Source organism: Pteropus medius, unplaced genomic scaffold (assembly GCF_902729225.1).
Source record: "Pteropus medius unplaced genomic scaffold, Ma_sr-lr_union100, whole genome shotgun sequence".
NCBI lineage: Eukaryota > Metazoa > Chordata > Mammalia > Chiroptera > Pteropodidae > Pteropus > Pteropus medius.
Window position 1 is genome coordinate 15,084,598 of NW_024349802.1, and position 144,179 is coordinate 15,228,776.

General features: G+C 38.9%; 2 protein-coding genes and 6 pseudogenes across 4 annotated transcripts; 3 read left to right on the forward strand and 5 right to left on the reverse strand.

The window, feature by feature from the left end:
- The first annotated feature begins 3,036 nt into the window (after positions 1-3,036).
- RBM27 (RNA binding motif protein 27) lies at positions 3,037-57,702 on the forward strand. Of its 3 annotated transcripts, XM_039836455.1 has the most exons (22): positions 3,037-3,293; positions 12,823-12,941; positions 14,315-14,439; positions 19,102-19,193; positions 19,863-20,056; positions 20,813-21,076; positions 22,552-22,713; positions 22,768-22,845; positions 24,789-24,923; positions 30,317-30,481; positions 32,081-32,230; positions 34,892-35,036; positions 35,640-35,793; positions 38,353-38,631; positions 39,553-39,693; positions 43,867-43,986; positions 45,058-45,132; positions 45,275-45,439; positions 46,588-46,692; positions 46,799-46,987; positions 51,252-51,362; positions 52,553-57,702. In XM_039836455.1, the coding sequence occupies exons 1-22, from the start codon at positions 3,235-3,237 to the stop codon at positions 52,634-52,636; spliced, it is 3,111 nt and encodes a 1,036-aa protein (XP_039692389.1). In that variant the 5' UTR covers positions 3,037-3,234; the 3' UTR covers positions 52,637-57,702. The 3 variants fall into 3 exon arrangements, with proteins under 3 accessions (XP_039692389.1, XP_039692387.1, XP_039692388.1); XM_039836453.1 differs by having other exon boundaries at positions 22,552-22,845; XM_039836454.1 differs by having other exon boundaries at positions 20,816-21,076; positions 22,552-22,845.
- On the reverse strand, positions 10,447-10,565 carry LOC120581679 (uncharacterized; annotated as a pseudogene).
- Positions 27,350-27,468, reverse strand: LOC120581687 (uncharacterized; annotated as a pseudogene).
- LOC120581817 (uncharacterized) lies at positions 37,126-37,244 on the reverse strand (annotated as a pseudogene).
- On the forward strand, positions 41,907-42,025 carry LOC120581707 (uncharacterized; annotated as a pseudogene).
- Positions 57,703-61,192: 3,490 nt separating the features above from the next.
- On the reverse strand, positions 61,193-61,311 carry LOC120581891 (uncharacterized; annotated as a pseudogene).
- Positions 61,312-81,299: 19,988 nt separating this feature from the next.
- On the reverse strand, positions 81,300-81,418 carry LOC120581882 (uncharacterized; annotated as a pseudogene).
- Positions 81,419-97,235: 15,817 nt separating this feature from the next.
- POU4F3 (POU class 4 homeobox 3) lies at positions 97,236-98,766 on the forward strand. The gene is made up of 2 exons (XM_039835911.1): positions 97,236-97,484; positions 97,800-98,766. The coding sequence occupies exons 1-2, from the start codon at positions 97,365-97,367 to the stop codon at positions 98,694-98,696; spliced, it is 1,017 nt and encodes a 338-aa protein (XP_039691845.1). The 5' UTR covers positions 97,236-97,364; the 3' UTR covers positions 98,697-98,766.
- Positions 98,767-144,179: the final 45,413 nt, after the last annotated feature.

The following is a 144,179-nucleotide window of genomic DNA, read 5'->3' on the forward strand; positions in this document are numbered from 1 at the left end:
TGTATCCACCACAACAGTAGGGATACAGAATAGTTTCAACACCACAAGGATCCCTCATGTTGCTTTTTAATAACCACACCCACTTTCTCTGCATTCCCCCATCTCCCACCTCCACTCCTAAAATTATGTCATTTTCAAAATATTATCTAAATGGATCTATATATACATATACAATATGTAACCTTTGGGGGATTGGCTTCTTTCCTCACTCACCATAATTCATCCAAATTGTTGCATGTATCCATAGTTTCTTCCTTTTTATTGCTGAGTAGCATTCTATGCTACATATGTGTCACAGTTTGTTTAACCACTCACCTGTTTAAAGTCACCTGGACTGATTCCAGTTTGGTGCTATGATAAATAAAGCTGCTATAAACATTTGTGTACAGGTTTTTATGTGTGAACATAAGTTTTCATTTCTCTGGGATAAATGCCCAGGAGTGTAATTGTTGGGTCATATGGCAGTTGCATGCTTAGTTTTTAGAGAAAATACCAAAAACAACAATATGTTGTTTTTCATAGTGACTATATTTTACATTATACCAGCAAAGTATGCATGATAGTTTCTTTGCACCTTTATCAGCATGTCAGTTTTTTAAAATATTAGCTGTTCTTATAGGCACATAGTGCGAAGCAACTGAAAAAAAAATAACTCTTATAAGATAGTTCTCTTAGGAAAACAAATCTACATTTCTATAACAAAGAGACTATTTAGATTGACTAATTTGTTGGCTAACTCACCTTGTCTTTGTATAACTAAGATTCTAGTGACTTTTATTGAAGAGACTTTTCTCTGAGCCAGCTTGGCTGTTGTTTCTTTTGACTCAAGACTCAAAATGGACTGATATTTTGATTGTTATATTATTTAATTAGATGATAATCTATAAATGTACAGGCAAGAGATGGTCCGTATATAAATATGAGCTTCCTCGTTTGAAACTCTACCTAAGCTTAGTTTAATTGCATTGTGATGAAAACACATTGTGATTGTAAATTTTGCAGAGAACACTGGACGATGACTCTCAACTTCTCTTACTGGACACCAAGGACAGCGCTTAGCCACAAGGTGAAGAATAAGGACCGCAAAATAATTTATGGGCATGAACTATTCTGATCCTGGAAAGCCTATCTACCTTTGTCAACACTTCTGTAAAATTGCATGGTCAGTTCTTTCTGGTTGAGGCCCAGTCATCCTCAAGCCAAAAAGGGGAATTTGGCTTGATGAAGGATGGTTTAGATGTCTGTTCTCCTTGTAGACACTCTCTTTTCAGTGTCCCATATTAATAATCTCTTCTCTTGAATTGGCATCTCTTTCTCTCTCCTCCTGCGAAGATAAAACTGAGAGAAGTCAATCTTTGTTGAGTATCCATTTTGACAGCCACCTTAATGAATGAAAGAACATTTATTTAAAGTCAGTCTTACTCTCTAACAGATGGTAATGGGCTCAATACACATTTATTGAATAAATTTTGAATAAACCACATAGTTCATAGTTAAATGTTTGCTAGTGGTTAAGTGATGGTTATAGATGTGGACTTTGGAGTCAAACACACATGGTCAAGGCTGTGACTTTTCACTCATCAGCTTCATAGTCTTTCTAGAATGCAATTTTCTTGCCTGCGAATATTATTTATTACCCATGGGCATGGAGGATGAGGCAATAATATACTGAAATATTTAGCATAGGACCACCACAGAGTATCATACTCAATAACTTTGGCTATGAGGTAACAATGGCTTTTATACTTTTAAATGGTTGAATTAAAAAACCAAGAGAATAGCATGTGACGTGAAAATTATCTAAAATTGAAATTCTCATATGTTTTTTTGGAATACAACCACAATCATTTGTTTACGTATTACCTGTGGCCAGTTTCATTGCAAGAGGGCAGCTTTGTGTAGTTGCCAGAGAACTCATGCCCCACAAAACCCAAAATATCTACTATCTAGCCCTTTACCAAAAATGTTTGCCTCTACCTGCTCTATGTGTATATAGTATACCTACTTACTTTGGGTTGACCCATCTCTTTTGTATGAGATGTGTGCTCATCAGGTATTTTTCAAAATGTTATTATAATGCATAATCCCATAAACTGTTCAGCTTCCTAAGAGGAGGGACTCAATTTGTTTTGGTCACAATTAGAATCCTAGTGCCCTACACAGTGCAGGGTTATAGCAGTTACTCAGTATTTGTTATTGAATAAACATTGTAACACCACTGTTAAACCAGTAATTTTAAAACTCCAAAAGGAATTTATCATCTAGAGCAAACTAAGTTGCCTATTTTTGTAATTTAGATTTTTAAAAATTATTTAAAAACTGTTTTTGCTGACCAAAATTCTCCTTGCAGAAAGATCCCCACTGAATTTTAGATATGCAATGAAAAGAGAATTTAAAAAACATTGGAATGTTTTTCTGCCTAAATAAAGCATGTATGAAAACTACCTATAAAACTGAAATGGCTTCAGTTTTTTTTACATACGTGCGCCACGTTTTTAAAGTGATGATTATTGGAACCCAAGGCATGGTTGTCAGAAACGTTCTGCGTAATTTAATCAAAGCGACAAATATTACAAGCATGTGTGCCGAACAAAATGTGTGTGAGGGAAAAAGTAAGATTTGCGTCTGTGCAATGTGTCGAATGTGAACGCACTGCACGCTGTGTTGCAGATTTACTACAGCTGAGTCATTTTGGGACACTAGTGTGTTTCCAGGAAAAACGAGAGTAAGGAATCAGGCTGAGGGGCTCGCTGGGTTCCCCCAAGCGCTCCTAGCAGCAGACACTGGTATACTGAGGCGGGTGGCGGCGTGGTCTGAAAAGGCGCCGTGGCCCCTTTAAGAGGCACAGCACCTTCTCCGAGATACCATCTTGCACCAGGAGTTCACGTAAGCTCTCCACCAACCTTGCTATATTCCTCCTTAAGTGGGTACGACTGGCTGGCGGGGCGAGCGAGCCTTTTCATTGGCTTTGCGCGCACGGCCCTCTCTCTTCTATTGGCTCCCAAGCCCGCCACTCGGCGCTATCTCCCGCCCGCCTGAGCCGTCGCGCTAGGTTGAGTGAGGGCTCTTGGGTTAGTTCCTGTTAGGCCCGGGCCGGGGGAGTAGGTTGAAGTCTCCTAAGATGCCGGGTGGCCTGGGGCACTGAGAGCTGTGAAGAGGGCGTGAGGAGGCGGCGAGGGAAGACCCGCGGCAGGCCTGAACAAGAGCGGCGGCCAAGCCCGCCTTCCCTGCACCATGCTCATAGAGGATGTGGATGCCCTCAAGTCCTGGCTGGCTAAGTTACTGGAGCCGATGTGAGTGAGCCAGGCTGGGCCGGGGCTGGCGAACGTGGGCGTTGGGGATTTGGGCGTGGGGGAGGGAGGCGGGTGAGGGAGGGCGCAGCTGAGGGTTGGTCGGGAGGTCCCGGCGACTGTCTCTCCTTGGTAGTACATCACCCTTGTGGGGGGGAGGGGAGGGAGAGCGGGGGGCATTGAAGCAGTGTGGCTGTGGGGCGGGCGCGGGGGGACGGCAAGGACAGCGAGGGCTATTTTAAAGTATACCTATTGGGGTGCTAGAATGGGTAGCAGGAATAGTGAGGGAATTTAAAATATTGCTATTTGAGAACTGAGAGGGCTAGCAGGGCTATCGAGGGATTTTTAAGTGTGGATGTTGCGATCTTGAAGGGAATAGCAGGATATCGAGGGCTTTACAAACATTATTATTCCGGGACTAAAATATCTAGGAGCAGAGTATCGAGGGCCTTTTTAAAAACATGAGGGCAGAAAGGGTTTGTAGGGACTTTTAAGGGCTTTATAGCGATTATTGATGAGCTCTGAGGGTTCGTGAATATTGTAGTATTTGAAAAAATATGGGATAGTTGAAAGAGAAATGGATGCATTGAAGTATTTTAGGAATTATTGGGGGCTGAAGAGTATGGTAGCAAGGATATTAAGGGAGTTTATTGAGGAGTTGATAGTACTAGGAGAGCTGATGATTTTAAAATACGTTGAGTGTTTGGAAAAATTTTATGTTTGGGAGTTGTAAGGGCTACCGTAGTATCTCATATTTTTATTGGAGAAGGAGTTGAAAGGGATATAACTGCAGTATCTGGGGATTTTTAGATATAAGTATTGGAGGAATAAAAGGAGTAGTAGAAAGAGTTTTGTAAATATTGTTGAAAGATTGAGAAAGCACCTGAAGATATTAGGGTGTAGGATTATTTTTGAGGGGCTGAAAAGAATGAGAGGGGCTTCATTTTGAAAAATATTTTGAGTAGTAGTACTAGGGACACATGAATAGGCGATTAGAGGGTATCAATTTTTTGTTTGTTTTATAACCATTTTAACCAGGTAGGAATGTGGAATGTATATTTGGGTTACTGTGGTATAGCTGGTCTCTGCAACACATCTAGTGGGAAGGTTGGAGAGGGGTGGTATCTTTAACCCTCTTGAGAAAGAAAGCATGGAAAAGGAAGGAAAGTGTTCATTTCCTGTCTCATCCTCATTTCTGCTTCTTACCTTCCTGAGTAAGGCTGAAAGAAAAGGGGTAGAGGAAGAGATAGATGGTCAGGCTTTGATTCATTAGATCAGATCAAATCGAATTTTTCAGAAGTGGAAGTGAGGGGTAGTTTGGGAGGTGCGAGGTTATGGTAAAGTTGAGACTGTTAAAACAGCAACTTCCCTGTTGATTTTCTGGTCTTCCTGCAAAATCTTGTTGACTGACTTCTGTTGTTTTGCTACTTTGGTTTCTTGGGGTGGGATGGTAACCTAGGGAGAGAGTCATCTGTAGTCTAATCTGTGTCTGCCTTGTGAAGGTAAGGTAAAGGAGGCAGCATTAGGGGAATTTTGATGTCTGAAGTGGTTTTTGCATTCTGAAGATGAGGAGTGTGTGAGTAGAGCATGGGTATGAATAAATGTACACTAAGGGCTTCTGAGTTTTACGTTAGTAATAGCCTAGTTAAAGTGAAAATAACTTGCGGACACACTTGAAAATTTTATAGAAGAATATGGCCCTCTTGAATGTGCATCATACTTTTTCTACGATAAAAAGCTTTGGAGCACAAAGATGGAGCTGAATTATGATGATGAGAAATGATGAAATTGATTTAGTGAAATTGACCATACATGGAAGAGACTGAAAAAAGTCTGTTTAAAAAATTCTTTACCTCTGTGTTAAACATTAAAAAAAATCTCTCTTGCTTTTGTGCAGTTAGTATTTCTGTTGCCTTTACATACGTGTGTGTGATAAGTTTTCGTGTAAGCTCTGATTTCGTTTGTTGGCAGAGATCCTTTTAAAAGTATTAAATATATGTTTTATGTCTTGGGTAGAAGGTGGTGAAGATTTAACACTATAGTTAGTTGCCTTTTAAAAGCTCCCTAAAATGTTTCACTCTGGATAATTTTTTTTTTCCTCTCAATGTTGAAATTTATTTTGGGTTGGAACTTAAACCTCCTGTTATTACTAGGCTTTTTTGGCTCTTTATACTGACAAGTGTTCATGGGTAAAAATTATCTTTCAAAATGAGTTTAGTTTCCCCTTTTTTTGTCTTTTATTTTTAAATTTATTGGAATGACATTGTCATTTGTTTTGATTTATAAGTTCAACCTAAAGCATATGTCATGTACCTTTTCTTTTTCGTCTCTTTAGTTTTTGTTACTTTTTTAGGGTTAAAAATATCTAAAATTACTACTAACTTAGGCTTTATCAATATAGTGGCTTTCCTAGAATTACAAAATAAAAATATTTATTTTTAACTCATATAAATAATGGTTTTGAATGGAAGTGTTAAGAAATAGTAAAAAAAAAGAAATAGTAAATGCAAATGCAGATATCACATATATTTTCATTCTTAGTATGTTGTCATGGGAGATTATTTTTTGTTTGTTTAGACATTCTAAAATGTAATAAATGATATGCTAAAGAGAGTTGTATTTGTAAATTTACTCTTTGCATATTCCAGATTCAAGAAAATTTTCATGGCAGATTGGCATGTTGCTACAACATAGCATTTCAGAGCAGTTGTTAGGCTTTCAGATAATGTATTTGCAGTGGATATGTTGGAATCATACTGTGGCTGTGCACATGATTTCCCACTGTACTTTCTCATTTCACTTAACTTATAGTAAACTAAATTTATGAAAATTTTTAATTTTTAGGGGTTTTTAAGCATGTTACATCTATCACTGGTGAATCAAAGGCATGTTATGGGGTATTTCTAAACCAATTCAGTTTACATGTGATCATTTCCTATAGACAAGTTAGAAATAATAATGTGCTATTGAGAGATCATCTGTTACCCTCCCCTCATTTCTGTAGTTGTGGGACATCTGTTACTTTCACTAGAGGAAAGACAGGAGGGAGACTAGAAGAAATAACTCCTGAACTGACTGGGAAACACTCAGTACCATTTTTTGTTGGCAGTGCAGTAAAGGGGAGAAAAACCGTCCTTGTCAAGAAGTTTCTATCTCTTTTCCCACTATAGCATGAGCAGACTGAACTCACAGATCTTGTTTGGGGTCTTCATCTTACCTTGCTTTCAAAATATCCTAGATAGTGTAGTCATAGAGACCTTGTAGGGATTGTGAACAATCAGGAGATGTCATGGTATCTTTCTGTCAGAAATAACTGCTCATCTTAAGTTGGTGAACCCTTCAAAGCAAGGTTCTAAGTAAATCTAGGAGATAAATGAATCACTGAAAAATTTTTTACAAGTTTAGAAAAAATTCAGGCAAGCATTTTTCCATAACAAATATGTATTTCTACCAAAAAATGTCTTTAATGGGGAATATTTTAAGTTACTTGTATCATATATTAAATCTATCTAAACATATAATTCACTGCTGCTTGTTTGGCTTATTGTAAAAATTAGCTTTCTCATGTTTTTTAAAGAGTGGTGGAGTTTGTAATACTTCTTGACAGTTGCATCCATTCATCTGTCTTTAGTAGAGGATTGTTTTGTGAATCAGGGCACTTAGTTTCTAGTTCTGTCCCTATCTCTGATTCACTGTGTGACTTTGGAGAAAGTGTCTATCTTTTCTTTTTTAAACATAGTTAATTATATTAACCTTTTATCTATCACAAATATTGTTTGAATATTAATGATACAGACTATAGTTTTGTACCTCAGACTCATTAAATATAAATGAAATTTCATGGTTTTTGAAATATGAGAATATAATAAACTCTTTCTGCAAAAATATTTTACTTATTAAGTTAAGCACCACTGCCACTTACAAAATAATAGTCTAGTGCATGACAAACTTAGAGTCTCATTGCTGGCCAAATAGGCAGGAATAGGAATTGCTAGTGAAGCCTTAAGAGTTGATGTGCAGTTTCTGTGAGTTCAGGCCATATCAAGGTCTTTTTAAGTGTACTAGGAGATTAAATATGTTATCATTTTCTGGGTATGATGGAAAAGGCAGCAATAAATTTCACAGACTAAGATTATTTTATTGGTTCATATTTACTGATCAAATAAGGGGGTATACTTTGGTTGAACTCTAGAGTTTACATGCTTTACTATAGGTCTGCAATTCTTATCAAGTTAAATTCTCATTAATAATCTCTTCAGTTGCTCAGATAGGAGGAAAAAATCATCACCTTGCAGCCGTTAGACCTTAACCTCGCTGATAAATAAACTATTAGGGTGAAATGAGTATTTTGGAGGTATGATTTTCTAACATGTACTTAGAGCTTCAAAGAATTTTTGTGCCTCTAAAAGTGCTGTGGGACTTGTTTAAGGAGACCATTCAGTATTTCATAGAAAAGGACTTATTTTGACCAGAAGACTTCTTGGCAAGTTTTAATATACTAAGTTAAGAACATATTTGTTCTTAATGTCGTTTGGTCTGCCTCCTAAATATGTCTGACTTCATTCTTTCTGGCCCAATTGCTGTAGGCTAGAAGCCAGAAGTTGCTTTTATAGCCCTATGTTTCCTACCACTGTTTTTTCTTATCCTCTCACAGTGTTGTTACTTCGTTATTAATCCCTTTTTTAACCATTTGTTATTTTGTACTCTTATTTTCACATCCATCTCTTGGCCAGTGACTGCAGGGCAAGGTCTGTCTTGCTCAAAGTAATTCCCTTACCTAGGAAGATGCTTGGCACTTAGTAAACATTCAGTAAACGTTGAAATGAATCAGTGTCCTCGCATGTATGTTTAGATTGTCTACAATTAGAAAAGTAAGATTTTTTTTTGTAATAGTCCAATTTTCTGGGTATGCTTAGCTGATGACTACTGCCCTAGGAGCCATAGTTCAGATGTCAAAATGATGTTTGCAGCTGACAGATGTATGTATATTTTTTCTCAAAATAAATTTAGGGGTATTTATTCCATATTGTATTAATTCATGAAAGCCCTTAATTAAGAGAAAGATGAAAGCTTCCATTTGAAAAGAATTAGAAGTACCAATATTTGCATATCTTTAATATGTGTTAAGAGGCTATTAGAACATAATAGTTATTCACTTAAACTCTGATAAAATAAGCTGAGATTTTACTTATTTTGTCTTATCAAAGGAATAATCAGATCTCAGAGTCAGACTTTTTTTTAATAAAGTAAAAACAAAAGCATTATCGCATTACAGAAAATATAGAAAGGTGAGAAAATAATAAAATTATTTGTGTATATTTATTTCCTGTTTCTCTTCTATGTATGAACTTCCATGTAGCTGTAATCTGACTCAAATGTAAAATTTTTTATCTCCATTTCTCCAGTTGACATTAATTATATCAGAAGCATTTTTCATTTTTGTGTATTGTTTTTATAGCCATTACTTTGGATGCCCAGGTTTTCATAAACATTCAACAATAAGAATGGTTACCTTGACTTTACCTTTTCTGTTAAAAATAATGCTGTTTTTATACAATAAACAAACATTTTTATTGTCTCTTAGGTACCAGTAGTGTTTTCTATATTTGGCTTTATTTACAACTACTATACTTGTCAAAAAATGTGAATATTTTTAATGGTTGTTGATACATGTTAGGACCAGGAGGTTTTTTCCTTTCGCCCAATAGCATAGCAATTGTCTCATATCTGAAACAAAAATCACACAAAGGTAAAACTCAAAATCGATCCCATCTTCAGAAACATGTAGATTTTTCCGAAAGTGGAAAAGGTGTAAGGAGTCCCAGATTTTTCCTAAAACAAATAGATTAATTTTTTTAGTAGTGTTTCTTGGCTTGGGGCCTAAGGTAAGGAAGGATCTTTATTTTATTCTTAGGTCTTGGGATTTGGTTTACATCTAAAATTTGTAAAGCTGTTGTACCAGCTCAGCAGATGTGTCATATATGGAGATTTCATTAAGGAAGGAGATTTCATTAAGGAGGGAAAAGACAAATTGGAGGTTTTTATAGAGAAGGCATTTTTAGGGTGATATTTCCGTTAACTTCCCTGATAAAAATTCATCCTAATTGATTTTTATTTTTTAAATAACTTAATAGATAGTTGACACTTTCTTAGAACATTATTATTCAAGATGTGAAATTTAAGGTCCTCATATTTGTAACTTCCATTAAACTTGAAGAGATTTCTTCTGTTGGTTTTTTTATTTTAACCGAAAGGTAACTATTGGTTGAGATTTAGGATACCTTAACTTGTCTTTAGAAAAGTGTATGTGCTGTGAAATCGATTTTACTCATGTGTGATTGCAGCTGAGTTTTAGTTCCACAGCTGTGCTGTCTGCCTGCTCTTGAGTGGATCACTTAATTTGTTTAATATTTATAAATTTAGGTATTTTTAAAATGAATAATCACTGATCATGCTGTAAGACCTCTTAAAGACTATAGTAGAATAGTAATTTAGATGGGTATTATATTTTTTAATCTCTATTAAAATAGAATTCCCCTTTTGTCTAGAAATGTATATATTTAACATAGGCATGAATCCAAAATTTCAAAATCTGTTTTATTCCGAAATATGCTTGTCCGAATAGTTAAGCAGAAATGAATTTTCGTAAGCTTCGGTTACAAATAAATAGCTAAAAGGTTTTATTCTTAGGTATTTTGGCGGTGGCGGGGCGGGGTGGTAAGAGAAGTAAATGGCCCTGCATTTGTCTTGTAAACTATCAAGGATCTTAGTCACACTCAGATTTTTGTGACACACTTCCGGATGTCTGTCGGGCTTCTGTTAGCATTGCTATAGTGGCAATATTGTAATTGTTAGTTTTTAAAGATTATATGGTAAGGAGTGATGAAAGAGTAAATAAGAACAGACATAAAGGTACATGAAACTTCCCAATGTATTTAAGTTTCTCCAGTTGGTATAACTTTATTTCAGAGTGGATGGAGGTTTCCCTCTTGGTGCACTTTATTTATTCATTTTATTAAGTTTATTGGGGTAACATTGTTAATACAATTATATAATTTTCAGGTGTACATTATAATTTAACATCTGTATATTCTATCGTGTGTTTATCACCTTTTTAAAATTTATTTATTTATTTATTTATTGGTTTATTTTTTAAAGCCTCCAGCACTTGGTATTCTCAGGTGGTCTCCCAGCCAAGTACTAACCAGGCCCGACCCTGCTTAGCTTCCGAGATCAGACGAGATCGGGCACGTGCAGGGTGGCATTGCCGTAGATTTGGTGCACTTTATGGGTACATGCTAGGAGCCGTTAATTTAAAGGGTCACATTTCTTTGGCTGTAAACATGCTTTTGTATTTGTTGCCGTATTCTAATGATCAGCATTAACTATCAGTTGTTCACTCACATTAAATAAATATTTAGAATCTGTGATCACTTTTTTCTTGGTATCTTTTTCTATTCTTTTACCTTCTCGTAACTATTCATCTTGAGTTTTAACACCATCACATCAAAATACGTTTCATCAGAAGCAGCCTCACTGTGCATTTGTCTGAATGTTAATCGTATGTATGAGATATCTGGATATGTTTAATCCATCTCATTTATCCAGTAATCTGAATGTTTTCCTGTTTGTAACTAGAAACCTCATATCCTTACCCAGCGTTATACCATCAGGTCATGAGTCTCCTTGAAAGTTCTCATAACACCAGAGAAAATAACATTTCTTCTTTATGCCATTCTTATTTATTTTTAAAAGTTCTTTTCTTTCTGTTTAGAACATCTTTTTTATATAGGATCTGAACTTTCTAAGTAAAGGTAGAAATATGATTCCCGCCCATTTGAATGTTGATTGGAATTATACTGGTCAGATATTTTATTGTCCTCAGAACTGAAATTAAGTCTACCTCCACATCTCTATTTTGAGGTATTTATGGATTAGCCAAGGTGGACATGGCATGTGTAACATTTTTTAAAGGTGTAAATGTTATATATCCATTTTAGAATTTAGCAATCAGATTTATTTTACTAAGGTAATCTGTTCATAATGCTCCAAAGTGTAATTTGTATTTTTTAGTTAAGAAAATCCCTGGCTTTCTTTTAAATTGCATGATTTATTAATATGTAACTCATCATCTTTGACACTTATACTCTCTTTTGGTGCACTTTGACCCTTCCCCATGATTCGTTTTTATTAGCTCTGAGTTTTGTAAAATGGACAGTCACTGAAATTTGCTCTCTTAGAATTTGTTGCATAAATGTACATAGATAAAAATTTAAAGAACCAGCCTTTCTCACAACAGTGTTAATGTTGGCAATGAAAAATTCTATTTTATTGAATTATGAACTTTAAAAAAACAGACTAGAAGGAAGTAAAGGTACAAGTGCTTGATTTTTCTTTGCTTTGCTAATCTCATAAAGTTGTTGGAAGTAACAATTCATACTCTTGAGCTGAAACTTTAACATTCTGTTGACTGTGGAGGCCCAAGGTTGGGTTATAGAACTAGACTGGTTAGATTTGGATAGTGTTTTAACAGAGATATGATCACTTTGCTTGCATATTGATTTTATTAGCTATCATTTGGAATTCTAAATTTTAACTTTACAACAATCCTGTGAAGCCACAAAGGATATGTTACTTAAATGTACATTCATGAGTAAAATAGAATATTAAAATATATATTTGCAACATAAATCTTTCATGTAATATAGATAAAATGTTAAGTCTGACAGATTGCTATATGTCAAGAGTTTGCAATTCAATGATCATGTGCTATCCTGGCCTAGGAGATGATTTTGAATGTCAAAGTCAGGTTACTACTAACTAAAAAAAAAGTGAAGTAGATAAAAGTTATCTCTGCTGCCCTTCCACCAATTTTTTTTATTATTTTTGTTCTAATTTCCAGATCTTTTTTTTTTTCTTGCTTATAGCTGCTGAAGTGTTTGCCAACAATATTTAAGGTGCCATCCTTCTTGTGTTCTTACTTTTTAAAAACGATCCTTCAGTTACTCATTGAGAAGATTAGCAGTGGAGTTGATTGCCTTTTTTGGATGCCGGTGCTTGGGCTTATAGGGAATGGGGGAAATTGTCCCATCACTTTCCCTCCTTCTTCCTCCTTGGTCATATGGAACAGATTCCTAAAGATACTGACAGTGCTTCTACAGAAGATCAAGCTGCAAGCCAGGCATCAATTGCCATGTTTTCTCCATTACCACTGAGAAGGCAAATAAATGTAGATTTAGTTCAAAATTCTGAGTATAATTAGAACATCGAAAATAGGACACAAACTTTTATAAGAATAAGCAGAAAAGGAAAATCTTGCACTATGTGTATGTTATTTGTGATAACAGTGGTTCGGGCTAACGTTAGTTCAAAGTGGCCATTTTATGTGGAATCTTCTGGGTGTAGGCCAGGTGCAGTTCCTTTTTAAAGTTTTTAAACTCTAGCTTTCCAAAATAGGGGTGATGTCAATAATGACATAGCATTTGGGGGGAAAAAAGAAGTGTTTTAAAATGTTTGTTTTCTTTCTCACTAGATGTGATGCTGACCCTTCAGCCTTAGCCAACTATGTTGTAGCACTGGTCAAGAAGGACAAACCTGAGAAAGAATTGAAAGCCTTTTGTGCCGATCAACTTGATGTCTTTTTACAAAAAGGTAATTATTATGGGCCTTCCACCAAATATTTAAGTAAATTTAAAACTTCCTGTCCAAATCTTGAAGATACAAGCTTGAAAGGAAAGAAATTGGTCAGGGTCTTTTAAACAGTTGACTGTACCCATGCATGCTTAATTATTTATCATGTCTTTTGGCAAACTTTTTCCCCCTTCCTTTCCTTCTCTTTCTTTCCTATGTTGAGGCAGTGGTAACTAATGTTTTTTTTAGGTGAATGAGTCCTTTGCTGCTTGTGGCAGAGCCTTGTTGATGGTTGTGAGGGGTAACAATTTAAGGATAATGAAGCTGCTTATTCTTAGTGTTTTTAGGGCAGTGAAGCTGTTTTTTTCCCTCTTGGCTGGGACTTCATGATATCTAAGAAGAGATAGGCATGATCCTCTTCTCTTTATTCCTTTAATTTCCCATCTTCTTACCAAAGTCTTTTCCATAGTCCAAGAGCTTCCTGGAGTCCTCTCCTGCTGCTTTTGTCACCTCATCTCTAACTGCTCCTCCTCACTGTTCATTCTAGCCACATTGGCTACCTTGCTCTTTTTTTCAACATGGCAAACATGTTCCCAACTCAGGGCTTTTGAACCCTTCTTTGAAACATGTCTTCCTTTGTACTTTCTGGTCTCTTCTCAAATGTCATTTTACAGTAGTTTCCCCTGAGTACCCTATGTATAGTATAGTATACCCCAGCTCCTAGTCAGTCTCTCTTCTTCCCAACCTTGCTTTACTTATTTATTTATTTTCATGGCCCTGGTCATTCTGTCACATGTTTATTGCCTGGGTATATGTCTGTCTCCCTTCCACCCCTTTTTTGCCTTTTTCTTTGTTGAGAGTAGAGACTTGGAACCTCTAGTGCAGGCATATAGAAGATATTCAGTAAATATTGTTGATTAGATGAATAGGAATGTAGATAATGCACACTTTTGGTTGATCTAGCTGTTGGTGGTGGGAAGATATTTAACTCAAATATCTAACTGAGAAAGAAAAGACAGTAAGTGTGGCTTCTTAATATAAAACATAGAATTACATATTTTTTTGTGCATTTTAAGGCTTTTCTGCACCAAAAAAAAAAAAAATCTAATACTTACAGAATTCTCTCTCAGTATAGAAACAAAAACAGTACACGGGGAAGAATTTTAAAGAGCATTTAAAGGAGAAGAAAATAGCCATAAACTTGCTACCAGAGAGAAAATCACCGTTGCCTATTTATATATGTCTTTCCAGATTGACACTGTCCAATAGAAGTTTGTGCAATAATGAATATGATCTCCATGCCCTTTTCAGTTCAGTAGCTTCTAGTTAATAGAGAGTGTCTTATCAAAGTTTTGTTTTTATTTCTGTAACATTTCAATATTTCTTCTCCTTAGAAACTTCAGGTTTTGTGGATAAACTATTCGAAAGTCTCTATACTAAAAACTACCTTCCACCCTTGGAACCAGTTAAGCCTGAGCCAAAACCACCAGTCCAAGAAAAAGAGGAAATTAAAGAAGAGGTAAAGCAAAGTTTTCTTTTCCTTTCGATGTTTCTTAGATCCTTTTACCAGTATCCTTCTTATTTGGAAGTTGACCTCTTTAGAAGTAATTATCTATTGATTGACGTTTCTGGGTTTTTTGAGCATGGTGTAGATTCTTTTTCAGGGCTTTTTAGTTCCTTGGACTTGAAGAATTTCAGATAAATTGTTTAGAGATCAAGAAATATTTTAGTAATGTTGATGAATTCAGAAAAATCTTTTTCAGTGACTTTTAGAAAAAGAAAACTTGGTTAAGTATGGAGACTTGACTGAAATTACAGTACTAAAGAAACATCAGGAGAACTCATTAGGTAACACATTTTCATGTAAATAGAGAAATCATTTTCTTTTTTTTAACCATGTATTTTTTTTTAAACAGTTAATGTAATTATAAACATAAGAAGGAAGGAAAAATGTTTTTACAATGTTGAAATATAAAAACATAATTATAGATGGTCATCTAATTGTTTGAACCAATGAGGAAATTTTAGAGTTCATTTGTAATTTTTTTTATGTATGGACAACACATATTACGTGGTAAGAATATGGATTCTAAAATAAGACTGCATTAGTTAAAATAGTAGCTCTAAAATAAATTACTTAACTGTTTCATTACATATCAGCAAAATGATGATCGTAATAGTACTTATCTCACCAAAGTTTAATTGAGGTTTCTACACACACACACCCACACTCACCCCTAGTTCAGTGCCTGGCTTATAAATGTTGGCTATTACACAGACATTTCTCAACCTTTATTTTAATCATTTAATAAACTTTTAAAGTTTATTAAAAGTTTATTAAATGATTAAAATAAACCTGAATAATTTTAAACTTACATAAAAATCATAAGAATAGTATCCAAAACACCATCAATTCGATTCAGCTACTGAAGGTTTGCCCCTTTTGCTCTCTCTATATGCACACCCAGAAATGCCTTTTTCTGAATCATTTGGGGCTAAATCATATACATCGTCCCCCTTGACTTCTAAATACTCAGTGTATATTTCATAAGAGTAAGGATATTCTCTTAAATAGCTATAGTACTGTTATCAGTTTCAATAAATTTAACATTGATAAAATACTGCCTGTGTTCCAGTTTCATCAGTCAAACACCGGTGTCCCTTTTTTATACCTTGTTTTTTTCCTTCAGTACAGGATTCATTCTAAGTATCACATATTGCATTTAGTTGTCATTTCTGATACTTTTTTAAATGCTAGGCTGAATGAATTGATCCAACATTAAAAGAAAACAAAATGCGGTTATACTTAAGATCAGTTGAGACTATTACTGCTTTTTTTTTTCTTTTTTTTGCTTTTGTTTTGTTTTTGGCTTGTGCCCTCTCATTGTTTCACAGCATCTTTTTAAAATAGGAGAGGCTTGCATTATATTTCTTCAAGTAATGGAAATAGAAACATTTCTTTCATACTCGATAATATATAACTTTTGGTCTGTGATGTAGATTAAATCTTTTATAATTCGTTAAAATTTTGTGGCTGTATCCTTTTCTACAGTCATTGAAGGTTACTGGATTAGAGTGTCTGAAAGACAGCTGGTTTGAATATAAGAAAAATTGCATTATCTTGAGTTTTGAAAGAACAGTTTTTAGAAATTATTGCATTATTTCATTTTGTATCTTTAGTAAATCCAAATTTTGAAAATTGTGCAAAATGGATATTAGCTTCTTTGTACTACTGCCCCAAATGACTCTGTCTGGCATTTCTCCAGTTTTATAAGATTTTTTTATATAACTTAATTTTTATTACAGACATAAATAATAGTTCATATAACAGTGTATAAATATAATACTTTGTTGTGATTCTGTTAGATAATGTGGAAGTAAAGGGGTTTGAGGTAGCACATACCTGTTGCTAATTATTTTTTTTTGGGTCTGTGCTCAGTTGATGCAATTGCTGTGAGTAGGGTACAGAGAAGGAAATCTGCCTAAGGATTACCCATTTTACCTTTCTTCCTTGGTTCCCAGCTACCTTGTACCATCAGTTAGTTGTCTTAGAATTAGACTGTTGGTCACAGGGGCAACCAGGTGGGAGAATTTAGATCTTTGGAACAACTCATTCTGGTGCTGGAAAAACACTTGGTAGATATGTACCATGATTTTTGAAGCACAATGCATTTTACATACAGTTGGAAAATTACTTGCAAATTTGCTGTAGTTATAATTGGCTGTTATTAAACCCTTTACCCTGTCTGAGTTCATTAACTACAAAAGAATAATCCATGAAGATAATAGACTCTTGGTATTAAAATTCCTTATTCATACTATACATGTCATCTGAAATATTGGAAGGCAGTTTTTCTTTGATCCAATGCATGAGTGACTAGAAATATGAGAACTTCTGGCACAATTTCCCCCCTCCTTTGGTGTGCCTGAAAATGTCTTTATTTCATTTTTATTTTTTGAAGAAATCTAATATAGAGAATTTTAAATATACATTAAAAGGAGACAGAATAGTATAGTGAATTCCCATGTATTCATCACCCACTCTTAATCATCAGCCCAAGGCCAATCCTTCCCCATTCATATAAGCTATTTAATACACTTTTATATCTAAAATGGTCCAATGGAATGGAGGCTCTCTCAGACTTGTGTAGCCATGATAGACCAACATAATAATTAAAGCTTCTTAAATATATGTGTAATGATCAGACGTGTCTAATAGATGTGAGGTGGAAAAATTTAGGTCTGATGAACAACAAAAAAGAAAAACTTAAAATTAGCATGCCTGGTCACAATCTGATTCCATAAAGAAATCTACTTTTCATATTCTTAGAATAGTAGGATCAAAGTAGGTAAGAGGTTTTGGTGTAGGAAGTCTATGTATATATTACTAATTCAAGAAATATGAGGCAGTATAATTCCATATAACACATTTCAGAATAAAAGTTTAAAATGTGGAAAAACATCCTCATCACAGGAAGTTCTAGAAATTTTATTTAAAATAGAAAAGAATACAGATTATTTAACTTATAAAATGTTTTTATTATGAATATGTTTGAAAGAAGCCAGATTAATAACGAGCCCCCATATACCATCATTGGCTTTAATAATCTTATTTTTATGGGCAGTTATACAATTTACTTGTTAAAAAGTATACAAATGTTGATGGTTTTTATTGTATTCAGAATTGTGTAATCATCACCCTCCAAGGCTTCTCCCGTCTCTCCCCACTCCCCCACCCCAGCCCTAGGCACCCACTCATCTACTTTCTGTCTCCATGGATTTGCCTATTCTGAACATTTCATATAAAAGGAATTATACAATATGTAGTCTTTTGTGACTGGCTTCTTTCACTTAGTATGCTTTCAAGGTTCATTCAGGTTGTAGCGTGTGTCAGTACTTCATTTTTATGTCTGAATAATATTCCATTGTTATGAATAGATCACATTTTCTTTATCCAGTCGTGAGTTGATGGATATTTGGGTTGATAGGCAAGTGGTTATTTTTTAGCTATTAGGAATAATGCTACTGTGAACATTCATGCACAAGTTTTTGTGTGGTCTTATGTTTTTATTTCTCTTGAATCTTTTGACTTTTCAAGAATAGTTTTGCTCATTAAGGATTAATACATGTCCATCAAAAAATACTTGGAAAATGCAGAAAAGCAAAAAGAAGGAAAAAAACATCAACTTAAAGATTGATGTCTTTTAAGTCTCTCTTAATCTTTAACCCCCCCACCGTTATACCTACTTGTATATATCTCATTCCTTCCCTCACCCACCTTTTTTGCCTTAAAGTTTTATCTTGTTGAAGAAAATGAATCATTTGTCCTGTAGCTTTTTTTACTGTCTGGATTTTGCTGATTGCATCCCAGTGGAGTAATATATCCTCTGTATTTCCTGTCAATTGGTAGCGAGAATAATTTTTAAACCTAATCTAATGATTGTATGGTGTTTTTGCCAGCACCATATGGTTGCCATATTGTGGCTGCCATTTTATGTTGCCTGGGTTTTATTAAATTGTCATGTCCTGTTCCTTTCACTCACTTCCTGATTTGGGTAAGTGAGCTTCTCCATTAGATGAGCATTTGTTTAACTCTTGCAAATGATTTTATTTCACCTATCTTTAATAAAGACTATATATTTGCTTTGTTGATTAACTTTTGTTTAAAAACAATAATAAAATCCACTAGTTCTCTGTTTTTGGTCGATCTTAACTGTTAGGCTTTAGAAAAAGCCTTAACATTTTCATTAATTCCAATACCATTTTTCCATTATTCACATGAAATACTTAGTTTTATAGCATTCATTAACTTAAACTTTTGTTCCTGAAACCTTTTCTATGAAATAAATCTTAAATCTTCCTCAAATGAATTATATATATGAGTGTATTTTATGATTAGGAAAAGATTATTTTACTAAGTGATTCTTAGAGATATGCTGGTTCTGCTCTTTGAATTTAAAGACTGAATTGCTGTTTTCTGCCTACACTGCTATTCTCTACCTTAAATTAACATGCTGTTATAGTCATTTCAGCATGTTTTATTATTACCTGTTGCCAAACTTTTTTGGATGTGATTTGACTTTAGTATTTTAGTTTATTTATTGTGCCCTTTTCGTGCCAGAAAGATTATCAGGTGGATGTGTTTTGTAATTTATAGGGTGACTGTTCTTGTTTCACATAGGTATTTCAGGAGCCAGCAGAAGAAGAACGAGATGGCAGAAAAAAGAAATATCCTAGTCCCCAGAAGACTCGTTCAGAATCTAGTGAACGAAGGTTCGTGTTTATCTTTAATTAGGAAGACATTAACTCACTTTTAGTTACCTTACAAGGGCATTAAAAGGATTTTCAAAATATGCACTGACTTCTCTCTCTCTGAACTGATTAAAGAAAGAGAATGTTACCTTTCTTCCTTTCATTCTTTCTGTTTTTGTCTTTGTCATACTTTCTCTTTTTATAAACAGTCATCATTAGGTGTTTTCCCCAAGAGCTCAGGGGTGGGAGCAGTCTCCTTAGAGAGTAATAATGAAATGTTCCATTTGGTTAGGGATGCTTAGTATTAAAATCATCCATAGCATTTTATATTCTAAGTAGTGCAATTTATATGTTGAACCATCAGCCTAACCATCAGAAAATTAGTCTTTGTTTAGGAAACTTTGTTTTGAGCCTTTTTTTTTCTAGTTTTAAAGTATCCTTTTTTTCCCCCTACCTCTCCCTGTACTTTGGATTCATCTCTTTTTTTCCATTTCTCCCCACCCAGTGTACTTGAGGGAATATTGTTTCTTTTTATATAGTGGATTAGAGAAATTAGAGGTGGTCTTACGGCTTTCTAAAACATAGATATTATGAATTTTGATGAATTAGGGAGACTATTTTGTACTGCCTTTTAGTTTGCAGACTTGGTTTCTGTAGTGTACATATGGCTTTTATATCTGTGTATTATAGGACACGTGAGAAGAAAAGAGAAGATGGCAAGTGGAGGGACTATGACCGGTACTATGAGCGGAATGAATTGTACCGTGAGAAGTATGACTGGAGAAGAGGCAGGAGTAAGAGCCGGAGTAAGAGCCGAGGACTGAGTCGAAGTCGAAGTCGAAGCCGGGGGCGCAGCAAAGACCGGGATCCAAATAGGAATGTTGGTGAGTCAGTGAGGCGTCCCCCTAAAAACTCCATAGTTGCTGATCTCCCTACATCACAGGAGTACCAGAATTTCCCTTAAAGGCAAATGTACTTTTAATGTGTCTGAGCAATGTAAAATCTGAAACTATTGCCAAAACTTAATAATGATTTTGTTACAAAGACAGGGCTCTATTCTTGGGATAGAGTCAAAGGAGTTTGAATGAAAAGAAGCTATGCATAAGTGTATTACAGTATATACATGTGTAGACTTAAGTCATTTGTTTATTTGAAACAAATGTCCTTTAATCAACAAAGCTATCACTGGAGGAAGAGGATTGCCTGCCCTTCTCCGCCAACCCCTCAAGAAAGAATTGATTTGCTTTAAAGTTGCCTAGAGTTATAAAATTAAAAACAAAAACATTTAAGTGTATGTGTATTACTGGGGTCCCAACCACTGATCTCCTGAGATATCAGTTTAGAAGTCAATTTGTGGATGGCATTTTTTTTTTAAATATCAGTGAAGCATGTCTTTCTTCATTACGTATTAATATTAATGTTATAAAAGATGATTTTACCAAGTTATTGGTCAAGGTATATCCTATTGTTGATGTTCCTGCTTTTAGGATATATTAATGATGAGAACACTGTGAAATATGGATAGCTCAGTAAGTTTACTTCAATTTTCCCATCTTTCCTGTTTTGTAAGTGAGTAAATAAACAGTTTGAGAACAAATGTCTGATCTTATTTGCTTCTTGTTTTTATTTTGTCTATAAAGCAGAGCACAGGGAAAGATCCAAGTTCAAGAGTGAAAGGAACGACTTGGAGAGTTCTTATGTGCCTGTGTCTGCACCACCTCCAAGCTCTTCTGAGCAGTATTCCTCTGGGGCCCAGTCTATTCCCAGCACGGTTACTGTGATCGCACCTGCACACCACTCAGAAAGCACAACGGAGAGTTGGTCTAATTACTATAACAATCATAGCTCTTCCAATTCTTTTGGTCGAAACCCACCACCAAAGAGGCGTTGCAGAGATTATGATGGTAAAAATTCTCTTTTGTGTTCTTGAAAGTACTTAGTAAAGCAGATGTTGCTAATATTGCATACCTTTTCATTGTAGTTCAGATTTTATTAAAAGGGAAGCATGAAGAGGTGAATGTCTTTTGGCATATGCTTATTTACTTGTTCGATTTAGTAGTTTGGCTCTTGTTAAGAGAATGTTCAAATTTGACCCTTTGTTTTTTGTTCTTGTTACTTCAAACACTGTAAATATACCACAAAAAAATACCACAAATTTGGCACACACTAGGAATTATAATCTCTTTGTGTGGTGTTTGGTGCTGAGAATTTGTTATTTGCTGACTTTACATTTGAATGAATGAACCAGTGTTTATATTATGTGTATGTATTTTACCCTTTTATTATGGAGATATTTAAATATTTATAAAGTTGACAAGATAGTATAATTAACCCTAGTGTCCCCATGACTTCACACCAACAGTGATTAACGCATAGGCAATTTAATTTTCATCTATACTCCCAACACTTCTCTTTGGCCTATGTTATTTGAAACAAATCACAGACATTATAACATTTTTTAATGTAAATATAGAATATATATATTAACACTTTATTTTTAAGTACAGAATAGAATCTAATCATAATTCAGGCATTACCTCAGCTTGACCCTGGTCTCTTAGTGACAGAGATCTCCTTTCCAAGGCCAATTTAATTTTATCAATTTCTTGTGTATCTTTCCAAACATAGTCTCTGCATATGTACATAAACAGAAACGTATTTTCTCTCCCACTTTCTTTTTTTGCATAAATGTTAGTATACACATTCTCTTGCATGTTTTTTTTTTTCACTTAGCAATATTTCCTGACAATCGTATTTATACGTAAAGAGCTTCCTCGATAATTTTTTAGGCTTCTTAGTATTGTATATGTATAAAAATGTGTTTAACCTGTTCCTGTCGAGGTACTTTTGGGGTGCTTCTAATATTCTGCTGTTATAAATAGTGCTACAGTGAATAACCTGGTACATGATGCACATTTAAATATTTTAAGCTAAAGTTTCAACTTGTAGATTAAGCAAGAATGGTTGCGTGAGAATAATACCATGAAAGTCGGTAGTGGAAATTAGGTCATCTAGTTCAAGTCCCTTATTTTCTTCCACCCCCAGCCTTTGTTAAATTGATATTTATTTAAAATATCTGGATTTTTATTAGAAAAACTTGATAGCAAATAGGTTAGTGGCTAGTAGCCTGTTCTTGACTCTGTTATTTGCTAACTCAACAAGTCATAGTCTCATAGTATAGAAAGTAGAGTAAACCTGCCCCGACCTCAGGGATATGTGGTGATTAACAGAATAAACGCCAAGAAGGGTTTAGACTCCTTGAAGAAAAAATCTCTTTGTAAATCAGATTGGTGGTATTTTCAGTGACTTGTTTTTTTTATTTTCTGAACTCTAAGTAGATCATAATAAGATTCTTCTTTTCTTTTCTTTTTTTTTACAGAAAGAGGATTTTGTGTACTTGGTGACCTTTGTCAGTTTGATCATGGAAATGATCCCCTGGTTGTTGATGAAGTTGCTCTGCCAAGCATGATTCCTTTCCCTCCACCTCCTCCTGGGCTTCCTCCTCCACCGCCTCCTGGAATGTTAATGCCTCCAATGCCAGGACCTGGCCCAGGCCCAGGCCCTGGCCCAGGCCCAGGTCCTGGTCCAGGGCCAGGTCCTGGCCACAATATGAGACTTCCTGTTCCCCAAGGACATGGCCAACCTCCACCTTCTGTTGTGCTTCCCATACCAAGTAAGTATATATTCACCAAGTAGTTACTACTTTAGCAGAGAATCATATTTAGAAGAACCTATCTCTTTCAGTTAACTTGATACTAGAGTTAAAATTTTTTAAAAGTAAATTAATAGTAGAATTTGGAATATGTTCCTGTAATTAAGGTGCTGTTTCCTTTTTTTTATTCATCGTTATATTCCATTATTTGTAGTCCCTCTAAATGTAAATTTTATCAGTGGTGGACCAACCTATATTGACTTGGAGTCAAAATCTTGCTAGTTGAGAGCATCTTAAGGAAGCCAGTGTTTTGAAGATGTCAGAAAAAAGAACAACAACAAAAAGAACATACCAGTAGTTCAGTGAAATTTCCCAGTCTTTAAAGAAAATTTCAAGAATGTTGAAATAATATTTAAAACATTCTATCATGGAAAATTTCAGATATACACAGAGGTCGAATAATAACATGTACCACACGTACCATCATCTAATTTCAATGGATTATCAATATTCAGCTGCTTTTGTCTCATTTATTCCTGCCCCCCCCATGTTTTTGGCTTTTTTACTTTTGCTGGAGTAAATGTCAGGTGTCATTTTATCAGTATATACTTCACTATGAATCTCTTCTCTGATAAGGACTTTTTTGTTTTTTCTTTTTAAAAATGGTAATTAATATGCTATTATCACATCCACCAAAATTAAAAGTAAGAGATATTCAAAATGATCATTTAAAAAACCTTAACAGTTGCTAGTTTATCAGAAACAGAAGTATGACTAAATTTTTTAAGGTTTTTTTATTTTTCAGTTACAGTCGACATGCAATACTATATTAGTTTCAGGTATACAACGTAGTGATTAGACATTCATGTAACATATGAAGTAATCACTCCAATAAAGTCCAGTACCCATCAGACACTATACATAGTTAAGACTAAAATTTTTAAATATAATTGAAAAAATCATGGGATGGACGGTTTACATATGTGCAAAAATAAAAGAAAATACCTATTCGATGACATTAAACATTGCTAAGAGATTGCAAATTGTTATTTTAAAAAATGTCATTTAATTTCGATAGTGAAGTACTTTTTTCAATTTTCTCTTTTTTAATTTTTAGTTTTGAAATTATTGTAGTAGACTCAAGAAGTTGCAAAAGTAGTTTAGCATGATTCTGTTTACCATTCACCTATCTTTCCTGTAGCAACATTTTTTGTAGAATACATTTCAGTAAAATTGATAAAGCTTTCGAAATATTTAATGCATAGATTTGGTCATTAGAAATATGGTTCTTTTAACTTAGCATTTGTGAATATTTAATTTTGTCACATAAATGGAATAATCGTAAAGCTCAAGTTGAGATTTTACTCCTAGGTGAAAAAGTATCTTCATATATAGTAATTCTCACAATAAATGTTATCCTATTTTAAAAGTTATATCCAAGAATGTCATTTTCCCCCACTATTTTGTTATAAATTTTAAGCAACAGAAAAGTTGAAAGAACTATACACTGAACACCAGTATACTCACCATCTAGGTTCTACAATTAACATTTTACTCTATTTGTATTATCATATATCTTTCATCTCTACATTCTTATTTTTGATGTATTTCACTATACGTTGCAGTCGATTAGTACATGTAAACATGTTTATTACTAACTTAAGAGTTCTACCATCACCCTAGAAAGTTTGTTCAAGTTCCTTCCCAGCTGTTTTCCACTTGGAGGTAACCAATTCTGCTTTCTTTTCACCCTAGATTAGTTTTATCTATTCTAGAACTAAAATGTCACTTAATTAATTATGTAACTCACAGTTCTTAAGCCTGCATATATCAAATTCCTTAATTCTGTTCTAAGCCAAAGTCGGTATTTTAAGTACGAATATCCAAATTAGTATTTGTATAGTGAGTATTTTTATTAGTTAGGAAATATTAATGCCGCGTCTTTCACTTTTTGTTATCTGTAGGACCACCCATAACACAGTCAAGCTTAATAAATAACCGTGACCAGCCTGGGACAAGTGCAGTGCCCAATCTTGCACCAGTGGGAGCAAGACTACCTCCTCCTCTCCCTCAGAACCTCCTTTATACAGTATCAGAACGTAAGTAAATGTTCTTTGACTTAAAATTGCTAGGGTATGGAAAAGCCAGGTGTTATACTTTTAAAAATATAATTCATTTCTATTCTTATGGACTGTGCTGTATAAAAATTATATTTATGTTTACAAGGCAATTTATTGTGTGGTTATGCTATATAGCCATATTTTAATTTTGTGTGTTAATGGGAGAGAGAAAGGCGAGGCCTTCTGTGTTGGAGAATCTACTCTGCTGTAGAGCAGCAACATTTAGTCTCTTCTACAGGAAATTTATTTTGAAGCTTCTATTAAAAAATTGTTTCCCTGACTGAATTCCCAAAACATAAGGCTCATCTCCTAAGTATACAAAGGTTGGATAAAATGTGCCTAATAATTATTTAACTTGTATGTTGAAGGTAGAGAGCATCATTTAAAATGTAATATTTAGCAGTTAGGCTGTTTGTGACATTAAGGTTTAACTGTAATATGTTTTTCTTGAATCTTAATTCTTTTTTTATTTCTCAAGTGTTTTTTTTGTTTTTTTAGTTTACTAAGGACTTTTTAAAAATTTCCTTCTCCAAAAACTTGAAAATAAGATAGTGTTTGTTAAGAATATGAAGACTGTGAGATTTTCTTTATACAGCTGGGCATCTTTATGGATAAATTCATTTTTTATGTAACTTTTTATCATAAACATTTTTTCATCTCTGTCATGATTTGGAGAGGCAATTCAGCAAAGTGATTAAGCCCAGGTTCAAATTCTGATTTCATCACTTACTGTCATTATGACTTTGGGCAAGTTATTTAACCTCTCAGATTCCTGTTCTGTGACATGGAAATAATACTATTACCTCATTATGGTTATTTAAGGAATAAATGAATTACTACATATAAATCATCTAGAATAGTACCTGACATCTAGTAAGCTATATATAAGGATTAGTTATTTTAATACCGTAGTTATCGTTACCTCTTTAAACTTCAGCCTCTCTGAAATCAAACCTATTATCTTCTCTTTAAGTTTCTACCTCCACTATCTTGGTCTTTATTTGTCAGTGGAAATAACACCTACCTAATCACCTGGAATTGAAACCTTGACATAACATGTCTCATTGCTTTGCCTTTTTTATATGTAGTCAGTCAAAAATTTTTTTCTTTGAAGTGTCTCTTTCTCTCTATTCCTGGATTCTGCCCTAATCTACTCTTGAAATCACCTCACATTTGGATTATTGCTACTATCTTCTTTACTCCATTATGTTTCACCCCCTTAAGTCACACTTGATAATGGTGCTAAGCTAATTTTCTTGAGAACACCAACAATGAGAATTCCTTATGAGAACTCTTTAGTAGCCACTTATTTCCTTCTAAACGGTAGATGAAGCTTTCTGTGTGACTTTTAACTCATTCTGTAATTTACTCCTCCCTTCTTGGTAATGTGTCTTCACTATTCCCCAGCATGCACCTTCTTTGGTTATGCCAGTTTTACCCTGTCTGTGCCCTTGTCATGACAGAACTTTCTTTTCTTGTCTTCATTCCTTGTAATATGCTCTTCTATTCTGTAAAGGCCCAAATTTTTTAAGTATACAGGGAACATAATGACTTTGTTCTAAACTCCTGCAGTACCAAAAAGCATTTGTTACATAATGACATAATTGTTCATAGGCCTACTATTTGATTTCTTTTCACGTATGTAGATCTTATACTCACCTGAGCTTCTTGAGAACAGAAACTATATCTGATACTCAAGTAATTGTTTTTCCTGTTTCACACTTAGTGTTTCACAGCCTTTGAATTACTATAGTGTCTTAATTTTTAAAAAAACTGACAATTACTATTTATTTTAATACTTTAAAATTTAGCATTGTGACTATCAAATTTCCATTTTGATTTTAATTTTTAAAAAGCTGATAGTTATTTCATTTACTCTGCTTTTAATGTTCATTAATTCAGCAAATATTTATTAAGCACCTACTATGGGCTAGACATGGCGCTAGACCCTAGGGAGCCAAGATGAACAAGATACCTGACCTCATGTTACTTGAAAACCATTTTTGTATTATTTTTGAAAGCAAGACTATCTTGTGGTATATCAGTGAAGGCTTTTAGAACAGAAATACCAAATTGTTTTTCAGAGGCTGGTAACATTTCTAAGAAAATTTTGGGGACCAACATTGTTAGCAGCCTCTTATTTTGCCACATTAACGACTGTATATAAAAAACTAATATTTCAGTTTTAAAAATGTTTTTACATCAAAAAAGACAGTGCCAGAATAAAGGACCATCCTTTTACATTTGATTTTATGAAATATTAAGCATATTTTTTCCCATTTTATCTCAGACCAGTAAAAAGTAATACCTTCTCATTGATATTTGTGGATTATTGCTTTAGAACATTTTAGTAGGGTCATCATTGACCATTCTTGCCCAGAAACATGATGGATTTTTTTTTTAATCGCCTACAACACCTGGTCTTCCTAGGTGGTCTTCCATCCAAGTACTAACCAGGCCCGATCCTGCTTAGCTTCCGAGATCAGACGGGATCAGGCTTATTCATGGTGGCATGGCCGTAGACAGGGCCATTTTTAAGTATACTGTTTCTGCCTTAAATTTGGTCTATTTCTTTTGTTTCTTTGAAGAAGAAATAGTAGAAATATTTTATAACTGCTAAGCTCATTGTACTAATTATATGGAAAAATAGTAAAAGAATATATATCATCTTGGATTCTAGAGACTAATTTTTAAGTTGAAGGCAGTTGTCAATCTTCAAATAAATTTGTATAAATTAATTTATTATTAACCATGTAAAATTATTCGAAGAGTATATTCCTGAACTTGAGATTCCTCATTTAATTCTGTGGAATGCATAACATCCAAAGAAATAATTGTCATTGGGATAAATAAACTTTTAATAAATAAGCTTTCAACTCTTCTTCATGTGACTCTTTATTGAGTTCCTACTATACGCCAGGTATGGTATAGGCCCTGGAGCTACAGAGGGTGTACCAGGGACCCCGGGTTCGAATAGAGAAGATGCATGGTAAATATGGCCAATAATTGGAAGATATAGCTTTATATTTTTTCTAATTTAGCTTTTAGTTTAAAACAAGTTTTTTTTCCTGTGAATACTCTTAAAAGACAAAAATCAGGAAAATTACAAAGAGTAGCTAAAGTTTAATTTGAATAAAGGCTATCTTCAGCTGTCTAGAGTTAACAATAAGAATGTGAAAATGTTGCTATCAGGCATGTAAAATATGTGAACAACTTAAGATAGGAATATTAACTTGGCATTTTTTGAATTTAGAATTTTCCAGTCACACTCTGCATTGATCAAAACTAAATTGAATGAATATAATTGTGAATGGCTCAGTTTTACCATTATTGTAACCTATTTTATTTTTAAAAACTGTTATGGAAAATTTCAAATATACACAAAAGAGGAGCAAATACTATAATAATCGTCACCTACTCATTTACTGGCTTCAGTGTTTATCAGCATATGGTTAATTTTGCTTCATCTATAACTTAACTCCTGACTTGATTTTTTAGAACAAGCCCCAAACATAACATTTCATCTGTAAAAACTTAATTATGTTTCTCTAAAAGATAAAGATTAAACACACACAATTAATACTTTATCACACTCCCCAAAAAGTTTATAACAGTTTACTGTTGTCAGATATCCAGTCAGTGTTCACATTTTCCAGTTGTATCATAAATGCCCTTTTACAGCTGATGCATTTGAAACTGGATCCAAACAAGGTTACACATTATATTTCATTGATATATCTTTAAATCTATAACAATTTCCCCTACCTCTTTTTTTCTCCCCTTAGTATTTGTTAAAAAAAAAATAGATTATTTGTTCTGAAGAATTTTTTTGTAATCTAGACTTGACACATTGCATCTCCTGGTGTCTTTTAACACATTCCTCTATCCCCTGTATTTCCTGTAAATTGAAGGTTAGATCTAGAGACTTAATTAGATTCACATTTGGCTTTTTCTTTCTTTTCTTCTTTTTTGCGGGGGGTGGGGAGGATGGTTATTTTATTGATGGGATTATATACTTCCTACTTCGAGATAATTTATTTTCCAATTTACTTTGAAATAGTTATTAATTAAATACACTTGGTACATTGAATGCTGTATCAAATTTAAATGTCACATGGACTGAGATTGCACTTCCCGTTTTTCTCTTTAATGCACTACATTCTGCAAGAGATTCTCTATTAGGTCATTCTCACATCTGTTTTCAGGTCAATGATGATATATTAAATTGTTTTTACAGTGTAACGATTGATCCTTTTCTAAGCACCCTTTGAAAGGATTGGTGCTGAGCATACAGAATGTAGTCTGCTTTACAGTATAATTTTCACCTCCTTTTTTTTTATATTTGGAAGAGAAGGGTAGTAAAGTTTAGCATATCTGCTTTCCCTCTACATTTACTATGAAATCGAGTGATTGCTTTGTGGCTTGTCCTGTTAAGGTGTATTAAAAATCTTTTGGAATTTTACAACTTTTAAAGACATTTCATCAGGTGTTAAAAAATTCTAAATTCACTTTTTTATGTCACATAGTGAATGTCTGACATTAGATATAAAATATTGAGTAAATCTTATAATAGGTCTTATATGGGGTAGTCAGTGAAAGAGATACTATTAAATGAGCCAGATGGAGGTTTTGCTCCTTATTCCTTCTTTTTTTAACCTTGTTCTATAAAATTTGGATTCGTTATCTCTGACATTCTTACGTAAACATATAAAAATCACACTTTCAATGTGATTTCTTTCAGAAAGTGGTTCTTAATATCTGAGATAATTTCATATGTATGGTGGCTAGTCTGTTTATCTAGGGTTTTATCCTTTTTTTCTCTCTCTGTATTTGTTATCTACCTGCTCATGGGATAACATTTTTCTTATTCTCTGTGACATTATAATTGTGTTTTTCTTTCTTTCTTTTTTTAAGTTCCTTTATTATTGTTTTTTCTGCTCCCAGATATAGGAGAAAATTTTGTGCCAACCTAAAATTATGTGAATTTGAGGAGGAGTGTTTTTGTTTTATAACCACATGTCTCATTGGATACAAGACTCTATATGAAAAATAGCTCAGGGTTCCTTTGTCTGATAACTTGATATGGTTGATTGTTCAGTTTTTTGTAAAATTAGCCATAATTATTCCACTTAAGCTTATGAAGATTATGCAGTCATACTACCTAATTCTTACTCTTGCTTTATACCTAAGTGCATTCTAACCAGTTTACATGTCTTGTTTCTTGAGTTAAAATCTCAGTAACATCTTTCTTGAATACTGTTTCTGTTGGTGTACTTTCTCTGTTTTTGACTCAAATCTCAGGAAGTACATCATTACCTAAGAGAAGCTTGTGACTCTCAATCCCAGCTGCCCTCCTATTCTTTCCTCTGTAGGACAGCCCATGTACTCTCGTGAACATGGTGCTGCTGCATCTGAGCGACTTCAGTTGGGGACACCGCCTCCTCTGTTGGCAGCTCGTTTGGTGCCACCTCGAAACCTCATGGGATCCTCCATTGGATACCATACCTCAGTCTCCAGCCCCACCCCTCTGGTCCCAGGTAAGCTTTGCTACAGATGGCCATCCAACTCTCTGATCTTTTGTACCATAAGCTGGCCAGCCTAACAGATGACCTAGCATCCTGACTTGCTGTGACAAATTCCCATTAAAGCTCTTAGTTGTTTTTTTTTTTCTGTTTCTTTACTTCTTTGGTTTGTCTCTAGTGGCTGTTAGATGATTAGGCCTCTTGTGTGTCTATCATTCTGGTGTCCTCTGTATTTACTTTCAGTGCCTTGGTAGCAAAAGTCCTGCTGGTTCATTAAACTAGTTTCCAATCTGATAGATAGGAAGAGACTATCTACTTGTATGTTTTCTAATCCGTTATATATTACAAGAAAAACTAGATTAATTTTTCTTCAAAATGAAAATATCTGGTTGCTGATCGTGGATAAACTTGTCTGTTTTTTCCGCCTCTGCCTCTTGTTGTATTGACTATATAATGTAGTGATTTCTTGAAATCTCTTTTCTCCTATTAATATGTACATTTTGAAGACCTATAGAATGCTTTTTAGTGTCATGAAATTTTTAATATTTCTCCCTTTGCCTTTAGATCTCAGTTTATCATAATTAATTAAAAACTTTTAAGTTTCTTGGGTTCTCTGTATTCCCAGGAATTAAAGAACAAGGTCATTTGATTACGTAATTTCTTAAAACTTTCTATAGCCTTAACTGTAGATTTTCTGTCAAGAGTAACAAGTGGTAACTGAAAACATTTTTTATCATAATTTTATTATCTTATACTCTGAATCATAGAACTGATTGGCCAATAATAAAGATCTTGTAGCTGAAATTTAATACGAATGACATAAAGAATTTTTCCATTAAGGAAAATAAGACGACAAGGACTCTAAATCACAATTGTGAAAATCAGTGTCTTCGCTTAATCTTAACCCTTTAATTTTACATTAGTTGAAGAGGATATATACTATTTGGAGATCAACACATTCAGAACTTTTGTTAACACTAACAAAATATTTATTTAGCATTAGAATTTTAAAAATTAAGTTTTTAGTTATGGAGAAAACACGGGATGTGATAAAAGTGGCATAGATGCGATAGTAAGATACTGATTACATTGATAAATATAAAATTTATTTAGTTTTTTGAAATAAAACATTTGAAATATGTATTATGTGCGAAACAAGCTATTATCTCTCCAATTTAAAGTGCAGGTAACCTTATTAATTAAAAGAGTATCTAGAAATTGGTGAGATATGATAACAAGAAACTCAACTAGTTCTTTTTATAAAATAAGGTATTGCATGTATGTGAAAATTTCTCAAAAATATGCATTGAAGATTAGGTGATTAATATATAGGATAAAAATAAATAGTTAAATGAATCTGGAAATATATTAGTAATTAAGAATGGATTTGTGTAAAAAAATGGATTTGTTATAACTGTCTTGTGATGGAGCATTTTTATGTCTTTCACTTCGAATAGATGTATCTATATACTGTAACTGAAAAGAAAAATATATATGGATTGATATAATTGTATTTGTTGAAGAAAATTTATTTTTTGCAGTTACTTTATAGTAATGAGAAATTACTTAAATACTCTGATTTGTTATGTGTTTTGTTGTTTTATTTTCCCTCAGATACATACGAACCAGATGGTTATAATCCAGAAGCTCCTAGTATTACCAGTTCTGGTAGATCTCAGTACAGACAGTTCTTTTCAAGAACACAGACACAGCGCCCAAACCTGATTGGCTTAACATCTGGAGATATGGATGCAAATCCAAGAGGTGAGAGCACTCAGAATTTTTCTGGTGCTGTGTTACATACAAGTTGGGTATAACATTTCTGACCTCAGTGAGGCCTTAACGTACTATACTACACATTGTCTCTGAAGGGTGCTATATAGTCATCGCAAATGTTTCTGAATATCTTTGTCTCCAGATTTTATTTTAAAGCAATAATGAGAAAGTATTTTATGTAAAAATAATACTAACATTATTTGTTTTTTGTTTTTTGTTTTTTTTTTTGTAGGACTTTAGGCTATAGTAGCTATATTCTGGGCTCTGTGTTAAATATTAGGCATAGAAAGGTGAAATGACACGGTCCTTTGCCCTCAAAGAACTGATCATTTAAGAGCCTACTTTGTATCATAAGAAGTTTGCTTTGCACTAAAAACAGTTGAGAACCACAACATTGCAATAAAATTATTTTACCATTTTTAGTGTTTATGATTACAACCATATGTTAGGACCTTTGCAAAGCATAGTCACAAACCTTAAAAAATTAAATGTAAGCATTTGCCTTAGTATGAGTCGATACCTTCCTTTTTCCTCCCGTCAAAAATGTTTGGTTAAAGACTTTGATGAGATTTCAATTTCATGTTGTTATAGTTAAATTTCCAATATTTAATTTTTAATTTCAGTGACTGGCCATGGCCACCGTGACAATATTTTTCTGATTTAATTATATAGTGAACATTTTTCTGCTCTTACCTATCTTGATTTTATTAACTTTTCTTTGCTGCCACTGATAACACTGTTACTACTGCAGGCCAATAATTTTGTGTTGACTAAACCAAATACTTTTATATGTTTCATATTCTTCACCAAGAACTTCTTAAGAGAAGTACTAGCTTTATTTTCTTTTTACAAATAAAGACACTGAGGCTAAAGAGAGGTTGAAGTACTTACTCCAGGTCACATAGCTATTAATGGCAGAACTGGAATTTGAACCCAGGTCTGTCTAATTCTAAAGAATGTGCTCTTAGCTTCTACGCTATACAGCATATATTGTTCCAAATTACCTGATATTAGTGGGAAGATCATATTCTCAGAATTTTGGGTCTTCCCTTTGTCACTAGCCTGGTCTGTCTGTACATTTATATACAATAATCCATTAATCTCTCACAGTGTAGAAATTAAGTTACATGGTTTTTATACAACAGACTTGCTTTGTCATCTCAGGCAAGTCACTTTTTTATAAAGCACTTCAGTAAAGAAAATCATTAGGCAATGTTGGGTAGTAATGATAACAACTATTTTAGGAAAGACATAATGGCACCTCAAATTCTAGGATGGTTTACATCATCACAATTGCTCTCTCATCCATTATCCTCTGAAAACACAAGCCCTGCCAGGGCAGGGATCATATTTATTTTATTCACTCATTTATGCCCAAGATGTAATACAATTGTTGAGCTATAGCAGATGCTCAAGGAATATATGTTAAATGAATGAATCGAAATCATAATTTTCTTGACCGTCACACAGATGAAATGGAACATACCACACCCCACCCCCATTCTTACCTCAACATCTAGTACTACATATGTTATTATTTGCTACTAATTTTACTTTAGTGGAGTTGCTAAAGTTAGGGAGAATACTCAGAATTTAACAGGCATAGTTTTGTGTTGTTACTTACCTTTTTGTTCATCATACCTCTTCACACCCACAGATAATCCACTGCAAGGTCTGTTTCTTATAGTATTTTAGTTTTGTGAATGAAATGTGCCAATTTATAATACTGGCTTTGGATTTTTCCTCTCAACTTTTAAGTTAAAAAAATTTAAACCTACAGAAAATCCAAGAAGTACAATAAACCTAAATACTTTCACTTAAATTCACCAGTTAATGTTTTGTCACCTTTGGGCATGAATGCTCACTTGTGTGCCTGTACACTTCTCTCTTTCCCTTACTTCTCCCACCTCTCACAGTTTTTTCCTTTTTAGTAAAATTTATTGGGGTGATATTGGTTAACACAAGTTTTAAGTGTACAATTTTATAATACATCATCTGCACATTACATGTGTGCTCACCACCCAAAGTCTAAGTCTTCTGTCACCATATATATGGCCCCCTTTACCCTCTTAATCCTCCCACATTTTTTTCTTGAACCACTTGAAATTGTAGCGGTTGTGACACTTTATTTACATCTAAGAATGTGAATAGTCATATATGAGCACAACATAATATCAATGAGACAAATAAGAAAATCCTAATTCCATAATCCTGTCCAAGTAAACTTGTTGAATTACATCAGGAGTCAAATAATTTTACTCTGTGGTGCTAATAAATTTGATTGCTTGCCTAACGTGGTAATTGTTCAGTCTCTCCATTTCAAAGTAAAAAATTTGTAGAATGATACTTTGGCACCAGAAGTTTTGTTACTCTCAACAATTTTTCACTTTGCATCCATTGATGATCCTTGCCTGAATAATTTGTTACATTAGGGTTGCCTATTACTTTTTAAACTTGGATATTGTATTTTTAAAAAAGGAGAAAAAGACAATTGATGTTTTTCTTGTTGCTTGGGTGTTTCTGAAAAGGAAATGGTAATAGTTGGGTATTATCCACAGTGCTTTTTAGCTTTTGGACTAAATATTTTAATCATTTGAAATTTACCAAATATAATGCATTATCAGTAATACTAATTTTTGTTTCCAACAGCTGCCAACATTGTCATCCAGACTGAACCACCAGTTCCTGTTTCAATTAATAGCAACATAACCAGAGTAGTTCTTGAACCAGATAGCCGAAAGAGAGCTGTGAGTGGTTTGGAAGGGCCACTCACAAAGAAACCTTGGCTGGGAAAGTAAGATAATTTGTTAATTAGTAACATCTCATTGCTGTTTTTGTTTGCATTATTAAGTTTGTAAAATTAAGAGTCGTCATTAATCAATGATTATCAAACTATGTGTCTCGAAGTTCGAGTTCCCAGAGGCATCCTTAGAATGTCTTAAAAATTGAACAGCTAACAAAATATAATAGATATTAGTAATTTGTACCTACTTATTTCTAGGGCTAATTAAGAGTTATTGAGACTTTGGAAATGAACAGAAAAGAAGAAAAAATGTTGTACTTTTGCAGAATTTGAAACATGCTCCATAAAAAGAAAATGATGTTATATTCTTGCTTTAATGTTAGATGCCTTGATAATTGTAGATCTATTTAGCATGATTTTAATTTCAGTTGGCCCTCCTCTTTTTATGATATTTTGACATTCAGTTTTTCTTTTCTTTACCTGTTCTATTCTCATGTGATAAGAATGATGTGAAAATTATTTAGTAATTTGTAAAGAATGTTAAATGCTTACAAAAGACATTTAATAAGTATAACCTTACATGCTTTGCTGACATATTTCTTGGCTAGGCATAACGTGGGAGAATTAACCACGATTTATTAATATTCCTTTCAGGCAAGGAAATAACAATCAGAGTAAACCAGGATTCTTAAGAAAGAATCAGTATACAAATACCAAATTAGAAGTCAAGAAAATCCCTCAGGAATTGAACAACATTACCAAGCTCAATGAACACTTCAGCAAATTTGGAACTATTGTTAACATTCAGGTAAATGTGGCTACACTGGCAACAGAATCTATGTATTTTATGTATCTTTGAAAATATTCATACCAGCTCATCTTGCTTAAAGAGCCAGTGATTAGTCTGATTATCTTGTCTAAGAGTTTTAAATTCATCCGTATATGTGTACATCCAATTTAATGGTGGAATTATTAAGCTGAATTTGTTTTTTAGAATTGATTTGATTCTTTTTTGCTACCTCTTCCTGAAAGACTTGGGTACGTACTGTATTTTTATAGTTCCTTCTCTGGACAAATGATTTTATTACCTGCTTTAATATTCTACTGGTAGGTGAGATTCTTGATAATTTCTAATATTGTAATTTTGTCTACTGACTGGTTTTTATGTTGTGGTGAAGCAGTTATTGGTTAAGGATAGTTTTAATTTTGAAAATTTTAGGCAGCGCAACATATTATTAACATCAAATTGTAGCTTTTGTATTTTGCTGTCTACTTGATAGATATTTGGAATTATGAATCTGTGATTGGGTGTTAGGCTGTAATTGAGGGTACTTGGAGGCCTGTTCAAGTTGTATTTTCAGTCAGTTACTTAGCATTGACATCAAACCAAAATATAATTTATATAACTGAGTTTAAGAAGGTAGTGCTGGGTGACTTGATCTTTCAAAGAATTGAGCCAAAGTAGTATTTTTGAGAGATTTTAAGGTAGTTTTTCCCGAGTGCAGAAGTTTTAATGTTTAATTTTACAGATAATTGGAAATATATTAAACAAAAGTAGGAAAACAAATTACTGAAATCTCACCACTTAGTAGTTACAATTATTAATCCTTCGATGAGAAGACATACCGTATTTATATAGAAGAATACACACACACAAGCGTGCACATACACATTTTCTCTTTTTAAAAATGCTTCACATGCTTAAAAAATAACAAAAGATGTGACCATACAAATGTCTCTAACTACCTTTTTTCTCTTAAGTTTTTCTTAGGTCATTATTCTTTATGGCATGTAGAAAAATTAGATTGCTTAGTATAGATGGATATATAAGTCTGCTTGGGTTTCCATAAAATATCCCACAGACTGGGATATTTTTATTTGATATAATATAAATTTATTTTGGGGAAATCCAAGATCAAAGTGCTGGCCAAAATGGTTCCTGGCGAAGACTCTTTTTCTGGTTTGTAAATGGCTACCTTCTAGCTGTGTCTTCACATGGTGGAAGGAGAGAGAGGGAGATGGAGAGAGATCTCTTCTTATTTTATATTTATTTATTTTTTTAGGCAAGGCAATCCTTGGTTGACCTCACAGATTGCAAGGACCTTGTCATCTTACAATCCCTTATTTTTTTTATTTTTTACGCCTATAGCACCTGGTCTTCCTAAGTGGTCTCCCTTCCAAGTACTAACCAGGCCTGATTCTGCTTAGTTTCTGAGATCAGATGGGATCAGTCTTGTTCAGGGTAGCATGGCTGTAACTGAGAGATCTCTGAGAAAGCCACCAAATCTATCAATTAGGGCCCCACCTTTATGACCTCATTTAACCTCAGTTGCTTCTTAAAGGCTTATCTCCAAGTGGTCACACTGGGGTTAGGACTTCAACATATAAACTGGGGGGAGGGGCATAATCTAGTCTATAGCAATAGGCCATAATTTATTTAATTATTCTATATTGTTGGGAATTTATGTAGTTTCTATTAATTTGCAAAAAACAATGCTGTGGTGAGCCTCCTTGTGGATCAATCTTTAGTTACTTTTTATGCTTCATTGCTGAATTAAAGAAAATTTTAAGACTTTAATTGAACTAAATTGTTTCCAAAAAGGTTGTATCAATCAGTACTCTCAAATAAAGTGTCTGAAACCTCATCAGCACTGTAATATGGATCCATTAAATTTTTTAGTGAGTTTCATAAGTGAAAAATTATGCTTGTTTTAATTTTTTTTAAAATTATTATTACTATGTAGACTCTAATTTATGTAAGCCATTTGCAGTTCTTTTGGATTTACCTATCCATTGTCTTTGCCCATTTTTTAGGAAGGCACTTAGAATAATGCTTTTCCAAGTCTTTGCTTGTCATAGTTAAAATACTTGTTACATTTGTCATTTATTTTGTTTAAGGCATGTTTGGACTGACAAGTTTTAAAATTTTACTGGTCAAATCTGTTGTCTTCCTTTATGGATCCTACCTTGATCGGTATACATACAAAGACCTTCCAAAGCCTGAGATTATATAGAAATTCACCTTTTTTCTTCTGGGTTTTTATGGGGTATTTTGTTTGTTTGTTAATGTAAAACTCTTTTCTTTCTTTGTAGCTTATTTGAATGTAAGATATCAGGGAGGGATCTAACAACTCTCCCCTAAGTGGCTAAATGACATTAATAGAATTACTTATTAAATAATCTAACATTCTTCCATATATAATTTCGAAATAGGCATATCATCTTTTAGAGGATAGAGAAATTTACAAGGGGTTCACAATGGATATTAGCTGGCTGTTTTCTTCTGAATTTTTTATTAATAACTTATATGCATTTTATTCTTCAGTAATATCTCTGTTTTTTGTTGTTGCTTTTGTTTTTCTTACAGGTTGCTTTTAAGGGAGATCCAGAAGCTGCCCTCATCCAATATCTTACTAATGAGGAGGCCAGGAAAGCCATTTCCAGCACTGAAGCAGTTCTAAACAACCGATTCATTCGAGTCTTATGGCATAGAGAAAATAATGAACAACCAGCACTACAGTCCCCAACACAGCTGCTCCTGCAACAACAGCAAACACTTAGTCACCTGTCACAGCAGCACCATCACCTGCCACAGCATCTTCATCAGCAGTCTCCTCCTTCAACGGTACACGGAGGTATCCAGAAGGTAATCTGGCTCACAGGGAATTAGAGGTCCTCTAGTCCCACTCTCTATATCAGTGTTGCCCAATTTGCAGTCCTTTGGTCTTCTACATCAGAGCCACTCAGTTGGTTCTGCAGGCTAGCAACATCTGTTCTCCTGGGAGCAATTTCTTGGGCCTCACCCCAACTTAATGAATTGGAATCTCTATGGGTGTGGCCCAGGAATCTGTTTTAATAAGTTCTCCAGGTGATTCTTAGGCACCTTGAAGTTTAAAAAGTGCTGTTCTACATGAGAATCACTTATTTGGGTGCAAATTCCTGGGCCTTATCTTTCCAAACCTACAGAATCAATCTTTTGCTATAGGGTTTATAAATCTTCATGTTTAAGAGATACCCTTAGTAATTCTGAACACTGAAGTATAATAACTGTTTACCATTGAACAGCTCTGAATCTAGAACTTCTTAGTTTTTGTGTTAGAATTAGTCACCCTTGTACCCATCTTTTTGTCTTACTTTTTCCCATATATAGAAAAATTCCATTTTTTTTAAAACTGAAATGGAAGCTCCAAGAGAATAGGATTTTGTCTGTTTTATTCATTCTGTCCCTAGTGCCTAAAACAAGGTCTGGCACATACTGCTCAAAATATATTTGAATGAATAGATGAAAGAAGGAAAGAACAAACCACGGTGCATTAGAGCTGTTTAGATATTGATGATAATGATAATCTCCTAGGTGTTCTCTTATTTGGATTAAATGCATTCAGGTTTTTAAAATGAAAAGTATTCCTTATAGTACATAGTCTTAATTCCATTCATCGTCTTACTTATTTGCACCTATCCTTGCATTTCTTTCTTATCTTCCTCCCCAGAGTAATCACTGTCCTAAATTTGTATCATTCCCGGGCATTTTAATAACTTTTACCACTTATGTGTTTATTTTGTACAGATGATAAACAAACCACAGACACCAGGTGCATATGTTCTTAACAAAGTCCCTGTGAAACATCGTCTTGGACATGCCAGTGGTAACCAGGGTGATGCAGCACACTTGTTGAATCAGTCAAGTGGTGCTGGAGAAGATTGCCAGGTACATATTTCTGTGAACCTCAGATGTATTTAGAGTTGTTCGATGATAAAAAGAAATTAACAAATTGATGATCATTGAGATTTGTAATGTTTCTTCCTCAGACAAGATAAGTGTGACAGCTAACGTACGTGTGGTAGATACACTTTCCTAACTTCAATGATTCAACCAGAAATTTGCTAAATTTTTTTCTATTCAAAGCTAAGTAGGGATTTGAGGATTTTAGCTATCAATAGGTAGCTGTCTTTATTAGTTCATTTCCTTTATAATTTTTCCTCTTTAATGTGATTAAGAACATAGTGAAGGGGATTCTGTCATAATCAAAAGCCAAACTGTGAATTAATGCTTTACGTAGCTTCTTTTGCTTTTAGGAATACATCTAAACAGTGACTCTTGAACATGGTGATTATTTCAAAGAGAACTAGGAAAACTCTGAAAAAGGACAACAAGACAGCTAGCCCTATTAGACATTAAAAAAAACCTATGAAGTCTGTATAGCTAAAACAATTTGATACTGGTACATGAGGAGACAAACCATTGGAACAGAATAGAAGACCGAGAAATAGACTCACTTGCAAATGAGAATTTATTATTTGCCAACAAAGTATCTCAGATCAGTGGGGGAAATATGGACTTTATGATAAATGGTATTGGGATAACTGGCTAGTCATGTAGAAAAAGTAGAATTAGATCCATTTTAAAAATTATATAATAAACAGGGTAATAATTTCCAAAAGGATCTGAGATTTAGATGCTGATGGAAATGCTAAATGGTACAGCCCCCATGAAAGGAAATTTGGCAGTACCTGGCAAAATTATATGTGCATTTACTCTAAACCAGTAATACTCTTAAAGAGTCTATGCCAAAGGTACACTAGTCAAACTATGTAAAGACACATTCAGAGTTAGTAATTATAGACTCTAATAGCAAAATACTGGAAAGAACTCAAATTCGTAGGAGACTGGTTACTCAGAAGTGTAGTACAGCTACATGATAGCGTATGTGTGCAGTTTTACGAAGGCATGAAGAATATATATATACTGTGGAGCGATCATCAGGATATATTAAAAAAGGCAAAATGAAACAAAAAATGTATGGTCAGCCACTGTTGGTAGAAGAAAGAGCAGTGAACATACCATGTAAGCAGTTGCTTATAATTGAAAAAAACAAAATTTTATATAATTTAAATCTTGGTGGTTATGGCCAGGATAGAAGAAACTAGACAACTTTGACTATGTCTTGTTTTGTAGATTTATCTTGGAATCATCCATGTAAATGCTGCATGTAACTATAAAATTAAATGAAATAAAAGTAGTAATCCTTAAAAATTATAAAGAAAAAAATAAACTAGCATGTCTTCAAAGTGTCTTAAAACATCGTTATTTGACTCTGTTCCTAACAAGATATACCCTGAGGACAAAAAGCAGTTTTTAAAATCTCAACAGTCATATTACCGGCTATGTTGATACTCTGAAACTGGTTTTTGAGCATTGTAGGACAAATCAGATGAGGAATTAATATTGGTATTACTGACAACCGAACTTTCCAATGTGGTTGAAAAGAGATGTGAGGTAGATAAGATTAAGTAAAAAACCAGTGTCCTCTGTTTGAATTGAAAGTATCAATATAAATTCATATTGTATTTTAACTAAGAAACAAAGTAGTATAAACATTCCAAAACATTTCCTAATTCTCTTCACTGAAGAGATCTAGAAACAGTGACCAGCCCAATGATAATGAGCCCCGCCTCCCCCCTCAAAACAAACAAAAAACAAACAAACGAAACACCAGCACCCAAAAGAACCAGGGGAATGACTGTCTCCAGATCTGGGGCTGACAGTGTTCCAGATGAGTCTAAAATATTTTGTCAAAACAGAAAAAGAGGAAGTTGTCGAAGATTAGTAGGATCCTGTCAAAGAATGCAAAAATGTCATAAAGACTCTAGATCTACTCACCAATTTAAAAAAACTTTAGAGATCAGAGGGAAAAGTTAAAGGGTACCATCCTGTAGTGAATGCTACAGGATGAGTGACCTGGTCTCTTCCAACAAATAATTTTCAAGAAAGAAGGAGAGAGGAAACAATTAAAAGTGACTTTAAAAAAATATAACCAGTTACACTGTATGGACTTTAACAGATCCCAATTCAAATGGGGAAAAATATTTAGTAGTACATCTGGAGAAGTAAGTATTTAATGATATTAAACAATTATTTTAGTCTATGGCCATGCTATCCTTAACAAGCCCGATCCAATCTGATCTTGGAAGCTAAGCAGGGTTGGGCCTGGTTAGTACTTGGATGGGAGACCACCTATGAAGACCAGGTGCTGTAGGCGTAAAAAATAAAAAAAATAAGGGATTGTAAACTGACAAAGTCCTTGCAATCTGTGAGGTCAACCAAGGGTTGCCTTGCCTAAAAAAAAAAGTTATTATTTTAAGTGTGATGATGGTATTGTGGTTATGTTTAAAAAGGAAAGAAGTTCTTTTAGAGATACAACTGCAATATTTACAGATAAAACGATATGTTTAGTATAAAGATGTAGTTAGGGATTTAAATAAAACAGGATTATTTCATGTATTGATAATTGTTCCTGTTTGGTGATTGATATATCAAGTTTTTTATGTAATGACTTTTGTCCGTTTTCAAAAATTTAGTTATAAAAAGATAGAACAATAAAAACAGTTATAGTCTTTGCAGCTAGTCATCCTTGACTTCACCTGCCCTTTACTAGCTGTGTTAGATAACTAGTGAGCATTTATTTCCTTTTCAATAAACTGAGTTGCAATGGTGATTTAAAAATTCCATATTGATAAAGCATGAATGGAAACTGCTTAGCATATAATAATTCCTCAGTAAGTTGTAGGTTTATCATTTTCGTTTGAATAAATGATAACATGAACATCAGTTATGTATGGTTTCTGTAGTATTTGAGAATTTTCCTATGTAAAGTAGCTTAATTTTAAGGACTGTTAAGTATTATATGATTGAAACTAGTTTTGTATTTGGATATATTATTTGCATGATTGAATTTTCCAAGAATTTCTTAGTATTATATCCTGTATCTCTTACATCATGTATTCAAATTTTAATATAAAAATAAAGAATGGAGTATGTTAGAAAACACTCGAAACAGAGATTATAGTGTAATGTGTAGCTCTGCTTTGCTTTAAAGAAGAGAAGATTAACTGGAGAGTCATCTGTTCAGAAAAGGAAACTAAATACCAAAACTAGTGTAGTAAACATGGCCACCACTTTGTTTGTAAGGTCAGATCTGTGAGCTAACTACTTGTCTTAGTTTTATTAAAAACTCATATAGCATTTGATTAAATATAACATTAAGATTATGATTACAAAGTACCTTAATTCCTAGAAGAGTTTGCAGTTATCAGAAATGTGGGCTCTTTTTGGCACTTCACATATGGAAAATAACTTATGACAGTACCCTCCAGCCAAAGACCACCAGGAACACACCTAGAGAGCTTATTCAGTGAGGGAATGTACACAGTAAAACCATGGGCACTTCAGAGGGTATGAGAAAGGACTTACTTTAGGATTAGGCTGTGTTAGGTGATTTTGGAGAATGTTTAAGGAAGGAAACAATTCTATGATCAGATATCTTAAGTGTTACCTTGAAGGAGGGAAGACTAGAATAAGGCTAAAGCAGTAATTGGTAAAGAAACTAGTCATTTCTGTTAGCCAAGGTAGAGAGATGTTTAGTCATTTTTACAGTTAGGATATTACTCATGTTTTTTTCTGTGTTCAGTCATGATTATGGAGTGATCTTGTTATTGTCTTGATCCATCATGGTCACAAGAGTGGCCTTGTCTGAGGATGATATTCTATGAAATTATTTAGGTTTAACCAGAAGACACTAAGGCCTACCTGTGAATAGCAAGTCAGCTCCTAGATATCATGACTTGTTCTTTTTCTCACAGTAAAAAATATAAAGAGAAGAAAAATACGGGATTGCACTCAGAAACAACATTATTGCTAAAAATTAACTTTTGCTTTTGTATTAGAGTAACATTTGAATTTATGTATAAATAACTAGTTTTATAAATATGATTTTTAAATGACGAAAAAATTAACTCCTAAAAAAAAGAAATATATGCAGTCTTTCTAAAAAATGATCTTAAAGCATTTCTAAGATTTAATTTAATCATTTGTGTTTCATAGATATTTTCAACTCCAGGCCATCCAAAAATGATTTACAGCTCCTCAAACTTAAAGACTCCTTCAAAACTTTGTTCAGGGTCTAAATCTCATGATGTTCAAGAAGTTCTTAAAAAGAAGCAGGTAACAGCTTTGATTCTTCTTTCCTTAAAGAGGAAAGGACCCCTTGAATTCTTAAGTGATTATGCTAACATTTGTGAACAGTTCATGTTGTTATGGGACTGCATCATGTTTATTTAGCTGCTGCTTGATGCCGTCTACACTTGAACAAAAGATGATCAACCAAAAATATGTTTCACAGTTGTCTGTTTTAGTGGCTACATCAAGCACAAGGAAAGACTATTTTCTGTATAAAAGTAAACAATACTGAGCTGTCATGTTTTTTTCATTCTTGAAAGGATAGAAGCATTGTATTTCATTATTTTCTCTTTTACTTTCTTTATGGCTTTGAAAGTTAGATAATATTTCACATGAAGTATAGCATTTATGTAATTATTCATCCGACTCAATTCTGAGTTTCCTACCATTTTAGATTTACACTCACATAGAGTTTTTCAGGCAAATAGATATTTATATGTAATAACTTGGTATAATTGGAGATTTAATTAAAAGAGAGGTGAGAGGCAACATTTTCCTGGCAAAAACCCGTAGATTTTACTGTTGTTTCTAACCTGTTGCTGCATCTCACATTTTTAAACTTTAAACTTCAAAAATAAGATTTGACTTATTACATTGGCAAGTGAGAACAGCTCTTGTTTTTCTTCATAAATACATTCAGGTCATTCAAATGAATAAACCTCATAGATACAGTATTTTATTTTTATTTATTTATTTTTTTAATCCACCCCTCCTCTTCTTCTACCTGTGACCTATGGATGTTGCCGTCCCCCTTAACTGGATCTCTGAAGGCGGGGTGTCCCCTCCCACATGCTCGCAGCGTGCACCCAAGGCCTGGCACACCCACAGTATTTTATGTATTTTTTAAAGTAGTTATAAATGTAAACTCTTTTATTTTGAATGTGATGGGAAAATACATTTAAAGATTTTATTTCTGGTATCAGCTATTTTTTGATTAGGAGGAAAATCTTTTTTATAGGGATGCCCCAGAAGAAATGAGTTGAGAATAAGGCAGCCTTAAGTATCGTTGGAAAATTTCATTATCTGTTACTAACTTTTATTTACCTGTTCGTATAGGAAGCAATGAAGCTACAACAAGATATGAGGAAAAAGAGGCAAGAAGTGTTAGAAAAACAAATAGAATGCCAGAAGGTAAGATAAGAGCTCATTATTTGCCTCTTGGAAATGATGTATAGAATGGATTTTACAAAGATATCCCTAATGGTAAAGTTTTAAGAGTTACTTATATTGAACTTTACTGAGCATAGTTTACTTTTTTCTGTTTATTTTGTAGATGCTAATATCCAAGCTAGAAAAAAACAAAAACATGAAACCAGAAGAGAGAGCAAATATAATGAAGACTTTGAAAGAGCTTGGAGAAAAGATCTCACAACTAAAAGATGAATTAAAAACATCTTCTGCAGTGTCTATACCATCTAAAGTTAAGACCAAAACAGAGGTATCTGTTTGCATTTTTCATTTAAGATAGGGTTATTGAATATCTGTTATGTGCTTGGCACTTTGAAAGTGCAGTGGTGCCCTTAGGTAGCCATGTTCTAATGGGGAGACAATTACAGTAACAGGTTTTTAAACTATATCTATAGATGCTATCAACTATGGTTCTCTGTGCTGAAAATGAAACTGTTAAGAGTGATGGTGAGCAAAGAGATATTTCCTATTTTAGCAGGGTTTTTTTTTTATAATTCTATTATAATGCAGTAAAACTATTCCTTTTAATAATCAAAAGGTATCATTGGCTTTAATATGGGTAAAAATGTGACATTCTGTTGGGAAAAATAATCAGAAGTCCTAGATCCATTTAAGTCTAATTTCGTTAATTTCTATTTGTTTCCTTATTACAGGAGAATGCTAACTTTACATAGTGGTTCCATTATACCACAACTCTGTAGTGGGATTTTAATTTCCAGCCCTTTGGGAACTGGGAATATATATAGAACACAAATTTTTATGAACAATATTAGATTACATTTGAAATTGTGGTTTTCTATTAGTATAGGAATGTAAAGTGTTTTATTAAGATCGCTTTATAAGGATAAAAATGTTTTTATTGAAATTTCATCCAATTACAGAAGGAACATGTACACCATTAGAAAATTAAAGAGAATATGGGTGGAAAAAATCAGTCACATACCTAAAGGCTGATAATTTGTCTCTTACCAAAAAAAAAAAAAGTAGCAGTAATTATAGGGTTTATATCCGAAAGCAATTATTAACTGTTACATTTGTACTATTAATGAACTTTTGTATAATTTATTTTGTCCCATCGTGTTTCATTTATGATGTTTTATTATGTGAAAATTATTCTCAGCTCCTTTATCTCAGATGATTGTTTTCAAGTTTAAATTTTTAGGCCATTTTAAGCAGTAATACTGCTTATTATTTTTATTGATATTATTATACTCTCTACATGTTGTCAGTATATCTATAAGGTTACTTTCTCTAAAAGAGAAAGTATGTAATGTGTTTATTATATCACTTCCATTTTTCCAAAAGAGATATGTGTTATTCTGTAAGTATAATATTCTGAATAAATAAGATCTTTGGAAGTTATCTAAAAAATAAATTTTACTTTTAATTTTTCCAAAGGCCCAGAAAGAACTATTAGATACAGAACTGGACCTTCACAAGAGGCTATCCTCAGGAGAAGACACAACTGAGTTACGGAAGAAGCTCAGTCAGTTACAGGTTGAGGTGAGGCTTAAGAGAAGTTACTAACTCAAAAAATAGTTTTCTTCTATTTTCCAAGGTTTAGTCTAACAAAGTATATTGTATTCTACCTTTGATTGTTGTTATTCAGGCTGCTCGATTAGGTATTTTACCTGTGGGCCGAGGAAAGACCATGTCCTCTCAAGGTCGAGGAAGAGGCCGGGGTCGTGGAGGAAGAGGAAGGGGCTCACTAAACCACATGGTGGTGGACCACCGCCCCAAAGCACTAACTGTCGGATTCACTGAAGAGGAAAAAGATGATTTACTTCAGCATTTCTCAGTAAGTTTTTAAAGTGACAAATGCTAACTCTAAAAACACTATACAGCATTTGCTGGCTGTATTGTCTATAAATGTCAAATGTTTTATAGATTATTTTTATCGATAAGATGTAAAAATGTGGATATTAGAAAATTCTTATTGATATATTTGAAGGTCAAGAAGCAACTCATACTCTGTGATTCCATAATACTCCTCATAAATGCATTTGTAGTGAGAAGTTGTTCTGAAGTTATATTCGATTTTTATTTTAGGGATATTACATAGTTTACTGGGGGTTTATAGTAAGTGAAAATAATCTGGAATGGAGGCGAAATTCAAAGGAAGACTCTATTAGTATAAGACATGTTTAGTTATAGTCTATCTCCAGTGGCAACCATTTACTTTTAGACAAACATAAAAATAGAGATTTGCTATAGGTAAGTCTTTATTATTTTACACATAAACGGTATATCTTATTTCCAGCCACTCACATCATTCATTAAATATTCGTTGAGTGTTATTTGTGTGTAGCATTTGCATTAAGATCTCATTTAATCTTGAATAAGTGTATAAAGTACATGTAAAATCCAGTGTGTACAGATGGGGAAATAAAAGCCTAAATGTAAGTGAACCAAGATCAAACAGTTAATAAATGGTAGGAACAAGATAGAAATACACTGTTGTATTGTGTTGTATTGGCTGTTAACACCCAGGATCCCTGTTCCTCAAACAACTTTTTTAAAGGAAAACATTTTCAGCCTTGTTAGGTGTTAAAGATGGTGAGGGAAATCTTAAAGAGCAAGACTTTATTCCAAAATTTCTTACTAGTTTGATGCCCATTAATCCTGTTTCACCCAACTATTGAAGAATAGTGGGTTGTTTTAAAATGTCCAGATTTTAGAACCTTTGGGCTATAGCCTTGGGCCATACTCTTGGGCCAGTTCTTTCACTAGTCTGACTCTTATTTTCTTTTTTTTTTTTGTAAAGTGGGAGACTAGCTGTAGTGACTTCTTTGAAGAGTAATGTTAATATCTGGAGGAGCACTACACATGTGGAGGCTGTTCTTGGTGATTGTTGATTTTTGTCTTTAATGTTGAGTATATAAAATTAAAATCTCCTTCACAAGTAAGGTGGGCATTTAGACCCAGGGCCAGCTCCGGTGAGGTGATAATGAGTTATATAAAGCAGAAGGTTTCAAAATTGGGTTCTGCAGAAGTTCCAGTTACAAAAATAGGTACTCTTGTTAGGTGGGATGCTGCATGCTGTGTCCTGAGGGTCACTGGAGACTGTATGTAGATGTGTCATACTCAAATGACTCTCCTTCCTTCACACAAGCAGAATCATTCTAGAGCATCTATTGATAACCAGTTTTTACATACATACGTTTGAGAAAACTGACATTCGGTTTGTGCATTGGGGCATGTCCAGGCATTTGGGGAAGGAGCAAGCAAAGCCAAGGCAGATGAGATAACTTCAAGGAGGAGACAGTGTCATTGGTTTAGACAGTGTTATTTGTTTTGATGTTATTTGACAGCCTTTGAGTACTAGAAGTACACTTACAGATTCTTGGGCAGTTATAATATGCTTTCTTTGAAATAAATAGAGAAATACATATGCCTAGATATTATGGTAAATATATTTAGCAGACTTAAAGGGTAAGTAACTCTTCTTTGAGGTCTTTTATGTCCCACAAAGGCTAAGGTAGAATGTGTATGTTCAGTATTCTTTTACTGTCCTTAATAATTGTGAAGAGATCATGGAAAAACTATATTTGTATGAAAGATAATGTGCATGGGTTTTAGCGAAGTTATTCTGAAGAGTGAGGACCTGGTTCTGGAGTCCTTCAGTTTGTTTTTATATTCAGTAATCTGCTAACAATTTATCATAAGAGAATTGTATGGTTGCGTGTAAATGACACCTATAAGGAAGCTCGGTGTAGCACCCTTTGTATTAGTGAAAATGGGAACAATCTGAATGCTAAACAGTATTTTGCTACTATTAAAAACATGTTTTTAAAGAATAGAAAGACAAAATTCTTAGGATTGACTTTTAAGTTAAAAAACGTGAGATACAAGATTAAACATAAACTAGGAATGAAAGTGCATTAAATTGTTAGGTCTGGGTGGCAGAATTCAGGTTAATTTTTTATATTCTTCCTTCTAAGCATTTCTGTGTTTTCTCAGCATTCCAAATGAACATGTATTACTTTTTAAATCAGACTTTTTAACCTCACATTCACTTTTAGGTTGAAGCGTCAGCATTTTTATAGTATATTTTAAAACCAAATTTGAAGATATGTATTAATCTTGGACTTTTAGGTCCCAGATATTTATATAAGAATATGTGTAAATTAAAGTCTACATAAATTTAAAATATAAAATACTTAATATACAATGTAAGCTATTTCTGACAACATAAAACATATGTAATAACATAAATATTTTAATAGTATATATCAGAAGTCAGCAGACATTTCTGTAAAGAGTCAGATAGTAAACATGTTAGATTTTGAGGACACATATATAGTCTCTGTCACGTTTTCTTCTCCTGCTCGGCCTTCATTTGCCTCTCCCTTTCCCTCTTCCTTCTTTTTCTCCTTATTTTCTTTTTTTTCCTTTTAAAAATGTGAAAAACCATTCTTAGCTGACCGGCCATTGAAAACAAGATGCCAGGCTACATTTTGCCTGAAGACTGTAGTTTTCAGACTCCTGGTATATATTATTGTTACTTTATATATTAAATATTTAAGTTTAAAAATATGGAATAATGTTATATCATATATAAATAGAATTAAATATATTTTAAAGGTAAAATCAGTGAGTCCAGAAAGAACTTTTAAAAAAAGAATCCTTTTTTCTTTATCTTTCATTTGACACAGAGGTCTGAAGATATTAAAGACTTTCCTGAGGAATTCTCTTTAAATATTTTAGTATTAAAGTTTAGGTCAGGAGCAGAACATTTTAGGGCACAGTCAGGACAAGAGCTAATAAGCTGCATTCCTTTACCCCTGGTTAAAGAGGGGTTTGGCTAGTTTCAAAAGTTATTTATACTAAGTGTTTGGAATACTCGAACTATACTTTTATATTTTTCAGATAATATGCATCAATTTACACAATTTTTGAACTGTGGTAGTATGATTTAGTTGTCATACTCAGTGATATAGGGTGCATCTTTTTTTTTCCTCTTCCTCATTATGAAAGTAATACATGCTTCTCAGGATTCATTTGGCTGCACGTAAAAGATAACTTGAAAAATATGGACATTTTCTTTTCAAGAAGTCTGGAGATTGGGAGGTTTTGGGTTTAATTAATTCAGAAAGTTAGCCCACAGATTCTTTTCATACTTTTCCTCTGCTCTCCTATTATGTTGGCTTTTGTTCTTAGGCCTTTTTCTTCATGGTGTCAGGATAGCTGTAGCAACAACAAACATCATGGCTTCTAACGAGGATGTTCAAAGGCAGAAAAGGAAGTGTACCTTTCTTATGACATTTTTAAAGATAGTGAGTAAACCTTCCCAGAAAGTATTTCTCTCCTCTGCATCCCCCCAAAACCCCTCTCTTGTGAACTACTGATATTTACTGCTTTATGATGGTCAGTTAGGATGTTTCCCATTCTTTCACTATTATGAACAATGTTAAATAGCTCTTACTGGATTTGGCATGTTTGAATAATTTGTTATGTGGGACAGTTTTACCTTGAGTTTTAAGATGAGTAGGTGTTTGACATTTGTTGAATGCATGGATGATCTGGGAATACTTGTCATAGTGGTATAGCATTTCAGAACAGGAAGTGAGAATAGCATTGTCAAACATGGGTGGGGCTATAAGAGATGCCATGAGATAAATAGACAGTTTTTAAAAAATTACTTATATTTTTAAGGTTTCAGTCTAAACATGTAGATTATCAAAGCCAAAGGCCAATAATTGTGTTGAGACAGTATTTGTTGTCCTTATCATGGCTTTTATAAGTAGAGTGATTTTTTATATATATATATACACACACACACACACACACACACACATATATATATATATATTTTTTTTTTCAAACAAAGACAGATCCTTTTTAATGACATAGATATAAATCAGGGACTGTCCTGGGCAAACCAAAACATGTGGTCCACTAATTAAAAGGTACCCCACTTTTTCAATCTCTTGTTGGAAATTGTAGATCCACTTTAACAGACTTTTCTCTCCATTATTATACTTTTTAAATAGCATAGAATTTGAAAAAACTGTAAGTATGTGTGAATATAAACTTTTGTGTTTTTTAAAAATCTGTTTTAGGCTGCAAACCAAGGGTCAAAATTCAAAGACCGTCGACTACAAATATCATGGCACAAGACCAAGGTGCCTTCTGTATCCACTGAGACTGAGGAAGAAGAAGTCAAGGAGGAGGTAAATTTAATGGTTGAAAATTAGAGTTGAATTAGATCGTTTCTCAATTATATATTTTTCTTAACATCGAATAGTATTAAAAATAAATATTGAATTCCTTCATGCATACAGTTGAGACTAGTCTAGAAGTTTATTAAAGAATCAGCAGGTGCAGAAATATGAAAAACTCTTTGGGGGGTTATTTTCTGGTATAGGAGAGATTGTTCTTTATTTGCATTTATTTTGGTTTTATTTGGACTAGTTATTTTTGTTCTGGCAAGCAAGAACATGGATTACATGAATAAATTAAAATTTAGCTGGTTTTTATAGCTTTTCTTTGATTCAAGTTCTGTAAGTAATAGATTTGAGTTTCTTATTTTCCTTCTCTATACAGTTGGTTAAAATGAAAGTGTAAGGAAGTCGACACAAAAGAGAAGAATAGGAAAATCAAGGACTTAAATAATACATGTCTAAATAATCAGCTTCTTAAAATATATGAGAATTAATTTTGCTTTTTTACTCTTATATTTCTAATTGTTTTTTTTAAATGGACACTTAGCCAACATTGAAAGCTATTCCTGGTTCATCACAATTTGGGTTTTAAAAGATGTCTAGCATTTATGGTTAATCAAGAGTCTTCTAACCGTAAGGGGTAATTTTGTATATCAAAAGCAGAAACATTTCCTGTGTTAAAAAAGAAAGAAAGGAAAGAAAAATCTTGGCATTTGGGGAATATTTGTAAATAATTCTCCTTTAACATTTCAGATTTTTATGTAAGATTTGGAATATCAGTGTCTTGGAGAAGTTAGTATGTTCTCCCCTCATAAAAAGTCAGACGTTAAAAGGAAAGGTTTAGGAGTTTGAATGATCATTTACTTTTCTAATTTTTAAGTTAATAGAATAAAATTAATGTCATCAAAAACACTTCTAGGAAATTTTTCTTTTATTTTCTCTAGTAAATGTTCATGTATTATTTTCTTGATGATACTAGAATAGAAATCATCTATTAAAACTAAGCCAAATTAGCAGAGAAGAAGAATATATTACACTTAAGAAAATGTTTTGGGTTTTTTGCCCTGAAAGATAATCTGAGTGTATCACTTGTAAATCCAGCCCAGGTTTTATATATTAGTTTGTTTGTGCTTTGGTCTAAAAAGTATTTTACTTAACTTTTTGTACCATTAAATAGATTTTACTCTCTCTTTCTTTAGGAAACAGAAACCTCAGGTTTGTTTTTGCATGATGACGACGACGAAGATGAAGATGAATATGAGTCTCGTTCATGGCGAAGATGAAATCTGATGCAAGCTGTGTAATTTTTAGGAATATTGTTTAGAAGAACAACTTTTTAAAATTATTTAACGAAGTCAATGAGCCAAAAATTTTTTTTTATTTTTCTTTTCAACAAAGTAGATTTAAGGACAGCAAGTTTGCTATTTAAACACATCTCATAACTGTTCATGATATTAAAGCACCAAAGGCCTAGTGACTTTTACACAGTTGTGAAGATCCACAGGAATGACATGGATAATCTCTAGAGCCTTATTCTCCACACCACCTGTTTTTGTTGCTATTGGTGTTGGATTATGATGTAAATGACAGGGTGTTCAGAAATTTTATTTTGGATTATAATCTGCTGATAAAATTTCATTAAATGTCAAAATCGCCTGGAATCTCTTAACTCTTAGCTATTATGGATGGGTCGTCAGACAGTAGGAGATATTTGTGATTAAAATACCCTTTTGCTTTCAAGAGTTGTCTTGGAAGAAAAGTAAATTTATTTTAATTTTTTTTTACTGAAGAGGAGTCCATTTTGTATTCTAAATTTGGCGGCGGGGGGGCGTGTTATGTGCAGTAGTAAGTACTATTTTAGTGTAAATCATAACAAACTCTATTCTTAAATGCTATAAAGTAGTGATAGCTAGCTCCATGGTATTTTCATTCTGTCATCAGATTAACTCCTGGACTTCTGCTGCTGATCCTTAATTTGCTTTGAAATTAGTGAGCACTGGTTCAGTTAGTCCTCTTTTTTTTTTTTTTTTTAAACATTCTCAGAATGTAAAAGGCTTTCACCTATTTCCCCTTTCTCATCCTTATTTTCTTTCTCCTGCCTTTTTATTAATAGACCTGCCTTACCCATTATTGAGATAAGTGATTCTTTTGGGCCACCAAAAGTCAGCCCTCAATAAAAAGTTTAAACCAGCACCTTGATAAATAAGCGTTTTGATGAGAATAATGGAAGGATTTGTGGGAGTCAGTCACCAGCTTTTTTTTTTTTCTTTTTTAAAGCTTCAGTTTAGTTAATAGTTACACAAAAGGGTTAAAAAGTGTCTGAAATTCTTTTTCTTTTTTTAAAATTCTTTTCCTAAATTTAAACCATGATGGTGAGGTGATGGGGTAGGGTGGGGGTAGGGTAGGGTAGGGGGATGGGGATGCTAGTAATAAATGGGAGTCATAACTTGACTTTGATCAGATGACCTTATTTTTTGATAATTTTGTAGCTTGTTGCTATCCATGAACATATGCATCCTTCAGTAGACAGTTTCCTTCACTGTGTGCATTTTTACTGTACACTGTATAGAGTAGAGTATCTGTTAAGTAAAGTATATATGTAAATTTATGTCCTTGTGTTCTGAATGTTAGATGGAAAAGCAGAGGAGCAACACTACACTGTATTAACCCCTGGGGAAATAAAATGATTAATGTACATAGGATGTCACTTTTTCAAGGGTATACACATCTACGTTTTTATATGTGTGTGGTGTGAAAATTTGAAACTTCCTGTTGGCTTCAGAAGGTTCTTAGTGATCACTATATAAAGGATTTTTGTTTCCTGAGGTAAAGACTGTTTCTTAAAATAGAATCTATTCACTAAGAAACTTAAAACCATCAGGACTCTAGATTTACCTAGCTACAAGAAGTTTAATCCCATGTTCTGATTATCTTTTCTACATATTTTCCTGGAATGATGTGTCAAACCAGGATCATTTTTAAGTTTATGTAATTTCTCCATAATAATAAGGACTTCCTCTTTCTGGATTATTACTATATTTCTGATAACACTGAAACTAAAATAAGCTTATAAAAGAGTGGAAAAACATTACAATGGGGTGTACCTAGAGTAAGCAATCTTGCTCCTCCCTCCTCCATCATCTCTAATGAAATTTTCTTGATGTCTGTGGCTCAGTCGGTATATATTTTGAAAGATTCATTGTGGTGAATATTTTGAGTCCTGACAGTTTAAAACGTGATAGAGGGAACAAAGGATTTATATATTTTTTGTACAAAGTTTTTTCTTAAACTGTATAATTTTGTAAATAATTTGTTTGGTTTTTTTTTGTGTACTAAAACTACCAGCGTATAGATTTCAATAAGAATTGTTGTATTTTTGTATTTGGAAACTGAAAATTACAGTAAATTAATGGAGCTGTAAGAAAATTTTCAGTAGACTGACAGTTCAGCAGAATGAAATTCCTTTTCATATGATTTTTTAATCTCAAAATTGATATGTTATTACACTCAGTACAGAGAAAGTTGAGGATTTGTTTGACTTTTTAGTTATTGGGAGAGGGGGTGAAAAAGAAGGGTGTTAAAGTAAAGAATAGATAGATACTTTTTCCAGTAAGATTTGAGGCCTTTTGTGTAAATCTTTGTTTTTAATACACCTTAAGTAGGACTAAAATACTTTTAAAAGGTTCTAAGAATTCTAAAACATGTTTGACTCTCAAAAATGAATTCAAAATATGGATTAAATATTGTACAATTTAATGTTAGCATAAAATAGTTGAATATATATATATATATATATTTTTTTTCTTTAGTATTTTCTTTTATTCTTACCCTCAAATCCCCAAAGTATTAGAATTTCTCTTAAAAGTGAGTAACTACCATGACTTGTTTTCTTGGCATCTTCATTAACAGAAGTAACATATACCATCTGAGGCAAATTCTGTTCTTTTTAATGTGTATGACATCTTTCTAAGTAGCTCTAAGCAATAACAACCTCCAACACAGCTAGCTCAGCCTGGTTTACTAGTGGATTGCTGCCCAAGCTTTAAAAAGTAACCCCAGGGAATGCACACTTTCCCTCAATTTCTTCATGTTACAGTGGGAAAACATTATCACTAGCTAAGATGATAAATTGGAAAACAGTCTTGTTAGGGTGAAAAAGGTCCATGGTAATGGATCATTATTTCTAAAAGAAGAAAAAAATCATGTGAAAAGGAATAGTGGTTCCTCTTGATGTATAGTATGCCTGTATTATAGTTTTTACAAAATTGTGAACTTGTGTAATAGTATAATAGGAGATATTGTTGAATTTCTAACTGTTTATACATTTAAATTCATATATGTAATGTTTGTTTTATCAATTACAATCTGAATTTCTAAGACGCATGTTGACTTTTGCAATAAAGATGCAATATGGAATGGTTCACAATTGGACAAAAAAAAAAGAGAAAAGATAAAAGCGTTACGAATTTAAAAGAATTTGGAAAATTTATGAACCATTCCAAAAATTATAACAATCACCAAAAGAGCTGTAATTCTGGCTTGTTCTGGAAAGAAAGAAAATGTGTGTGTATGCCTGCTTGTATGAGAGAGTGAGTGAGTAGTGGATATGTATGTGTGTTTTATGTTGGGTTCATGTACATGAGAGAATGCCATTCTTAGGAATTTGGGTACTGAAGTCACTGGCTATTAAATATTCAGGAGAATAACCCCTCCACAGGGTGGTCTTGAAAATAAAGAAGTGGATTCAAGTATTACAAATAATCTTTGATAGCCATATTTCTTTGTTGATGGATGAGTCTTGGTATCCCAGATATAAAGCACAAACAATTTTATGAAAGCAATTATTTTAATGTTATCTTAAGGATATTCAGTATGCCTGCCAACAGTAGGTAGATTGTTTTTCTTAAGCGTAAGAGAGAGAAGGGAAAGATCTTTACCTTAAAGAGATGACCCTTAATTGTGATGGATACTTGTAAGGAATAACAAGGAAGTGATTTTACACTCTAAGATACAGGTAGTGATAAGAAAGAGAAGTATATCACTGGGGCTCATATTTTCTAGTTTTAAAAATTGCATTTCTTGAAATTATAAAATTCCCCTGCACGTGATTATGCATTGTCTAAGAAGTCATTCTTTAAATCTCAGCGTATACAGGAAAATGCTAAAGAATGGGAGTATATTTCATTTTCATTATTTTCAAATAAATTTTAGCCATATTTTATGAATTAGAAGATGGCAAATAAAGTAACCATTTGTTTTGAATAGATGCTGATTTAGTCTATGTATGTTCATACTAAACATTAGTTCTGGGACTTTTAGGGGGGACAAACTGCTGCACATAGTTATATCTTTAATATTAAGTCAAATATTTCACTAAAATGGACTTCTCATTAACAGATTATTGATTTTAGGTGATGTTTGTACTGATTTTGATGTAAATTATTCTAAAGCCATGGATAAATTTTTAATCATGAGCCCTAGTATACTATCTAGTCTGGGTCTAATGCTATAATAAAACATGAGTGTGTGTCTACATGTGGGATCGCTTTTGGTGACAGGATTTCTTTAAACAAGTGGACCAGTATTCTGCAGGACAAACCTACCCATTCAGTAACTTTTTTAGTCTCAAAGCTCTATTCAAGGGGCCAACCAACACTGACTCAAAAAATAAGGCTATCTTCTGCTATTGCATGTATTACGACTCACCTTTATTTACGCTAAATTGATTTTATTACCAAGTGATCTCCTTTCTACAGGATCATCTACCATTTGGCCTCTTACCTGGTTCTACAATCAACCTTAGGTTAACTAAACCATCCCAGCATTCTGAGATAGGTGACTTGATACAGGTGAAATTAAAGTCAGAATAGTGTTTGATGATCGTAAGGCATTTATAGTTTGAGTCTACTGTTAGGCTTCTGCAGATTTATTTTTTCTTTTTTTGGTGGTAGCGGTCACTAAGCATGAACATTGCTGATATTTTATCTTTGTATTTGCTATATTATCTTTTCGTAAGGAGCAAGGGAAGAAAGCCCTAATCTAATAGCCCATGAGCTTGTTTTCGATGAAAATAAGTCTGTATTTCCTACATTACTTCAGTTTTCTAACTACTTCATAGAGTTCTACTTTAATATAATGATTTATTAGTTATTAAAATAGTAGAATTGGGGTACTGGTTTAATACTCAATTGTTCGAAATTGTTCTTTACTCAGTTCTTTGTCAAGGACTAGGGATGTGGAAACAAGCCTTTTTAGTCACCTAGCCACGTTTCTGTTCTCAGTATTGCTTTGTAAACACCTCATAGAAGTGAATGTCTTGTTCACAGTTATTAAAGTCTTTGTGATTCCATCTCTTATTAGTTCGTCCCAAACAGCTATTACTGTGAGATACTGATATATTTCTTGTGATTTTAAATTAATTTAGATAATAAGGGCTATATACAGACCTTGCCAAATTAAATTGATTTCTTGAAGATGATTTGGCTTCAAGACTGAGGTTATGCGTATGTTCAGTTTGAGTTCTTAGACCAAACTCTCCCTGTTTATGTAAACATTTTCCTGTATAAACTATTGGCTTCTAGTTCCTGAACCACCCTCCAACAAAAGGTTTATTTCCTGTAGGATTCAAGTTTTTTAACATTTAGAGCCTGTAGGGGGCTCTAGAAGGCAAAATTTAGTCGGCCCTAGAGTAGTGACTGAATCTCTTTTTTCACAGCAACTCAGTGAAAAACACATTTTGCATCGCTATCCAGTATATACACACACCCCCAAACAAAAGTTTACCAAACAATACCCTTATTACTCAATATGCTCCTGATATTTTTTATTATATTCTTGTCAGGACCCACTATTTGGCTTTCAAAATCGCAATTTGGAGAACACTAGCCATATTTAGTTGCAGGGTGAATTGGATTTTTAAATCACTTTTTCTTACTGTGACATTGTTGATACTATTTTGAATATAAAATAATTTAATATTCTGTATTTTGCTTGGAAAAGTAGTCGAGTCTGAAGTTGCCTTAACCTAAAATTAAAGGTGAAAATATACACATCAGTGTCTTTATTGATTGCTTGATGCTCTTAAACATGAAGGTATTATATAGTGTTTTTATTTTAAAAATAGATAACTAAGAGTGGCTGCTTAAACTTGCCTGCAGTTTTATATTTTTGTCATTATTTGGTTTAGGAAGAAATTCCAGTCACTTTGTACGAATTATTTGTTAAAAAAAAAAAAAGACCTCCTTATGAATTTCACCCTTTTCAAACATGTTCCCCTGTAGGTTTATAAGAAATAGAGATATTGATAAACCCCTATATAAAAATAATTACCTAATCCTTGCCACTTCTCTTAATCTTGGGTAAATGTGTTATCTGTAGATTTACATGCCTGAGCTTTTCCAGTTTCTGAAATGTAAAAACAAAGATTGAGAACATGTTGATGAGAATGTTACCATTCCATCAGAAACCCACAGATGAAAATGATTTAAGAAGAAAACCATGGGTCATTGCGTGTTCTCTACAAAGTAATGAAATCAGCACTAATGGAAATGTAAGTTATTTGTACATTTCAATATTTCTATTCTTTGTCAAGTACATTCCTTTTGGAACACCTGACTTTCCTGTAATAACATGGTACCAACTAAAAGTTTTCAGTTAAACTGGCTGATAATTTTAAGCTATTAACTTTTTAAAAGTAATAACTGGTGTGTACTGAATGTAGACCGTACTAGGCAATGGCTCGGTAGTTTGCTTGCATTCTGTGCCTGCAGCAGCCCTTCGAAGAAGGTGCTCTTACCTCCTCCTGAACTGAGTTTTAGAGATACAAACTGCTTCCTGGAGGTCGCACAGTCTAGAGGTGGGACTAGGATTTGAACACAGGTCTGACTCCAGAGCTCATGCTCCTAACCTCTGTGCTCTGCTGCTTCTGATAAAACGGAGATTGCAAGTCTATAGAATGTCACTGGTCTTTTTTATTAGTGTCTGTCAAATGCTGCCATTCTGGCTCCATCTATTTTATCTGCCTTGGATTGGAACCAGGCTCCCTTGGGGAGCAACACTGTGTTTTTAGGTAGCATATTGGAAACCATCGCAAACTGTTTATATATGCTAATTTGTGGGGAAACATTTTAAAGCAATAATTTTCTGTGACCTTCATAATGTACAGCCAGCAAATTTGATACATTTTGTAATAATTTGGCTATATCATAACCTATGTTTATTTTATTTTCAATTTTATCTTAAATATTTTCCCTGTGGCAAACTGAATTATGATAATCTTGCAGTATTTTTACCTTGCTTCTTTGTGTTTTTCAATATTTCTGGTGGCTTCTTCCTTTTAACCTTGGCATTAAAAAAATCATGTTGTACATAAATAAGTTACATGCTTTAATTTAATGATGTTTTCATATAGTATACTGAATTTTCTAGGCAGAAAGTGCTGAGAATAGCAGTGTTTGTTTTTAGTTATATTTATGCCATAGATTTTTTTTGAAAGAATATATTTTCATTGAATAAAACTGATGTTCATGTTTTATTGTTTATAGAATAATTTGATTTTTTACATGTTCAGATTTCTTATTTTAGTAATGTCATTCTAAATCCTTGTGGATTTCTAATTTTAGCTATTTTGGCAACTATAAAATGTTTGTTGACTACTAATGGTATGGTAATAATTGTCATCTACAAAAAAAAAAAAAAGATGTAAGCACCCTTGAGACAAAGGTTTTTTTCATTCTTTGACAGCCAATGAGAAAAACAGGCATGTTCCAATTGATTCAATAGAAAAGTTTTTTGTTCTTGACAAATTTAGTAGCCATTAGGAATATTTCCAGTATGGTAACTGTATCGGGGAAATTGCTGAAAGAACAATTATAACATTCTGCTAGTAAAAGTACATGCTTTTAGAAAGGTGTTTACTGCTAAAATTTGGATTGTGTCATTGAAAAATATTTCACTTATGCATGTTATTAAAGCATTATCAACATGTTTTTCTTTGAAATATTAAAGATGGGAAATAATTTTATACATACAACTTAATTTTACAGAATTATAACTTCTTATATTTTGAAAATTTTCTACCAATAACTTTAAAGCACTTCTCTCCCTGTGATTTATTTAAATCCTAATAAATTATACATTTCTGCACTTTAGCCATTCATGTGAAAATTATTTGGAGTCATCTCAATAGAATGGTGCTGTGTGGTCTCCTGAGGCCCCAAGTATGTCAAAGAAGTTTCGTCCATTTTTAGTTTTAAATTTTCAAGTGACTATTATTGACAAATCAGATAAAGCTGAAAAAAAAATCTTTAAAGATTGAGATAAATGATTAAAATCTACTTAGAAATGAGGACTTATTTATGTAAGGACTCTTTTTATGGCAAACTTCTGTGCTGAGTTCCTCATATTTTTGGAAAGCTATTCATGAGTTGTAGGTACCTATCAATATCTCAGAAACGGCCACATCTAGAAAAAAAATAGAACCTAACTGGTAGGTTCAGGTATGTTCAGAAAACTTAGAGCTTTGTCTGTAAAAACTACACAGCATATTTGCCTCTCCTTTTTTACAACCCTGGAGGACTGCCTTTTCATTCATTTTGAGGTTTCGATTATCATCATTGGCAGTAGTTTTATGCTTCATAGACATGGAGTGGGAGAACTGATTATGGTAAATAGTTTCACTTGTTTTTCTTCCTTTGTGGCCTATGTAAGTCAGAATCCAAAGAAAATTTGCACACTTAAAATAGGAGAAAAGTACAGTAAGTTTTAATTCTGTTCAACATTTTAGTAGGGTCGTCATTGACCATTCTTGCCCAGAAACATGATGGATTTTTTTTTTTAATCGCCTACAGCACCTGGTCTTCCTAGGTGGTCTCCCATCCAAGTACTAACCAGGCCCTACCCTGCTTAGCTTCTGAGATCAGACGAGACTGGGCACGTTCAGGGTGGCATGGCCGTAGACATGATGGATTTTTTTGTGTGTACCATAAATAAGAAATTAAAACACGAAAAACAAAAAAATGAAAAACGGTAAAATATTTTGCACACAGAAGCCCTTTAATAAACCTGTCTCTGCCTTTTATTTGGTTAATTTTCATTTCTTTTACCACAGTCGATTTTAATGGTGCTAGGAAATGATGGTAAACTTGGAATTGTGAATACTCTTATTATTTCCCAGTATATTCCCCATGAATTTTTTCTTAATTTAAATCTTGCTTTCTTTAAACAGGGTACCATTTTTGTGTAGTACTTAAAATGTCATTATTCCCAGTCTATAAGAGATCCCTCTTCCAGAGGCAAACAGAACTCAGGACTCAACAGGTCTGATGCAGGTAGCTCAGCTCCTACAACTGAGGCATTCTTCAGCCTTGGAGTGGTCAAGAATAACATTGGCTATCATTTCAGTGTTCATTCTGTGACTCACTGTGCTGTGTTTTCAAACATTCTTTCTTAGTCCTTTCAACAACTCTATGAGGTACACTATGATTTTTTTCCCTTTTTGTACAAGGGGAAACCGAGGCATAGGCAGGTTGTCACCCATAATTTCAAAGCAAAGAGTTTCACAGCCCCCTATTTCTGACTTCAAACTAAGGCTTTTAACTATTGTTTGATAACGTGTTCACATCCCAATTCTTGTTACCCGTATTTAATCCCATTAAATACTTAGTCATTGGAACACTCAATTTACTTATATAGAATGAGTTATTTAGTACCCACTTAATGGTCACAGGATTGCAATGAACATTAAATGAGTTAATATCTCTGAAAGAACTTTGTGAAATGTAAACCACTATTAGCAGACCTAATCTTCATCAAACTGTCTGAATGGAGCTATTCTCAACTACAAATGAATTTTCCACATCAGATATTAAGTTTTGTTTAGTAATGTTGGAGAAAAAGGGAAGAGAATACTTGATACCTGACTTTTCCCTTTTTATATTTCTTTAATATGCCACATTAGTCAACCATGTAAAGATAACTAGACTCTAGGTAATGACATTTTCTCATCCTTACCAATTGTAAGTATGTTAATCTAGTCATGAGGTGAGTCACTTACTGCAGATGGTCGAAGGGGTCGCTTTCCCGACTAGAATCCCCTTACCAGTCTTCCACAGAAGAACATAACTATTTTAAAACTATATTTAAGTAATACACTACAGAAAAGCATAAATACTTCCCCAGTCTCAAGCCCTTTGACCTGGGAATTTATTTAACAGTCATATTTCAGAATCACCTTCATCGGCTGTTCTGTTTGCCATGTGATCTGCTCCAGCCTGATAAGTCCTTTAGTGTGAATCTTAGTTATGTAAAATGAGTGTATACACCTGTGTATGAAGTGGTGGTCAGTGAATTATGCTTTAGGGCATGACCATCGGAGGAAACAAAACAAACATTCATAAAACTATTTTGCATATAGAATATATTTGTAGGACACTGGAATTAAATATTAAATAGATATATCATTAGTACTATGTATGTGAAGTAACTGCACAAATTGTTCATGAATTTTGTGTTTCTGGATAAAAGGTAGAAAAATATATAAAAGCAAGCTGTCATTTTCTCCATCTCTTTATAAAATTGTTCAAATGATACACACTGAAAAGAATCATGTTCTTAAAACTTAAGCATTTTTTTAGTTGGTTCTATTGTAACCATTTAAGCAAACGTGTTGATTTATTGAACATTCTGGAAGGTTAAAAATGTTTTAAACACTTGAAAATATACACACATTTTGTCCGGAAAGGATGGAATCTTTCCTGTGCTTGCTCCCCTCTCCTCATTTCTAACTTTCCCTAGTATCAGTGACCAGAGGGAGACTTTCTTCTTTGAGACTTTCTTACTTAAAAAAAAAAAAAAAGGCAAAAAAAAAACAAAAAAAAAACCAACAACAAAAAAAACCCATTCCCTGTAGCAGAGGATCTCCTTTAGGAAGAAAGGAGGCTCTGGCAACATGGCTCCCTCAGGCATCGCCGGCGCACTGTGCTCATCCGCTGGGAGTCTCTTGTTTGTTTTCTGCCTTGTTCTTTCTTATTGTTGGAGTGATTAGCTTAATGTGACTACCCAGAAGCTAGAGGCGAAATTGCACTTCAAATTTAAAATCAAAACGGGATAACAGGTGTGAAATTTTTAATAATTTGGACTAGATCTTGAACATTCGGTGAAAGGGCCTTTTCTACTGTAAGAAATATTACCTGTGGATTCCATTCTCACACGACACTATAACCCAAAGGGGAAGCACCTGCAGGGAAAAAAAAATGAGCCTATCTTATAACCAACCGAGCCCTTTCTTCAAGTGAAAAACCTAAGGATTATGCAGTCATTCAAACCTTTACAATGTTATGATACTTTCCACTTGAGGTCACAGATGACATGAGAGTTTGGGGCTTTCATGTAGAAACAGATCATTCACTATTGTCACTCTGGGCATTGGTAGTAATACTGAATAGTAACTTACAGAATTTTTGAAGAACTGCATTGTGTCAGAAACCAATGAGTGTTATCCTCCCATTTATTTCAGGAGAATAATTATATGATAAACACAGAGGAAATATCCTCGCCATTTTCCCCCATACGAGTTGATTATGCATAATCTAATAAGGCTAATAAGCTTAGGTTTTTATAAGAATTATTTTCTTCTTCTGAGCAATAAGAGGCTGGTGACGCTGGGAAGAAGAGAAGTTCTGAAATAGCTATTTTTCTTTCTTCCACTAGCTGGTTTGTTATTGCAATATCTCTGCAGATATATGGGTACAAGTACGGATGTTGCTTTTTGAAGGCGATAATAGTATCTGTCCTAACATAAAAAATACCTGAGCAGAAGTTTGTGCAGATCAGTTAAATAAGAATGGTCTGGAAACTGTAATTTTGAATACTTTGACAGGCATATTAGAAAGTTTTGCTGCAATGTGGCACAAAACAAGTATTACCAGTTTTGATAATTAGCAAAATATTTATCTCTGTACTTCCCCCACCTTTTTTCAATATTATGGTTTATACAGTCTTTGTGATTATACTTCAGATTAATTATATTCTTCTCTGATAAAGTTTATGTGTTTATACAAGTCACATAGCAAATAAACATGTCCTTCAGGGTTAGAAATGTTTGGAGAGAGAAATAGAAATGTGACCAGTGTGGGTAGGAAGACATAAATAGAATGTGGCCATACACCTGAGTGGCTCTTTGAATTCGGTTGGTCTCGGTACAGAAAGCAGTGCCAGTTACGTGGCCTGACAAGTTGTGTTGTTTAATAAAACATAGAAGTGACACAGAAAGCTTTGGCTGCACATTGGGGTTTATTTTGTTAGCACAGCTAATGGCATGGACACTTTGCCCAGCCCCTGCATATTCTCCCCACGTTTGGACAAATGAGCTAATGTGCTACTTCCAGAGAGCTTGGTTTTAGGTAATAGGCTCTCCTCTCTTTGTGGTATTTCTATTTTAATTTCACAACTTAATGACTGGTCCAGGGATCATTGATGCTAAAGGAGTATGTGCAGGGGGGTGGCGGAAAGCAGAGGAGGATGGATGCTAAAGGAATCTATTGTGTTGTTTCCTCTTTGCTCTCCTGTGGGTCCTTGACTGAAGCCATCCCAGCTGAGCAGGCACAGAGAGGGAAACGTACAGAGGCATTAAAGAGAGGTTGATGGTGGAGTGAGAGTGGACTCATGCCAGTGAGAAGCACTTGCTTGAAAGGTAAGATGGTATTTCTAGCCCATATGAGAGCATGCTTTTGGTCTGCTGTAACTAGGGCAGTGTCTGTCCTGCCCCACTTGGTGGGTGATGTGTAATCTCATGAGTGTATTGTATTAGCTACTGAAAATACGCCCCCCTCCCAATTTTTTTCTGGTAAGTAAAGCAATATTTCAACCACATGTACTAACAGCCCATCAGTTGGCACTCACTCGCTACAGACTCCTGCAGAGATTAGACAGGATGCCAGTTTATGCACGAGCAATATAACTCCCTCTTCTCTCCATGCAAGGAAGCATTAAAGAATGTGAGTGAGGGAGAGTGACTTCATTATGGGGGATATAACCTCAAATCTACCCTAATTTATGACAACGGATCTTTCATAAGCATTGACACCCTTTAAATCATAGCAAATGATATAAGACATACAAATGTAAAGTGACACAGGACGTTGAGAATCCCCGCCTTTGAATAGTAGCTCTCAAATCTGACTTCACCAGAAGGTTCCTAGGGAACTTTAAAAAATACAGATTACTAGACGCCAGCTATGAAGATTCTAATTCAGTAGTCTTAGACAAGAACTTGAGGATACACACACACTCTCAATGTAAATTCACACATGCACGTATTTTAAACTTCCCCAAGTGATTCTGGCATGTAGCATGAGAGGTGCTTCCTAGGACCACTCCGTATATTGATGACATGTAATTCAGCAGAAAGGACATACATAGGTGACCTTTCCAAAGATGGGTCATTCCCAATGACTCTTTGGATATAGGGTCTGAGTAGATACAGGTGACTTTGAAAAGATCTAATTCTCAGTCTCCAGAGCGGTTCGGGAGAGAGCACCGGAAAAAAGACAGGGTTAAAACCGGTCTCCTACGGCTCCCATTTTGGTGACTATGTTGGTACCAACCATACTGTAAACTTTCCTTGGAACATGAATCGTGTTCTGCTCAAAGGATTGGGAGGAACATCATCACGACTGAGAACATGACGTAGGGGGCAACGTGGAGCCTGTCACTGTCATTTTGTCATGAAAGCTGTGCCTGTGTAGAATGTGAGTTCAATGTAAAACAACCAGTACTGTCATACTCATAAGTTGACCACGATAAAGCTGTCTTGAAAATAATAATACTAACTCATAAAAACTGAATGCATATTTTGGATTGCCCTGAGAGCTCATTTGATAACCTTTTGAGGTGAGTCTTCTTATCCTGTTTTGCCAGTGAGGAAATCGAGGTACTGAGAGGTTAACTTGCTCATGTTACAAAGCTAGTAAGTGAAAGAGCCAGGATTTCAACCCAGATGGTCCAGCTCTGGAAAATGACCCGACCAAAACCACTATTCCACACTGCTGACCACAGAACTGCAGGGTGCTGTTTTAGCAACTCGAAAAAAGAACCAACAGATTCTATTATGACCAAATTTGTATGAAGGCAAAAATGAAGATTTGAATCATTTTGAGTTTGTATATGATGATTTCACAATTTCCAACCTTAACACTCATTTAACATTCAGACTGCTTATGGAAATCCGGCAGCTTTCTAAATGCCGTTTTAAAGAATGGCTCTTTCATTCTTTTTATTCTCTAGCATTAGTTTTAGCCCTCATACATTCAACTTGTATTATTATTTAACATAATACTTCAATACTGGAAAATGTGAACAGGACTTGCTCTGACAATTTTACTGTACCTTGCAGTTTAAACAAATATTGTCTTGGGGGCAAGGGTGCTTCCACTATTGTTTTCTGTGCTCACTGTACATATACATTTTTTTTTCTATTTGCACCTCTTTTATACTCATTCTATTCTTCAAGACTGTCTTTATGAAGATACATCTGTTTAGCTTTGGTGATTAGCAGAAACATTAGCAGACCTACTGTTTCAGAGCATAAATAATTAATGGATGTTCCTCATTAATTTCTTCTGAAACTGACTCTTGTTAGACTACAGTTAGATATATTTCTTAAATTAAGAGCAGATATAAGGAGCAGGGACTCTGTCTATTTCGAAAAGAGATCATTTACTTTTGAGGAGAAATGATGACCTCTGAGTCTATTAAGGGCAATGAAAGGAAACCTCTTTTAATAAGATGCAACACATGTCTTTTGTTTGCTAAGGGCCTTTCATCACAAAGTGTCTGTTCTGTGATCTGTTTCTCTAATCTTCCACACAAACCTTTCTTTTTAAAAAAATATAATGCAAGTAGTAACTATTTGTCGTATTGACATATTTACAAAATATTACAACGAATCTCCCTTTTATTCAGACATATCCAAAACACAAGATTCTCTACCTCTGCCCTTGACCCCCACTTCCTTTCTTTGCTTTGTAAAACAGCCCCATTTCATTACCTGCTGGGGTTTCCTCTTAGTTGATATAAATACAGTGAAACCCTTGCCCCAGTTTAGTTTTTAGTTCCCTCCCTTGCTATTTATTAATACACATCCCCTTTAAATAATCATTCAAATTAATGGGTGGACAATAAAAAATATAGGTTCTGAGGCAAATAGCCTAGTGAAATGCTCCCTAGGAGCTTTAGCCTAATTAATAGATTTCCTTCTATGAAAAAAAAAATCAAATGCACATCACTGTTTGCCTGTTTCCGACACAGGGCAGGCAAAGCTTACTCCCAAGTGTCAACAAAATACCCTCTTGGACTTACTAAGGATCTCAAGAGATTGTTCAGCTAGCTCTAGGCTGAGCCACATTTCACCTAACCAAAGGCAAATTGTGGTTGATTTAAAAATAAAACAACAAAACTAGTAGAATAAGTTTATAATACAGAAGTGCCTCAAATGTAGTGCTACAGTATTATATCTCTTATATGGTTGTGCTAAAATTCTAAGTAATGGCAACCATTGCATTTCTTGGATTTTTTTCTTAGCCATGCTGGTTCCTGAAGATTTATTCCAAGCTAATAATGTCAGGTATTAATGAGAAATGTTGGTGTCAACCTGAAAACCAGCATTTATAGAATGATTCAGTAAATTATAGTTTGGCAATACAGCCAAATGGACCCTATCAATTATAAATAATATAGTCATAATAAAAATAGCTAACTTTTTTTTTTAACACATCAGGCATAATGCTGACTGCTGAATAATAGTTTTAAAGGACGTTTTTTAGAAATGTCTCATTTAGTTTCACAATAACCCTTAAAGTGCATATTATTATTCTCATTTTACAGATGAAAAACTAAAGCACAGAGAGATTAAGTAACTTGCCCAGGGTAACACAGTGAAGAAAAGGCAGAACTTGGCTACGAGTCCAGATGAGATGAAATTAAACAGTTGTCCAAATGGATTGTGAAAGGAGAAAAGGACATTATGAAACTGATTATCCATTTTAATTTTTAAAAGACAGTTTTTTCTTTTTACCAGTTATCATGTATCGCTTTTACATTTTTATAATTGGAAAAAATTACTTTTACATTTCAGATAAAATATGTGGGGTTATAGTTGACATAACCATGTTGGCTAAATAGGACTACACTGCAGTATCTATTGAGTGCCTACTTAATGAATGTTAAGATGACATTCCTTTCCTTGAGCTTATTGTCTAACCAGAAAAGAGCACGCCACTTATAAAAAACAAAACAAATAAACAAAAAGCAACTCTGGAAAAAAGGATAAAGCCCTAGTTTGCTGTTAAATTTATTTCCACTATAGTTTAGAATTGAGGCGTAAAGAAAAAACTAGGCAATGACTCACATGAACCCACAGGGTATGCCTGAAACAAGAGTTAGGTGAAGGTACACAATAGGAAAAGTGCACACCAGTGCACTCACAACTCAATCCTTAATATTGGTTTCTTTAATAAATGGCACCATAAAGTTGTATTCAAGTGAATATACATTATCGGTATCGCTTACCATGTTTATGATCCACTCCATATCAAAGTGACATATAAAGCAGCGTTAGTACCAATTAATATCCAATTGCTCATCAAACATTAATTTGTATTTGCTTTCCCCTGATTGATACATCTTTTATAACTGAAAGGCTCCATCTCTTCATAACATATGCTATCATCCAAGGCCACTTATTTCATTCACTCCGCAAACCAGCATGAAATTGTCTAATAATTCACCTACGTTTTGTCACAAGTGCTTGAAGTTACAGCAGTCTTTTACAAAGAGTTAGGATCCTCCTCAGAACGTTTGGAATTATTAAGACAGCAGATCAGATCTCCAGCTAGGAAGCAATCTTGTTCAATTGATTGATAAATAAAATGCTGATCTTTTGCAGAGGCATAAAGTTTTTTTTCTACCCACCGATTTGGATTTTGGTAGCACAGTCGCAGAATAGAATTAATAGCTGTGGGGCTTTTGGAGTGGGTTTAAGGGAAGGGGAAGGTTGAAGGTGAGAAGGACCATACCTAGCACCTTGGTCCTGCAATAACAATTTTCAATAACCGTGCTAATTTGAATTGGTCATATGGTATAAACAAACAGACAAACAAAACCTGATGTCTTTCATGTTACTTTCGATTAGGCCTTCTATAGATAGTAATACAGAACAATGCAAGAGGCTTCATTTTGTCTGGCTGTTGTAACAGCTTGAGAGCTCTCTGGTGCAGAGGGAATTCCCAGCATACAGGGGAATGACATACAAGACCCTGGCCCTTCCTCTCCTCCCAGTGCCCAGGGAAGGCTTCTGGGGGTCCCAGCCACTGCTATCTTTTAAAGGTTCCTAATATGTATTAAAAAAAAAAAAAGAAAGAAAGAAAGAAAAGAAAATGAGAGTATGAAACTGGCATATTTAAAATCCTCACATTAATAGAAATACTTTTAGCATTTAAAGAAGGAGAAAGAGGAAAGAAGAAGAGGGAAAAGAAAAATGGCAATGATTTTTTTGTATAACCTCATTTGAAGGTCTAAAGGCCCCACCAAAAGAGCCTCTTGACCTGTGGTAGGTCCCAAGCCTTAGTGTGGGGGACAGACACTGGGCAAATGCCTGTGTTTAGTGGGATGGAAACAGGTATAAGGTAGTATCTGGTCTCTTGAACCATTTTAATATGTAAATCAAACCATCCTAATGTGTGTTTTCATCACTGTTAGTGAAGAAAGGGCTGGACGGAGGTTACAATCCCAGTGCTCTTTTTTCGTTTTTCCAGTCCCACCATTGGTGTCTGGGTGAGAGGATCTTGAGGAGAGAACAGGCAAACTGACAGTGTCCAGACCAAGCCAAAGGCATTCCTCCCTCAACAACTATGGAAAAACATGGTATAGTAGTGAGAACATGAATCCTGGAGTCAGATCGGTCTGTTTTCAAATACCGGCTCTACACCTTCCTAGCTGTCAGATGTTGGCCATCTAACCGAACTTCTGGGGTTCAGCTCTCTCAGCTATAAATGCAGGGTAATAACGACACCCTCCTGCCTTTCTGTAGTATGGTTATGAGGATCTAAATGAGATCATTCTCACAGAGCACTTGACACAGTGCCTGGCACAGCATAAATGTTCAGTAAACACAACTAGGTATTGTTATAAAACTACTAGTTGCTGGGCTCCAGCCTACAGAGCCAGGAATGTGGATGAGCGGGGAGCTGCCCTCTGCTACCTACCAGGATGGCCAAACGTTGCTGCAAAGAGCATTTCATACCCAGGAAAACCCGAAAGACGGCACTCACTTTATTTTTTAAATCATGAAATAATTCAGACTTCTCGTAAAGTTTAGAAAAGAATATAACAAACACCAAACGTACCCACCACTGAGCTTAAGAAATAAAACATCATGGACAATAAAATGCTATACAGCTTTTAAAATGAACAAACTCGAGTGATGTGGATAAATCTCAAAACTATAATGCCGATCAACAAGAGCAAGTGACAATAGGATGCATGCAGTATGATGCCATTTATATCATATTTATAAATATGTTTATAAGCTTGCACAACAGTGCTGTGTATGAATTGTTGAGTGATGCACACATGGGTAGTAAACGTGTCAGGATATACAGGGGATGATAATTCTTGGGAACGCTTTGAAGGATGGGAGCCTTTTTAATTCTCAGGTGTCCTGGCTTTGTTCTCAGCAGGGCCTAGGCCAGGAGCTCCTCTCCCTGCTGTCTTACATGGATGTTCGCCCCCGTGGAGAGAGAACTCTGGGCAAACAGTAGGTGTTAAATACACTGAGAGCAAAATTCCTCCTTTGAATCTACTCGACCCCATTAAAGTCCAGGGGCACTCTCTCGGCAGGCCTCCTGCACACCATGGCATGACATATTCAACCTGAATTCTGAAGGTTGGATGTAACATAAAAGCAGCCAACCAACAGCATAAATGTATATGAAATGAAATCAATAAAAAGTGTATTTTTTCCCTCTATTGAAGATAGTCCTGGGAGGGTACATCACAGGAGCCAGGACAATGCTAGGGAGATGCTAACAGGAAGGGTAAAGGGAGGGAAGTGGAGGGAGAGAGGGAGGGGAAGCTGGGAGAGGGAGTAGGTCAGTGTTAATAGTCACTGTGTGAACCAGGGTCTAGTGAGAAACGTCCTTCCTTTTTTCTCATCATTTAAAAAAAAGTCATTTATCAATGCTTATATGACGAAATTAGTGATTTCTGTTTTGTTCATTCCACTTAATCCTAAGAGGTCATCATCATAAGGAGTTATTTCTGAGATCAGATTGATATCGCAATAGGTCGATATCAGATTATGAGTTTATGATGGATTAAAAACCGAAATCAGGCACAGAGAGATAAATGCTTTTGTTTAGACTTTTTTTTTTTCTGCTATAACAACAGTGGAATTTTTATATCTCATGAAAATAAAATGCCAGGCATTGCAACGAGTCCTCTGCATTGGTTATTTCATGTATCCCTCACAATAAACATACGAGGTGGCCCTGGAGAGTTTATATGAAACTGGAGGTACCCTGGAGAGTCAGGATTGAATTTAGGGAGTCCGACTCCAAATATACCTACCTACCCCCATTGAAACACGAGCTGCGGATAAACATTTTCTGTTTACTAAAGAAATCATCTTCCAACTCTGCCTAAACTTCACCGCAGTGCTCTATCGCTGGCGGGACTTTGGAAATTAGCTAATGTGACCCTCTGTATCATTAAGCTTGTATTCTAAGTGGCGATGTAGTCTGGCAGTGGAAGCCTTAGTCTGGAAACTTCAGACCTGTTTTCTAATCCCCTCTCGAAATTACTCTGCTGCAGGAGACACCCTTCCCCAGCTTTCTTCCCCAGCCCCTATCTTTCATAGGGGACGAGCCACTCTCTCCTCCCCCAGAGCTGGGCTTCTGCATCCTTTTTCAGATGACATGACCTTGTCCTTCTGTGGCCTCAGGTGATCGAACTGTAGGTGGACACCTGACTTAGGGGAGAGCAGTCACTGGTGGGCAGAATTAGCCTGACTGTCTTCTGAGAATTTGGACAAAGAAAGAGGAATAATGCTGTCTCCTTTCTAGATCTGAGCAATGTCATTTAGAAATGCTTAGACTCAGCTTTGTAATTGCTTCCTAAAGACCGGCTCTTTTGATTCTCAGCCTAGAGCAGTTTATATGTTATATTGTTCCATCTTCATTCCCTTTATTCCCCTCTCTTTTTTCATAACTCTTCAGTGACCCTAGGGGGTCACTAAAATGTTTGCTGCTACATCATCATTGCTGTATTGTTTCCCAGGATTTCAGTTTATTTTGCATTACTTCAGAATATTTTTCTTCTTACAGAAGATGGTGGTGGGAACTCATTTTAATCTTTAAAATGTGCTATTTTTAGAGCACCGTATGATAATAAATCTATGTATTGGTTTGTATTCTTTTCATTTCCAGGGAATAATAGATATTCTCTGTCCTCTTGTCAGCAGACTCCAGACACCTGTGTAATTATCCATCTGTGACTTTGCAGAGACCCAGAGGGCTGGATGTGAACGTGGCCTATGGGAAGGGGGCTTTATATCTCTTTGGGCTCTTTGGTTATGCGCAATAGAAACTAAATCTGGCTAATTTAAACAAAAAATTGACTGGAAATACAGGGTAGCATACAGAATTGAAGGAAAGATGGAATATCTCAAGGAATGGCAGGAACCAGGCAGTTCTGAGGCAACAGGAATGAAGAAGGCACAGTACTGTTGGGTGTTGCAGTTGTCACGAATGAGCTCTTACAGTCCTTGTCAGTCCACTCAGGGTGCAGTGTTCATGTAAAGAACATGTGCCTGGCTGACCTGGGGTTCTATACCAACCATCAGCCAGCAAGAGGGTAGGACTGTTGATTGACAGTCCCACCAAGATTGAATCTACTCAGGAAGGGCTAGTTCTCTAAAGCAACATCGGAGTGTATTTAGTAGAAGGAGGAATGGGTAATGGTCAGATTAAAAATAGTTGTTCATTTTATTCTTCCAACATCTCATTTGATCTCTCTCCAAGAGTGAGATGAGCAGGCAGTCTATAAGAAGAGCCACCACATACAGGTTTGTTATTAGAATCATGAGTCAACCCCACCTAGCTCTGTTACTTGTTATAGTAGGCTTGTACTTGGTAGACATGGACATGTATGATGTGCCATGAGAGCCCTCCAGACTTACATGGGACTGTTGGCTTGGTGACCGCTAGTAGTGTGAAGTGATGATTGGCTTTGGGATGGCAACTAAAATCAGCATTATCTGCAGAGAACAAGGAGAATCCCATCTGTAATAGCATTTAGAGACAGAGTTTTCTAACTCGTGATAACGAAAGTCTGTAACTATTCTTAATCAGGTCCCTGATTATATCTGCTTCAAGTCAGGAAATGCCTCTTCCCCTCGATTTATTTCCTTCTTTCCAGTGAAAACAAATATTTCATATTACTCAGTTTTGGCTTGTGTCCATATGAATACTATGAGAGCTTCCCGGTTTATTCTCTATTTAGGTTCACGAAGATCATTGTCCTCTAAAATATTCATCACTTACTTTAAAGTAATTTTTAGCACTCAAGTAATCTATGTTCATTGTAGAAAAATCAGAAAATAGAGATTGGCCAAGAGGAAGAAAATGAAAATCCACAGACAACCACTTGATAATTTTTTGTGTTTATACATCTAGATTGTTTTCTCTGTGTTTAATGGAGTTACACATACAGTATACGCGCTCACAATTTTCGAAAAGGGGAATCGTGTTGCTTTTATTATCTTTTTCATTTAACAATTAATTGTTATCTTTCCATGATTATAAAACAATTTATTCTACATTGTTTTTGTACTTCCGACAAGCTTCATATTTTAATATCATTTTTGCTTACTGGTTGCTTGTGGAGACAAAAAAAAAAAGACAATTTGTCACATTTCTTATTTCTCATTGGCGTCTTAATTTTGATGTGCCCCCTTTACGTGACCATGAAACCTAGATTTTTCTGAAGTGATACAGCAAAATCTCTGACACAGTGATGGTTTTTAAAAAACTTTAATTGCCCGAGGCGACAAAGTTTTCTTTATGGATGCCCAGACTCGTTAAAAGTCTTTAAGCCCTTGGATATATTCTTTGTGTGGAAGAAGCTAGCGGTACTGTCTCTATTTTTTTCCACTAAGAAAAAGGAGACAGACAGTATCGAGGCTACGGGAGAAGTCATTGGCAGAGCCCAAAAGAGAACTTGAAGTTCTAATGGCCCAGTCCTCTAATCAAACCACAAAGCCACACTGCTTCCCCTTCCGCTGCTTCAGGGCTGGGCTTGGAAAGGAAAGTGCTGCAGCCACTGAGGGCTGAATGGTGATTTGCCATTCACAGCCCAGGTTGCTCTGTCAAGAGAGGCACAGACTCCCCAGCTCTCAATTGCGGGTGAAAGCTTGTTATCGTGCGCAGGACCCATTGATCTGTTTCGACAATGACTCCTGAATTATATGGCCCCTAAATGTTTGCTGCCAGAGAGATCTATACTGTGGATGTGATGATGGGTACTTACTGGAAACTCTCGCCTGATATATGAGTTTTGTTGTTTCGTATCAATGAAATATCCCTGTGCACTTGGAGATCTCTTTCCCTCCCAACTCTTCGCCTGGACTCTGTTATAATGTATTGTGCTGGAAATTAGGGAAATAAAATAACTTTCGAATGTCTTCACATTTAAAGTAAAGCCATATTGGTTGTACGAGTACAGAGTGGCAGAAAAAAAAAAAAGAACTTTAAAATGTGGATTCCTTTTACCCAGCAGTTGTGCTCTGAGTAAGTGACCCAAAGTGAATAATGGAGGAAGAGTGCAGAGAATGAATGGCAAGGGTCTTCTCTGTAGTGTCAGAGAAGGTAAAAAAAAAAAATGAAGCCATTTCAAAGCTGAGCAATAGGAGGTTGGTTAAATGAATTATGGTTTGGTTATATAATGGTATTCTATGCTGTCATTAGAAATAATTTGTATTAGCGTTTATAATGACAAGGAAAGTTGCTCATGATATAACGTTAAGTTTTAAAAAAAAAAAACAGGCTGTGAAACAATTTGAGTTTGATACTGGCTTTGTAAAAATGGTACACGCATACACACCCTCGCCCTCACACAAGTGCACACAGGGCCTTGGCCCTGTCTGGCCCGCCTTGCTCCGTCTCCAGCCGTTCTCCTCCTTGACTCTTTGGGTGACTCCCCCTACCACCCGCCCATTGCCCAAGATGCGCCCTCTCCCTGAAGCATCTTCCCTCTCCCTTTAGCTACACATCCTTCAGATCTCAGCTCAAACATCACTTCCCACAAATAGGAGTCAGATCCACGTTCTGCATCCATAGATGAGAAAGGCATTTCCACACAATGCTGTGACAGTCATTAGTGTTGTCCACCAACCACAGGAAAAAATCTATATTTTGTTACATTATAATACCAACAAACTATTCATTACGTATTCTCCTACATTTTCAGATTTTGTGGACACCTGTACTTTCGATTCCCCTCTGTTGAGGCACATAATTAGATCATTTGTCCCTGCCTCCATGGAGATAAGTGTAACCATGTGTCTTGCTTTGGCCCATGAAATGGGAACAGAAACAACATGTACCAATTCCCTGTAGAAGCCTTTAAGAAACAGTCCAATAAGCTCTAATGTTGCCATGGATTGCAACTGTCCCATGGTAGAGATTCAGTCAGCCTCCATCGCTGAATGAGGGTGACCTGGGCAGAGGCCACCTCCCATCCTCACTGGCATATGATGAGCATGTATTATGAGAAAGAAACCATTCTTGTTGCTTGAGATGACTGAGATGTAGGGATTGTTTGTTACTGCGGCATAACCCAGCCTATCTTGACTAGTACACACACTTATCACAGTGGTAGTTTTATATTTGTTAGTGTAATTTTGAGTATTACATATGGTACATCTCTCTTAGGTGACAGACATTGTACTAGAATGTGGGACTTCAGCAGTGAACAGGATAAACAAAGTCCCCTGCTCTCGTGGAAATTCATCTTGGTGAGGAAAAATAAAGCAGAGATCTGTGTGAAAGCAAGCCAAATACAGCTTGGGAGCAGAGGGTTTCACACAGAGGGATGAGTAAGTTCAGAGTCGGGTCCTGCTATTGTAGAGACTGGGGTGCAGGAAGCAGGATTGGAAATGGGAAGCGATGGGGATGATAAGATTATAGAGGCAGTGGGGGAGGGGAGTAGATCACATGGGACTGTGGGCCCTGGGAGAGTCTTGAGATTTTATTCTGAGTGTGATGGGAAGCTATAGGAAGGTTTTGAGCAGGGGTATGATATAATGAAACTCTTTTAAAAAGGATCACTCTGGCTGTTGTTTTGAGAATTGAGTAGAGAGATAAGGAGGTAAGGGTAGCAGTCAGGAGGTCAGTTAGAGAGCGAGAGGTGGTTGTGGTCTGGACATTGGTGTAGATATATTTGGAAGGTGGGAGAGGTGAGATTTGTCAGTGGACTGGATATGGGATGTGCAAGGGAGGAAACGACATCATTCCTGGATATTGTCCTGAACAACTAGACAAATCGTTGTATTATTTTGGGGACAGACAACATTTTTTGGAGGAGAAAGCCTAGGGGGAAGATGGTGGAAATGAACAGTTGCATGAATGAATATGAGTGTCCAGAAAAAGAAAAAAGTAGAATAATATAAACTAAAATGTTCGAGTATTAGTGAATTGTGAATTGCTTTTACTGCCTTCTTTGTGATTCTCTAACTTTTCTAATGTTTCTATAATGAGCGTACAATAACAAAAAATATTTTTTACAGAGATAAGTTGTATTTTTCCAGATATAACTTGGGGGGTGTGGGAGTCCAGCAAAGTTCTCCGGTAACCCTCATCAGTCCTTACAAACCTTGTAAAGTGTGTACTTGTCTTCCTCTGGTGGCAGCAGACACTCTCTGTGAAATGCCACTGTGACATGAGAAGGTAGAAACTGGAGGGAGAAAGTATTAGTTAGAGAAATAATATTTTCAAGGTAAGAATTTTTAACTACAAAATTGCTTGAGCATAGCACATCCTTGAGGCCACCAGTTACACACACATCTGTTCTCGCCTGTTCTGACGGCTGTATGCACTCCGGAAGGCAGTACCTCTGCAAGGGCAGCCTCTGAAGTCACTCGGACCTGCGGTCGAGTCCAGGTTCAGACACTTCTTGTCTCCTTTCCCATAGTTATTTAACAGTCTTTGCCTCTGTTTTCACACTGGTAAATGAGGACACAAATAATAACTGCTGCCTCAGCTTGCTGTGGGGAGCAAATGTGACGGTGCCGACCAACACTCAGCACAATGCCCGTCTGCAGTGCATACTTGGTAAATGCTGGCTACTCTTGTTGCTGCTGTTGTTTTTATGATGTGTGATTTGGGGGAGCATGATTAATGATAGGACAGCCTCCACGTATAGGAACTCGCTTATTTGTCTGCACAGATTGTAATGAGCACTCGCACTTAACCCTGGGAGGTAGGTACTAATGGTATTCTTATTTTACAAATGAGGAAACTGGAGCTCAGAGTAGTTAATTAATTTTCCCCAAGTCACACAGCTGGGAAGAGGCAAAGCAGGGATCCAGCTCCTGTCCCTCAGGCACCAGAATTGGCTCTCTTAAGCTATATCTCACCCGGTCTCCCAGGGGAGCCAGTGCCTCCTCTGCATGCTGCCTCTTTCGGGCACTCACTGGGCTTCCATTTATGAGAGGCACATTCCTTGTTACCTGTCTGTCACTTAATTGCCGTGAATACATCTTGATGTAGCATTTCCCAACATGTGGCATTTATTTCCCAACGGCAGAATTGTTGGCTGAAGCCTGACGGAAGGCTCACTGTCTTATCTGCACTTATGCTTTTCAGCACCAGCCACTGCTGTGGGCTAAGCAGGGGGAAGGGGCCCCTGGGGACCCACTCTAACTGCCGAGAGCATTATATCCAAACATCGTTTTCCAAGTCTTGGATTTAAACACTTTTTGGAGGTTATTACCATACCACACGTTCTTTTTGTTCTACACTCGTCAGTTCTCTCTCATCCCGCCCTGTTTTAAGGAACAGACTGGAGGCACTAGTTCTGTTGCTGCCACACAGGATTACCCCTTCATGGCACACACAGAGCTAAGTCACGCTCACAGGTTCACAGACACAAGTCTAAAAGATCACGGGCAAAGTGTATTTACGCATTAAAAGCGATCCCTGGGGAAAGGGCTGTGACGTGTGCTTTGTGGACTGCACAAACCCTTCCCCTGGCCTCACGGCCCCCTCGGTGGACTGAAATGGCCCTCTGCAAAGTGTTGGTTAGCTTACCTGATAAACCTTCTCCCTCCCATACCCCTGCCTTCCAGAAGCCTTGGGGTAACCATGTAATTAGAACAAGGCAAACATCACACCATAAGTAATGGGAAGATACAGTAAAGTGTATAGCAAAGCTGTAACTTAGTCACACAATTGGAAGAGAAACAGTTATCCTTATTCCAGTTATAGTGATTTTAGAGAAAGCCTTCAAACCTCCAATGAAAAATAAAGACTTTTGCTTCGTTTTGGAACCAGCAGTATAATACGTTTTATTTGCCTTAAAAAAAAATATATATATAATATATATTTATATATATAATATATATTATATAGATTTGAAATTATATGCTTTTAAAAACTTTTATGCAATATTTTAAATGTGTGTTTTTTACATTTAAACATACATTTAGACTATATGAGGAGCTTCCCTTCAGTGTCCTTATAACTCCTGAAATGAAAGTGGCACATAGTTGTACTCATCTGCATGTATATGTGTGGATTTCTGAATAGCCCACTTACCTAATCCAGTATAATAGAAGGAGACACTGTTGAAGACACCATGCTTATAGAAAGATTGGAGCTAAAACTTATACTCAGGCTCTTAATGGAATTAGTTATCCTAACATAACATTGATGTATACAGTCTGAATACTGCTAAAGATTGCAAAGAATAAACAGATTTAACTTTCTCATTTTAGAGGGGTATCACCATGCTCTAGGTTTCTCTGGGATGCCTAATTAATAATAAAACGGGAAATAGTTTTGTGTGTTTTCTATTTAAAGATCAGCTAAGTGAGGCTTTCAACAATCCTAAAATAGTATTTCACTTGTATCTGCAAATGTGTGTGTTTAATGAGGACTTTTAATATCTGATTATCTATTAAATAGCAAGAACAAGCAATTGCAAGTGCCAGTCTTTAAAAATGTTTTTTTCTTATTACTTATGTGACACATTATAATCACTCTAAGAAATTCAGAAAATAGAAATGAATAAATAAATCATGAAATATTCTTGCAGTGGAATACTATGCAGCCACGAAAAGGCTAAGACAGAGATTTATGTACTGATGTGGAAAAGTGGACATGATAACCTCTGCCACCACCACCATAACGCCAATAGCTACAGTAATGAGGGCCTAAATGTTTCAGACACCAAGCACTTGTGTTAACTTAATTTATTAACAAATTTATTTTTACCCCTTAAAACAACCCTGTGATTAGATACCAAATATTATACTCTGAATGCAGATAAATTACTCTCTGTAACTTTCCTACCAAAGAGTAAGACTTTCTGGCCCCTAAGCTTGAGCTGAATTTGGGACTAAACAGCTGAACTCCCTCTGGCCATACTGTCCATCTATAAGTCTCTGTAATCACTTTGTGGACAAAATGGACACAATTTAAGATGTGAAATTTCAACAAGATATTTTGAAACCAGTGAATATAAGGGAGCTGTCAATTCAACAAACTTTGCCCAATGTTCTATGGCAGGAGAGTTCCTCTTGGTGGTCTAGACAGGCCTAAGCATTTGCACTATATATAGACTTTAGCTAGTTCTTAAGAAGCATATGATGGGAACTTCTTAAAATTAATGTTATTTACCTGCTAGGATGTAAATGGTAAAAGGATGTGGTCTACATTATGGACAAAGGCTCTGTAAAATGTGATGTTAGAAAATGGAAATTTTACGAGTTCTGGGAACAGAAACAGGTGATGTGAGTGAAATGGGAGAAAATTCTAATTTTTGCTGCATTGCTAGAAGTTAATCCAAAGTACTTTTTTTAAAAAAAAAAATCATGAATAATAGAACAACATTCTTTGGTTAATTGTGCCCACTTTGGCTCCATCGAGTTACCTGTTCCTGAAAAATAACCCTTCTACTTAAAACAATGGTCCTTTCCACCAGTGTTCGTGGGCCTAAAATCACAGAACTTCCAACTGCTGAGGCACTCAGAGTTGTCTGTACAACTCCTAGCCTGGAGCATGAACTACTCTTTGTTGGGTGGTTACATCACTTTGCTTGGGGACTTTTAGAATGGGTGGCAACAGTGGAGTGTAGTCGATAAGACCTCACCAGATTTTGCTTTCAGATGGTCCTCACTAGCTCTGTGACCTTGGGTTTTGTTTAGCCTCTTAAGACTGTTCAACTCATCTCTAGAATAAGAATGCCTCATGGGACTGCAGGAAGGATTAAATGAAGGAATCTCAGTAAAGCCTTTGATAAAGTACCTGACACAGATCAGTAACTACCTCCATGACCATCCTCATTATTGACACCAGTGTCGCAGAGAGGAGGAACTAACCACAAGAAAGTCGTCATGATGTGGGGGATCAGACTCCTGCTGCCGAGAGAGTAATCAGGTTCCAGGCCTACATCTGATCATAAATCACCCCTCATCTTGAACTGGGGACCAGTCTCCATGAGCTTCCACTATTCCTGAGTTCTTGTGAGAATTCTGTTCCCTCTCATTTTTAAAAGAATTCTTATGATACTTTTTACTTCTTTTTTTTTTTTTTTTTTTAGGCAAGGCAACTCTTGGTTGACCTCACAGATTGCAAGGACCTTGTCAGCTTACAATCCCTTATTTTTTATTTTTTATGCCTACAGCACCTGGTCTTCCTAGGTCGTCTCCCATCCAAGTACTAACCAAGCCCGACCCTGCTTAGCTTCTGAGATCAGATGGGATCGGGCTTGTTCAGGGTGGCATGGCCGTAGACTCTTTTCCTATTTTGAATGTTCCTTCAAAAAGACCCAATTCACACAAGTGCTTTCTGTAGCATGGACAGAACAACAACAACAAAACAAACAAACCCAAAATTAAATCCATAAAAAAGAGAAACAAGCTGATTGGTTCTCGCCCCCTCCTTCAATTAAAGCCTGCCTAATTCTTTGAGTACAATATTTACCTACAATATAGTTATAAGGAAATGGTGATAAGTACTTTCTCATGTGTTATTTTATTCAATTCTTAATAACAAACTTGGGAGGACGATAGAGCAGAATATAAGTTGTCATCCTTGTCCTATAAATAAGGAAACAGAAAGAAAGCAACTAACTCGCCAAGATATGCACAGTTATTGAGAGAAGTAAAATCAGAGTCTCTATCATAGGCTCCTAATTGGTTGTCTTTTCATATCCCCAGAGAGAGCACATAGGTGCTGCCACTCTCTCATTCTTTACTTGTAGCAGACATCATGAATCACCCACAGTACTCTTTCTCACCGCTTGAATTTATGCTCAAAGTAGTTCTTATCACAGTTCCAGATAGGATCACCAGTTAAGTATAAGTGACACAGGAATATAACAAACTTATTGGCCATTCTGGACAAGGCTCTCTAGCCATCATCATTGATCTCATCATCTAATTCATTTGGCATATCAAAGCTGGAGGAAAGATCTTTTCCTTAGAAATCTTCTGCCAAGTGCTATTTCCAGTGGGTATGTGGTCAACATTGATTGTGTGCTCCTCCAGGCCAGAATCCTTGTCATTTTCATATCCCATAACCTGGAATGGAACCTGACACAGAAAGACATTCAGCCATGTTTTGATGGGTGGGTGCATGGATTTAGCAGTTGTATAGCCCCATAGAAACAGGCCCATTTGTGGAAAAGAGCCTCAACTGCTGATGGTTTTATAGACTTTCACTCAGATGATGGCTTGACACCTTTGCATCTCCTAGGATTGGGCTGTCAATCTAGAAAGCACTGTGTACCTTCCACACACTATCTATCTCTATTTATCAGAGGATATTATTAGACATCATGCTGCTGAAGTAGCAAATTGGTTAGGGCTTTTAGTTCTGGATCTGTGATAAGGATTTGGGGAAATGTGTTCTGCCAGGGGAGGGCAAGTACATGGTCTTTCTATTACTCTGATGACAGCGGCTAGCACTCTGCTGAATGATCAATAACTGGCTGCCAGTCCGGTTACTCCTCGCTGGCTATTTTAAGGACTGCCCCAGAGACCCACGAGGGACCCATGAGAAAATATTCTGAAACAGGAAACCCATTGTTCCTCCCCTACACCAACTTTGACCTTGGTCACAGAGACTAGAGATGCACACACCTTCAAGAATCCCTTCAGAGAGGGAACACTGAAAGCCAGTTATGATGGGGCAGAGGACCAGCCATCTTGTGCACTTACTTAGCCATGGATCAGGGTGCTCTCCCCCTGGTGCCTAGACTTTGGCATTGTGGGTGAGAAAGTGAGTTTCCAGCCATTTCTGCCTTCCCTGGACTGCTTTTCATTTTACTCTCCTTTCCAAATAAAGATAAAGGGAATTCGCAAGAGGTCCAGCCAGTCACCAAAGAGTCCCAGTTTATAAGAAGAGTTGCTTTGGCAAGGCAGATTTTTTAAAAAGATCATTTCTTTCCTTTACTTCCTTCTTATTTTATATACGGTATTTCTGGGAAGAACTTAAAGGACTGGGGAAAGTCGGACCTAATAAAATTTTTTATGGGCTTAGAGTTTATCCACCCTGCTATATGTGAACAAATTGGTACCACAGATATATTTCCATTTCCTGTACTCTCTTGGAGAGCAGCTGTGTTACAGTCTCTTTTGTGGTAATAATGACTGATGAAAAATACTTAGTCCAGACTTCAGTTAACTTTATTTTTTAAAAAGTTAAATACTTCAAAAATATGAAGAGATACAGAGAATAAATTAACCCTTGTTTCTATCCCCAGCTTAGAAATAAAACAAGAATACAGTTCATCGTCTCCAGTGATATTCTTTGCTCCAACTTTCACGCCTACCCCCAAGAGAACCATTATACTTATTCTGGTATCTTTCATTCCCATGCATGTCCGTATGCTATATGTTTGCCTCAATACATAATAATAATATTTTGCATGCTTTAAAATATTATATAAGTGGCATTGAACCAAATGTATCTTTCTGGGAATGGACTTACTGAACTCATGATTATATTTGTGAGATTTTCCTGTTGGTACATGCAGTTTAAGTTAATTTTTGACATTAAGCAATGGATTTTTCCAGGACCAATTTGAGAGTTAAAGAGGGGAGGCTTCTCCAGTCCCCGCCGACCGGGTTAGAGTTCCCTGTTATGGGCGCTCATCATACCCTGTTCTTTTCTGTAATCACAATGCTTTTAATTATTTTTGTAATGATTAAACAATCATTGTGTATTTATGTCTTGTTTGTCTTCCCTGCTGGAAAGTAAGCTCCCCGAGGGCAGGGATCATGTGCGACTTGCTCGCTGCTGTATCTGTTACACTTAGTTGAGTGCCTGGCACAGAGCCGGCAGATGAATAGAGTGGGCTTTACTGCCTCCCGTGTAAAACTCAGCCTCCTTAGAATTACATACAACCTCTTTAGTGGCCTGGTTTTCACTTCGATTTCTGGGCTCATTCCTGCCCTCCTGTGACCTGCACTCTGCCCTGCCTTATTGTCCCACTAAAGTGTTTGTAGTTCCTGAACTCTCTTGAGCCTCTTCCTGTTGCACACGTTGGTCCCTCCCCTCAGACTGGCACGTTTCCCGCCTTTGTTTGCCTGTCAAACTCCATCTCAAGAGTCGTCTGAAATGGCACCTCCTCTGGGAAGCCATCAGCAGCAATTTCAGGCAGAATGCAGTGCTTCTCCTCTATGCTCCCACAGCACCATCAAGTATCTCTAGTACGTTACTCACTAAAATTTATTAATAAATATTTACTGTGCTTCTACTATGAGCCAGGCCTTTCTCTGTGTTCTAGAGATATGGAGGTGAACAAGATATGGGCCTTGTTGTTTAGACATAAGTCAACATCAGGATCTATGCGGGCAATAAATGGGGTGGCGGGGCAGTTATTGGCAGTCTTCTTTAAAGGGGACAGTAGAGGAAGGCCTGTCTGAGGAGCTGACATCCGAGCTGAGACCTAAGAAGATGTGAACCAATCAGTCACGTGAAGGGCTGCGGCAGTATTTTCCAGAACGCATGTCCCCATGCCCACTCCCCCACCCTTAGGCTAGGAATTGCTTATAATTTACCTGCCTACTGTCAACAAATGACCATCCAAGTATTTCTTGAAATTATGTTGGCTCAGAACGACCCTCAGTTATCAAACTGGGAACGGCCTCACCTCACATGAAATATTCACATCGACCCGAATCAGGCTCGACTCAGGTGCTAATAGCTGTGGGAAGAAAGGCATCCCGCTGAATCCTGTGACCGGGTGATGGCCAAGTACAGAGAAAAAGTGGTTCGCCTTATTTTTGGAGTTCGCATGCTTGACATTTAGCGCCATACGGACATTTGGCGCCAGGCCTGGAGCAGCGTTGCTCCATTGTCACTGTCATTAACGTTTCCACGACATTAAAGATAATTATCCCTGATGGAGTGGTTAGCATGTGCCAGGCGTGGTCTCGCTTAATCCTCATTTTGCTCCTATTAGCTCCAAGAAAATGGAGACTCATTGAAGTTTTACAGGTAGTAAAGATCAAGCCAGGGCTCACATCAGTGTCTGTCTCCCTTGAAGTCCAAAGCTCTGTGTTCTTAACCCTGCGACCAGGGCGGGGTGGGGAGGGGGGGTAGGGGTGAGGTGCAGCTTCCCGGGCGTGTCATCTGTGCAGCTGCACAAGGGCCTGTGCTTAGAAGGGCCCCACGCTTGGTTTAATGCTCTGCTGTTGCCATCTCGAAATTCTTAATAATTTTTGAACAAGGGGGTCCACCTTTTCATTTTTTCACTGGGCCCTGAACTTTATGTAACTGGACCTGCCTACTACACACTCTGTCCCATAATCAGGATGTGGTAAGCATCCTGATTTTTTGAGAATCCTGTGTCAACTGCTGTGTCCACTGAAGCTCAAAACACAAACCCCTTTCCTCAGGTTCTGTATGTTCAAATCTGAGACTACATAAATCTTTTTCTCTGATTATAAAAGTAATACAGACAAGTACTGGAAGTAGTAGTCAAGGGGACTATAGTTTTATCTATAGTGGAATAAAATTTTAGAACGAGAAAGTTAATTATGTTGGACATATATGGAGCTCTGTGTCCTCTATGTCATCTTTTGTATCGTGTTTGTAAATTCTTCCATCCTTAGAATGATTTTTAGACTCATTCTTAGATGGATGCCTGAAGACAAAATCCAAGAATTTGTAGCACCCAGGAGAATTTTCATTATACTTGTAGTCTACATTTACTCAATTATGTGCTAGATAAGCATTTTTGACTTTTAGTTAAAATATTCATTAGTACATGTGAAATAGTTTTATTCCTTCTGGTAAATGTCCCCTTCATGTGGCAAAGGTGACTTAGCTTATATCTTGTACGTTTCTCCTGCCATCTCTAAATCTACACCCTCTGCCCTCAGCCCCCTTCCCTTTGCCAAAGCTGAAATGAGTCCCAGTGGGGTTTACCACTTGATCTCTTATGCTGGTGATCCCTGGGCCCTCTCTTGCCATGAAAGGACTCATATTGTGGAGGTTGCAGTGTTGCGCGCTGGTCAGGTAACTTCTGTTACTTAGCAACTTTCTCCTGCTTTGTTAAGTTGGGCTGTTCAATCTTCTTAATGAATAAGAACATCAAGCCAGGTAATTGATGCCTGGACGTTTAGCTCATGAATAATTGACTGTCTGGGTAATCCTAGATACATTTCCTCGATCAGATTGTACAATGGAACAGTCATGTCATAGCCAGTGTTGAGTTTTGTGTGTGTGTGTGTGTGTGTGTTGTTTTTTGTTTTTGTTTTTGTCTTAAATCGGTTTTATGATGTCAGAAACCTGCTTTCTTGACCCAAAGGCTCAGGTGAACAATAGAAGCGGTGATCCTCCCAAAGCTGGGACATGCTTCCTCTTTCTTCCACAAAAGCTCAGCTTTTCCCCTTTAGTTTGAGCTTAGAAAAGTTTCAGCTCTTCTTGTTTATCTTTCTGGGTATCTTTTCCCACATACATCGGGAAGGCAATGTGGTCTAAAGGGGAGGAGGGAACTGAGAATTAGATTTCCTGGGCAATGCCAATCACTTACTCTGCAGCTTCAGGCCAGCCTAAGCTTGTCTGGCTTATTTATTCATTTATGTATTCATTCAGCACACGTTTTGAGCACCTTCTGTGTGTGAGGCATTGGAGATTTCATGAAAAGCAAGGTTGACCTTGTCCACTTTCATGGAGCTTATATTCTAGTGAAAGCACATGGGTGATAAACACGTAAGCAAGTAAAGGAACACATAATTTTCAAATAGGGAGTAAATGCTCGGTAAAAAATGGAGTAATGGAATAGAAAGTGACTGATGAAGGGGTGGGGCAGATGGAAATAATTTTGATTGGGTGGTCAGGGAAGGTCAGGGAAGTCCTCTTTGGTAAGGTGACATTAGACTTAAGAACTGAATGACAAGGAAGAGCCAGAAGGTGAAGAAATGGGTGAGGAAAATTCTAGATAGAGGAAAAGGTTCTGAGATGAGAACGAGATTAGCACGTTTGAGGGCCATGAGGCTAAAGCAGAATGTTGGGGAGCACATTACGAGGTGAGGTCGATGCCCACAATGGACACTCACCTTTGATACCTTCTAAGACCGTACAAAAAGTGTGGCCTCCTCTTAGTCATGGGGGCCTGAATGAAGGGGTACAGATGAGCTAAACTTTTCAAAACATGAGCCCCGTTAGTAGTACGGGCAATGTCACTCTCTGTATTTGAAAATCAGATGTCGTTAAAATCCAGCTCAGGTTAATTCACTTATTCCACGCATATTTATTGAGCTCCAGGTAGTGTTTGTGGTACTAGGTGTATAGAAGTGACTAAAACCAAGTCCCTGCTCTCATCAAACTCGCGTTCTACTAGCAAAATAGACAATAAACAAATAGATAAGTAAAATACAACTATGAGGTATATAAGATAATGAGTGTTATAGAGACAAATAAAGCAGAAGAAGGGGCCTAGGAATTGGAGGGGGGAGATAGTTGAATATTATATGGTCCGGGAAGGCTTCACTGACACCTGAGCTGACACCAGAAGGAAGTGCCAAAGTGAGCCATGTGATTCTGTGGGGGAAGAGCATTCCAGCCAGAGGGAACAGCAAGAGTACCACTTTTTTTTTTTTTTTCTGGAAAACCTCCCTGACAACATCCTGCCTTTAGCCTGGGTTGTGTCTCCTTTTAGGAGACTTTTATCAAAATACTTATCATGTTCCTGCTTAAAACTTTCCGCTGCACTTGGAATAACATACATTTCTTACCATGGCTATAAGGTCCTATTTAATCCCTTCACCTCCCCAAATTCATCTCCTTTTCCTCTCCCTCTTGTGTCGTTGGCTCCAGACAAAATAGCCTTCTTCCTGGTCTTTGACCATGCAAACTGACTCCTAGCTTGAAGAGCCCTTACTATTTTCTCTCTGCCCAGAAACTCTTCCCAGAGATTGTCAAATGACAATCTTAACAACTCAAAGAAGGCTTCTCTGATTCCCCCAAGCCCTTTGGCCATTCCCTATCACAGAGCCCCTCCCCACTCACAGCAGTTATCAAAGTCTCCCCTATCAGGAAGACTTGCCACTTATTCACAAAGAATGCAGGCCTTTCCTTCTGCACAGGAAACTGTCCCATTATGTGTAATATGCTCTTTGGAGAAAAAGGTTATAAATGTGAAATGAAATGTGACAAAATACACACCTTTTAGCCTTTTAGAATATGACATTTCCAGGTCCTTCTATTTACCACCAGGTAAATTTAAAAATTTGAAAGACTCAGTTGCAAATGTATGCAAAACTCTCTGCACTGCTCAGGAAATAGCATGCAAGAGCAGAAGAAATGAATGAACTGCCGTTCACACAAAAAGGAAAACAAAATCTGAAAAAGCAGTAGAGAAATTATATTTCTAATCTCCCAGAACTTGAATGCTGAACCCTATGATAGGGTCGTACCTTCATTGTCCTATTTGTTATATTTAAAAAATTGATAAATATAATAATTATAGATAAATATACATGGGAAGAAATGCAATGGGATAGTATTTGTTTATAGTATTTGCTTATAAAGAGATGAATTTTAGTAAAGAGAAGACAACTGTCTGTACAATCCTTCTGGACTGATATATTAAAATATGTCAATGGCAAGGTCAAATTATTTCAACAGTTGAAATCATCTTTTACCTCAATTCACCCAAATGTGTTAGACCAGACAGAAGGCACAGGTCTTGGAAGATAAGGTCACCGCCATACCACTGCCACACCTACCAACAGCACCAGCATCACTCCCCTCCCAGGTCCCATAAATGAATCCACTAGGTCAAACCATCTCCATGCCCCAGGCTGGCAACACTTTCAGTAGTGCTGTGTTTAGGGCTATAAGACAAAATAATAATAATAATGTACACACACGCAGATACATTTATCCACCACTTCAGCTTTAATGGTGGAGTCAATAGGTAACTGCGTAAGTTTCTTTCTTTTAAACCCACTTTTTTAGTGGTACGTTATTAGGGCGTGGGAAATTAAAGAGCTTTAAAAAGGGAGCTGGCTAGTTTCTCCTCAATAAGGAATGCCTGCCTTTGGTCCCCCAAGGAAGAGAAAGGAGTGTGTTTAGTTGGGAATGGTTCTCTCTGCACTGTATCCTGACAGAAAGCTGCTCATCATGGCCCAGCTGGAAGGAATCCAATGAGGGAAGAGGGCTGAGGTGTCCCCCAGCCTGCCCACCCTCAGCCCATGTGGTAGGCATACCCTCTCGTCATTTCCAAAGGTTCAACCCCAACGAGTCATCACCGTCATTTCCAGTTTGGAGGATTTTTCCCTTTTTGAATTCAAGAGACCCATCAATTATTTAGGGCTCAGAGACACTCTCAGGCAGCGACACCTCTATAGGTCTGTATGGCGTTTCTGAAGGGAAACCATCTGGCCTTCCTTAACTTGTTCATCCCTGGGTTTCTCTCCCTGCTTGGAAGGTGTGGCAGCTGCAGAGAGAGCCAAAACCATCAATATTTCACAGCCTTAATTAAAGTAAGCCGAGAGCTGTAGGCCTCTCAACTGGTTCCTTTTCCAAAACAAGTGCCTGGCATCAGAAGCAGGGGGCACAGAGAGAAAAAGGGGAGTTTGGCCAAAGTTGGGGTGGGGGAGTGAGGGAGCCCAGGATTTCATTTACTAGGGCCTTCTGAAGTTGTATGCTGGCCGGAGTGTAGTGCTAAATTCCCCAGAGCTGGCCTTGGGGCAGGAAAGACAGAAGGGGCGCCTCTTGAGCTCCTTTTGACTATTCTTGGAAGGGAGTAGAGAAGTTGGGCAGCCTGGAACCGCAGCCTGACTTCGGGCTGCATCCACTGGTTTAATAAGAATTAGCTGGGGTCCCAGCAAAGGCTTTACAAACCACAGGCTGGGGCCAGGGGAGGCGGGTTATGGTACCTGTCTGTTCGCTGCTGCCACCTCTTCCAGAGGGCTCCCCAAGTGCCAAAGCTGCACCACCATCCAGCCCTGCAGGCAGGAGAGCTGGGAGCCTTGCGATTTATACATCTATTAATTACCTCCAGCATGGAAGAACTGCCTATAAATACAGTGGCACTTTAGATAAAACTTTCATGCAGCTATTTAGATCCTTTAAAATATAAATGATTTCCTCTAAATTTTTTATCATAAATCAGGGCATGGAGCTAGGCGACAAGACGCCGATTTCCCCCCTGTTGGGAGCAAAGCCTATGCTTGTTTTTCCTTTCTTTTTCATTTCTACCTCTTTGTCTTCTTGTTCTTGTTCTTCTTTTTAATTTGCAGAGGCTGGTTAACGGCTGTTTCTCTTTGCTTCTCCAGGGCTTAAGTGGGAAGTGAACAGGTGGCAGGTAGTTTCACCCCCTTTTCCTGGCAGCTGCTTAATGTGTGGAGAAGAGCTTGTGGTTTCAGGCAGTAGACCTGAGTTCAAGTCCTCGCCCTGCCACTTATTCCTGTGTGGCTCAAGGAACATAACTTCTCTGAGCCTCAGCACTCCCATCTGTGAAACAGAGGTAATAATAGTACCTACTTCATAGATTGGTGGCTGCGAGGATTAACTGACATAATGCACAGAGCCAGGCAGAGTAAGAGCTCAAGAAACAGTGAGCTGTGAACTGGTAGACAAATTACTTCACCTCTCTGAACCTCAGTGTCCTTATTTGTCTGTAAAGAAAAATTGGAGAGATTAGCTATTAGTTCCTGTGAAGACTGAACGAGACAACACAGACTGTAAGCTTATTAAAGCAGGGACCACGAAGCCCTTGTTCATCCTCGGTATCTCCAGAGAACACATGCCTGACACGGAGGAGGTGCTCGGCAAGAAGTTGGTGACTACGTGAAGTGGCAGAGCCCCCTGCTCTGCTTGCAGAGCACCCTGCAGAACCATCCCAACTTGGTTTCCATTTATGGTGATGGATTGGACCTCTACCTTTTTTCTAGGATCTACACTTAGAACCTTGATATATACACTGAAAGGGTCTATATGGAGTCTGTCTTCCTAACCCTCTTGCAGTAATGAGGAAACTGAGGCCCAGAGCCCCTCAGTGACTTGTCCAGGGTCACATATCCAGGTTAGCTACATATCCGTCTTTGGATCCAGACCTCCTGAGCTCCGTCCACCAACCCTTGCTGCTCTTGCCAACCAAACTGGCTGGGTAAGAGAAATGGCCTAATCCTTTGACCATGGAAGAAATGGCAACCAACTAAGCCACGTGGGGGTTGACTTTATGACTGAACTCTAAGATGCCTATGAACTGGAAAAGAGGAAGGCAGAATCAGCCCTCACGTGCCAGAAATAGTCTGTGTTCCTGAGGACAGAAACGGAGCTGGCCATACTACTGATGACACAGATAACATAAAGTCTAGAGCTCAAAGGCGAAGACATGGGGGGACCTACATTGGGGGCAGAGGGGGGAGTATGAAAAAGCCAAGCACTGACTGTAGGAGGTTATTGGAAAGAGTCCCCTAGGCAATGGCACCTCGAATCCAAACCATCGACCCTGTTTTTCCATGAAGCAGTGGACTAAACCCAGAGCACTTGGGGGGTCCACCAGAAGCAGATCTCCAGTCCTATCACTGTCCTGCTTAAACACTCAGGTGGCTCCCCACCCTCCACGGAGCAAAAAACCCAGCCCCCCAGCAAAATCCAGCACCCGCCTTTTGATTGTGTCATTTCCCACGTTTGTGGTTTCTTCCCACACTCCCTTCATTCTAGCCTTCCTGCTTTTCTCTGAGCACCCCAAGCTTGCTCCTGAGCACCCCAAGCTTGCTCCCACCTCGGGGCTTTCACACTTATTGCTCCTCTTGTTTTCCGTTTTACCCTTGGCTCAAAGGCGGCTCTTTCCTTATCTGCCAGAGCATTCTCTATTCCTTCACTCTGGTTTATTTTCTCTGTAGTAGTTATCTCTTCAGGAAGCTGCTTTATTTTTATTTTTATTTTTATTGCTCACCTGCTGAAGCGTCAGCTCCATGGGGGGTGGGGAGTGGGGGTGGTAGAAGAATAAGTGGGAATTGTCTTATTTGCAGCTTAATTCCTGTCTCCTAACATAGCAGTTGCCACGTAGTAGTAATTCAATGTATTCAGTGAAAGAATGCATGATGGAGGACTCTTGGAGATGCCTTCCTTGGTTTGGTCTCCTCTTTTTTCATTTGAGGAAACTGAGACCGTGAGGAGCCAGGGGCCTGCCTGGAGACCTACTGCCTGAGTGCCAGCAGTCAGTCCAGGGCTGGGGACCCCAGGAGAAGAGGGAGGCTCCTGGTGTGTGCTGATCCCTCGTGGATGCTCAGCCTTGGGCTGCTGAGTCCCTCTGGGCATCTCAGATCCTCCGGGCCTGTAGAGACAATGTGAGGCCAGCGGCCGACAGGCGAGTCCGGCAGCAGCTGCGCAGGCGGCGGGTACATGTGAGAAGTTTGTGAAAGGAGACGGGAGAAAGGGAGAGGAAGATGAGGCGGTGGCTGCAAACACCTGACCGGCAGCCCCACCAGCTGCCTCCCTCGATGGCATCTTGAGTTCGGTTGTCCTATCGGGCCCATCTCCCATTGCATCCCTGTTTCTCCTCCCCAACTCTCCAAGGTAGAGCTTGGCCAGGGATGGAGTGGGAGGGGGTAGATGCTGGCTTCTCCTAGTGGCCTCTGCCGGAAGCTTGCCTGGAGCAAGGCCAGCCTCTGAGCCTCTGAAAGTGAGGCCTTTATGTCTTCTGGGAGAGAAGTAAAACCTGGCTCACCTCACTCCCTTAGCTCCTGAGTTTGGGTGGGGATTGGGGTGGGGAGAACTGATGCCAGCCCGGGATGTTAGTTAAGCTAAACCTGGTTCCCGTCCTCACCCTACTATGCTTAACTGTGTGGCCTTGGGAAACTCAGTCCCTTTGTGCCTCAGTTTTCTCATCTGTAAAATGGAGAAAATAACATCAACTTCACAGGCTAATGTGGGGTTTCAGTGTACAGTACTTCTAAGGCACATATCCCAGTGTCTGGCACTCAGGCACCACTTCATAAATGACTCTTCTGGTTGTCCTCATCATTACAGGCCAGAATACCGCGGAGGGTATTATTCATGCATGAATTCATTCAACATAGATTATTATATTTAACTCCGACATGAAGCTTAGCCTGTAGACATGGCACCGGAGACTCAGGAACAGATAAGACTCATCTTCAGAGAAGTCCCAGGGTTCTTCAAGGAGCAGAGACCATAAAACAGCAAGTTCTTACTAAGAGAGAACAGAAGAAGATACAAAAAATACTTGAAGAAGGGAAACTCTCTTTTTGAATCTTGTTGAAACATATAATTAGGGAAGGGCTTTAAAAAATAATATTGTCAGGTAACAAGTTTCCAGGGCAAGTTTTTCAAGTTGAGGGTCCCAGATCACCTACATGCAAATCATGGATGTCTATTAAAAAGCACCTCAGTCCTTGTGGTCAAAATTTCTGCATGTAGTCGTGTGATGCTATATTTTAAGGGGCTGCAGATGATTCCTACTGGTGCTAAAGTTGAAAACCACTGGCCCACAGGAAAATGCTTCTGCCCCCCGCCCCAGCATCTCTACAGAGCTAGTCCTTCTGGGGGACATAGTGTTTTGTGTCCTGATTTAGAGTTACGTGTAGCAACTTTATGTCCCCACTAGACTCTAAGCTCCTGAAACAGTGTGCCCTATACCTGCCAAACTGGTTACAAGACCTAGATGTCATCAGTAGGTACTCTGAAATGATTGCAGAATGAAGAAAATGCCCCCTTTAGTGTCACTTGTGTAAGTACCCATTTGGTTCTTACTTGGACCTTCAGACAGATTTTGTTTGGCCCGTATGTGGTGTGTGTGTATTGAAATTTAATTACAATTAATTAATTCATTTAAAGTGAGGGTGGAGGCATATGCTCTCCAGTGTACCACAGTCCCAATCTTCCCTTTTATACACTCAGATAATTTGTTTTACGCACTTGCCCCTGACGGAATTTAAGTTTGTAAATCCTGTCAAGTATAGAGGACGTTATCAACTGTATTCTAAGACACTCCTGCCAATTGCTTTCCGTATGGTCTTTTCCTCCTTTCTTTTCCAGTCTGTTATCTCCAGGGCCTTTCTCAGAAAGACTGGCCACTAAGGATGGGTGTCATCTTACTGTTGGCTGCCTAGAGTGGCTAGTAGACCTTCTTGAAGGAAAAGATGGGGAAAACCCAGGGAACACAGGTTGCCAGATGCAAGCATGGGTTTTGATTTGTGATCCTAATGGCTCAGGATGCTGGCGTGGGGGCTGCGAACTGAAGGTTGGCATTGGAGGCCCGAGAGGGCCAGTTGGTTTTGCTCTGTCTCTGACCCCTGCCTGCCCTCAACCCTGGCTAGTATCTACGAGGCCCCTGAAGGGACAAAACAGGAAGGGATGGACGTGGATAGGCCTTTCCCTCCATTTCTGGTGGTTCAGCTTCACAGACAACTAGGGTATTATGGAGTGAGTGTGGGTCTCAGGGTACCAGGGGCCAACCTAGGTACAGAATCTTCTCCCTGGCAGGTGCAGTAACCCTAGCTTTCCTTTCCCTTTTCTCTCTTTTAGCTTCTAGCATTGGGCAGATGACAGGAATGTGTGGTCCTAAATGCTGGTGAGTGATAGAATAACACTAGTTTCAGCTTCTGGGGAGTTGAGGGTCCCTGGAGACAAGCTTCTGACTCGCTCAAAATGTGTTTCATTTAAATTAACCAGAATGATAGTCTTTTTGCTAGAGCTGGAAGCACTTAGCAATCATCTATCTCAGCCCTCTTTCTCCTTATGGGATAGACAGTGTTAGAATGCTGTCCAAAACCGAGCCCTCCTGAGGCCCGTGGTGCATATTCTTTATTTCAAGAATCCCAGTAGCCTGGCTTTGTGTCTTGTGCATGAATCTACATCCCTCCACTGCAGTGAAAGTTTACAGTCAATATCCTACAATGGATTTTAGACTGCTGATTTCCTGATGGCCAGGATGGAGTTTGATCCACAGCTGTGGATCTACATGGGGTCTGGCACAAAGGCAGGTGTTGAATGAATGAAGACAAGCAAGGAACCAGTTGGCACCTGAAGACCAACCATTCTCCAGGGAGATGACCCAGGCCACTCACACTCCCAAATGCTATCTCCTAAAGGAGGAAGCAGAGAGGAATAAACACTTATTCTATGATTTCAATGTGCCAGGCACTGTGCCAAATGCTTATCTCAGTGGTTTCCTCACAACCTTCAGTGGAGGAGAAACTATTATCTCCATTTAACAGACGAGGAAACTGCAGTACAGAGACATTGAGATGGCTCATGGCCTCTCAGCCAGCAAGAGGCAGGGGTGAGCTTTGAATCGGAGGGCAGGGCCTGCACCCCAAAGCACCAGGTTGTGAGGAGGTTTACTCAGCACTAAGATTTGGTGCTCAGTGCTTTCCTTTCCACTTTAGCTCTAAACGATCTTCACCAGAACCCAAGAAGGCAAACAACAGTGCAATTCCCATTGTAGAGCCCAGGCAACTGAGGCTCAGAGGTTTAGTGAAAGGGCCGTGCTTGACCTCTCGCACCTGAGCTCAGTCCTCTTACTGGGTTGCAGGACAGATCGCAGGCAAGGGCTCTGATGCGAAGAAGAGGGACTGGCGGGACCCCGGGGTGGACAGCCTGAATCTCGGCAGGGCTTCCTATTAGGCTAAGGGTTGACCCTCTCCAACACCCCCACCCCATGTTAATATTCTGGGAGATCGACCCACACCCCGTGGCGCAAGGCCCAGCGTGCAGGCTACTCAGATCTCTGAAACCCGAAGGTGTAACCGCACCCCCACAGCCCGCACTCCATCCCCGCCGAGGGGACTGCCGCGCTCAGGGCTTCTCTCAGAACCTGGAGGGCTGTGGGACCGCGGTCCCAGGATTCCCCATACATTATTCACGATGTTTACTAGCGCAGGGAGAGGAGAAGAGAGGAAGGAAGGAGAGGGGATGAGAGCGGAGGGGAGGCGGGGGCAGCGGGGAGGGGGGCACAGGGAGGGGCACTACTAACCCCGATGCACTCAAGTCCCAAAACTTCGGGAAGGAAGACGACATAGCTGTGTTTAAGAGCCTGGAAAGTCCGACGTGGCTCCTGGCACACAGTAGGCCACTAGTAAATATTTGTTGAATGGATAACAGAAGAGTGAGTGAACGGCTGGGCTCCCAACCAGCTATCACTTGACTCCTCTGACCCTCATTTTCTTCATCTGTAAAACGGAACAAAAGCACCTACTCCATAAGGTGTAAGACTACTCTAAATTTTCTAGTACATTTTAGGAGCTCAGAACGGTAGCTATTGCTATGAGGGAAAGGGGCTTGTACGCGCTGGTGGCCCAGCAGAAGTGCACAGACTGACTCCCAAGGTCGGCGAGCACTCCTGGACTAACTATTGTGAAAAGGTCTTAGTAAGCTTCCTTACACGGTTGGGTTGGGGGGAAAGGGAAGGAGGCCAAGTTGTCTTAAGCGAAGGCAATAAAGGCAAGCATGGGGAGGAAGCCACAGGCCTCCTGGAACAGGCAGGCAGTTACTTCCCCCACCTCACTATGACGGGCGGTTGGGTGGGGGTCACCTGGGGCTCATTCTGGCAATCCCTCATCCTTCCGGAGCCCGTCTAGGTGCTTGGAGGCGCCTCGCTGCGGGGCGGGACTATGGTGGACGACTCGGGCGTGGGGCCAGGAGCGCCCTGGAAATGGGCAGTTTGGCGGCAGCCGGTCCGACAAGGAGTGTGTGTGTGTGTGTGTGTGTGTGTGTGTGTGTGTGTGTGTGTGTGGTGTGGGAGTAGGGTAGGGTCAGCTTCCGGGCCCCACTCAGTCCCGGGCTGCCCTTGGATCTGGGCAGTGCGAGTTGGGACGGGACGGAGAGGTTTGGGACTTTGGAGGCTAGGGGGAAGTCTACGAAGAGAAAGAAAGAATCCGGAAGGTCGGCCGGGCTGGAGCCAGGCGGGGCGGGGCGGACCGGGAGAGGCCCGGCCTGGCCTGGGTATAAATGCTGTGGCGGGGGCGGCTGTGGCGGGCGCAGGGAGGCGCGTGGAGAGCTGCTGCCTGGCCTCGCCTCCCGGGCGGCCCCTGCGAGTCCCGGGCGCGTGAGCACGCCTGCGCGCGCCCGGGCCCTTCCTGGCAGGCTGCTTGTAAGATGAGTGAAGAAGCAGGTGGGGGAGAGGGGAGGTAGCCAGCGAGAGGGCGAGGGGAGCGCGGGCGCTGAGCGGCGCTCACTTGGAGCGCAGCGAGCGAGTGAGACGAGCCTGATCCATGTCCCTCGCTGCCTCCCTGCCAGGCGCGCGAAGATGATGGCCATGAACACCAAGCAGCCTTTCGGCATGCACCCGGTGCTTCAAGAACCCAAATTCTCCAGCCTGCACTCCAGCTCCGAGGCCATGCGCCGAGTCTGTCTCCCAGCCCCGCAGGTACGTAGTGGAGCATAATTACCGCTCTAAGGCACATTTTTTGACAGGCACTTGCTTCATGTTTTTTTCATGTCGCCCAGAACAATCGCCGCTGTCTGAACCCCTCTCCTTGTCTCCCCCGCGCTCTCTCCCGGCGCACTCTCTCTCTCATTCATGTCTCTGATCCACACGTCTGTTCCAGCAGAGCCTCTGTCTCCGTATTAATTTTTATGACCTGGGCTTTGAGGAGAGGCATCTCAGTTGCTTGAAAATGTGTTTTAATCCTGAGTTGACAGTATTCCCCACTGACCGTGCTGTGTGCCTTCTCGCTTGCAGCTGCAGGGTAATATATTTGGAAGCTTTGATGAGAGCCTGCTGGCACGCGCCGAAGCTCTGGCGGCGGTGGATATCGTCTCCCACGGCAAGAACCATCCGTTCAAACCCGACGCCACCTACCATACCATGAGTAGCGTGCCCTGCACGTCCACTTCATCCACCGTGCCCATCTCCCACCCGGCCGCCCTCACCTCGCATCCGCACCACGCGGTGCACCAGGGCCTCGAGGGCGACCTGCTAGAGCACATCTCGCCCACGCTGAGTGTGAGCGGTTTGGGCGCCCCCGAGCACTCAGTGATGCCCGCGCAGATCCACCCGCACCACCTGGGTGCAATGGGCCACCTGCACCAGGCCATGGGGATGAGTCACCCGCACGCCGTGGCACCTCACAGCGCCATGCCCGCCTGCCTCAGCGACGTGGAGTCGGACCCACGGGAGCTCGAGGCCTTCGCGGAGCGCTTCAAGCAGCGGCGCATCAAGCTGGGGGTGACCCAGGCGGACGTGGGCGCGGCTCTAGCTAACCTCAAGATCCCGGGCGTAGGCTCGCTCAGCCAGAGCACCATTTGCAGGTTCGAGTCTCTCACTCTCTCGCACAACAACATGATCGCGCTCAAGCCAGTGCTCCAGGCCTGGCTGGAGGAAGCCGAGGCCGCCTATCGAGAGAAAAACAGCAAACCTGAGCTCTTCAACGGCAGTGAGCGGAAGCGCAAACGCACGTCCATCGCGGCACCGGAGAAGCGCTCACTTGAGGCCTACTTTGCCATTCAGCCTCGGCCCTCTTCCGAGAAGATCGCGGCCATCGCGGAGAAACTGGACCTTAAAAAGAACGTGGTGAGGGTCTGGTTCTGCAACCAGAGACAGAAACAGAAACGAATGAAGTACTCGGCTGTCCACTGACTGCGGCGGGGCGCAACGTCCGGGGCCGGGAAAGCTGAGTGTACGTCCTGGCGGGGGGGAAGGTTATGGGAGACTCCAAGATGTTTCCTCGCAGGTCAGGCTCTCTCCTCCAAAGCCACAGACTTCCCCCTTTATCTCACCTGGGTGCCTCTCGGCATTCTCTTTCTCTTTCTTCCATTCTATTCCCACCAGAAAAGTTTTGGCGCTAAGAAAAAATTCACTGAGGGCAGGCCTGGAGGGACCTGTGCTGTCCGTGGTGCTGAAAACCGCCCTTGCGCGTTGGACTGCGAGACCTCACGGCAGGAGCCCAAATGCAGGGGATAGTGAACTGGCCCAACTGCACGACTCTGGGGGTGAAGGCGCCACTTTGCTAAGCGCGACTAGGCAAAGGGTGCAGGGCTGGGAAGTAAGTGCTAAATAATAATGCAAACTTTAAACGTTTGGGGCACAAACATGTGCTGGAGATTTATTTAGAGTATATAAAATCATGTATGTTTCCAAAGGATAGCCTTATGTTCCCTTCCGCACCTAAGTTTTATCCATCTCATTCTTGGGTTTGCTGTAAGTTCTCTAAGGTAGCATGAATTAGGTTCAGGGAAAGTGTACGGGGAGTTGCAGGCTCTCAGCGTTTCTCCGCATTTGTCGGGATCCAGAAAAGGGCTCCCAGTCTGGGATCACTTAGGTGTTTGCAAGCAGCAGCGGACACCAGCTCGGGCCCATCCTCCACGATCAGTTCGAATTTGAGGGGTAATTGCCGCCTGCTGGAGAGCGAGGGATGGGTCGTGTTCCGGACGAACTGAGGACTCTCTGACCCCAGCTCAGCGTAGAGGCGACTGCTCGAAAGTAATTCTAACTTCTCCAAATCACATGCAAGTCTTTCCAACACGTCTAACCTCGTTGCGCTTTTATTATTACTATTATTGGCATCATTGTTTCCCATTATTTATTTCACTTCGCTTCTTTCCATCCCCCTGGTATGGTTGTCTCTTGGTGGAAGTTCACTTATGTTTTTGGGTGGAAAGAGGGGCCAGACGCCAGCCTGGAACTTTCTCATCCCACTCGCTCTAGACCCATCACATTTTATCTTTCGTTGCTTCGTGTCATTTGCGTGTTGCTGTGTGACCCTTGGTTTCATTCTCTGAGTAGATACAAATAAAATGTTAAGTTTTCTTCTCTCTTTACCCCTTGAATTAACTTCTAAAATAAATACTTTATTTTTCAACCTGATTCGCAGTGCTTTTCTTTCTGAGTCTTAGGAGTACTAGTCTTGGGAAGGATTTAAAAGTGAGAACCCAGAAGGACTGGACTGTCACTTCCTACAGTCCAGTCTCTGGCCATCTCCTCTCCTTTCTCCCCCCACCCTCCAGCAGCCTCATCCTCCCACCCCATCTCCTCCAGGGACATCTAGCTGCTAATCTTCAGACCTCAGGGTTTCAAGTCAGATCTTTCCATGCTTCTCTGCGAGGCAATCTATCAGCCTCTGTTCTCTCAGTTTGACTCACATTGCAAACTTTGAGGCCTAACTGCTGTAGGAGCCCCCAATGCCTCCACTTACTGGTGGAACGACCTTAAAACCAGTTCCTTAACCTCTCTGAGCCTCCATTGTTTGCTGGATAAAGATGCTAATACCTACTTCACAAAGTTATTGTCGGGACTAAGATGGGACTAAGACGATTGTTTATTTAAAGGTCTGGTAGGGATTGGTGCTTAATAGGAAACATTATTTTTTAATAGATTCAACGGCAATATAGGAAATGAGACGATGGATGCGAAGAGGGAGGAAAGTGTTTTTCTCTGGGACAAAGTCCGTTGGGGCCCCTTGGAATCTCTTTAGAAATTCATTTGGAATTGTCACCCAGGAGATTACTCACGCTGTGGTCTATCTCGGCTTCTCCGTGGGGCGCTAAACAAGAGGTCTGCTGCAAAGATCCTAGCGTAGCGGCCTGTACGTAGTAGGTGCTCCACAGATGCTAGTTTCCATCGCTCTCTTGCACTCCTTCTAAAAGGGGGAGGAAACCTTTTTATTTGTGAGCCACAGAAACACCTTCATGATTTAAAAATTAATGCTCCAAGTCCAGGAGTCGTCTGCACATTTCCCCACTGTGTCTTCAAAGAGCTCTTGGTTATTAGACCTCCAGCCCGAAATTCGGAACAGAGCAGGGCTCCCCTCCACGACGTGAAGCCCCCCTCCTCCCCTCCCCACAGACTGCAAAAGCAAACCTGGGGATCGCCCTGAGCCCCTCGTCCCCGCCTTTCGAAACAGCCCCAGCGATTCCTCCACCTCCCTCTCCTTCGGGTGTCCTTTAATAATAAATGCCCTTATGCCATTACATTATATTGTGGGTTTTGAAAATTTAAAATACGGCTGATGCAATATTAATTGCCTATAGTGGTATAAAATACGGGGCCAGAGCCCAGCCCGGCTGCAGAAGAGGCGGCCGTGAGTGTCCCGCGACGAAGCGAAGCGCTCCAGACACGCCTTTGCGGGCTGCGAGATTTCCTGCAGGTAAGAACCTTCGGCTTTTCTGGTCCTGGAAAGAACCCGATATCCGCCTCCACTTCCTTTTCTAAAAGTTTCTTGCTGTTATTTATTATTTATTTATTTATTTATTTATTTATTTATTTATTTAATAACCTCAAAAGTTTAGGAGACTTTTTGGAGAGGGCGAGATGAGTTGCCTGAGTGCAATATCTACGTCAGAACCGGCTGGGCTGGGTTGGGAGTGAGACTCACCACTCTGCGCCTCGTCCTGTCCAGGCGCCGGGGCTGCCACTGCGCACGAGTATTTTGACCAATTTCTACCGGCCGGCGGGAGCTGCGGCCGGGTCCACTGAGCTTTCCACCTTCTCCCACCCCCTTAGTGCGCCGGACCGGCGCCGCTGCCTCTCTACTTGGACGAGCTCAGGAAGCAACGGGAGCTGTGGTTTCTCCGGAATTGTGTAGTCGCCTTTGCGACTTGTCTGTTGGAGGCACAGACCTTCGAGGGTAGTGGTGGAGGTGGGGGGTACTAGCCAGTTTGGGTTTTACACAGGCTTGGTATGCATCTCGGTGGGCCATTTCCTCACCGTGTGACCTTGGGCAAGTCATGTCACCACTCTAAGCCTCTGCCTATGGCTGTAAAACCTAGCAAAAGTTATTTTAAAGAGTCACTGAAATCGCCCTAGAGCAGACTTTCCTTTCCCAAATCTTGCCAGCTTGCAACATTCACTGTCCAAGGCCCAGGTGGGAGTTTCTTTAAAATGTACCAAGAGAAAGTGAGGCTAATGGTCAGGGCTGTTTATATGGAAAGCTGCATCTTGCCTTTCAAGGTGGGAATCACCTGTGGACCAGGGAGAAGGCTTCTAGGCACTTACCTGGCTGGAACCAGGGCCCGACCCCCAATAAGACAGGCATACACAAGCCAGCAGATGCCCTGGCAGGCAGAATTTAGAGGCAGGAATCCCTCCCTTCCCCAGTCTGAGCTGTGTGATCTCTGCCCTGGAGCTTACTCTCTCTGTATCTAAGGTAATATTGTTTTGGTCATTGTTTCAAGACCAGCTCCTCACTTAAGGTCTGGCCCAGAGTGGCAGATAATAGATATCTATTAAATGAGCAAATGAAAACTGAAAGAACTCCTTCTAACCCAATCCTCTGGATTCTAGGGAATGTAGGGGAGAACAGAAACCATCAAGAATAGACAAGTTTCCCTGGAGGTGGGATCAGGGTTTGGTGGTAGTCTCCATCTCAAGCTTCCATTCAAAGGCAGCCAGTTTCCTTCCTGTTTAAATCAGAAGAGGCCTTGCCTCACTCAGTGGTGATCATTGGTACAGAAGGAGTGCTCTGGAACATGGCTCCTTAGTACCTAGATTAGTACCTAGAGAGAAAGATGGGAGTGACCTTTGCCTTGCCGAGTGTGCCTGACCTTTTAACCCTATGTTGGAGCTTGAGTTCTTTTGCTTTCCTGCTGAGATGGAAACAGCTCCAGGTCTGGAGCGAAAAGACCTGGGATGGAATACCAACTGCATCTCCTACTTGAGTAAGTGACTTAACTGCTCTCTGAGCCTCAGTGCCCTGATGTGTAAAATTGGAACAAAGACTATCTTTCAGGATTGCTCTGATGATTAAATGATATCACATAAACCCAGGACCTGACACATAGTAGGCATTAATGGATACCTCATTTCTTTAAAACATTATTTATACTCAAAAGTATGAGGTAGTGTTGCAGGGTCAAATTCAAGGCTTGGAGTCATGTGGGACCAACATTTTCCTTCTGTGAGCCACAGTCTGTTCATTTATAAAATAAGGGTGGTAGCAGTGCCTACTAGCTCAGGACATGGTTGTCAGGGGCAAACCAGAAAGCATAAAAGAAATCTCTTTGCTACCTGTGCTTCCCAGCTGTAGAATGGATGATAAATTCACCACCAGGAGTCCATGGTGCGAATACATAGTGCTTTCTGAGAAGCTTGACCCCAATTGTTGGCTTTCCTCCCCAGCAGAATCCTGGCAAGCAACAAGTATCTGTCAGGGGTCGAGACTCAGCGCAGGGCTCCCTCGCGGGGGACGCGGCTCCAGGGGGAAGAAGAGATGCGAGGAGTGGGGGTCTCCGGCTCATCCTTCTCCTCCCAGCTCTCACCTTTAGACTCCCAAGCCAGAATGCAACAGTCAGAGGGCAGAGCGCCTTAAAGACCCTCTTTTTACCGAAGGAGAAACTGAGACCCAGAGAGGGGCGAAGGGACTTAGCCGGCTCCTTCTATGGAAACCTGCTCTTTTGCCGAGTCACGATACCACACTACCTCGTTTTCTTTCTTTCTTTTTTTAACTTAGTCCTTACTTCCTGATAGCACCTGGTTTATTTATTTAGTAGCAAATGCGTTCGGGGTGAAAAAGTATCACGTCTGATTGGGCCTCCCTGAACCCAGCGCAGGGCCTCGCAGAGTGAGCGCTTCACGAATGTTTGTCGGATAAATGAATAATAATGATTTCTAGCATGCATCGAGGGCTTCCTGTATGTCAGGTACCGTTCCGAGCACTTCACGTGCGTTACTTTATTCATCCTTAAACAACACATGAGTGGGTACCATTTTAAACCCTCATTTTACAGATGAGAACTTGGAGGCACAGAGTGTTGCTGAAACTTGCCCGGGGCAAGTAGTGAACTCAGCATTTTGGTAGAGTGATCTGGCAAAAACTCAGTTTCTTCTCCTCCTCCGTGAGGAGAAGTGCGTCCCAAACCTGGCAGGGGCAGGGGTAGGGCAAGGGCAGGGGCAGGGCAAGGGCAGGGGCAGGGCAGGGGCAAGGCTGGGGCAGGGAAGCTGGGCAGAGGTAGGGCTGGGGCAGGGGCAGGAGCAGGGCAGGGCAGGGCTGGGGCAGGGCTGGGGCAGGCAGGGCAGGCTGGGCAGCAGGGCTGGGGCAGGGCCAGGGCAGGGGTAGGGCAGGGCAGGGCTGGGGGGCAGAGGTAGGGCTGGGTAAGGCTTAGGTGGTGGGACAGCCCATGCGGGGGCGGAGCAGGCGTCGGACTGGGCTGGAGAAGCCACACTAGCAGATGAAGGGATGGAAGCCAAGGAGACCGCGGTCCTCGCGGGTTTTGGCGCCGTCTCTGCGGGTCTCTCTCTCGGCCTTCCGCTCCGCCTCTCAAGTCTCGGTCCCCATCTGCGTGGGTCTATTTGCTTGTCTCCCACGCGACCCGCTCTTAGCTTCCCTCCCTCCTCGCAGGCGCGACGCTCTGACCCCAAAGCGCCGGAGCGAGGTGGGTCGCGTCCCCGGGGTGCGTAGAAAGCCCTTTCCCTTCTCTCCCTTCCGCCCAGCTGCGGGAGCCCCCGCGGTAACCCCGCCCCGGCGGGCAGACGGAGCCGGCGACTACCCCGGCGGACAAATTAGTCTCCCCTTCGATCGCTCTCTTCCGATCAGGTCAGGTTTCCCTCCGCCGCTCCCGACGGCGCTTCCGCGCTCGCTGGGCTCCCGGGCTCCCCGCGCGAGGTCAGGGTTCGCAAGCCCCTCCCGGCTCCTGCCGAGGGGCCTTCCTCTCCGCTGCGTCCCGGCCGGGAGCCCCCTAGACTTCGGGAGGAGCTCTGCGGAGAAGGGGAAGGGCGGCCGGGCCCAGGCTTTTCCCAGGGAGTCCTCCCAACTCCTGCCTCCTGTCGCCAGCGCGCAGTTCTTGTGTCGATCAGACGTCAGTTCTCCACTCCTCGCTGTGCTCAGCCCTGCCCGCCGGCGCTGGGGCAAACTGGTACGGAACTGCTCTGTCTGTCTCTGTCTCTGTCTCTGTCTCTGTCTCTGTCTCTGTCTCTGTCTCTGTCTCTGTCTCGCTCTCTCTCTTTCTCGTTTTAGTTTTAGGATTTCACACACACACACACGCAAAAATCCTCGTGTCCGTCCTGAGAAAATCAGACTTCTATGGGACACCTTCATACATATTTAGGTTTTAAATTGTTTTTACTTTGAATTCCGTGAGAACCACCATAATTTCAAGAGATCTCTGGCAGAATCCCACTCCCAATCCTATTTCTTCTCTTTCCTCTACTTACCCCCACACTCCCTCTCTGCTCACACACATCAGCCCAGCTCCAAAATCCAACATCCCTGCCGGTGACAGAGTCCCCCCAATGCCTGGGGCTTGCTAGGCGTCTCACCTCTTGGCAGATATAGTTAATGTCCAGCCCTCATAAATCAAGACCATAAAAAGCTTACTTTCATATGCACTCAATTTCTACCAAACCTAAACTAATTGCATAAATTCCTTTAGGCCACTCAGAGCTGCTCTCTGGGTTGGGATCTGATCAATTAGTCATTAGGCACTCCATTAGCTGGGGTTTAAGCTGCCTCATAAATGTCTCCTGTCAATTTGCTTGTAATTGAATGAATAAAAAAGGGTACAATTATTAGCACAGAGAATCAGAATGAGGAGAGGTCAATTTTATTCAAATATTCTAAAAATGTCTTAATCTAATAATAATAATAACAATAATTAGAAGGCATTTAGACACCAGTCACACAAAGAGTCTTTGTCCATGTTAAGGAAAGCTCTGGCCGATACACAGCAATCTTGAGAGTGTGTCTATGCTCTGCCACTAGTCTCTCCCACCCTCTGGGCCTCAGTTTCCTACCTGTAAAACAAGTTGGTTGGAGGTGATTTTCTTTTTAAAACATTAGTTTTATATTTTGTCTAAGTAATTTATGCATATAGTTAAAAATCGAATACAGAAAAGCAACTTGACAAACTCCCACCCTCAGCCACTTCTAGATGTTTCTTTAAGAACTTAATTACATGTCAGAATAATGTATTTTTGACACTATTTTTCTCTTTTTAAAGTTCAAGTTTTATTTCTTACTATGTAGATTGAATGATACATGATTCAAATTCAAAAGAACCAGATTTGCAGTGAAAAGTCTTTCTCTCACACTTGACCCAAGTTCCCTTTATTGAAAGCAAATAAAGTCAATTTCTTGTGTGTATTTCAGAGATATTTGATTGGTTGCCATTTCTTGATTTATCATTTTTAGTCATTGTGCATTAACTTCTTGCTATGATATCAGAGAACTAAAGATGTAATCATCTTAGTCTCCTCATTCCAAGAATCCTAGGGAGTTTTGTATAAAATCAATAATATACAAACATAAATTGAATGGGAAGTTGGAAATTCTGATTCATTTTTTAAACCAAGTATTAATTTGGAGGTGCAGACACCATAATGTATAAAAACTGCCTCCTTGCAAACATATAGAGTGTTTGTTTATAGGTTGATTTGAGCTTTATCCCACCTCCTTCCAAATAGAATTTAAGACAGCCTGTCTGATATTACTATTAAATTAGACACTATACTTATAATGGTGATACCTTTGTGTATTGGATACTTCAGTTCCTATAGTACTTAGTTTTATTAGAGTCTGTCAAAATTTTTTCTTTACTCTCTTACCTCCTCTAAGTGATCCCATCTCTCCAGTAAGATGAATTTTTCTTGGAATATACAGCTATGATGGGACTGCAGAAGACACCGACAACATCATATAATAATCCTCCCTGGGTATTGAACAGCAGACTGCAGAAAACTCCACCTGAGCTCTTACATGTGAGGCAACTGAGAGCCTGAGAACGTAAATTCCATCTCTGACAGTCCAAGGTGCTGATCCTGTTGACTGCTATGAGATGTACAGGGAGACATTGTTCCGGGAGCAGGATTGACTGGTCCTGAGTCCTGCATACTCTCTCAATGTAGTGAAAGCATGGATTGGAAGAGTTACTCGGGAAAACTGGAATCATCTCTGGTCAGCACACAGAGCACAGGCCACATGGTACAGTGGAAGGAACCTGGAATGTGCACAGAGTTCTAAGGCCTTACTCCGTTCTGTGTGACCTTGGCGACTCTATTCACCTTCAGTGCCTCAGTTCCCCGACCCTCTGAACTTGAGGAATTTGAACTAGATAGTAATTTAGTTTTGGTGAGGATTCATGGACTTCATTAAGAATCCAAGGAAAACTGTTTCCATCAGCCAAAAAAAAATGTGTATCTATGCACTCAGAATTTTTGCTGACTTCTTGAACTTCAACTATGGATCTGTTGGGTTCAGCCCATGAGTTTATAGGTTCCAGGTTAAGACTCCCTGGACTAGGTCATGTAAAGGCATCACATTCTTTATGTGACTATCTGACTTGATGATCAAATACCCTTAAGTACTGAAACCAGTACTTGGGAAGGACTTTACTGAAGGCAAAAATAAAGACTTGAGCCAGTTGTCTATAAAGACTTCAGATAGCTTTGGCAAAATTATTTTTCAGATCAATAGTCTCCCAAGATAGTGTGGAGAAGTGAACAAAGCACTACGTTAGGAGTCAAAATCTAGGATTTTTTTTTTTTATTTTAACCAGCCTGTCAACAACTAGAAGTGAGATTTTTGAGCCTGACACTTCCTTGCACTGGCTCCATCTTTTCTTATTGTAAAATGAGAGAGTTGGACCAAATGACTTCTGAAACTGCCAGCTGTGACATTATGTGAACTTATGTATATAGGCATTAGCATATCTCACATTTGATATTTTGAGAGCTTATTTTATTTTCCTATTTTGTTTTCAAAGAGATAGTTGTGCAATCAAAGTAGAACGGGGAGAAAGGGTTACCAAGTGTGGTGTCTCCTGGTTTCCCAGCACTGAAGCTTCTACAACCATGTAGCAGAAACACAACCCCCACCTTCTAATGAAAAAATAAAAACAGTTTGGGTGAGTGCAGGAGACAGGATGACATCAGAACCTTTTGTTAGACTGAAAAGTCCTGGCTCAGCCAAGGCAGTTAGTTCATCTGTAGGTCTGGAGAGCCCCAACTCAGTGGGGAGTAGAGGGACTGGAGGTCGTTGTGGGCAGGGTTGCACCAAGCACCTAAGCTGATCCCAGCACTGGCTGGAATCCACAGATAATAAGAGAATGCTGAACAGAGCTCCTGTTCTCTGCTTTCAGGTCTTCATTTTTCTACTGGCTGACTTGGGTTAATGTTTGTTGCTGTGAACTCACTCAGCCTTTGAGGCTCTGTATTACTGGTCACATTGCTCAGCTAAAATGATTAGAACATGGACCACTTTCAACTTTTCTGTCTCCAGCTTCCCAGAATTTCTCCTGTGTGTTCTATAGTTTTTTTTTTCTGCCAGTTTTATTAAGACATAATTGACATATAACATTGTACTAGTTTAAGGTGTACAATATAATGATTTGATGTATGTATATGTGGCAAAATGATTGCCACAGTAAGATTAGTTAACATCTATCACCTCACATAGTTGCAATTTTTTTTTCCTGTGGTGAGAACTTTTAAGATCTACTCTCTTGGCTATGTTCAAATATATAATAGAGTATTGTTAACAATAGTCACCATGCTGTAGGTTATATACCCACAACTTATTTATCTTATAACTGGAAATTTGCACCTTTTGACCGCTTTCACCCAGTTCCCCCGTTCTATATTTTTTAACTTGATATTTTCAGTGATAATATTTTACTATTGTGTATGGTTTCATGTAGGGTGGCCTATCCATTCTAAAAATTTTATTAGGTCATTGAGAGGAAGCCCCGTATTTCTTGACTGTCACAGTAGGGTTTTTGCATCACAAAGAAGACTTAATAATATTTACTGAAATGCATTGCATTATTACTGTTAAATACATGGAATGTTAGAGTATGAGCAGAGAAGACTTCTTAGAAATCCTCTAGCTGGAGAATATGATGTTGTATATCTAGGGGCCCAGGTATCTATATTTTTCACAGTCTCTCCTTAGGACTCTGATTACTTACCCAGATTTAGGAAGATGTTTCTTATACTTTTTTTCCCCATCCATGTGCCCCAAACCGGAGTTTATAGCCTGAAACACAAAATTTCTTTCAATTCTTATTTTATTAAAAGTGATATAAATTTTGCAGTTCATTTCACAGCACATCTGTGCCTGCTTTGCCCTCTCCACAGTGCTATGTTAGTTTACTTATCATGGAATCGGTGGTTGCAGCACCCATGAGCTTTGCCTGCAACCAAACCCTGCACACTGACATGTGGCCCATGGGGACAAGTAGCTTCGTTTGAAAGTAAATTCTAGTGCAACCTCTTTATCATAGGGCAAAAATTAGACCTAAAAGCAATTTGGTAAATAATGGTAATAACAGTAAGACAAGCAACATCTCTACTGATCACTTTAGAATAATGGGTATTTAACAAATAATTGAAATTGAGTCTCTGAATGAGCAAGTCGATTATTATTTCCTGACCACATCACCTCCCCCGAAAGGTGAAGGAAATTTTAAGGTGCAGGGTGTTCCTATATTAAAAGTATGGCCCCTTCTAAGATGTTTTACAAACCTAGGTGAAACATCTATATTATAATCCATATTTTATAAGTGAGATATCAGGAAGATTAAATAACTTATCCAAGGTCACACAACTAATAAATGATAGAACCTAGGCGTTAAACCCAGGATTGTCTGTCTCTAGAGTTGTACTCTTTGCACAGGGCTATGCTTGCTCCTACAGAAGAAAATAGACTTATGTTTTTAGAGGTGAAATCTTTTATGTGAAAGAAGCTCACTTTTGTTCTGTGGGGCCAAGAGGTATAACTAGATGGGAAATGAAAGTCAGAGAGATAAAAAAAAAAATTCAGTTTCATTCAAAACAGAAAGCTCTGGCAGTCAACACGGTCCAAGGAGTGGGCTGTGTTGCAAGATTTAAGCAGAGGTTTTAGTGAGTGATTCTGAGAGGGATTTCAGCATTGGACACATAGTTGTAAAAGATGACATTCCAACCTGAGAGCTGGTGCTGCTTGAGACGATTTGCTCATTTCTTGATCCCTCCTTTGAAACATACAAAGAAACTATCTCGTCCTCAAATTTACAACTTCCTTAAAGGAGCATAGAAAATAAATATTATTTCAATATTTTTATCTTTGCATTTGCCCTTTAGAATACCAAAATATACACTTGAAACTAATAATAATGAAAATGTTAGGCTTTGCTCTTTTGTCAGCTTGGTGTATTAGAAGAACTGAACAACATTCTATCTATAGTGTTAGTCTAGGGGATCACTAGAGACTTCAGGGGGAAAAGGGGACATCAGTGGGGAGTTGTTATTTAAAATGGTTTTACAAAATAGGGGGTTAGACGGAGGGCCTAGGTTGCCTTTGCTTACTGACAAGGTTTTATCTTTCCTCCCATCTTTTTCTTCTCCTCTCCCCCGCTCCCCACCAAAAAGCTTTTTTTCTTTGTTCCTTCAGTTCTTTCTCTCTCTGCCTCCACTTCCCTGATTACAATATCAGAAAGTTTGAGAGGACTGGTTACTGTTTTTAAGTTTTTCATTTGAACCCTTGAGTGTTCCAGAAGCAACAGGCTGTGTCGAAAGCCAAGGATCAATTACCAAAAGGCTCAATTATACACTATGAATACTTTCAAAGTAAAGATACCCCGAAGTAACAAAATATGTTTTGGAAGAATTTAATATTTGGTATTTAAAAAAGCATGCTAGTAGTCAAGTTCAGAATTGTGCTGGACTTCTTCCCATGTGTTTTATGAGATGGTGTTTTTACTTTCATACAGGGAAAGGAGTAACACAAAGTTTTCAGTGTTTAAAGTCTCTAAAGATCTTCATTTGACCCAAAACAAAATAAATACAATTATAAAAATGATTATGAATACCCCGAACTGAAGTTGACCAAAGAACTGAAGAAAAATGGGGTTTCTTTTGATTTTTCTGTACCTGCCTGGCTTCATCAGAAATAGCGAGGTCTGGAAATATAGTGAGTTGATTTAACAAACATTTGCTATGTTACTATTCTGTGACAGGATGTACCCAAGGTGTAGATGACTCAACAGAGATTTTGGGACTCAACACACACCCCATTGAGCTCACACTCAAATGGGGGACTAGTGATATCTCATTCCTGGGACTCAGGACCAATTTGTTAGGCACTGACCAAGTTGACTTTTACCTGTCTTTAGTGTTTAGGAGCTGGTCCCAACCTTTCTGAATGTCTTTGTTAGCATACTATATAACTAAGGAATACTGTTCTCCCCATCTCTTCTCTCCTGGGAGAAAAGTCATGGAAGCCAAAAAGAAGAGACAGACAATAATTTCTGAAGCCTTGGGATTTAACTTAACATCCATTGGTACCAAGTTATGGATCTTGACTTTTTTTTTTTTTTTAAATGACAGGAGGAAGTAAGAATCAACTGGAGAGAAAGGTGTGTGTTCCTGGCAACCATATTAATTCATTGCAGTGATGGAGCCACTCCTTCTGTCTCCCCATTGGCCACCAGTTGCATGGATCCAGTTTGCACATGGCCGTCCTCTCTGTGCGTGATCTGTTGAAAGGGTTACATCTTCTTCAGAACAAACCAACTGCTGGCCTGTATGTAGCTGGACTGTTCAGAGTTTAAACCTAGTGTAAATGGCTTCGCAGGGTCGGGGAGGGGAATATAAGAAGATCTGCTTCTTTCTTGAAGGATGAGAGGTTTGATGCCAACAAGGGAACACAGGTTGTATACTAGGAGAAGGTTAGGTAGTTAAGAAGTGCGCAATGCTCATGATATTTGCAAGAGTCAGAACAGGATTCCTTTTTATTTTCAATTTATTTTAAAAATCAAAGTTCTACATGTCCGAAGTTTAAAGATCCAAATAGTTTAGCAAGGCTTGGTATGATAAAAAACTATCTTCCGGTCCTACTCCCCACCTCCCCAGATTCCCCAGGATAATCACTTTCGACCCTTCTAATTGGTTCTTTGGCTGTTTACCTCACTATCTCTAAATACCATGTTTATAGTGCCACCTCTTAATCATTCAGTTATAGGCATTATCTGTTCATTTCCCTCTAATGAGATGAGGATGTGGCTCTCTCTCTCATTCCCAGCACCAATTCCTATCCCCTCACCATTCCAATATAGTTAAATCTTAATTTGGGTTAGATCAATATTTGGTGTTCATCTGTTTTACTCTCCAACAACGTTTACTGCAGAGCCATGTAAGGTACTATGCTACTTTTCCTTTCTGCATATTCTATTTTTCTTTGCATTAATAATTATTGCTTTTTTCCTTTGTTTCGTTTACTGTTTATGAGTCCCAGACTCTCCCCATTTATGTAAATCTCCTCTTACAATTTTTAAACACACAAAGTGTTCTCTTAGTTTAATCTTGAAGAAACTCTTTTTGGAGCCTTCTGACTTGCCTTGGGCCGAACTTGTTTCTTCTGGGCCTGCTGACAGCTGTCATCCTAGGATCTTCTTTCACCATTCTTGGGGGGGGTCCCTTTTAGGTTGAATCTTATGTTTCCTGGAATCCATATCTTCTGTTTAGGTTTATATTCCTTTTAGGGTATAACTACTTATCATGGTTTGAGTTGAGTTTGAAACTTTTTCTTTTGACTTTTGAAGTAGCTTTTTAAATGTCTGATTCACTGTACTTATTAAATAGTTGGCTTTACTTGTGAGATTTTTTTCCTCTCTCATATTTCCTTATTTCTGGTTATGGTCTTTCCTTTTCTGCCTAAAGAAGACCCTTTAACATTTCTTATAAAGCTGGTTTAATGGTGATGAACTCCTTTAGTTTTTGCTTGTCTGGGAAACTATCTCTCCTTCAATTCTGAATGATAACCTTGCTGAGTAAATTATTCTAGGTTGTAGGTTCCTTTCTTGACAGGCCGATCTCTTCTGGCCTGTGAAGTTGCTGCTCAGACATCAGCTGATAACCTTATGGGGGTTCCTTTGTGTATAATTCGTTGTTTTCCCCTTGCTTTCTTCAAGATGGTCTCTTTAACTTTTGCCATTTTAATTACAAGATGTCTTGGTGTGGGTCTCTTTGGGTTCATCCTTTTTGGAACTCTCTGTGCTTCCTGGACCTGTATGTTTCAATTACCAGGTTAGGGAAGTTTTCAGTATTAGCTAATCTGCGGTTGATTTCCTTTAATGTATTTTTCATTTCAGTTATTGTATTCTTCAGGTCTGCTTGGTTCTTTTGATTTCTAACTCTGTTGAAGTTCTCCCTAAGTTCCTATATTCCACTCCCAAATTTGGCAAGCATCCTTATGACTGTTTCTTTGAATTCTTTATCAGACAAATTACTTATCTTTGTTTCTTTAGTGGCTTCTTTTCTGGAGATTTTTCTTTCTTTTTTTTTTCTTTTCTTTTTTTTTTCATTTGAGAGATATGCTTCTGTCTTTTCATTTTGTTTAACTTTCTATGTTTGTTTAAATGAATTAGACAGAATGGCTTCCTCTCCAAGTCTTAGAGAAGTGGCTGTATGTAGAAGCGGCCTCTGCCTAGACTGTGTGTGCTGGGTGGTTTGGGCTGATCAGCAGTAAGAACCCAGTGGGTTCCTAGGGCAAGGGTCCTCAACCCCGGGCCACACAGACCGGTTGGCCTGTTAGGAGGCAGGCCGCACAGGAGGAAGTAAGCAGCAGGTGAGAGCCAGCAGAAGCTTCATCTGTATTTGGAACCGCTCTCCAGCGCTAGCATAACCGCCTCAGCTTAGATCATCAGGCATTAGATTCTCATAGGAGTACTGGACCCTGGTACCAAAAAGGTTGGGGACCGCTGGCCTAAGGCATCCGGGGCACTGGCTCACAGAGCGGCTCCAGGTGTGAAGGTCTGAAGGTCAGGTGCATATTGAAATGCCCAGTTGATCTTGCTTTGCTGTCTTTGTGCAGGGCTAAAATGGGTTCAGGAGGCGTATCCCAGAACACACCTCAGCGACTTTGCTGGTCGGCCAGCGCACCTGGGTAGAGCCCTCCCCTACCGTATGGAGGTGGAGGGGACGTAAACAATGGTGCTCACCATCACCTTTGACCCCCGAGAATTCCCAGAATTCCCGTGGTCCGGAAAGAGCAGCATGGCTCCCCAGTCTTCTCTGTACAGTCACTCTTGTCTGTTGTAGAGAAATGGTCTTGTGTGGAAGCAACCTCAATGTAGGGTTTCTGTGCAGATAGTTTTGAGAAGCCTCTTGGAGCTGGTAGGCGCTTAGAAAGCCTGGGGCACTGGCCTGCCAGGCTGGAGCGGCTGCTGGCAGGGCAGCTAGCAGCCTGTGATGACGCCCCGTTGATCCTGCTTGCTCCCTTTGTTGGGACGCAAAAGACGACAGGCACTGTATCTGGGAAAGCACTGCCTTGAACTTGCAGGTAGGCCAAAGCACCCAAATAGAGCTCCCACCCACCCCGTGGAGGTGGAGGGGGATGTAAGGTGCTCCCGGCTCCTCCCGCCGGGGACTGCCCAAGCTCAGGTGCTTCTTCAACCTTCCAGATTGGGTCTCTTTCTCCTGTTCGCTGTCAGAAGCTGTTTATGCGGCCCTCAGTTGTCAGGCAGCGCTATAGGGGTATATAGGGGTATGCTTTCTCTATAGGGGTATATTTGAGTTTGCTCATGGGGACGGGCGAGTTCAGCATCCTCCTACACCACGGACATCTCCTTAAAGTTTATATTTCAACCCTCTATTGAGTTTTTCATTTCTCCTCTCATAAAAAATTTCTAACAGTTCTTTTTGTTCTTTAAAGAAAACAATCTTTTGTTGTTGTTTCACAGATGCATCTTTTTAGTTACATCTGAGCTATGTCTCTAATATTACTAACAGTTTCTTTTACATTTCTTATCCCTTCAGAGTTTGTTTCCCCCACGGGGCTTTTATTTTCACTATGACTCCTTTGGTCTCTGTGACTCGAATTAGATACTGGTTAGTTAATTGGGTAAAAAGTTTAATGGAAATTCCGTGCACGTGAATTGGCCTTGTTTATCTTGGTTTTCTATTGGAATGACCTGGATGGGTTGTTTCCTTGGAATTCTCTAAGGGCGATTCTTTTTTGGACTGGTTAGATTTACAGAGAAGAATCTCTGAGTTTTCTGTTTGGAGAGTATATACATGGCTGCTCATGTTCAAGGTGCTGAGTAGGGGCAAAGGACAGAGGCTTTTGACATTTAGAATGTAACCTCTTATTTAATTATTCTGTTTTCTATATTGTTGGTATCCCGAATACAACGACTTAAATTTTTTTTTTCCAGTGAATAAATTACCAGTATTCTGCCAGGTGTGGGTATGGCAGTTGCCTACCTGTGCCAAATGGGTGAAGTGATGTGAGAGTCTAACCACTTCTTTTAACTAATCATTAATGTTCAGGTACAGCCGACATACAATATTTTGTTAGTTTTAGGTAGGCAGCATAGCGGACATTTATATAACTTAGGTTTATATACCTAAACCTAGAGATAGGTTTAGTACCCATCTAACACCTCATACAGTTTTTATAATACTAACTGCTTCTTAAACTCTCAACCAAAGCACCCATTTGCATCCTCGTCTTAACTCTCACTTCCAGAGACGGGTGCTGCCAATCACTTCTCAAGTCTTTTAGGAAATCTGCTGTGCATTTCTGGTTGCTTATCAGCTTTTCCCACCGCTGACTGAGTATTCAGCTTTTTTAAGTTCTAGTAAATCGGTTACCACTTACCTATTTGCTTTCCAGTGTTCAAAAATAACTTTTTTCTGCAATTGTCTCCTTTCTTATTTGTCCCTGTAGGCTCATGCTTTAAATGTTTTTTAATGGTTATTTTAAGATTAGGTTTTAGGGGAGAGTGGAGCTGATGCATGTGTCCAGTCTTCTGCTTTAACTGGAAGTCTTCAGATCAGGGATTCGAAGCTAAGATGGGAGGACCCCTGAAAGAGCCAGGGGTGTGCTATAGTGGAGGGAGACCCCCCTGAAACTGTATGCAAAACTATGTCTCTTTATTTGAATATTCCCACCCTTACTAAGTCTACAGCTTTTCTCAAATTCTCAAAGTGATCTCTGACCTCCTCAGAATCTGAGTATAGATTGTCTCTGGAGATCAAGATGCCATATGAATATCCTCAAATTTAGGAAAATATTAGGCCAGCCCCAAACTCTTCAACCCTGCTAATAGAGGAAGGTTCCAATCACAGGGACTGAACGGTCCTTGAAAACCAATTCATTCCTACTCATTACTCCACAGAGTACCTAGTTCTCACCACACTATTCCTTAGAAGAGAGTGCTTACATATTTAAAATTATAGGTGGAAAGTAACTGATCAAACTTTTATTCAAAATTTATCCAGTTCAGAGTAACAGACTCAAATTCCGGAAAGTCAAGTTAGTGAGAACAACAGCTACAAACAGGGCTGCGGAGTGGTGCCCATTGTGGTGAACCAGAGGGCATGTGCCTGGCCTAAAGGGGGCGCAAGTTACTTACTCAGCATCAGCCAATGAGTCCAATGTGAGCAAATCTTCTGATTCTTCAAGATAAGCTGGGAATCTAGATTTTAAAATGTGACATCAGGAGGGCCAAACTAAACACCCATGCAGGCCAGATTTAGCTCACAGAACACCAATTGGTGATATCTGATCGAATCCTATTCTCTTTGGCATATTGGGAGCCTGTGGCCCAGAATGAGGAAGCTCCCCTGTCAATGTGGCCCAGAAGGTTCTAGACGGGCCCTTGGATCCCTGAGGGCAGCTCTGGATCCTTGTGTATAAACAAAAGATGGAAATTGGTGGCGTGGGATGTGTGTGAAAGAGGTAGAGTGTGGGGGGCAGGATGGGTGAATTTATGGGGGAGATAAGATAAAGAGTGTTGGCTTTGGCCCCGATGGCCGTTCTTCTCAAAGTTTGCTGGAAGAGGCATACAAAATTGGGTGTGGGTGGAGACAGTAAGTGAGGCAACAGTACTGAGTAGTTTTAAAAGATTCTAGAAAGGTCCAGTTTTGTGCAATAAGACTTTCTGCAATTATGGAAATATTGTGTATCTGCGCTGTCTGGTATGGTAGCCCCCAGCTCCATGTGGTGACTGAGCACTTGGAATATGGCTAATGAGACTGAGGCACTGAAATTTTAATTTAACTTACTTTAATTTAAGAAGTCACCTGTAGATAGTGGCCACCGAACTGGGCAGTGCAGGTGCGATATTGTGATTTATAGTAAGAAATATATATTTGATCTTCATCCTGATTCTGGCACAGAGCGCCTAAAACCCTTGGAATTTCTTAAGTGATAAGAGCAGAAAGATGTCTTTCGTGATGTGAATGAGGTGGCTTTTGGATCACACAGTCCTCCTGTTCCATAGAGGAAGTGAAAGTGGAATCGACTTCGGTGGCCAGTGACGTAATCAGTGATCGCTATGTAATGATGCTTCCAGGTTGATGAACACGTGGAGATCTAGGGAGAGCAGCTCACTCGGAGAGGGCATGGAAGTGCCTGGCCCTTTCCCCACACCGTGCCCTTTGCTTCTTTTCCATCTGGCTGTTTCTGAGTTATATCTTTTTTATAGTAAACCAGTAATCTAGTAAGTAAAATGTTTCTCTGAGTTCTGTGAGCTGTACTAGCGAGTTAATTGAATTCAAGGAGGGGTTGTGAGAAGCCCATATCTATAGTTTGGTGGGTCAGAAGCACAGGTGACAAATTGGACATGCGACTGGTGCTGAAGTGGAGTGGAGCAGTCTTGTGGTACTAAGCCCTTAACCTGTGGGATCTGATGCTCTCTCCAGGTAGATAGTGTCAGAACTGAGTTGAATTGCAGGACACCCAGCCGATGTCAGATGGGTAGCATGTGGACAAATTAGTGAGTACACAGAAAAATATGTTTATTTTTGTACTACACCCTTCCCTCCTACACATACACACAGGCACATCAAGCCCATGATTTCATGAATTTCTTGCCTGATTGAGACCAAATTTTAAAAAGGAGTCGATTTAGGAAAGATGTTTAGTAAACCTTTTTATTGAACATAATTCATAAATAGTATATGGGTGGCATATATATGTGACAAATATAAAGGTCATACAAATGACTGAAATAGAAAACAATGAGCTATATAGATATTTCTCAAATTGTGGGCCACACGCTATTGGCAACTCATGAAATATTGTTTCACCATAAAAAGTATCTCATTGACAAGTAAAATAAGTTTGGAAAATTTTCAAAGAGGGTTTGTTGCTGTTTGTTTTAACTGCAGAACTTCTCAGAGTTGTTTACAACTTGGAATGAATGTGACTTTCCAGGAGAGGAGGCTAGAATGCAATATTTCTCAAACATATTTGACCAAAGAGTGACCCCTCTCCTGTTTTTTTTTCGCAATGGCCTCCACTGTCTTGAGGGATGCTAGTGTTTCTTAGAACCCAATTTGAAAATAGGGGTTTTATTTTTGTACGGGTCAGAGAATAAATATGTTAGGCTTTGCGGCCATGTGGTCGTTGTTGCAACTGCTTAGCTCTGCCATTGTAGTGCAGAGGTGGCCATGGATAACACACAAACAAATAGGCACGACTGCGCTTTTCCACTTTGTGAAAACAGGCAGTGTGCTGGATTTGGTCTGTAGGCTGTCATTCGCCAGCCCTCGGTTTAAGATGCGCTCCAGGTTCTCCTGGATCTTTCCTAGGTCTTTGCTGTCCCAGACCTTTCCCAATCTCATGTGTTTCTGAAATCTTTTAGAGGCTTCTAAAACTTTCCTGAATGCTTTGCCTGTTGCTCTTTGAGTCTATGTACATCCTTGGGTGATCTTTGGGAGACACCTTGGTCCTGGAAAATGGTAAGGTAGGATCACGTGGTTTTTCACTTTAAGAAAAACTCTGTGACCCACAGAAGCTCTCCTCAGCAAGACGTGTGACTTCTGGTTTAAAAAAGCCCCTTCAAACATACAACAGTTCGTTGTCATACAGGAGACGTGGGACAGGATCTTATTAGACAAGCTGTAGGATGAATGAGAAATACCGTGTAGGTGAGGCAACCTGTTATTTGGAGAACTGAAGAATCATGCCAAGGTTTTCAAAAATCCATTTCAGACTCTTGACAGATCCAGCCTGGAGCAGAGCCATGGGGATTTCTGTGCCTCCTTATCTTGTACGCAGCTGTCCCTTTGACAACATTGTGCCCTACAGAAACCTGTCCAGAACCCAGCATGGAGCTCGGATGGGTTGGCCCTGGGGCAGCTGTGGAACCCTGGAACTGTGGGACATTCTTTTGAGGACTGATTATTCATCAGAGAAAAGAAAGGTAGCCCCAGGTCCTGGCTACCTCCAAACTGTAAAAATAGGTAGAAAAGAGAAGAGGATGCAGCAGAGGGCACAGCGCTGCGCCTTGCCAGCATCCAGTTTAGTCAGCCATTAACCTGAATTTGACCTTATGGCAACTTGAAGGTGAGAAGAATGGAAAGAGCATGGGTTTTGGAGTCATAAAGACTTGGGTGTGATTGTTATCTATGCCACTTACTAGTTCTGGGAGTTTGGGCAGGTCTCGTGGCTTAGCTTTTCTTCTCCTACCTGGAAAATGAGAACGATGATAATAGTAACTAACATTTATCGAGTATCCACTCTGTGTCATGCAGGCACTTGACTAGGCTCTGGACATAGACATGTAAGATGCCTGCCCTCATGGAGCCTACATTTTAACAGGGGCATGAGGAGAGACAGGCAGTACACAGTAATGTAGACAGGTGCAATTTATGATACACACATGAGGGAAAATAACTGCCAGGGTTGGAAATACCCACTTCGGCTGGGGTTAGAAGGGATGGCTCTCTGTGTAAGTGACATTTAAGCTGAGAACCCCATATTTATTGAATCCTTACCATGAGCCAGTCACCTACGCTTAAATGCAGGACCTCGTTTGAAGTAAGCACTAATGCTATCCCCATTTATAAGTGAAAAAACGGTGGCACAGAGACATTAAATATCTTACCCAAGGGCACACAGCTAGCAAAGGGCCAAGTAGGGACTTTAACTAGGACTTTCTGACACCAAATCCCCTGCTCCTTCCTTTACACCCTCCTACCTCACAAGGTGTGCTAAACTCAAATGAGAATATATGAGAAATCCTGTGGATTTCTGACTTGAAATAATCTATATGAAACGTTAGATGTTCTGCTGCCCAGCAAAATGGGTGAGGGAAGCAGGGGTCAGATCAGGGCAGGAAGACAGTAATTCCTACTTTGACTTCCAGGTGAGCTCAACAAAGTGTGAATGTTCCAGGGACCAAAAGCGATGGACAGGCTAGGTCTCTCAAGGTGGGTTTCTGAATCCTGCACTGTCTTCCACCTCCCTTTCCCATTCTGGCGTGCTCCCTAATATCCTCTTCTGCCTCTCCCGAGAATTGGTGCCTCAGAGATGAAAGCCAAGAAAACGCAACAAGCCATCGGCGGCGCTCACTCAATTGATTTTTACACAAAATTTGCCTTCATGCACGAAGGATGGAAAATGATCCATAAATAATGGATAACAAAAACAAATGCAGGGAGGAAATCAATAGTCACACACTTGATACCACAGGGAGATGGGAGAGGAAAATATGGAGCCTGGTGCAGCTAAACGGCACCCCGGGGAACCCCTTTCTAGCACTTCCTACTGGAGAGGGAGAGGCACATCTCACCCTAGCAGGCCCCAGGAGCCAGTGAGCTGAACCCCTAGGGAGGGGAGGCGTGGAGCTGTGTCTTATGGATCCTCTGGCTTCAGTGGGTCTTACTGAGATCTGGGCTTCTCCCGGTGTTTCAGTCTCAGGACGCTGGAACCATCTGCCTCTCAAGGGTCACCCTGGTTTCCAGCCCACAGACCAGGGTACATGTGCTGGCTCTTTTCCTAAGACACCCAGGGCCTCAGGAGCTCCAGAGGTCTTTCAGAGATGCCAAGAGTCTTCCACACTCTCTGAGGCTCCTCTCTTTTCTATTCACAGCAAATTGTCCCCAGATCTGGTCAGTTGTTCTGGTGCTACAAAAGCCCCCCACCCCACCCAGACCCGCATGGGGGTAGGGGTTTGAATCCTGGTTCTACCATTCATTCCACCATGTGACTCTTGATGAATCACTTGTCTGAGCTTTAGTTTCTTCATTTGTAAAGGGGCAGGGGCTGGCAAATAAAATCTGTTATGCTGGTAGGAGACATTAAACGACTTGATATATACAAAGTGCCTGGCACACAGTAAACATTCCAAATAAGGTAGGTAACATCACTTCCAAACAATACCTGAAATCTGTGTCCTTCCCTCACGCTCACATCACTGAAGTTAGGGCTTCGCCGCCTCATGGCTGCGCGGATGTAGTAGCCTCATTAGCCTCCCTGCCTCTTGTCTTTTTTCCTCTTGGGTTGTTGCTCCTCGCAGTCCTCGGCTTCCTGGAAAAACGTGTCTGATTATGTGGTACCCCTTTATTAGTTTTAATTGTGTTCAATTTTTTTTGACTAGTGGGTACGTTCACATGGTTCAAAATCAAAGGGGTAAAAATTCCCCTCTTCGACTCCTTTTCTCATCCATCCAGCATTATTGTCAGGTTCTTGTGCCTCTTTCCAGAGAAGTTTCATGAACTATGAGCATATATATTTGTTTGTATATAGGTGTATATGCGTATAAATATACATTTATGTATATGTATTTTTGTGTTCTTTTTTTCTCAAGATGGTAGCAAACTGTGCATACTGTACTGTTTTACACTTTTCTTATTCCAGTTAATATAACTTTGAGCTTGTTCCCTGTCAGTATATAAATAGTATGCCTTTTTTTTTTTAATGGCTGCCCATTGTAGTCCATTCTAGGCATATACCATAATTTATTTAACCAATTCCTATTGATAGAATTATGATTCCCGCCCACACCCGATATGAGCAATGCTGTAATGAGTAACCTTGTACCTATGGAATTACACAATATCTGTAGGATAAATTACTAGGTGCATCATTACTGGGTCAAGGGGATGTGCATTTTTACTTTTGACAGGCGTTTCCAATTTGCTGTCCATACAGGTTGTGCCTTGAACACGCCAACGATAACGAGAAACTGTCTCTTCTCCTCACTCTGGCCAACACCCCAGTGTATCTTCTGCGTGCCACACGAGTTCCTTTACTTACCTTCTCTACTCTACATACTCAGACTCTGCATGGATTCGCTGCTCCAAACGTTCAGCAGTATCACTCTTTCCCCATTGTGTCATACTCTGCCGCTGCCATAATGGTCACAGGCTGCTCCCTCTGCTTGGCAAAATTCCATTCATCCTCCAAGAACTCTCTCAGATGCCACCTCTTTCGTGATGCTTTCTTGTCTTCTCTGAGTCAGTCAGTAGCTTCTTTCTTTGATCTCCCCCAGCACTGCGTACATGCCATTTTTATAGCACTTATCACACGTCATACGTGTTTAGTACTTATACTCCAGGTCTTACTCATCTGTGTATCCTCAGAATTGGAAGCATTGAGTTAATATTTACTGGATGGATGTGCCAGGTACTATACTAAACTCTGTTGGGGAAACAATGAGAAAAAAAGGCAGGACCCCTGCTCTTGAGGAACTGACAGAGTTTATTAGAACTCTTTGGTTCTGGATAAGAGATACCTGTCCATTTTATGAGACTGATGCGCTACCTACTGCGCTAATGAGGCACCTAATACCTGTTTATTTTAACAATTTCTGTAGCTGTCACAGAATTCACATGAACGTTACAATGAACCATACACAGAGGTAAGAGAATGCATGTGCAGTCTGGGAAGAAAAGAATGTGCACACAAACTCATGCCCATCTTAAATAAGTTTCCTCCTTCCTTCCTCCCTCCCTCACTCCTCCTCCCCTTCCTTCCTTCCTTCCTTCCTTCCTTCCTTCTTCCTTCCTTCCTTCCTTCCTTCCTTCCTTCCTTCCTTCCAGAACAGGTGAGGGAAAAAATGACTTTGCCAAAGTAAACAGGAAACTTTGAAATGTCAGGTGCATGATGGAAAACACACTGTCCTCCTTTCTGCTTCTAAGAGGACATATTTCACAAGACTGAATGAGATAGATTCTAAGAAGTGATAGCAAAAACAGTTTGTCATTCAAGAAACCACAATAAGGTAAAGGAAAAATTACAGGAAGGAGAAAACGGTGTCTTGAGAAAGAAGCAAATACTGAAAAGTTAAGCTTGACCGTGCCAGGTCCAGTCACTTAACTGAGCTAGAAAAGAATTTTGAGCTCATTTTTTTCACTACCCAATTTGAAACCCCAAACCTATCAGAGCAGCTTGATCCTTAATGTGGATTATTATTTTATAAATTATTAAGAAGAGCAATATCTCTCCATTTACTGAATGTCATAACAAAAGAGATAGGAGGGAAACCAAGACGTTGTCTACCCAAAGAGCCCAGCATTTGGACAGTGTAAAGTCACTAAATAATTCAGCAGCTATTTGAAAGTATAGTGTTTTGTAATTTCACAGAACCATCTTAGTCTGGCTCTCGGTAGCGCAGAATTTTAAAAAGATGCTCGCCTTCATGAAGATCTATTTCTAGGAGAAATGGGAGTCGGTGGAAATGCTGGGCAGGAGAAGGAGGGCTGTCTAATTAGAGAGCCTTGTGTTTACTCTGATTTTAAACTTTTATGAGGCCGCCGAGGGTGAGATCTAACCATTTTCTAGTAATATCTTTGATTTCTTTCTCTGCGCCCGCAGATTTGTGCACTAACTAACTATATACATATGTATATATATATGTGTATATATGTATACATATATATGTGTGTGTATATATATATATGTATACACACACACACACACACACACACACACACACACACACACACACATCTGCCCCGTATGCTCCTGGAAGGGGAAGCCATTGCACATGAGGTGATTGTAACGTGTTGACAAAAAGATTGGAGCAAACAAATGTAGCCCCACAAATTGTTGTAGTGAGGTTCATCATGTCCTGGCCTGGCTCGTTCAGAGCAGTCAGAAACACAAGCTCAAAACAAGGCCCGGAAGAGGTAGTCCCTTGACAGGGCTGGGGTGGGGTGAGGCAAGGTGCAGGAGGGCTGATCCTAAAGGGAGTGTCACTCATCATTTTTTGGTTGGATTATTTAATATCTGACCTTACTACAGGGAGGATTTCATGCAGTTTATCATGGTACATAAAATTACAGCATTCTCAGTATGGCTGGGAGGCAGAATAGCATTATAATGAGAGCTCACTTGGGTGGGTATCCAGACTCTGCCACTCACTGGCTGTATGACCTTGGGCAGGTGACTTCATCTCTGTGTGCCTCAGTTTCCTGATGGAGATAATAATAATAACGGTTACCTCCCAGGGTTGTTGTGAGGATTACACCGGAAAATAAAGTAAAGTAGCAGAGCAATGCCTGGAACATGGCAAGTGCTCAGTATGTGTCAGCTGCTATTACTCCTTTGTCCTTGGTTCCTCTGACCTTCAAGAATTAGGGTAGGCAAGTAGCTAGTTACAGAGAACAGAGCCCTGTATTTAATGTGGCTGTGGAGTGAGGGCCTCTGCAAGTACTTATTGGCAAGACAGACTCCTGTGGATGAGTTATGTAAGTGGCATCCCAGAGGTCCCGGCATGGATGCAAACCAATTAAGTTAAGCACTTACCGCAATCACAAGTGCAACTCATAGGTTTAAAAGTGGGAAGAGAGTGTATGTAAACTTGGCTTTGCAGTACTTTGCTTTGTCACATCTATTAGAAATATGGCCTGTGAATTCTTCATTCTCATTCTTCTAAATTCTGGAGCACTTTTTGTCTAATGGAATATAGGACTCTGGATCTATTTTTTACTAGCTGTACAACCTTGGACATTTATTTATACTCTCTAAGACTCAATTTCCTTATCTGTTAAAAAAAAATGGTTCAGTGTAGGATATAGAAGTCACCCTAGAAATTTCGAAGCACAGACTGAATTCACATACTGGGAATTAAGTAATTATAACATTGTTGGAAGGACTGAAGGCATGGGCTGTCATTTGCACTGGCAATGGGGACCTAAGTTGTTCCAGAATATTATGGGAGGTGTGACCTTTGTCACTATTGGGATGATGAGTAATCACCTCACCACTGGAATAACTTAGGTCCTGATTGCCAGTGCAATGGTCTGGACATTGGACTACTGAAACCAGCTGCCACTACCACTACAACTGCCTCTGGAAGCTAGAGATGAGACATTAGTATCTCCATACCTTTTCTTGCTAGGTGAAAACATCACACAGCAAGAAATTGTGCTTCCTGCCATTTCTGCCATCTCAATCTTGCTTGAGTGCATCTACTTCATGAAATCATCTTACAACTAGAATCCTAGTAGCAAAGGAGTCTGAAAGTGACTTATTAGCTTTCCAGACTCTCGAAAACAGAAAGGTACATAAAAGAAGATGGGAATTGCTGCCAAGTACCAACTGAACATAACCAGCCTAGAAATTAGTTGTAACCATGTTAAAGAGTTACTTTGGGGATTAAATTAGATACTTAAATAGCTTGAACCCTATCTAGCAAAAAGTAGGCAATCCATCAATTCTTTCTAACACTACAACTGCCCTGGAATTTAATGCTTCATCTTCCAAAATTAGACAAAGGGAATTATTCTTTCTTCAGGTGCCATGCTGGTTTTCCTGCGAGGATGGGAGAAATCTCCACCTGGCTCAGTGTCCTCTCTGGCCACAGTGGCTTCCTCCCTACCTGAAGTCATAGCACAGGTGCCTATAAAAGCCCTTCTTGTCTATGTGCCAGGATTTCAGGGACCTATCCAGGCCATTCCTCCATTCAAATCCCCTTCTCTCTATTTTGGACTTCAGTTCCCACTCTGTCATTTCAGGCCAAATTTCTGAAGTTTTGCTTGCACCTCCCATAGTGAGACCTGAGTAGAATGAATTGCTTGGCTTGATCTGGATTTTATTTCAGACTAGTACTGTTTCCTTTTATACCCAACCAGGCCTTAGAACCCTGTACTATGTAAGCATGGAGCCTAAGACCTCCCCCACCCCCCTGATTTGTCATCCACAAAACTATAAATAATTAAGTAGAAGATGAAGAAAGTGCTGAGAATTCCAACATAAAGTCTGACAAAACAGGTCGGTCTAAGGCAAACACAGAAAATTCATCTTCCAGGTCTTCCCACCCCCATTTTGTTGTTGTTAACTGTTTCCCACTTATATTTTGAACTTGGAAGTTGCCTTTTTCCTTGGGATCATAATAGGCATTTGTGACAAAACTTACTTATCCTACACCTTTTTTTTTTTTTTTCTCCCAGGGTCTTACAAAGTGGCTAGTTAGCTCAGGGCTAAGTAACCTGATAATCTCACTTGGGTTGACATGTCAATGGGTGCAAATGTCTTAATATACTATCCCAACTAGGGCAGTTCTATTTCTCTTTCCTGAGGACTATTTGCAGGCAATGGCCATAACTCATAAAGTGAGTTCATGGTGGCGTCTCTAGGCCCCATGGTGGAATAAAGCAATTGATAAAATTTTGGGCTTAAGACAATATTTTAATATCCCACAAGTCATACCATTCAAGCAGGTAGCTTTTCCGCCTGTGCATAGAGCCAGTTCTGGAAGTTAATATTTAATTCTTGGTAAAAATATAATTTTATTCCGTAAATATATTTTATTCTCTATTTTTCTGTGTAATCCTGGGCAAGTTATTTAACCTCTCTGAGTCCCCATTTCTACATTTATTCAATAGTGATAATAGTAAGAACTACCTCAGAAAGTTGTACTGTGACAGTATATGTGGTCAATAACTAATATAAAGTATCTGACATATTAGAGGTGAAAAAGAAATTTGATCTATTATTATTGAATTGTCATTTATTCATATCGGCATAGTATTTAGAAACTGTTTGAAAAGTAGGTGATGTCGGCAGTAAATAAATTGGATGTGCTCAGGTCTGTGATCAGTGGACGAAATTAAAATGTGCTCTCTCCAGGAACCCATGGAGTACCACTTAGCATGGAATAACCTTAGTGGAAATTTCCAATGAGGATGGCAAGTTTAAGGTTACCTGCCTGGTTTGTTCATCCAAGTTAAACTGCTCCTGCTGGTAAGCAGAGCCAATGAAACAGCTTACATGTTCCGAGTTTTTGCTCTACCACTTTTCATGTGAACTGTATCACCAAAGTTTGTTGTACGAATAACACCAACACAGGTGCAGGGAGAGAAGGGGCGATGGACACTCTAAGATGTTCTAAATGCCATATGTTCACAATAGCATGAGTGACGATCTTGAAAATTTGGAAACAATTCACATGGAGCCCCGCAAAAATGCCAAAGGAAACTATGGCCTATTCACCTATTAATTTAATGAGCCTTAATGAACACTTAATGTGTGCCAGGTACTGAGCTAGTGGTGTGAAGAAAAAGGTGCATTGACCAGCCCTCAAAAGGTCAGCAACCCCTGGGAGCATGGATAAATAAAGAGGTGATTATTAAACTGTGCTATCTTGGTTTTAGGATTATTTGATAACATTGAAAGAATAAGGATACATAAAGTTAAAAATTAAAATATAAGTGGTGTATAGAGTATAAATCTCTTAATATTAAAATATGCCTAGAAAAAGACTGAAAAGAAATACAGTATATAAAAATGGAAGCTAGTAGTTTTATTAAGGTGGGGATACTATGGCTAAATTTTTCCCTTCAGTTCTCCAGTTTCCAAATTTTCTCTATTTTTTATATATTACTTTCTTAATGAAAAATTTAAACATAAAATGTTTTTTAAAGATGTCCTGAAATCAAACAGAAAGTACCCACCTTCTATCTCTTTGCTACCTCCAACTTCACATCTGTCTCAATTTAAGTTTCCTGAAAGCAAAAATTGACACACAAGCTTGGGCACAGGTATTTTCTTTAGAAGCTGATCCCAGGAAGGCTGACTGAAAGAATGAGGAAAACGAGACGCAATGAAGGAAAGCTGATACATACATGGTACATTCATGAGCGTCTTAGAGCAACTGGAGCTCAGCCTCCCTGGGCGCCCACTGAGGAACCGTGAAATCTGGGCCGCAGAAGATGGGAAGCTGGGCATTTATCCACGGACTCCTATGCCCCATTGGTTGAGGGTTGCTCCTAGAAGCTTTAATGCTCCCCAGCTTCCAGGCTGTGCTGTGCCTGGGTGAAGTGGTCATCCTTGGTCTTGGAAAAAGCCTAAAAGCAGAATAGCAGGAAGACCAAAGGGAGAGCCAGGTGCTGTGAACACCCAGCTGTCCACTACTGCACTGAAATCAGGTGAACAAAAGATATGAACAGGGCACTCAAAAAAAAAAAAAAAACAAAAAACCCTTGCAATATCTAAATATGTCTCATTTCAGGGCTCTCTCCTCACTTCTGTTCAATGTTTATCAACAACTCCAAAACCTGGAAGGCAGGCTATCACGTTTGAGAACATCACAGAGCTGAGAGCTGAGAACAAATTCAATCAGTACCAAGTTCTGAAATATCTCAAAAGGTTGGAATGATGGACCATATTTAAGGATGGGATTTAAATAGTGAGAAACGAAAATTAAAAATGGATACATAGTGCCAAACAAACAATTGCAAAGGCAAAAGATTGGAAACCATGGCTTAACAAAAGAAAATATCATGCAACAAAATACGTGTGGATTTGAGTTAAGCCTAAACATAAGATATGAACCTTAATTCTAACTCACTGAATGAGGGGATAAGAGGTACTCTGAGCCGGCCAGTAGGAATGCTGGGAGAGGTCATAGACACCCCCTTGAAGTGGGGCATAGACCAAGCGGAACGCGGGTACAGGAGAATCACTAGGGTTGGCCTTCGGTGATGGGAAGGCAGAAACCATGTACTCTGGACTGGAGGGACTGAGGATATTTAGCCTAGAAAGAGAAGTCCCAGGGAGGCAGGAGGGGAGGGGAGACACGAGTATTTCCATCAAATATCTCAAGGGCTCTTGAGGGAAAGCAGTGAGAGGCTGTGTGGCACTATGAGAGGCAGAGAGGCAGACACGCCTGGGTTTGTTGGAATCCCATTCTGCTGTTTCCTCACTGTGTAGCCTTCGTTGGGTCATCGTAAAATGAGAACACTAGCGGTACCTATATTATGCGGTCGTGTACGCATTAAATAAAGTGTGTATGTAAATTGCTTAGCGCAGTACCTACCATGTATAGTGCTCAAATAAGGATAGCTAGAAACTTACACAGTAGAAGAATTAGACTTGATCTCCATGGCTACAAGTTGTTGAACCAAGACCACAAGAAGCTAGTGATTCATTCTTAATCTGCAGAAAGCCTCTGGTACCATCAAAATGGTCCCCAAACTGGATAGGCTGCCTTTGGAGTAGTGAGGTCTCTGACACTGGATGTGTATAGTCAGCCACCTGGCCTCCAACTGGACCCTTGGAAGAGATTCAAGAGCTTTTTAAGTCTTCTACATCTGGGGTCTTCATGGGCTTTTGCTGCCCCCTGTACCCAGTCTGGAGTCACCAGTGGGGAGGGTTTCCATGGGAACTATGAAGGGCTCAGAATTCTGAGTCTGAACACTGCATCCCAGAGGAAAGAGACAGGCACCGAAGCAGTCTCCCCGGCAATAGTATGCATTTTTATAAACTGTCTAATTAAATATTAACCCCAGAGATAAGCATTAACGGGTCTCTTATGTAAACTCTGTGCATCTCATAACCATTTGGGAAAGGGGCTTAGGCAGAACACGCCGAGCAAATTAAATCTGTATACCCATCTCCTTCCTCCATGCCATCACTGACAAATGGCACAGAGGGCTGCCCTGGGGTCACTGCTGTCTCTGTATCTCATTTATTGGCTAAAATGGACCTTCCACGGGTGCTTAGGGGAGGATGGGGTGGGAGTGTCAGGAGGCAGGGCCCAGGGCAAACTTGACCTCATCTTTGATCCTTTCCTGCCTTTCCTTTTTACCTTCTACTTTTTCTTCCATCTCTGGGGGAGGGGATGCAGGCAAGAGGCAGAAGTTGTGTGGTGGTTAAAGAGAATAGAGGCAGGTTGGAGACAGGAATATTTAGTGGAGTAGTTGAGAATCAGGAGACATGGGTTTTTACCTTAGCTTTGTGATCTTGAACAAATCCATTGATCTCTCTGGGGCCTTTTGGAAAAGAAAATGAGGATTTGAACTACCGTTCATCAATTTCTTGAGCAAATATTTTTGAGTATCTCCTGTGTGTCAGGGATTCAGTGAGGGAAAAAGCCCAGTTCCTGCCTTTGAGGAGCTCACAGCATAGCTCAGAGGGCCTCAGTCCAGGTCTGTGTAACCTTTGGAGAGGTCAAGAAATGGCCTTCAGGGAACCCACAAAACTCTTGCTTTTGCAGCCTAAATTTGTGAGGCATGGTAAGTCATCAGCTTTCATCAAGACTTCATAGGGAATCCATGACCCTTCAAACTATTAAGAATCCCTGGTCCTCACACTTCTTCCCAAGCCTCTGTCATTTGTATATCCTTTATTGTATCATCATGTCCGTATATCATTTGTGCATAATTTAATTTTTCTCTAAAATAAAATTGAGTGCAAGAGTATATCTACTTTAACAACGATATTCATAAAATTGTGAGTGTGGATTTGATGAGCAAGATTATATCTCTATATCTTGTGCTCACTTTAGCAGCACATAAGTATATCTCAATTTCTCTCTCAACTTTAAAATAAATATCAATCCATTAAAATAAAAAGTGCTCATTAGTACACCACCCAAGATAACCTCCATTACTACACTTCTCACGAGCAGCATACTTGGGGAAACACCAGCCAGGGGGTTCCCCCAAAATCGGTCCAGCGCTAGGCTCTTTAGAAGTTTTCCACTCTCTTCCATTTACCCCTTCCTCAACCTCCTCCAGCCGAGGGGCAGATACCAATGTCCTTCCTCTTTACATTGTCTGTCTTTGTGACCAGGCATTGTCGGAGGCTGCTGCCAAATCACAGAGTTATCCCCAGACCTAGGCTGGCAGCAGGGAACCCGGAGTTTTCACCTTGAACGTCCCCTTTCCGCTGCGGGGGCCTGCACTGCTGGCCTTGCCGCCGCCTGGCCGACTGTCGCGTGAATGACAGGGACTGACGGAGGGCTGGCAGTGAGTGGAAACAGTCCTGACACCCGAGCTGTGTGCGGCGCACTAATTACACTGATGTGGGGTCTGGGCCGCGTGGTCCATTGCTCAGAGGAAGGATGCGATGCAGGCACAGGGAGCGAGCGGCACTACAGAGGAAACGGGGGAGCAGCAGCACCTAGACGCATCCATAATTTATAAAACGCCAGCAGCAACAAAGGCAAAGAGGGACCAGAACTAGGAGAACAGAATAGCATAAAGCTTTTTAATGGTCTTTTTCTATTAATGTCAGATGGGTGACCGTTTTTCAAGCGGGTGGAAGAGTTCCAAGGCCCCCGCAATTCAGTCACAAAGGCTAAATGCTACCATTTACCCCTCCTCTCCAAGCTTTATGGAAGAGCTTTGCTGTCCTATAAGCCAAGTGTAATATTTGAGGTTCATGTGGGCATCTGATCTTTACAGAGAAGCTTCCTGCTCATTTAAAGGAGTTTCTAGCAGAATAATTGAAACAGGCTCTGTGCTCTTGTAATATCTCTTGTAATCAGATCACCAGCAATTTAGTATTTCTAACACTTGTGGTAGACCTTACAGTGTGGATTTTAAGATCACAGGCTCTGGAATTGAAACTCACCAGTGGCGAGACCTGTAACCTACTTACCCTGTTTGTGCCTCAGCTTTTTCACTTGTCAAATGGAGATGATAAAATGATCTACCTCTTGAGATGGTTGTGATGATTTGGAGATAATGTACATAAACTTAGTCGTTAGTAAGCACAAAGCTCTTAACGCTTTCCAAGTGCCTCCAAATTCAGTCTTATTTTTTCCTGCTATTCACATTCCCCCAGAAGTAACCGCTATGCTAAATTTATGTCTATTTTACTCATGCACATTAAAAAATTATCTTTGCTATTTAAGTATCCTTAAACAACTCCACCCTTTTCAGATTTGTCTATGTTGCTACATGTAGCTCTGGTTCATTTATGAACTCTGTTGTACAGCATCCCAGAATTGATTTTTCCATCCTTTGATTGCTATTCAAAAATGTATAATAATTAGGCCATTCTAATTCTTTTTCTTTACACATAGCCCTCCTTCTGTCTGAATTTCCCTCCATTCTTTCTTTTATGGATTTTTCCACTTGGCTTTCTTGTAAGGAGCCCACACTATGACCTCAGAAGTATCTTTCCCATTGGATCAACATGTCTTAGGCATAAGAAGCAGAAAAAAAATGTCCTTGACCAATATTTTCTTTCCATACACTTTCTATAAGCAAGTTTTTTCCTGCATTGAATCCAGGAACAGCTTAGAATCAAGCATATCTCGTAAGTCTAATGTATCTTCCTTACAAGCAGCCTGAGTCACTGAGTACCAAAACTGGAAAAATAATCTTACATATTACACAGTGAAAATGTAAATGCTCTCAGTTTTATTGAATATTAGCCAATCGCAAAAGGGCTGAACAAAAGTTTTAAGATCAAAGAAAATTGAAGGGCTCAATGGATGGATTAGGCCTAAAGAACAAAAAGCACAATAGTAAACAGCTAAAAAGATAAAACAAACTAAAAAAGAAGAAAGAGGAGGAGAAGAAGAAAAAGATTTTGTCATCCAGAGTGGCAAAAGGGACAGAAATTGATGCTAAAGCAAATATCCACTAACCTCAGATTATTGAGCTTTAATTTGGATGCCAAGATGAGTCATTCCAGGGCATATTAGTTTCCTGGGGCTGCTGTAACAAAGTGTACCACACACTGGGTGTTTTAAACAACAGAAATTTGTTGCCTCACAGCTCTGGAGGCTGGAAGTCCTAGATCAAGGTGTCAGCATGGTTGACACAGCATCTTTCGAAAGGCTGTGAAGGAGACCTTTCCAGGCCTCTCTCTTAGATTCTGGGAGTTTTCTGGCAGTCTTTGGTGTTTCTCGGTTTGGAGATGCATCACCCCAATGTCTGCCTTCATTTTGGCGTTCTCTCTGTATGCATGTCTCTGTGCCCAGGTTTCTCTTTTTTAATAAGGACACAGTTATATTAACTCGATCATCTGCAAAAATTCTATTTCCAAATAAGGTCACATCCACAGGTCCTGGGGTCAGGACTTCAGTGTCTTTTTGGAGGACACAATTCAAGCTACAATGCAGTGTAAACTAAACGGCGTTCGTTTTATGCGTTCCCATGATATCCCAAACTAAATTTTACCATTCGATCCATGTTAGAGACTGCATGGATGCTACAGTCAAGGAATTTACAATCTATACGAATGATATTGACATAGCAAGGCCATGCAAAAGTTTGTTTCAAATTAGAATATCTGACTTTTGAGAGCAATTTGGCAAAATCAATTAAGGCTGAAGATGTAAACATCTTACAACCCAGCCACTTCACATCTAGAGTCACAGAAGACTCGTGCAGGAGTGTTCATTGTCTCACTGTTTATATTAACAAAACCCAGGAAACAGCCTAAAGCTCCAGCAGTAGGAGCATGGATAAACTTGTTATGGGGTTCTGTACAACAGAGTAAATAAATGCCCAGAGCAGCATGCAGCAACACAGATAAATCCCCCAAATATGTTATTGGTTAAGGTTACTTAAGAGCAGAACTAACTTTTTAATTTGCATGATGATAGTGGTTACTTTAGGTTGGTGGTAGAGAAAATTGAATGGCAGGTGGCCTCGATGGTCACATTCAGTGTAATATTTGGGTCTGGGACAAGTATGTTAAAATGTTAAGATTTATTAATTTGTGTGATAGGTCCTTGGTTTTATTATATTATTCTCTGTGCTTTTCTCAATGATTAAAATATTTAATAATAAACTGCTCGATGGAAAACATTTTAGAGACCTACTAGTTTTTTTAAGTTTTAACTTTTCTAAAGGATTCACTACATATGTCCACACAAAACCTCATACATGGTTGTTCACAACAGCATTATTCATAATAACCAAAAAGTGAAATGAACCCTAATGTCCATCAACTAATAAATGGATAAATAAATTATATTATACCCATAAAAATGGAATATTATTCAGCCATAAAAAGGAATGAAGTACAGATACATGCTTCATCATGAATAAACCTGAAAACATTACGTAAAGTGAGAGAAGCCAGACACAAAAGGCCAAATATGTTGTATGATTCCATTTATATGAAATGTCTAGAATAGACAAGTCCTTACAGATAGAAAGCAGATCGGTTGCCAAGGGCTGGGTGAGAGGGAGGACTAAGGATTGACTGCTAATGGGTATGGGGTTATTTTGGGGATGATGAAAATATTCTGAAATTAGGTAGTGGCGATTGTCACATAACTTTGCAAACATACTAAAAACCACCGAATAGTATACTTGAAAAGGATGAATTTTATGGTATATGAATTATATTTCAATTAAAAATTTTTTTAAAGGATTCACTTATATGAGCAAGGTTTATTTAATAGTTTTTCTTTTTTTTAGTACTTTGAAGAACTGAGTGCAAAAAAAAGGCATCTAAATGCATAGATAATATCGAAAAGTTAAGGATGGCTATCTCTCAGAGGTGGAATTAAGGATCATTTTTTTGTATTTTTCTTTATTTTTCTATATTTTCTGAATTTTCTACAATAAGCATTTTCTAATTTTACAAGAAAAATGTTTTGTTTTTGTTTTTTAAAAGAATTGTTTACAAGTGGTGTTTAACACAGCTGGAGAGCACAGAGATTTAAAGAAGAGCTGAAAGTAATCATAACTGCTAAAATTCATTGGCTATTTACTTTGTGCTAAGCCCCGTGCATTCCTGTGCCTTGATCACTAGGACAAATTCTGCTTTACAAACATAGAAAATGGGATTCAAAAACATTAAGTAATGTGCTTCAGAAGTTAGGGACATAACTAGTAAAAAGTGCAGTCGAATTCAAACTTTGGCTGGCTGTTTGAAGTTTAGGCAGAAGTAAAGCCATTCTGAACTCATTAGCCAATGGGAAAATGGGTATTAGTTAATCTGACAACAACAAAACAAAACAACTCCCCAAATCGCTGACATGTATCTTTCCAGAAACACATCTATTTTGCAAACCGAGCCTCTTGTTGAAGAAGACTCGTACATGCCTCTAACCTTTTTGCTTGGCAACTATTTCTCCATGACTGAGTTGAAATGTCTTGACATTTCTTTCTTCATCACAGTGGAGTGATGACTGGGATGCATAGAGGGCAATTGTAGGCTGAGATAAAAACGAAGCATGTGAGGTTATTTACTACAGAGGCATCAGGATTCTCAGCTTGCTGCATGTGCCCACCACAAAGGAAAGTGGGTATTTGATAGCTCTCCAGTTCCTCTGTCTGGGGATTCAGCCAAATGGAATCATCCAGACTCAAAACATACTTTGGGGTCTGAATTTTCAATTTCAACTGTCTCTACTAATCAAATGAGCCAGGTAAGGGAGGTGTGGAATTCAGCTGCTCCATCAGTGTCCCAGGCTGAATTTTGGGATTCGATACTTGAATTTGGAGGAAAAAGGGACATTGGCCAGAAAGATGGCAACAGCACGTTCCGCTGTTGTGTATGAAGATTTGTCTGTGTGTTTAAGCCTAGTGAGGAGCTAGAGAAAGAAGAGGCAGGTAGAAATCATAGCCAAAGAAGGGATGGTGCTGGGTGAAAGGGTGAAGGAAGCCACATGGCAGGGAATCTTGGTCTGAATGATTATTATTCAAGGCTCCACCATGTGCCAGGTGCTCCTGGTCTTGAATTTCGTAGGGACTGTGGTGAGTGTCTAGCCTCCAGTTCTCTGTCTGGCACCTCAGTTTTCCTTGAGGGACAGTCATTCCTCTTGATGAGTCTGTCAATCAAAGTATCCTTGCCTCTCCTGGCTAAAGGTAGGTTTGTGACCCGAGCAGGCCATGCTGTACCCCAAGAGTTCTACCCTCGAGATAGTTCTTATCAGTTCCTGCCACATAGATGCCCCAAGATGCTTTGATTACTGTACTTTCTGGTTCTTTAGCTTTGTGTGTTTGTGTGAGTTCCTTCATAGCCTTCTGATAAATGCCTCCTGCCTTTCTGGCTTAAAGTTAACCAGTTAGTTTCTATCACCTAGCTGATGAGTCCTTACTATGTATACTTTCCATTTCATGATGTTTCAGTGGTTGAAGAGCAACTTGAAAAATGTGGACAAGCGTTCTGAGAATAGTCACAAAAAGGATTAGCGGGCAATAGATATGTGGGGCCTACTTAAAGAAATATAATTTTGCCCCAAGAAAGGAAATTTAAGCTGAGTTAGAATAACTGTCTGAGTTTATGCTCTCACACAAGATAGAGAGTTGAGGAAATTGTCTTGGAAATTCATACGAAAATGTTTCTCCTGAGGTATTGTGACACCTAAGACCAATGTGTCTTTTAGAGATAAATTCTGTGAATATTTGCACCCCGTTCTCTCTCTTTCTCTCTTTTTTTTCTATGTAGACTTAACAAACTTCTTCAAAGAATCATTTGCATTTGTTATCTATAATTTCTCATCTCCTAGTCATTCAACTCACTGCAATCTGGTTTAGGCCCTCATGGCTGCCATAGTCAAATTAAATGGGCCTTTTCCAGACCTCCTTTTCTTCGGCCTCTTTGCTGTATTTGACACCGTTGATCACTCCTTCCTTTTTAAAGCACTCTCTTACTTTGGCTTCCACGATTTCACATTCTTCTGATTTTTTTTCTCCTACATCTCTGGCTGATTATTCTCAGCTTCTTTTGGAAGCTCCTTCCCCTGCCTGTCGTTTAAATGTTGCTGTTCTTCAGGGGTTTGACTTAGGTCTTCCTTTCTTCATATTCTACAGAGATACTGGATTCTTTTATCCACTTCCATGGATTCAATTACTATCTATCTGCAGGTAATTCTTAAATGTGTATTTTTCTCTCTCTCTCTCTCTCTCTCTCCCCCTCTCTCTCTCTCTGACTTCCCTGAGTGCCAGATCCTGTATATAACAGCCCTAAAGAATACTCTTTTGGATATGTCATGGGCACTTCAAACCCAACATTTCCAAAACTGATTTATTCCCTTAAGTGTCATGTTTCAGCAGATGACATCACCAGCCACCCAGTTTTCCAATTCAGAAACTGGAGCATCCTTTTTTAATATTCCTTTTCCTTGACTCTCCAAGGCCAATAAATCACTAAGACCTATCACTTTAGCCAACTAAAGCAGCTCCAAATCCATTATTTCTCTCTAGCTCCACTGCCATGTCCCTCAGCCAGGCCACTGTCATCTCTCACTCCATAACTGCAATAGCCTTCTATCTGGTTCTGTTGTCCGCCATCTCTTCATCCACACCAAGTGGCCAGAGTGAACCTTTCAAAGTACACAGTGGTGCTCTCACCCTCTGTTTAATCTCATCAATGCTTCCATTGCCTCTAAGATAAAACCCAAATTCTTGGTGTAAATGGCCTGCCCTTCCTAACGTTCTCTCTCCAGCCTCTCCAGCCTTATCTTTGCTGTCTCCTGCCTCCCTGTGCTTCTGATGCATTGAACTTCTCACGTCCTGCTTCCTCTGTCCAGCAGCTTTTCACACATGTTCACGCTGCCCAGACTGCTTCTTGTCCCTCCTGCTTTTTGCCTAACTCCTGAACAACTTCCATGTCTCTTCTTCCTGGAAGCCTTCCATGAGCTTCCCCTTTCCTCCTCAGCTGAGTGAGGAGGGACGGAGGAAGGGAAGGAAGAAAGAGGAGCAGAAGGGAAGAAGGAAAGAAGAGAATAGGGTGCTCAAAACAATTTCCCCAGGGTGACTATCAAAGTCTTTACAGTGGCCCACAAAACCCTGCACGACTGGGATTCCTGATCCCTCTCCGACCTTATCCCTTTCTGCTCAACCCTGGCTCTCTCTCTTCCACACTCCGGGCTCCTTGCTATTACAGGCACATTCCAGGCCACTCTGCCTTAGGTTCTCTCTGCTTGGGATGCTCTTTCCTCAGATATCTATTTGCCTGTCTTCCTCCCCTGCCTTAAATATTCACTCAGACCTTACCCACTCACCTTCCGACCGTCTATATATTTCACCCCATGCCCAGTACTGACTTTGTTTAAATTTGTCTTTTTTCAGTAGTACCTATCAATCACTTCCTAATTGACTTATTACTTTTTATAGTCTATTTTCAGACTCCTCGTAGAACATAAATTTATACATATGTGGATTCTATAGGAGTAGGGATCTTTGTCTTTCTCACTCTCAGCACTATCAACCTGGGGGCTGTATAATTCTTTGCAACGGGGCAATGTTCTGTGCATGGTAGGATGGTTAGCAGCACTCATGGCCTCTAACCACTAGCTGCCAGTAGCTCTCTCTGGTGTCTCTAATCATTGCCAAAAGTCCCCTGGGGTGGGGTGGGCAAAATAGTTCCCAGTTTAGAATGAGTTCTAGGAGATTTGCCTGCCACTAGCAGGCATTCAATAATTATCTGTTGAAAGAAGAAAGAAAAAGGATGAGTAATTTTAGGTTCGTCTGTTCCTCATGGATTCTCCCAGTATCCATAATTGACTGTAATCATCACCAGAGCAACTTTCACCTAAGAGCAGTAAAAGCCAAATCTCATAAGACACAATGACTCTCTCTGTTATTGTTTTTGTGTAAGACAACTTGTGGGGGAGAAAGGTGTGACGTTAAGGGTAGTAAAGTAAAATTAAGCATCAGAATAGAGACACGTTGAGAAGCACGCTGCCTAGGAAGGTATTGCTTACTTGAGTTGTGTGGATTTGCTCAGTAGGGTGGGAAGACCTTGGGATACAGAATTTTTCCGTACAGCTTGCATTCCTTTGTACAGCCGTCTTTCCTCCTCCATGTACCTATGAGTCAGTTTGCGGTTTCAACATCTTGTTCGCTTCAAGGATAGTGGTAAGAAAAATAATATTAATAACAAGAATAGTGTTTGTTGAGCACTTATGTGCCAAGTCCTGTGCACTAAATATTTAATATTATTTAATTCTTAATAACCTTATGAGGCAGGTCCTAGTATTAGCCAATATTCTACATATGAAGAAACTGAGGCTCAGAGAGGTTAAGTAATTTATCCAAGATAGCACACAGCTGGTAAATGTCCAAGATAGCACAACTGTGATTGAGAATGAGCTGGCATTCTCAATCTTACTATACATACTATAGTAAGTATAGTAATTTAAGCAAAAGTTATTATACATAACATTACCCATAAGTAATAGGGATAGTAAGTAATATATTGCAATCGCAAGACCCATGCAAAAGTCAGTTATTAATTGACAGCTATATATGCCATGTAAGGTTATCATTCTTTACCACAATCAGAAAATATACAACACATCAATCATAAAGACAATAGCAATTGTAGACTTTTGCTTCTTCTTTGAGGAAATTTAAATGTTTTTTTTTTTTTTTTATCTTCAAAGGAAAATATTCTATAGGAAAAAATGAGGCCCTCAGTTCTGTTCAGTGAAAAGACTCAGTGGGTTTTAGAATGATCTGAAGGGTCATTATTACCAAAGAGTATTTTTTCTAGAGCTTGTGTCCCAGGAGTCAAGATTCCTTTGAGTTTGTTTGTTTGTTTATTATGTTGGAAAGTAAATCAAGCATAGGTTGCAAAATTGAAAAAATGACAACAAAAAGATCTGGGGTAAAGAGTAAGTCTGCCTTCCCCTCCTCTCCCCCAGTCACCTAGTTCCTTTTTCTAGAGTCAGCTCCCATCTCCAGTTCTACGTGAGTCTTTCCAGTTCTCTCCTTAAACACACAGATGGGTGAATTCAGGGCTTCATCCAGAGAGGACTTTCCTGTTTCCAGGGCACATCCACATGCATCTTTTCTTCTGATCCTCTCAGCAAACAGCCCAGTTGCATTAAAGGAATTTATCGATCGGCTCCATGCTTGTCCCCTTCCCAGCATTCATCCAGGGTCCTGAGGCATTTAATGAGGTCTGGTGTTTCTCCCACAAGTTGCTGCTCCTCCCCTCCCTCTTTGAAAAATCTGAACACAAAATGTCCCACAGGCATTTAGTCATAAACCCCAAATAAAATGGATAAATACTTGCCAAGGTTGACTTTTTAAAAAGTAGTAATTCTTGAATTTCCTTTCACATGCACGTTTCTCTCTTCCTCTGCTGGGCTCAGATGCCAGCTGAATGTCGCCGTGGTCCGAAGAAGGACCTGTGGGTCTCCCCTGGCAGATGCTGCCACTGTTTCAGCCTGAGGGCCCTGCAGGCAGCCTCTGGCAACATTTTTAATTCAACATCAAACTTCAACTTGAAATTTGAAAAAGAGGGAGGAAATGACAAGATGTCAATGTCTCAGAACCTAGCTAGCTGGGCATGTAAATGTACCCAATCTGGATTGCTTTGAGCTAGGGGAAGTTTCTCATTCTTTGTGGCCACTGAAAGTTACTGTACAGCACCAAAGTGCCCCTAAGGGATGCTGGAAGACAAAGGGGATGCTATGTCTCAAGAAGAGATTTCCAGATCGGGTCAGATAGCCTTTTAAATGAAGGCAGGTGGAAATCTGTCCAGGGTTTATTTTTAAGTCAAAAGAGGAGGTTGCAAAAACAATGTATATAAAAGGCCCCATCTTTGGGAGAAAAATGTTTGTGAATTCACAGCAAAAATTTTGAAAGGCTAAACCCCTGAAATTCATAAATTTGAGATTGTATAATGTTTTAAATTTTTTCTTCATATCTTTCTCTACTGCCTGGTTTTTTTTTGTTTGTAAAGACTCTATATATTGCTTTTATAACCACGAAAATGCAATCTGTATAAAATTTGGAACTAAAAATAGATAACCAAGCTGGGTTCCGGTTCCCTCCATGCCCGCAGACTCCAAAACAGAAAAGAGAAAGTAGAGAAAGTCCTTTAGTGTCCAGACAGGTGGGCTTAGTTCTCAGATCTCTAGCTACAGAGTTCAGGGGGCTTGTTCTCCAGTACCATGCTTGGCACATTTGACAGCTTCCATCTGAATAGAACTTTAAAGAATATCGTTGCTTTCGCTGTGTTATTTGACATCACAGCACTTCTTGGAAGTATATGGAGCAGCCATTTTTATTCTCAACTTGCATATGAAGTGAGGCTCAGAGAAATTTAGGAGGCAAGCAGTAGATTTGGACTGAGACTTTGTCTTTATACTCGAAATCCATAGCATATACCATCCCATATTTGATGTATGTGCATTTGAGAACAATCTCGTGAATTCCTGACCATCACTGCTCACTCAGAGCAGTGATGAAAAAACTTTCTTCTAGAACCAGAAGTGTCACCTTGGGAATCATTTGGGGTGAAGGCTTCTAAAGGTGATAACTTATCAACCCCTATAAGTTTCATTGCTGGGTAAAGATCTGATGTTCCCTGACCTCTGTGGTTCTACTGGCCTCCAGTGAAGGTTTTATAGGATTTTAAGGGACTGAAATTGTGGCAGAGGCTGCCTCTTGTTCTAGGTTTTGCTCTGGCACTTAGCACGCGTCTCACACAATGCGATTCTCTCTCTTTTTTTTTTTTTTTGATGAAAAAAGAATGAATGAATTTGGATCAGAGCGTTAGGGAAGGGCCTACCTCCTTTCCCTTGCCGAAGCTCTGAGTCTGGTTCTCCGTGTGTCTCCCCTCTCTGCTCCCCATCTCCTGCCAGACTGTAGCCCAGCCTGCTGTCAGAACTTCGACTCAGAAGTGAGTGGAATGGAGGCTCGAGGTGAGGGAAATGGAGAAATAAAGGTATGCTAAGCAGAGCAGAGTGGGTAGTAAAATCCAAGATGTAAAAATAATAATAATAATAATTAATCCCTTCGCTCTCTCATCTCCCAGAAAAGAGATGCAATTTCCCCTTAATTCTAGCTGCTCTGAGCACTAACGATAAAAATAAAAAATGAGAAGTGGAGTTGGTTGTTGTCATTTCAGATACAAATGGGCACGTACATTCAGCCTTTATGGCTAGATAACTTCCACTTCCAGTGCTCTGTATTTATTGGCTTTGACTTATTGATAGAACATTCTGGGGTCTGAAGTCCTCCTTCCCACAGAGCAAAGACACCATCAGCAACCGCTTTCTCCTCTCAACCCATGAATAATAATGTGGATGATGATGACGACGGTGTTATTATTATCATTTGGTATTTAGCCAGCGTCTTTCCCCGAAGTACTTAAAGCACTTTATAGGCATTGCCTTATTATTCCTCACAATCCCTCCCTGGAGAGAGGGCCAGAGCTGAGATTTGATTTCCATTTCACTGAAAGGAGAAGCTGAGACCTGGAGCAATGAAAGGGCTGCTCCAAGGTGACCTGGAGAAACTGGACTGAGGTTAGGAGAAGAACCGAGGGCTCATAATGGCTGTTTAAGGGCGCTTTTCCACCCACCCCAAGGGAGAATGAGTCATTAGCTCATTCACTGAGTTGTAAGTGGAATAGGACATTAAAAGGGAGAGTTTGGCCCAGGCACATTCTAAAGTGAGGTGCTGGAACAAGACACAAGCATTTTTAAAGTAGGTGGCTGAGAAACCCCTTACTCACCTCAAGGGTATAAAAGGGCCATTAGCAGGAGATTAGAGGATTTTGAAGAGGATCTTTTCACCTCAAGGGAAACGTGGGGGCTGTACTTTACCCCAAGCCCAAGGAGAAAGATTGCAAGAAGACCACTCAGAGAGCTTCAAATGAGTCCTTTGCTGTTTCTGATATATAGTGGACAGGTGTGAGCTGTGTCTGAGAAATCTAAGGAGTGTGAGATGGACTGGAGTGGCCTGTGATGCTGAATGGAAGGCTGAAACTTGGGAAATGATTGCCCTCCTAGAGTATGTTGTAGCAAGGAATACATGAGTGTCTCCCATGATCAGATGTGGACCATACGTAAGAGCACATCAGTGTGGAGCCATCTTAGATTCTGCTTGAGTGGACCACCAGAAGAGGCAAGGGTGGTCTGGTAGAAAGAAATTACAAGTGGGATCTAAGAAGCTCAGGTGCCATGAGCAATCGGAATGCATTCATTCACATGGAAGAAACTAAAGGAGCAATCTACATTGATGAGGTCTCCAAAAAACCCAAGAAAGCCCCTCAAGAAAAAGAGTCAGCCTTACACTTCTGCCAAGTCTAACATCAGCATCATCAAGTGAGAACTTTACTGGTCCTGTTACCTATTCTTCCTCAGACTGCCCAGCTCAGCGGGAGTTAGCGAGGGGAGTGGAGAATGACAAATACTTACAAAAGCCTATCACACCCCTTATTTCAACTTCAAGTCTAAGTGTGGGGGGCGGGTAGTGAACACTTAACTTTAAGTCACATTAGATATATCATTACATGGTGACTGGGTATCTTAATAACCAAATTGAGACAATGTTTTATGAATTAAGGTGAAGAAAAGGGACTTAAAAGTGAACAGAGAAATCACGGGATCTGCCTAAATTTTCATCCAGTGGCAAAACTATCCCCATAGGGAAGATTTAAGTGCGAGGGTGGGGAATTAAATTGCTTTATGATTACATTCCAGAGATGTGCTTGTTTAACAAACAGTTATATAATTTTTCACAAGGTCAGGGATTGTGCCAAGAAACGCCGAAATGCTGCAAACCCATAATGCTCAGCATCATTTACGCCCAGTTTTATCGAGTGTTACAATAGCAGCTACCATTTTAAAGCATTGACTCTGTGTTAGGCACTGACAAAGCACTTCACATACATCATCTCATTTGATGCTCTCAGTTATTCTAAGAAGCAGATTTTCCCTTCCATTTTCAGATTTGGAAACTGAGGCATGGAGATGTCAAATAAATTTGCCCGTAGGTGCACAGCTAATTAAGTGGTGGAGCTAGAATTTACCTAGGGTTTGTCTGACTCCAAAGCCTTGCTTCTAAGCCATGCCGTGTCCCAACTCCAGAATCATACAAGCTATTCTGTGTCATTTCACTGCCCAATGCTCCCCGCAGTCACGGTGCCACACATTTAACATTCTATACTCTGCACATCTGTATCACAATCTGAAACCAGCCCAAACTGAGTTCAGTACAGGGTCTTGGTACTTGGCCAACACTCAATAGGTAGCTAATAATGGCTGATGACACTTACATACAAGTGTGTGCCTTGGAGTCAAACCAACATCTGCCATTTAATAGCTGTGTGATCTTGGGTAAATTACTTCCCTCTCTGAGCCTCAGTTTCTTTATCTGCAAAGTGAATTGATAATGCCTCCACGTGAAGGCAGTTGGGAGGATTGAATATGCCTGTTGTCACTTCTGATGCCTTCAATAATTATTTGTTGAACAAATCACTAAGTCAAATGCTGTCTTGTGTTTTGCTTATTCACACGTTTAAGCTTTATCTTTCCA

Bases quoted from the DNA above. Each gene is read 5' to 3' on its own strand.
- RBM27 (XM_039836453.1), top strand. From the start codon at position 3,235: ATGCTCATAGAGGATGTGGATGCCCTCAAGTCCTGGCTGGCTAAGTTA. The intron at 24,924-30,316 runs GTAAGTAAATGT...TTTCCTCTGTAG, and splicing joins CCTTTATACAGTATCAGAAC to GACAGCCCATGTACTCTCGT. The intron at 30,482-32,080 runs GTAAGCTTTGCT...ATTTTCCCTCAG, and splicing joins CCCCACCCCTCTGGTCCCAG to ATACATACGAACCAGATGGT.
- POU4F3 (XM_039835911.1), top strand. From the start codon at position 97,365: ATGATGGCCATGAACACCAAGCAGCCTTTCGGCATGCACCCGGTGCTT. The intron at 97,485-97,799 runs GTACGTAGTGGA...TCTCGCTTGCAG, and splicing joins TCTGTCTCCCAGCCCCGCAG to CTGCAGGGTAATATATTTGG.